The following is a 144,179-nucleotide window of genomic DNA, read 5'->3' as shown; positions in this document are numbered from 1 at the left end:
TAACACTCTTTGGCTCTGGGTTTTTTGGGCTTTTTCCTCGCAAGGATCTCTCTCTCAAAGGCTTCGGAGATGGTTGCTCTCAAACGACAAAAGTCGTGCACTAACTCTGAGCAGCCACCAATTTATGGTGTAGGGGGGTGGGCTATTTATAGCTAGGAGGCAACCCGACATGATATGTCTGAAATGATCTTGGGACACTAAGGAACCAACACGTGTCCAACGGTCGGATTTCAAACACACGCAACAGCTTTGCTTGGGCTAGAAGCAAAGCTGACTCATCCAACTCTGGATAAGATTTTCTCTCATTGTCTTCGCTCGAAGACATAGGATTTTGGTTGAGCATCACATCAGTCATCTGACTTTGTTCACTTGGACCCCACTTAACAGTTCGGTGGTTCCTATGACTCAATAAAGAAGAAAAGGAAACTACGAAAGAAACTCTGTCTTTGCACTCCATAGTCTTCAAGTGAATGTCTTCACAGGTCATTATCTTCAACGTGAATGTCTTCACGAAGCACCATTGTCCTCAATGTCTTCTTACATTTTTAGGGGTCATCTCTAGTAGGAAAACTGAATCAATGAGGGACTTCCACCTGTGTTATCCTACAATTCTCACAAAAACATTAGTCCCTCAACATTGTTTGTCATCAATACTCCAAAACCAACTAGTGGTGGCACTAGATGCACTTACAATCTCCCCCTTTTTGGTGATTGATGACAAACTAGTTGAAGTTTTCAACGGGGATAAAAGTATGTGAAAGTTAAAGTACATGGGCATTGGCTTCGTAGGTTGGAAGAGGCTCCCCCTAAAGATGTGCATATAAATATTTTTTCCTTTGAATGCAAATGCACATGGCAGGTTTTGCTTTGTGGAGATCTTCGTCAACACATGAAGACAGTTCATCATGCTTACACAAATGTAATGAAGATAATTGCATAATGAGAAATGGGCGTCTGCAGAATGACTTCATGCGGGATTTATCATCGCATCATAAGGTACAGAAAAAGTGGCAGACGACCATCAAGTTTATGTGTTACAGCTCAAAAGCCAATAGTTCAAGAACGGGAGTTGTAAGAACTTAGCAAAAATAAGCACCCGACCCATATGGACCCGCTTGAAGACTATCAACTCATATGCTTATCCCCCTTTTGTCAGTAATGACCAAAAAGTTTTGAAGACATAGAGTGTCTACTCGTTCCCAGTCGGTGAAGAAGTTGGGGCAGTAGGGTCGATGTTGGAGTTGCGCAGTGCAGAGGGGCCTCATGCAGAATTGTGGTGCAGTGAAGCCATCGCTGGTGAAGTGGCGTCGTCCACTTCATCAATGACTCTCGCAACAACAGTTGGAGCCGAAGATGAATATTCTGAATCTTCAAGGGAGGGAGTTCGACGCCAACTTGCTGATTGGGGAGGCCTGGAGTCAAACTTGAAACGTTTAGTGAAGCCATCTTCTCGAAGACCGTCTTCAGAACAGAGCATTGCGAGGCTCTTCCAGGACCGCGGACATGCTTCATGTGCAACAAATGAGTTCTTGGTTGCAAGGTTGCATATGCGATTGACATCAACGAGAAGACTCTGCATCTAGCAGTTCAGCAAGTCATGATGCCTATCCTGCTTCTGGTGAAGTGATACAAGAAGCTCTCTGTCATTCAGGACAGGAGCATGCTTCCGAGGCCTTTGAGCTACCATGTTGGTTGTTGCATCAGTGTTTGCACGATGCGGCAGACGAAGATGACCAACAAGAGGACCAGTAGGAGTAGGAGGATTAGGCACATGAACGCCTTCAATAGGTTGAGTGAATCTTTGAAAGGCGACATTGTATTCATGGAGTGGCTTCTTGGTAGGTTCAGGGTATATGGCTTCATATGACATATCAACTTCAGGCATAAATACAACATGGTTGCGTGCTGAAGCTTCATAGTTGATGGAGGAGTGAAGCTTAATGAGTCGCATGACCCATGAAGCATAGAACTTGAGGCCAAATAGATCAATGCCAGAAGCAGCCAACTGCCGGATGCATAAGTCTTGAGTATTGAACTTGATGCCATTGATGATGTAGAAGACCAATGCCTTCATGGTGCCTTCAAGCTTGGACTCAGGAGACCCTTTCATAGGCCACAGAGTACGCCTCAGAATGTGATATATGGTGCGGGGCAGGTACTTGAGGTCCTTGACATAGAACTCCTTGGGGTATTCAACATCAATTGGCAAGGGCTTCATCATGCTGATCATTTGACTCATACTGGGCTCAGGCTTCTAGAAGACACTCTGCAATTATTGCATATGGCCTTGACAACCTGGTTCATACAGATCACCAGGAGTGGGCAGGGAAGTGAGCTCGATGATATCTTGAGCTTTAGCTTCATGATGGACATCCCTTGTCATCCACTCAAGGACCCATGTCTTCGGATCCCTATTGTAGCCTGATATGTGTAGAGTGGCATAGAATTGCAGAAGAAGCTCTTCATTCCGGTGCTCCTTGTCAGTGACAAATGGGAGCAGACCAACTTCACGGAAGCAGTCAAGGGCTTCTTCAAGCCATGGCAGCCCAGCAATGGCATCACAGTCCAGACGGTTGTGGGGAAAAATCATGTCCTGATTGTAGAGAATGCATGAATAGTATCACAGTCAAGACGCTTGTGGAAAAAATCTTGTCCTGATTGTAGAGAATGCATGAATAGTATCTCCTTTGCTAGTGGCTCTAGAACCTGTCAGATGAAATCTTTGTCTTCTTGAAAGGGTTCTTGGCCTTTTCAAGGAAAGTGATGTGCTCTCTGAAGCTAAGCACACTGAATGCGCCTTGTGGAGTGACAACACTTGGAAGCCTTGGCAGCCTGGGCTTTAGCTTCTGTGTCTAAGGCCTTTGCTCCACATGGTAGTCGTATTGGGGACCAGGAGCAGTTGGAGGCATCAAGATTGGCCACTTGACAGTAACAAGCTCACCACGATAGAACGCACGTTCCATGATGATCAGCTTGAAGCTGTTGTTGCTTCTTTTTCAGGCTCCTTGAAGTGGCTATTAGCCGGCGCTTAAAGCGCTCCTGCTCGAGAGGTTCCTCAGGCATGATAAAGTCTTCGTCGCCGAGGCTCACCTCATCCTTGAAGGGTGGAAGATAATTGTTGTCCTTCGAGTCTTCGTTTACGGCCTGTTCAACAGGGCTAACTTGCCCATCTTCCCGATCGTCCTATTCGGAGGATGGCTCGACGGGGTTTTCTTTGTCTTCGGCATAGTCTGGAGTATTGTTGTCTCTCATGCCGGTATTGCTGTCTTTTCCACGGCGTGATTTAGAGCGGCGCCGCTGATGTCGGCGCTTTGGTTGTATCTCAGGAGGTTTATCCTCGACTGCATTCTTCTCGTTATCGCCATTACCCTCTTTGGGTGTGTCCACCATGTACACGTCATACGAAGAGGTGGCCATCCAGCATCCGGTAAACGGCGGGTTTTGGGCCTGCTCTTCTCTGGCATCATCGTCCATACCGTCGATGTCTTCGGAGCCGTAATCGAGCATGTCAGTTAAGTCCTCGACAGTGGCTATGAAGTGGGTGGTGGGTGGGATGTACAATTGCCTTCTCTCAGCCCCTAGTCCGGGCTGGGCATAGTTCAGACGTTGCTCCTCTGTAATGACGAGGGATCGCATGAAATCCAGAGCCTCGCTTAAAGGTGAGGTTTGGCCGGGGAGAAGAGAGTCTGTGGAGTACGGCAGCAAGGAGACTCCCTGGCCGAGCCCACACGATGCTGACTCCAAGGGTTCGGAGCCAGTGTCCGGCTTCATGATGGTTGCCAGCGAAACTACTTCCCCCGGCTCTCTCGTACTGGGCTCAATGGCCGCAGACAGTCCAGCGGGCTCAGGGATCCCGTCTTTGGACCTGGCAATGCGCTCCGGACCTAAGGCCAGAGCGGAGGTTGGGGTCATGAACCCTTGGAAGATCAAGTCTCCTCGGATATCAGCAACATAGTCCAGGTTTCCAAAACTAATCTGGTGACCTGGGGCGTAGCTATCGATTTGCTCTAGATGGTCAAGCGAATTGTCCTGCAGTGCGAAGCCGCCGAACACAAAGATCTGGCCGGGGAGAAAGACCTCCCTCAGGGCAGTATTGTTGCAGATGATGGATGGAGCCATCGAACCTTCTGGCGACGACACAGCGGAACTCTCAATGAAAGCACCAATGTCGGTGTCAAAATCGACGGATCAGGGGTAGGGGGTCCCGAACTGTGTGTCTAAGGTTGATGGTAATAGGAGACGGGGGACATGATGTTACCCAGGTTTGGGCCCTCTTGATGGAGGTAATACCCTACTTCCTGCTTGATTGATCTTGATGAATATGAGGATTACAAGAGTTGATCTACCACGAGATCATAATGGCTAAACCCTAGAAGTCTAGCCTATATGATTACGACTATTCTTCTACGGACTAAACCCTCTGGTTTATATAGACACCGGAGGGGCCTAGGGTTGTACAGAGTCGGTTTATAGAGGAAGGAATCTTCATATCCGAATGCCAAGCTTGCCATCCACTCAAAGGAGAGTCCCAACCGGACACAAGAGGAAGTCTTCTATCTTGTATCTTCATGGCCCATCAGTCCGGCCCACGTCACATAGGCCGGACTCCCGAGGACCCCTTAATCCAGGTCGCCCTCAGTACTGCACTCGAGTTCCTACGTCTTCAGGCGATGAATTGGTCGAGTACCTAGCACATCACCTCCAGGACTCTCCGCACTATTTATGTGTGTTGCTGGTGCTGCAACAAGAGATCACAAAAGGTGGACCACAATATGGTCATCCAGGAAACACTTTCACTTGAGAGATTACTTGTTGTTGATCAACAAGGTCCAACAAGAATCAATGTCATTTCTGTGCCAAAATTGAAGGTGGTGGGCTACTCGTTTGTCAAATACTACAACTTTCAGGTACAACAGTCACCTTATATACCTCTCCTTCTTGATATCAACGTTATTTCTAGTTTTGAAGATGTATGTTCGTCTGTCATCCAGCGAAGCTTTACTCAGACTCTAGGCACGGTGAAGGTCTTAGCACTAGAATCTGTCGTCCCCAACCTAGACCAAGTTTTCAGTTGCCTGAGATGCTTTCCGTGCCTGAAGAAGCTGTATATCGAGGCGATGTTCCTTTCTTGTTAAATGTTAACCATCAGGGAGTTCAATTTTTTGCACCTTTTCCCAAGTTTACAATGACAATGTACTATGATTTCTGAAGGAGTTTTGGAGGATTTTAGGACATACACCCCCACCCCATGTTGGTTGCTTCATTCATATGATTACAATCGTCCATAAGTATTTCTCCTTTGGATTCATCTGTACTAGTTTTCTTAGGGAATTTTTCAACCAATCCAACCTCTTGTGAAGAAGGCTACATGTTTCTAGATTGTAATCAAATGCACATGTTAATCATGCCAGATCGAAGGTGGCACGTTGGTGAATTTTACAAATCCTGCAAACCGAATGGGCGTGTAGCAGTGTTCAAAACTGCATGTAGGCATTAACACGTTCTCTTCTTTTGTAGTGCATATTAGGCCCAGTGGAAGATGTTTATAACGACAATCACATCGAATGCCTGGATCTGCATCTCTCAAAAATTACTTTGAACTCCTACCGAGGGACCCCACCGGAGATTACACTCGCCAGTTTCTTCTTGCCAGAGCAAAGGTGCTGAAGGTACTGAGGTTGAACACGCATTTAATTAGGAAAGATAAATGGTATGATTATCAGAGCCGGCTGGTACTGTGGAATGGAAGTGCCTCCAAAAATGCCAAACTTCATATTGGAAGATCATATGGCAAAGCAATTGAAAGTTATTGTGTCAAACCCATAAATGACTTGTCAGCGGCTGATCCCTTTTCAGAAATGACGCAGCATGCAATGTATTAATTTGGGCGTTGCAATCTTTCAATTTGAACCATGTAATATTTATGGTATTTGTTATATTTAACCATTTTTGTTCTCTTGTCTCAATGCAAACAGTTCATCTTGGTGAACCGCATGTCCTACATCGCACACACCTTGATCTGGCTGACCATTTCTTTTGTGTTGCCTAGTCACAAACAGTTCATCCGAGTGAACTGTATGATGTACATCGCACACACCTTGATCTGGCTGACCGTTTCTTTTGTGTTGCCTAATCACAAACTGTTCATCCGAGTGAACCGTATGCTGTACATCGCACACACCTTCATCTGGGTGCCCGTTTATTTTGTTCCTCATCAAAAGCGGTTAATTGAACTGAACCGTATGCCCTGAATCGCACACGCAACTAAAATCTGAATCGTGTTTGATGCATCCGTCATCGCAAACGTTTTGCACCTTTTTTGACGGTTTTTTTACACCACTGTTTGCGATTATTGCATCACACATAGTTTCGTCGAAGGGTCTCTGATCGTAGTGTCGCGTTAGCAGCATCCTGTAGTAGTGTCAGAACTTTGATAATATGCTTGTTCGTCAAATGTTTATGCTTCACATTTCCCTTGGTGAAGCCTATCCCCCAATCTGCACTATAGGGTACGACACCAAAGGCTTCTGAGTGGATCATGGACAGTGGATGCACTAACCACATGACTGTTGATCGAAGTCTTCTTATGGATTGAACCCTACATCTGTCTGACAAAAGTCACATCACATTTGCTGACACTGGTAAAAGCAAGGTATTTGGCCTAGGTAGAGTTGCAATCTCAAAGGATCAGCACATCGATAAAGTGATGCTTGTTGAATCCCTTGGTTTCAACTTAATGTCTGTCTCAATGCTTTGTGATCTGAACATGATTGTGATATTTGGAAAATATCTTTGCCTTGTGCTTATGGAATCTGACAAATCTCTAGTCTTCGTAGGATATCAAAAGGATGATCTGTATATGGTAGATTTCTCCGGAGGACCACAGTTGGCCGTATGTCTTCTAGCAAAAGCTTCAGAGTGCTGGCTCTGGCATCGGAGGCTAGGGCATGCGGGCATGAGCAACTTACACACTCTCGCAAAGAAGAAGCATGTCATAGGCTTCGAGGGCATAAAGTTCAAGAAGGATCATCTATGTGGTGCCTGCGAAGCTGGAAAGATGACTAGGGCCAAGCATCCCTCAAAGACAATCATGATGACGACACGTCCCTTCGAGCTACTTCACATGGACTTATTTGGCCCTACACACTACTCTACCCTTACTACCACTGCATGCCTCTATGGTTTCATCATTGTTGATGATTACTCAAGATATACATGGGTGCACATAATTCTCTACAAGACTGAAGTGCAGGATGTCTTCAGACGATTCGCCAATCGTGCCATGACCAACTATGGCATCAAGATGAAGCACATCAGAAGTGACAATGGCATAGAATTCAAGAACACCGGCCTCGAAACTTATCTTGATACATTGGGCATCACACATGAGTTCTCTGCTGCATACACACCTCCGCAAAATGGCATCGTGGAGGGCAAGAACAGAACCCTCATTGAGATGGCATGAACGATGCTTGATGAGTACAAGACTCCAAGGAAGTTCTGGCTTGAAGCCATTGATACTGCATGCCACATCATCAACCCTCTTTATCTTCACAAGTTCCTAAAGAAGACATCATATGAGCTCCTGACTAAGAGCACCTGTCAAATGTGCTAGATGAAGCTACACCAAGTGAATCTATCAAGCTTATGGGTACTAGAGAAATCATACCTTCAGAGGAATAGGCTGAAGAGGAAATCATCATTTCTGCACCTAATCAGCATGAAAACACTGCTCAGCCTGAAGCCAATGCTGATGATGAAGACAATGATCAGCAAGGACAAAATCTTCATCTAGTTCATCCTCATGTTGCAAATGAAGTAAAGATTGAGAAGATAATTGATAACATCAATGCACCTGGTCCACTTACTCGTTCAAGAGTAACACAACTAACAAATTTCTGTGGAAACTTTGCATTTGTCTCTATATCTGAACCCAAGAAAGTTGATGAAGCCTTCATGGAACCTGAATGGATTCAAGCTATGCAAGAAGAGCTTCAACAATTCGAGGTTAACGATGTATGGGAGCTAGTAAAGCGTCCAGATCCTCGCAAGCACAATATCATCGGCACCAAATGGATCTATCGCAACAAACAAGATGAGCATGGTCAAGTTGTCATAAACAAGGCTCGTCTCGTTGCTCAAGGTTACACACAAGTTGAAGGGATTGACTTCGATGAAACATTTGCTCCTGTGGCTAGGCTTGAAGCCATTCGCATACTGCTAGCCTATGCCAACCACAACAACATTCTTCTGTACCAAATGGATGTAAAGAGTGCCTTTCTCAATGGCAACATTGAAGAAGAAGTGTATGTTGCACAACCACCTAGTTTTGAAGACCCAAAGCGTCCTGATATGGTATACAAGCTCAACAAGGCACTGTATGGCCTCAAACAAGCACCTCGCGCTTGGTATGACACACTCAAAGACTTCCTGGAGAGCAAAGGCTTCAAACCTGGTTCACTAGATCCCACTCTCTTCACGAAGACATATGATGGTGGACTGTTTGTGTGCCAAATCTATGTGGATGACATTATCTTTGGCTCAACTGAGAAGAGATACAATGATGAGTTTGGGCATATGATCCCAGAGCAATATCAGATGTCCATGATGGGTGAGCTGAAATTCTTCCTTGGTCTTCAAATATGTCAGCGGAGCAATGGTATCTTCATATCACAAGAAAAATACCTCAAAGATTGCCTGAAGAAGTTTGGAATGCAAGACTTCAAAGGGTACACGACGCCAATGCCAACCAAGGGCCAATTGGGCCCCGACGACAATGGTAAAGAGTTCGATCAAAAGGTATAGCGCTCTATGATTGGTTCTTTACTCTACTTATGTGCATCTAGGCCTGATATAATGCTTAGCGTTTGCATGTGTGCCCGATTCCAAGCGAATTCTTCGATATTTGGCTTACACCCCAACACTAGGATTATGGTATCCAAAGGGCTCAGAGTTTGATCTAATTGGATTCTCAGATGCTGATTATGCTGGTGACAAGGTTGATCGCAAGTCCACATCAGGCACATGTCACTTTCTTGGACGGTCTCTTGTCTATTGGTCTTCAAAGAAGCAGAAATGTGTATCACTCTCCACTGCTGAATCCGAATACATTGCTGCTGGATCTTGCTGCGCTCAGCTTCTATGGATGAAGCAAACTCTCAAGGACTATGGCATCCACCTGAAGCATGTGCCACTCTACTGCGACAATGAAAGCGCCATCAAGATTGCGAACAATCTAGTTCAGCACTCGAAGACAAAGCACATTCAGATTCGTCATCATTTTCTCAGACATCATGTCATGAAGGAAGACATTGATATCATTCACGTCAACACTGAAGAGCAATTGGCAGATATCTTCACAAAGCCCTTGGATGAGAAAAGGTTTTGCAAGTTGCGGTGTGAGCTAAATATCTTAGAATCCTCAAATGTCCTGTGATTGGACACACATCCTAACGCTTATGCATGTTGATGACTTAGATGTACAACACAAGAAGTAACATATATCTTCAATCAATGAAGACATACACTCTAACTGTGAATACATTAACGCGGAATTTGACTTCGGAGCGCCATGATAATTGTGCGCTGTGTCTGGGTCTAATACTTCCTATACGGTGGGTAACGCCACCACCAAACTTTCTCAAAGATTTTCTTTTGGCGTCATGATTGCATTATCTTCGCATTTGGTTTGTATTCAACATTGATTTGACTTCAAGGTTTATCTTCGCAATGTTGATTTGGTCTATTTCTAATGTATGTATGTATGTATGTATATATATAGGGTCGCGCTATTCGTCACCCTGGGTGAGAAATTGCTATTCCTCACCCCAGTCCATTCGTAGGCCCTGCCTCATCAGTGTCGTAAGAAAACCTGCATGTGTTGTAAAAAAGTGTGCATGCAAGCATAAGATTACCAGCGCACCTCCCATGCTTATCTGCGTGTCCAAGCCCACTACCCACGATGCTTTCCTGAGAACCACTGGTGTAAGAAAAGTCCATGCCAACGTAAGAAGATTACGTTCTCTGAATAAGCCAAACAAAAGAGATTAAGTTCCACTAAATGAGCTCCGATAATCAAGATTATGTTCCATTAAATCAGCTCCAATAGTGAAGATTACATTCCGCTTATTCATCTCCAAGAACCACTCACTTTATTTTTAGGGGGTTGATAATTACTCACGGTAGAAACTGCTACCCATGAAAGAAAATTTAAGGCCGAGATAATTCCCTCAAAAAATTTGAAGGACCAAATAAAGTAGGAACACATTTGACTTATTAACCCTTTTGTATACCACTGGCTTCAGAAATTACGAAGTTTTTTCTCAATTTTTTTACGAAGTATAGGAATGCTGACGTGAAACAAGAATATCAGTTACTTTAGCGTTGTTGCTTGGAATTGACTTGAACAAAACTGGGACTTGATGTAAAGTTAAAATGCCGGCGTATACGATAATACCATAACACAAAGTCTAGTAATTTGAATGTAAAATTCAACTCAAAAAATAAATGGAATGTAAAATACATTATGCCAGATAAAAATTCTAGGTGACAAATACATTGTGTCACGGAAGAAATCTAGGCGCCATCATAAAATATGAATCCTGACACAAAAGGCATGTCCCGGTGACTCCAAAAAGCTGGGAACACAAAGGGGTCTAAAATAGATGCCGCCACACACACATTTGTCCATAAGAACTACTACCGTGGCCTCATTTGCAAAAAAAAATTAGTTAATTTGTGTAACAAACTACATGAGGCAGTCTGAACTATTTCCGTTGCACAACACTTCAATGATAGACTGTTGTTTCCTTTCAAAATGCCTTATCCAGATAGAACTGCAGAAGCTATGGATTTCTCGTCCCAATGGTGAATAGTTCATATCTGAAATGGCAGCTGTATTCAGTAAGAAGCATCCAAAATAGGATATGGAAAAAATTGACAAGGAGAAAGGCAAAGCATTAGTCAGAAGTTCCGGCTACGTGGCATTGCTTTGTTGTGCATCTGCCCAAAGAAACTTCTTCGGTTTCCTTACAATGTGCACATCAACACGTTAGGTACGATGATTGTCTGCATAATAATTCACACCACATGTCGTAAATCAATGTCAGAAAACTAGAATCAGAAGCAACACGTACATAGGCAGTTGGAGTATTTGCTCATTCATTCCCTGTTCTAAATAGGCATACATCAGTGCAAGCATACATCCATGTGCTACGCATACTAAATTCTTACCACGAATAAGGATACCTCTATAGCTTCAGAATTAATTAGTATGTATGTGTCTCCTCAGCAGCTTGGATATCAAATGAGGACAGGAAGGAATCATTAGGCAATCAAAACAAAGGAATGACACCTCTGCAGCTTCAGAATTAATTAGTATCAATTAAAGAAAGACACTGAGCATCATGCCTACCTTTTGTTCTAGATGATATGACCCTTTTTGACTATATGTATGCTAGCTAGCTTTTGCCAGTCTCAAACAGCATCAAGCATTCAGGCAGTCACATGCATATTTCTCTATAAGTTGTGGAGCATTAATGTTTCTTTATCTTTTGATACATATACTTGGAGCTTAATTTATCCTGTTACCAAATGAGAAATGAAAAACTAGCAAAGTACAACAACTAATTATATGAGTAAATCATCATCCAACCTAATAACTACAAATTACATGGAAGCAACCCATCATGTTTAATTAAATATAGGTAGACATGTCATCATGCTTAATTAGTCCTACTTAATTTCTTTCTCTCCAATAGCAAGTAGAGAGCCTACACTGGAATAGGGGTTCTCTCATAAAGAAAAATGATGCAGCCCCCATCAGAAAAGAGGAACAACTAATTAAGCACGCTCCAATTATCTTCTAACGTTACCTTCTTTCCATGAGAAATTAATTGATTAAAGAGGGGCTAGTCCAGTTCATCCAAAAACAGTGGAGCTCAAAGAAAGGAAGGGACGAATAATCTAAACCAGAGAAGAGACAGAGCTACCATATTTGGCTGGATCGAAGAAGATAACCTTGTGTTTTCTCCTCAGGAGCCTTGTACTACTTCTCTTCTTGTTTGATAAAAAGCCCATTCCCGTCCAGCTTCTTCTAATCTCCCTCATCAGCAGTTCCTTTGCAACATCCCATTGTCCAGAGTTTAGCTAATTAAATTTCTGTCAATCTCAGAGCTTAGAAAGCATAAGCGTGTAGGCGTGTAAATAGACGGAGGAGGAACTTTTACAATCCAATTTGTACGCATCAATCTCCAAGAAGGAAGAAATCACGGGAGAACCAGACCAAGGAGAAAAAATACTAGGTTAGGGAGAGAGTAGACCATACGGAGGATGGCAGTCACCACCGTGTTCTTGTCGCTAGAGGCTTCTCCGTTACTGTAGGGCTGGATTTTGCAGTGGCCAGCGGTGCCGGTCGCCGCAGCTCAAATTGTCGTCCCCTCCGCCCTTCCACCGCGGCGGACGCAGCCACTGTCACCTCCTAATTGGTGTACGGGGAGAGGAGGACAGGGGCGGCAACAATCTCCGTCGAGCATCACGCCGTCGAGCCCCACCACTCACCGCGCCCTCCTCGTTCAAAGTAGAAACCGCTCGTAGGTGAGCACCTAATTAGCGAAGGTATCGAGGAGTGGGATGGCTCCTCCCAGCGTCAAGGTAATCTTACATCAGTATTGGTATATATTTACATCGGTTGGAACCTGGCCAAGCAGTACCGTGGCTGGGTCGATCGACCGGGGTGAAGAATAAGTAATTATTCACCCTGGGTTACTAATATACGTGTGTATGCGTGTTCTGTCCTCTACAGCATTCACTTATAGCTATGTCTTCAAACTTGCCATTTTCTGAACTAAGTGAATGTGATCAGACCCTAACCCCTTCTGTGCTTCTTCCTCAAATTCTGTCTATCTAGTCATATGCATTCTATTAAAACGTGTTAAATGTCTTCACTACGTCCTTGTCAGCTGAAGATATAGAGACACACATTTAAACCTGCTTTTAATGCTATATCTTTTTTCCCTAGAGAAGCCGGAACGACCACCCAACAAACCAGGCGTGCGTGGGAACATGGAACAACTTCCAATAAGTTGCATGCATGCCACGTGTCCTTCAGATGTGAACCGCCAGGGGCACCTGCTTAATTGCGTTGTGCAGCCCTTCACCTTATAAATACACATCCAGCGTGGTCATTATCTCCTCTTCCACCTCGCCATCTCGCTCAAACCCTAGCGCCACCGCTAGCTCATGTCGACGTCGGAGACGAAGCGCTTAGCTATCGCGACCTCTTCGACACCGTCCTCACGCCGGCAGCGGACCTCGTCTTCTCCGCCGCTACTGTAGGTGTCTTCCGCCGCCAAGTTAGGGCGCGGGAGATTGGACTTCTTGGCCTCCCTTCTTCCTCGTCTAGCAGCTCGTCTATGGTAAATAAATCTCACTTTTTATAGTCTTTTTGATCTGTCAAATCCATCCACTTCAACTAAAAGTGGTTTCTACACTTCCAAATGTGGATATGTCTCTTTCTGAATCTCATATCTTGCAAAGTATGTTCACTTATGCTTCATAACTAGTTAGATTCCTCACTTGTACTTATTCATGGAATCGTTCAAATCTAGAACCAACTCCCTTCAAATAAGTGTGACAGCCTGGTTTTTGCCCTCTTCTCTTTGCCTGATTTTCAGTTGGTTTGGTTTTGAAATTTGGAGTTTTGAATCTTTTCAGATGGACTTAAACACTTGGGTACCCCTTGAATTTCACCCAAGTGCCACATTTCCCTCTCTAACTATCATTTTCTCTCTGGTTCACCTCAAAATAATAATTTGAATATTTTTCTTAAATGAAAAATATTCATTTCCCTCTCTTAAACCCTAGCTAGCTCAATGTGCTCCAAAGCAACCCCAATTTTTCTTGCCCACAAAAATCTGACAAAATTCCCAAATATTCTTTGAACCCTAGGGCACCTTCCTCAGCAAAAAAAATTCATTACTTTTTGGAATATTTTTGCTACAGAACATATTTTATGTTCTGGACAGAAATGGTAGTTTCTAAAGCAACTACCATTTTACTTGCTCTATTGTGGCTGATTTTTCTTGTGCATCATCACCTTAGTAGATGGTTGCTAACCTCCAAAGCCCAGATCCCAACTCTCGGTAGTTTGAACACAGTAAGCTCTCAAAGTTACTGACCAGAAACTTACCAGGCAGTTGAAATCCATTCTACTGCGTCTGAGCTCAAACCAAAGCGTGGTAACCTCTCAATCTACCACGAACTACATGCCAGACATGAAGTTTAGGCTTAGGTCGGCCTAAGGTCAGAGTTCACGCGGTGACCGCGTTCGTCCAGGCGTGGTGGCATACGGCCGACGCGCTCTGCGATGCGCCCGAGCCTCTGTTGCGCGCGTGCTCGCTTCCCCGACTGCCTAAACTTGCCCAACCTCGCCACAATCATTGTCCCGATCTTCTTAACTCCCTCCTAGTGCTCGCCGACGCTGGAGCTCGCCGCAGCGAGCAAGGGCGCGGTCCGGCCAAGGCAACAGTGCGCTGCGCACTGTGTTCGTCACCACCCTCTCGCGCCTGTGCTCGTCTCCGCTCGCCCACAGTTTCCCGCGTGAGCTGCGTTGCCTTCCCCCTCACTCACTAACACCGTTCGTCGCCGGGTGCCATGTCCAGGTGTCCTCCGGCAGAGCCCGATCCCCTCTCGAGGCTCGGCTATAAATAGAGCCCTCCCCAGCCTCCTCGAGCATCTTCCACTCCTCCCACACACTCCACAATCTTGTAGAAAGCCGTATCCCGGCCGAGCAGGCCGCGGGCTGCCATCCCCGAGCTCGAGCTCGCTGGCGATCCCCTCGGGTCGTCTCCGCGGCTCCAGCCCCTCCCAGGCCCGGGCCACCCTTCCAGGACCTCCGCCGTGCCTCGGTGGTGCCGTTCCGCCCGGTTGGAGCCCCTGGTGTCGCCTCTGGTCGCCGTCGTCTTCATCTCCGGCGACCTCTACTTCCTGTCACCGCTAGAGAGGCTGTTTCTGATGCCGTCCGACCACCCCTAGCTAATCTACGGGCACGGGCAGGTGCGCCTCCATCTTCTCTTTTGATCCCTCCCTCTCGTTCTAGCCAAGAAGCTCTCCTCGCCGGCGTGTGCTCCGGCAAAGCCGCGCCGTCCATTGTTTCCCTCTCCCCCTCCCTCTCACCTGACTAGCGGGGCCCGCTAGTCAGCCACTCTGTACGCGCGCGAAGCGGTACGAGTGTTGGCGCCCGCGAGGTTTACGCCTTTGACGTCACCCCCCCTCAGTTCTGTTTTATTTAAATTCAAATTTAATTCTGTCCAGAGAGCTTCAAACAACAAAAACTTTTTAACCATAAGTCGAAATGAATTGATTATTTTTGCATTGTGTTCTTTATGAAGAAATCTAGCAGCTCACCAAAAATGAGATTTTTCTCTGCTGTCTAGATTTGCTGGTGAATTTCACAAGGGTTCTTGATGTTTTCATTTGGTCTTTATAATTATTTTCAGAAAGTGAAGCTTGTCTTGAGGATCACCAGGAGGATTGTGAACCTCATCTGCACTAAGGCAAGCCAGAGCAACATTTTCATGGTGCCATTACAATATTGTTGATTTTCAACTTGAATTGATGATTTAATCCATGCATTTAAATCACTATTATATTATTTATATTCTCTTGGTTGCTTGTTTAAGTTCATATGCTTAGTTTAAAGAAGTTTGAAGCTAACTAAGTTGGTTAAATAACTAGAAGAAATAGTTGTTATGAAGAAGTAATATGGTTATGGATATAAGTAATTATTTTGAGTTATTTTCTTGGAGGAGAAAAATGATAAATTTCCTATGTAAAGATTCTGTTTAAAGTGATGATTAATCATAACTAGAGAAGTGTCATGAGTTGTGATGTTTATGCTTAGTGTGGATATAGTTGACCCAGTTATTTCCGATGATATATGATGCATATATTCATGTTGCATTTTGATACGTCTTCAACGTATCTATAATTTATGAAGTATTCATGCTATTATATTTTCTGATTAGGATGTTTATGGGCTTTACTAAACATTTCTATATTATTTTTGGGACTAACCTATTAACCGGAGGCCCAACCCAAATTGCTGTTTTCTTGCCTATTTCAGTGTTTCGAAGAAAATGAATATCAAACGGAGTCCAAACGGAATGAAACCTTCAGGAGAGTTATTTTTGGAACGGAAGCAATCCAGGAGACTTGGAGTAGACGTCAGGGAAGCTTCAGGGAGGCGCGCCCTACCCCCTGGGCGTGCCCCCACCCTCGTGGGCCCCTCGTGGCTCCCCTGACCGACTTCTTTCGCCTATATATGTAAATGTACCCTAAAAACATCGGCGAACACAATAGATTGGGAGTTCCGCCGCCGCAAGCCTCTGTAGCCACGGAAAACCAATCTAGACCCGTTCCGGCACCCTGCCGGAGGGGGGATCCCTCTCCGATGGCCATCTTCATCATCCCGGCGCTCTCCATGACGAGGAGGGAGTAGTTCACCCTCGGGGCTGAGGGTATGTACCAGTAGCTATGTGTTTGATCTCTCTCTCTCTCTCGTGTTCTTGATTTTGGCACGATCTTGATGTATCGCGAGCTTTGCTATTATAGTTGGACCTTATGATGTTTCTCCCCCTCTACTCTCTTGTAATGGATTGAGTTTTCCCTTTGAAGTTATCTTATCGGATTGAGTCTTTAAGGTTTTGAGAACACTTGATGTATGTCTTGCGTGGGATACCCATGGTGACAATGGGGTATTCTATTGATTCACTTGATGTATGTTTTGGTGATCAACTTGCGAGTTCCGTGACCTTGGGAATCTATGCATAGGGGTTGGCACACATTTTTGTCTTGAGTCTCCGGTAGAAACTTTGGGGCACTCTTTGAAGTACTTTGTGTTGGTTGAATAGATGAATCTGAGATTGTGTGATGCATATCGTATAATCATACCCACGGATACTTGATGTGACATTGGAGTATCTAGGTGACAATAGGGTTTTGGTTGATATGTGTCTTAAGGTGTTATTCTAGTACAAACTCTTGAATAGATCGATCCGAAAGAATAACTTTGAGGTGGTTTCGTACCCTACAATAATCTCTTCGTTTGTTCTCCGCTATTAGTGACATTGGACTGACTCTTTGTTGCATGTTGAGGGATAGTATATGATCCAGTTATGTTATTATTGTTGAGAGAACTTGCACAAGTGAAAGTTTGAACCCTAGGCCTTGTTTCAACGCATTGCAATACCGCTTGTGCTCACTTTCATCGCTTGCTACCTTGCTATTTTTATACTACTATCCTACAAACAACTGCACTTGGAGGCCCAACAACGTCTACAAGAAGAAGGTTGTGTAGTAGACATCAAGCTCTTTTTTGGCGTCGTTGCCGGGGAGGTGAGTGCTTGAAGGTATATCTTTAGATCTTGCAATCGAATCTTCTGGTTTCCTGTTTTATCACTAGTTTAGTTTATAAAAAAACTACAAAAAAATGGAATTGAGGGTACCTCATATGCTTCATCTTTTTAATATCTTTCATGAAAATACGGATTCCGATAATTGTGCTCAATTGCTAGAGGAAGAATGCATTAGAATGTTTGGCACTAAATCTTTGAATGAGGAGCATGATTGCAATGTTGTTAGTATGAACTCTTTGAATATCCATAGTAGTAATGATGATTGCACTAGTCATGATGAAAAATGTCTCTTATAAGCATGTCAACTTTTGTGGAGTGCATAGAGTTTGCAAGTACACACCAAATAGGGAAGATAGATTTTGCAAGAGGCATAAGTATTTAGAAACCAAATGGTTGCAAGAGAGGCTAGATGTTTGTGCTGAAAATTTAAAATTTCTTCGCCATACTTGTGAACTTTGCAATGAACATGGTCATTTAAATCTCAGATGCAAATTGTTTCATGATCGTATCGTGTCCAAAAATTGTGATGATTTGTTTTCCCTTGCACATCATAATGATCTTAGTTTGCTTTTGGGTTATGAAGAAATGAAACGTATAACTAAGCATATTCCAGAATATAACCTTGAGAAATTCCTCAATATTGATCTAGAAGAATTTTTTATGTATTGTGCGGTGAATTGCATTGAAAATCCTTATATTGCCAATTACATAAAGAAAAGAAAACAAATAGAGGATGAAGAGAATACTAATGAAAGGGAAGAGGCTTCCCAATATCCTCCTATTATTTCTTATGATGAATCAGGTAATGAGGAGGAGCCTTCTACTCAACCAATCTCATTAATAAGGAGCTCAAAAAAGAGGGTTAAACCCACACATGATGTGAAGAAGAAAAAGAAAAGATGGAGAAGCAAAGGTAGAAAGGTATCCCTCCCAAATGATGTTGCTCCTATTACTCATTGTGATGATGATAATTGCTATACTATTGGTGCTATCCATACTATTAATGATGAGAGTGATTGTGCTTATGATATGAAAAGGCCCAAGCTTGGGTATACTATGTTTGATGAGAATGACATGTTTGAGAATATATTTGCTGCAATTAATGTTTGTCCCAAGCTTGGGGATGCTATGATTTATGAAGATGATATTTTTAGCCTCCCAAGTTTTGATGAGCAAATTTATTATGATGATAGCATGCCTCCTATATATGATGATTATTGTGATGACACTTATGCTATAAAAAGTAGTGATGATTGTATTAAAACTTGTCATGATTATGATTACCCTTTTAATGTGGAAACAATTTATAGTATTCAAGTCTCTTATGATACTCCCACTATTCCGAATGAGAATAAATTTGCTTATGTGGAGAGTAGTAAAATTTCTATGCAAGTAGATCATGAAAAGAATGCTATATGTGCTGGTTATCTTGTTGAATTCATTCATGATGATAATGAAAATTATTATGAGGGAGGAATATATGCTTGTAGGAATTGCAATAATATCAAGTTTCCTCTCTATGTGCTTAAAGTTTTATAGTTATGCTTGTTTTGCCTTCCTACGCTAGTTGATTATTGTTCCCATAAGTTGTTTGCTCACAAAATCCCTATGTATAGGAAGTGGGTTAGACTTAAATGTGCTAGTCATATTCTTCACGATGCTCTCTTTATGTTTCAATTCTTATCTTTTATGTGAGCATCATTGAAACGATCATGCCTAGCTAGGGGCGTTAAACGTTAGCGCTTGTTGGGAGGCAACCCAATTTTATTTTTGTTCCTGTTTAGTAATAAATAAATCATCTAGCCTCTGGTTAGATGTGGTTTTATGTTTTAATTAGTGTTTGTGCCAAGTAAGACCTATAGGATCTTCTTGGATGATAATTATTTGATCTTGCTGAAAAAGACAGAAACTTTCTGCTCACGAAAACAATTGTTAAAAATCACCAGAAAGTGATGAAATAATGATTCCAATTGAATTAGATAAATTATAAACTTATCTATGTCGTCCTATTTTGGCAGATTTTTCTGAGTTCCAGAAGTTTGCGTTTGATGCAGATTACTACATACTGTTCTGTTTTTGACAGATTCTGTTTTCTATGTGTTGTTTCCTTATTTTGATGAATCTATGAGTAGTATCGGAGGGTATGAACCATAGAGAAGTTGGAATACAGTAGGTTTAACACCAATATAAATAAAGAATGAGTTCATTATAGTACCTTTAAGTAGTGGTTTGTTTTCTTTTGCTAACGGAGCTTACGAGTTTCTGTTAACTTTTGTGTTGTGAAGTTTTCATGTTTTGGGTAAAGATTCGATGGACTATGGAATAAGGAGTGTCAAGAGCCTAAGGTTGTGGATGACCACGGCACCCCAAGGTAATATTCAAGGACAACCAAGAGCCTAAGCTTGGGGATGCCCCGGATGGCATCCCCTCTTTCGTCTTCGTTCATCAGTAACTTTACTTGGAGCTATATTTTTATTCACCACATGATATGTGTTTTGCTTGGAGCGTCATTTTATTTTGTTAGTATTTTCTTGTTGTTATTTATAATAATGTTTTTCATCACTATATTCAATAAAAATGTCAATGATAGCCTTTACCATACTTATTTTGCAACTATACATGTTGCTGTTTCAAAACAGACAGTTTACCGCTGTTGCAAAAATTCTCTAGAAAAGTCAGAATATGATAAAATGTTGAAACCTTTTGAATAATAAGCTCTTATAAATTTACTACAGTGGGAATTTTCTTTCATAATTTTTGGAGCTACGGAAGTATGGATCTTGCTGCATTCTTTACAGACTGTCCTGTTTAGGCAGGTTGCTGTTACGTTTGCATTCTTTGCATATCTTTGCTTGCTTAATGATTCTATTTGAGGATAGGACTATTAAATATGCGGAGGCATTTAGTAGGCAATGTTGAATAATAATTTTAGTGATTTGCTACAGTAGAGTATGATAAGGTTTTTGCATTGGTTTATACTAACTTATCTCACGAGTCCTTGTTGAGTTTTGTGTGGATGAAGCTTTTGAGATTTAGGGAGACCGTGATATGAGAGGAATTAAGGAGACACAAAAGCTCAAGATTGGGATGCCCAAGGCATCCCAAGATAATATTTAAAGAAGTCTCAAGCATCTAAGCTTGGGGATGCACCGGTTGGCATCCCACCTTTCTACTTAGACAACTATCGGTTAGTATCGGTTGATCCTAAATTTTTGCTTCTTCACATGATGTTTGCTATTCTTAGAAAGTAATTTTATTTTGTTTTGCTTGCTGTTTGAATAAAATATCAAGATCTAAAATTATTAAATGGGAGAGTCTTCACATAGCTAAATAATTATTTAACTACTCATTGATTTTCACTTATATCTTTTTGGAGTAGTTTGTCATTTACTCGTGTGTTTCACTTATATCCTATGAGTAAATAGTTGAATGAATTGAATATAATAAATCTGAAATTATATATGTTTCATATGCTTATCCCATGGGGAGTAATGACTTCACATATAAGAAGTAGAGGTGGTAAATTTATTGAAGGTTAGCAAACATTGTATTGGTCACTTGAACAATTCATGAAAGAATATTGAGGGAAGAGAGATTTCACATATAAATATACTATCTTGGACATCTTTTATGATTGTGAGCACTCATTAAAATATGACATGCTAAAAGGTTGATGTTGGACAAGGAAGACAACGTAATGGGTTATGTTTTCTTATATCCGAAATAAAGTATATTGTCATGGATCATTCAACATGATGAGCTTGCCTTTCCCCCTCATGCTAGCCAAATTCTTTGCACCAAGGATTGAGTAAGATCCTTCAAGTAAGTTGTCATCGGTGCACGCAATAAAAATTGCTCTCTAAATATGTATGATCTATTAGTGTGGAGAAAATAAGCTTTATATGATCTTGTGATGTGGAAGCAATAAAAGCGACGGACTGCATAATAAAGGTCCCTATCACAAGTGGCAATATAAAGTGACGTTCTTTCGCATTAAGATTTTATGCATCCAACTATAAAAGCGCATGACAACCTCTGCTTCCCTCTGCGAAGGGCCTATCTTTTATTCCTGTCTTATACCTTATGCAAGAGTCATGGTGATCTTCACCTTTCCTTTTTTTACATTTTATCCTTTGGCAAGCACATTGTGTTGGAAAGATCCTGATATATATATATATATATATATATATATATATATATATATATATATCCAATTGGATGTAAGGCATCATGAACTATTATTGTTGACATTACCCTTGAGGAAAGAGGTTGGGAGGCGAATCTATAAGCCCCTATCTTCCTCTGTGTCTGATTAAAACTTTGAACCCATAAATATCGCGTGAGTGTTAGCAAATGTGATAGACTAAATGATAATCAAAGCTCTGACATAGACTCTTCCTGAAAATAAGATGAATTGTAATTGTTTGATGACTAATAACACGGTTTGTTAGATTTCAAGGAAGTTTATGATCTATACTTTAACATGCGAATAGTTTGTTACTTGATCATGAAAAGTTTTATGAGTTGAGCTACTGTTATGACATATAATGATGCTAGAAAAGGTGATTGAAATTATCATTGATCAAACTTATGCACCAGCTAGCATTCACACTTCATAAATTATTTGTTTTCTCATTTAGCTACTCGAGGACGAGCAGGAATTAAGCTTGGGGATGTTGATACGTCTCCAACGTATCTATAATTTATGAAGTATTCATGCTATTATATTATCTGTTTTGGATGTTTATGGGCTTTACTAAACACTTTTATATTATTTTTGGGACTAACCTATTAACCGGAGGCCCAGCCCAAATTGTTGTTTTCTTGCCTATTTCAGTGTTTCGAAGAAAAGGAATATCAAACGGAGTCCAAGCGGAATGAAACCTTCGGGAGAGTAATTTTTGAAACGGAAGCAATCCAGGAGACTTGGAGTAGACGTCAGGGAAGCTTCGAGGAAGCCACGAGGTAGGGATGCATGCCCTACCCCCCTGGGCGCGCCCCCCACCTTCGTGGGCTCCTCGTGGCTCCCCTAACCGACTTCTTTCGCCTATATATGTCCATGTACCCTAAAAACATCGGGGAACACAATAGATTGGGAGTTCCGCCGCCGCAAGCCTCTGTAGCTACCGAAAACTAATCTAGACCCGTTCCAGCACCCTACCGGAGGAGGGGATCCCTCTCCGGTGGCCATCTTCATCATCCCGGCGCTCTCCATGACGAGGAGGGTGTAGTTCACCCTCGGGGCTGAGGGTATGTACCAGTAGCTATGTGTTTGATCTCTCTCTCTCTCATGTTCTTGATTTGGCACGATCTTGATGTATCGCGAGCTTTGCTATTATAGTTGGATCTTATGATGTTTCTCCCCCTCTACTCTCTTGTAATGGATTGAGTTTTCCCTTTCAAGTTATCTTATCGGATTGAGTCTTTAAGGATTTGAGAACACTTGATGTATGTCTTGCGTGGGATACCCGTGGTGACAATGGGGTATTCTTGTAACGCCCGGGGAATCAAGCTACAGTAATTCCCCGCTAATCATGCCACGTCACCTCGGTTACTGTTTTTAACCGTGCGATGATCCAAAACCGTTTCAAAGTTCAAATTTAAATTAATGCCGACAAAAAAAGGTTTTTCAAAATTGAAACAAAATGTTCGGTGGGTGCCAAATATTACAAGGGTAATTATACTAAAGAAAACATATTTTTATAAAATGCCTAAATAAATTAAATTGAAATAAAACAGAAAAGAAAATAAATAAATAAATAAAAAGAAAATACAAAAGGAAACAGAACAAACAAAGAAAAAAGGAGAAGGAGAAGCCCCCCCACTGGACCCTGGCCCAACTGGGCCGACCCCAGGCCCAGCCGGCCTGGCCCACCTCCCCAGGTCGCCTTCCCCCCCTGTTCCCCTGACCGGGGTCGCAACAGGCGCGTCCCCGCCGGACCCCCCCTCGCCGACGTCGAGGATAAGGACGCCAGCGCCCCCGCCTCCTCGGGCCCCTCTCCCACTCGCCCCCGCTCACCCTCTGCGCCTCTCCCTCTCCCCCCAGATCCACGCCGCTCCCTCCTTCCCCACCGCACGAGCGCGGTCGCCGACGTACCGCCGTCGTTCCCGCGGCCACCGAGCCCCGTTCTCCTCCCCGACGTGTCCACGAGCTCCGCCGCGTCGAGCCCGTCCTCCCCGACCACCTGCTCGAGCCGGGACCCCCTACATCACCCCCAACGCCGTCGCCTTCTTCCTCGGGTCACCGCCGTCTTCTTCGACTCCGGCGACTGCTGCTGCTACTAAGCCTCTCACCGGCCTCCGTGTGCCGCGCGGTGAGCTCCTCTACCTCCTACCCTTCTCCATTTGCTCTCGGGCGAACCTTAGCTAGCTCTCACGACGAGGCCGAACGCGTCGCTGCGGAGCTCGCCGCCGACGCGTCTCCGGTGACGGTTTGGTCACGGGCCCGTACCCATTAGACTCGCCGCACCACGTAGTTACTCCCCAGCCTCTCCGTTTGCTCGATAGCACGCCGTAGCTCTGTTTTCGTTGAGCACCCGTGCACGCCGCCACCTCCGCCGCTCACCGGCGCCGATTCTGGCCAAGTCCGGCGATGCTACGGCCAACACTCGATGCGGCGCTGAGAGCTCGTTCGAATGAGGCTAGCCCCGCTCCTCCCCGAGCCCTGTACGCATTTTCCGGCGAGATCCGAGCCGCGCCGCCGCGTTTGGCGTCGCCGGCGTTGAGCCGCCGGCCGCGCTGAGCTGGCACACCTGGGGCCACCCCCTGGGTCACTGCCAGTGGGCCCCCTGGCCACCTGTTGACCTGTTGACCTGTTGACCTGGTCAACTGGGCGGACTGGGCAGGCCCCAGCGACTGACGTGCGGGCCCCACCACTTAATCCGGTAATTAAAACATTTTAATAATTAAAACTAATTAGTTTAGATGATTAGACAATGACAGGTGGGGTCCAGTAGTTAATTAATCTTCTGTTAGTCCACTGTCTATGACAGGTAGGACGCACCTGTCTGGTTTGACTGGTCAGCCGACCTGTTGACCTGCTGACGTCAGCATTACCTCATGCTGACGTCATAATTCATTTTTTCTAAATTCAAATAGTTCCAGAAATTCGAATAATCTTTGAAAATTCATATCTTTTAAACCGTAACTCGGATGAAAATGTTTTCTACATGAAAGTTGCTCAGAACGACGAGACGAATCCGGATACGCAGTCCATTCGTCCACCAAACCTCCCTAACGTATCGAACTCGCAACTTTCCCCCTCCGGTCCATCTGTCCGAAAACACAAAACATCGGGAATACTTTCCCGGATGTTCCCCCCCTTCGCCGGTACCACCTACTGTCGCGTTAGGACACCTCGCACTGCTCATTGTCATGTCACGCATCGTCATGTTTATGTTTGCATTGTATTTACTGTTTCTTCCCCCTCTTCTCTCCGGTAGACTACGAGACCGACACTGCTGCTGCCCAGTTCGACTACGGAGTTGACGACCCCTCCTACTTGCCAGAGCAACTAGGCAAGCCCCCCCTTGATCACCAGATATCACCTATTCTTCTCTATACTGCTTGCATTAGAGTAGTGTAGCATGTTACTGCTTTCTGATATCCTATCCTGATGCATAGCCTATCCTTGCTACTACTGTTGTTACCTTTACCTGCAATCCTACATGCTTAGTATAGGATGCTAGTTTTCCATCAGTGGCCCTACATTCTTGTCCGTCTGCTGTGCTATACTATCGGGCCGTGATCACCTGGGCGGTGATCACGGGTATATACTTATATACTATATACATGACACATGTGATGACTAAAGTCGGGTCGGCTCGTAGGAGTACCCGCGAGTAGATCTTTGTGGCGGAGCGACAGGGCAGGTTGAGACCGCCTAGGTGAGAGGTGGGCCTGGCCCTGGTCGGCGTTCGCGGTTACTTAACATGCTTAACGAGATCTTGGTATTTGATCTGAGTCTGGCCATTTGGTCTATACGCACTAACCATCTAAGTGGGAGTAGTTATGGGTATCCCGACGTCGTGGTATCAGCCGAAGCTCTTTTGACGTCAGCAACTGAGTGGCGCGCGCCGCATTGGACCGTAAGCTCGCGCTTGTATTAAGGGGGCTAGGTCTGCTTCCGGCCGCCTACGCAACGTGTAGGTGTGCATAGGGCGATGGGCCCAGACCCCTGCGCGCATAGGTTTAGACCGGTGTGCTGACCTCTCCGTTGAGCCTAGGTGGGGCTGCGACGTGTTGATCTTACGAGGCCGGGCATGACCCAGAAAAGTGTGTCTGGCCAAATGGGATCGAGCGTGTTGGGTTATGTGGTGCACCCCTGCAGGGAAGTTTATCTATTCGAATAGCCGTGTCCCTCGGTAAAAGGACGACCCGGAGTTGTACCTTGACCTTATGACAACTAGAACTGGAAAGTGAATAAAATACACCCTTCCAAGTGCCAGATACAACCCGGTGATTGCTCTCTAACAGGACTTCAATCTACTCTCTTCTACATGCTGCAAGATGGAGATGACCAGAAGCGTAGTCTTCGACAGGACTAGCTATCCCCCTTTTAATTCTGGCATTCTGCAGTTCAGCCCACTGATATGCCCCTTTACACATATACCCATGCATATGTAGTGTAGCTCCTTGCTTGCGAGTACTTTGGATGAGTACTCACGGTTGCTTCTCTCCCTCTTTTCCCCCTTTTCCTTTCTATCTGGTTGTCGCAATCAGATGTTGGGGTGCAGGAGCCAGACGCCACCGTCGACGACGACACCTACGACACTGGAGGTGCCTACTACTACGTGCAGGCCGCTGACGACGACCGGGAGTAGTTAGGAGGATTCCAGGCAGGAGGCCTGCGCCTTGTTTGATCTGTATCCCAGTTTGTGCTAGCCTTCTTAAGGCAAACTTGTTTAACTTATGTCTGTACTCAGATATTGTTGCTTCCGCTGACTCGTCTATGATCGAGCACTTGTATTCGAGCCCTCGAGGCCCCTGGCTTGTATTATGATGCTTGTATGACTTATTTATGTTTTAGAGTTGTGTTGTGATATCTTCCCGTGAGTCCCTGATCTTGATCGTACACATTTGCGTGCATGATTAGTGTACGGTCAAATCGGGGGCGTCACAATTCTATTGATTCACTTGACGTATGTTTTGGTGATCAACTTGCGAGTTCCGTGACCTTGGGAATCTATGCATAGGGGTTGGCACACGTTTTCGTCTTGAATCTCCGGTAGAAACTTTGGGGCACTCTTTGAAGTACTTTGTGTTGGTTGAATAGATGAATCTGAGATTGTGTGATGCATATCGTATAATCATACCCACGGATACTTGAGGTGACATTGGAGTATCTAGGTGACATTAGGGTTTTGGTTGATATGTGTCTTAAGGTGTTATTCTAGTACAAACTCTTGAATAGATCGATCCGAAAGAATAACTTTGAGGTGGTTTCGTACCCTACAATAATCTCTTCGTTTGTTCTCCGCTATTAGTGACTTTGGAGTGACTCTTTGTTGCATGTTGAGGGATAGTATATGATCCAGTTATGTTATTATTGTTGAGAGAACTTGCACAAGTGAAAGTTTGAACCCTAGGCCTTGTTTCAACGCATTGCAATACCGTTTGTGCTCACTTTCATCGCTTGCTACCTTGCTGTTTTTATATTTTCAGATTACAAAAACCTATATCTACCATCCATATTGCACTTGTATCACCATCTCTTCGCCGAGCTAGTGCACCTATACAATTTACCATTGTATTCTGTGTGTTGGGGACACAAGAGACTCTTTGTTATTTGGTTGCCGGGTTGCTTGACAGAGACCATCTTCATCCTACGCCTCCCACGGATTGATAAACCTTAGGTCATCCACTTGAGGAAAATTTGCTACTATCCTACAAACAACTGCACTTGGAGGCCCAACAACGTCTACAAGAAGAAGGTTGTGTAGTAGACATCAAGCTCTTTTTTGGCGTCGTTGCCGGGGAGGTGAGTGCTTGAAGGTATATCTTTAGATCTTGCAATCGAATCTTCTGGTTTCCTGTTTTATCACTAGTTTAGTTTATAAAAAAAACTACAAAAAAATGGAATTGAGGGTACCTCATATGCTTCATCTTTTTAATATCTTTCATGAAAATACGGATTCCGATAATTGTGCTCAATTGCTAGAGGAAGAATGCATTAGAATGTTTGGCACTAAATCTTTGAATGATGAGCATGATTGCAATGTTGTTAGTATGAACTCTTTGAATATCCATAGTAGTAATGATGATTGCACTAGTCATGATGAAAAATGTCTCTTATAAGCATGTCAACTTTTGTGGAGTGCATAGAGTTTGCAAGTACACACCAAATAGGGAAGATAGATTTTGCAAGAGGCATAAGTATTTAGAAACCAAATGGTTGCAAGAGAGGCTAGATGTTTGTGCTGAAAATTTAAAATTTCTTCGCCATACTTGTGAACTTTGCAATGAACATGGTCATTTAAATCTCAGATGCAAATTGTTTCATGATCGTATCGTGTCCAAAAATTGTGATGATTTGTTTTCCCTTGCACATCATAATGATCTTAGTTTGCTTTTGGGTTATGAAGAAATGAAACGTATAACTAAGCATATTCCAGAATATAACCTTGAGAAATTCCTCAATATTGATCTAGAAGAATTTTTTATGTATTGTGCGGTGAATTGCATTGAAAATCCTTATATTGCCAATTACATAAAGAAAAGAAAACAAATAGAGGATGAAGAGAATACTAATGAAAGGGAAGAGGCTTCCCAATATCCTCCTATTATTTCTTATGATGAATCAGGTAATGAGGAGGAGCCTTCTACTCAACCAATCTCATTAATAAGGAGCTCAAAAAAGAGGGTTAAACCCACACATGATGTGAAGAAGAAAAAGAAAAGATGGAGAAGCAAAGGTAGAAAGGTATCCCTCCCAAATGATGTTGCTCCTATTACTCATTGTGATGATGATAATTGCTATACTATTGGTGCTATCCATACTATTAATGATGAGAGTGATTGTGCTTATGATATGAAAAGGCCCAAGCTTGGGTATGCTATGTTTGATGAGAATGACATGTTTGAGAATATATTTGCTGCAATTAATGTTTGTCCCAAGCTTGGGGATGCTATGATTTATGAAGATGATATTTTTAGCCTCCCAAGTTTTGATGAGCAAATTTATTATGATGATAGCATGCCTCCTATATATGTTGATTATTGTGATGACACTTATGCTATAAAAAGTAGTGATGATTGTATTAAAACTTGTCATGATTATGATTACCCTTTTAATGTGGAAACAATTTATAGTATTCAAGTCTCTTATGATACTCCCACTATTCCGAATGAGAATAAATTTGCTTATGTGGAGAGTAGTAAAATTTCTATGCAAGTAGATCATGAAAAGAATGCTATATGTGCTGGTTATCTTGTTGAATTCATTCATGATGATAATGAAAATTATTATGAGGGAGGAATATATGCTTGTAGGAATTGCAATAATATCAAGTTTCCTCTCTATGTGCTTAAAGTTTTATAGTTATGCTTGTTTTGCCTTCCTACGCTAGTTGATTATTGTTCCCATAAGTTGTTTGCTCACAAAATCCCTATGTATAGGAAGTGGGTTAGACTTAAATGTGCTAGTCATATTCTTCACGATGCTCTCTTTATGTTTCAATTCTTATCTTTTATGTGAGCATCATTGAAACGATCATGCCTAGCTAGGGGCGTTAAACGTTAGCGCTTGTTGGGAGGCAACCCAATTTTATTTTTGTTCCTGTTTAGTAATAAATAAATCATCTAGCCTCTGGTTAGATGTGGTTTTATGTTTTAATTAGTGTTTGTGCCAAGTAAGACCTATAGGATCTTCTTGGATGATAATTATTTGATCTTGCTGAAAAAGACAGAAACTTTCTGCTCACGAAAACAATTGTTAAAAATCACCAGAAAGTGATGAAATAATGATTCCAATTGAATTAGATAAATTATAAAATTATCTATGTCGTCCTATTTTGGCAGATTTTTCTGAGTTCCAGAAGTTTGCGTTTGATGCAGATTACTACATACTGTTCTGTTTTTGACAGATTCTGTTTTCTATGTGTTGTTTCCTTATTTTGATGAATCTATGAGTAGTATCGGAGGGTATGAACCATAGAGAAGTTGGAATACAGTAGGTTTAACACCAATATAAATAAAGAATGAGTTCATTACAGTACCTTTAAGTAGTGGTTTGTTTTCTTTTGCTAACGGAGCTTACGAGTTTCTGTTAACTTTACGAGTTTCCTACTATACATGTTGCTGTTTCAAAACAGACAGTTTACCGCTGTTTTAAAAATTCTCTAGAAAAGTCAGAATATGATAAAATGTTGAAACCTTTTGCATAATAAGCTCTTATAAATTTACTACAGTGGGAATTTTCTTTCATAATTGTTGGAGCTAGGGAAGTATGGATCTTGCTGCATTCTTTACAGGCTGTCCTGTTTAGGCAAGTTGCTATTATGTTTGCATTGTTTGCATATGTTTGCTTGTTTAATGATTCTATTTGAGGATAGGACTATTAAATACGCAGAGGAATTTAGTAGGCAATGTTGAATAATAGTTTTAGTGATTTTCTACAGTAGAGTATGATAAGGTTTTTGCATTGGTTTATACTAACTTATCTCACGAGTCCTTTTTGAGTTTTGTGTGGATGAAGCTTTTCAGATTTAGGGAGACCGTGATATGAGAGGAATTAAGGAGACACAAAAGCTCAAGATTGGGGATGCCCAAGGCATCCCAAGATAATATTTAAAGAAGTCTCAAGCATCTAAGCTTGGGGATGCACCGGTTGGCATCCCACCTTTCTTCTTCGACAACTATCGGTTAGTATCGGTTGATCCTAAATTTTTGCTTCTTCACATGATGTTTGCTATTCTTAGAAAGTAATTTTATTTTATTTTTCTTGCTGTTCGAATAAAATATCAAGATCTAAAATTATTAAATGGGAGAGTCTTCACATAGCTAAATAATTATTTAACTACTCATTGATCTTCACTTATATATTTTTGGAGTAGTTTGTCATTTACTCGTGTGTTTCACTTATATCCTATGAGTAAATAGTTGAATGAATTGAATATAATAAATCTGAAATTATATATGTTTCATATGCTTATCCCATGGGGAGTAATGACTTCACATATAAGAAGTAGAGGTGGTAAATTTATTGAAGGTTAGCAAACATTGTATTGGTCACTTGAACAATTCATGAAAGAATATTGAGGGAAGAGAGATTTCACATATAAATATACTATCTTGGACATCTTTTATGATTGTGAGCACTCATTAAAATATGACATGCTAAAAGGTTGATGTTGGACAAGGAAGACAACGTAATGGCTTATGTTTTCTTATATCCGAAATAAAGTATATTGTCATGGATCATTCAACATGCTGAGCTTGCCTTTCCCCCTCATGCTAGCCAAATTCTTTGCACCAAGTAGAGATACTACTTGTGCTTCCAAACATCCCTTAAACCAGTATTGCCATGAGAGTCCACCATATCTACCTATGTATTGAGTAAGATCCTTCAAGTAAGTTGTCATCGGTGCACGCAATAAAAATTGCTCTATAAATATGTATGATCAATTAGTGTGGAGAAAATAAGCTTTATATGATCTTGTGATGTGGAAGCAATAAAAGCGACGGACTGCATAATAAAGGTCCCTATCACAAGTGGCAATATAAAGTGACGTTCTTTTGCATTAAGATTTTATGCATCCAACTATAAAAGCGCATGACAACCTCTGCTTCCCTCTGCGAAGGGCCTATCTTTTATTCCTGTCTTATACCTTATGCAAGAGTCATGGTGATCTTCACCTTTCCTTTTTACATTTTATCCTTTGGCAAGCACATTGTGTTGGAAAGATCCTGATATATATATATATACACATATATATATATATATATATATATATATATATATATCCAATTGGATGTAAGGCATCATGAACTATTATTGTTGACATTACCCTTGAGGAAAAAGGTTGGGAGGCGAATCTATAAGCCCCTATCTTCCTCTGTGTCTGATTAAAACTTTGAACCCATAAATATCGTGTGAGTGTTAGCAATTGTGAAAGACTAAATGATAGTTGAGTATGTGAAGTTCGCTGAATCAAAGCTCTGACATAGACTCTTCCTGAAAATAAGATGAATTGTAATTGTTTGATGACTAACAACACGGTTTGTTAGTTTTCAAGAAAGTTTATGATCTATACTTTAACATGTGAATAGTTTGTTACTTGATCATGAAAAGTTTTATGAGTTGAGCTACTGTTATGACATATAATGATGCTAGAAAAGGTGATTGAAATTATGATTGATCAAACTTATGCACCAGCTAGCATTCACACTTCATAAATTATTTGTTTTATCATTTACCTACTCGAGGACGAGCAGGAATTAAGCTTGGGGATGTTGATACGTCTCCAACGTATCTATAATTTATGAAGTATTCATGCTATTATATTATCTATTTTGGATGTTTATGGGCTTTACTAAACACTTTTATATTATTTTTGGGACTAACCTATTAACCGGAGGCCCAGCCCAAATTGTTGTTTGCTTGCCTATTTCAGTGTTTCGAAGAAAAGGAATATCAAACGGAGTCCAAACGGAATGAAACCTTGGGGAGAGTTATTTTTGGAACGGAAGCAATCCAGGAGACTTGGAGTAGACGACAGGGAAGCTTCGAGGAAGCCACGAGGCAGGGAGGCGTGCCCTACCCCCTGGGCGCGCCCCCACCCTCGTTGGCCCCTCGTGGCTCCCCTGACCGACTTCTTTCGCCTATATATGTCCATGTACCCTAAAAACATCGGGGAACATAATAGATCGGGAGTTCCGCCGCCGCAAGCCTCTGTAGCCACCGAAAACTAATCTAGACCCGTTCCGGCACCCTGCCGGAGGAGGGGATCCCTCTCGGCTGGCCATATTCATCATCTCGGCGCTCTCCATGACGAGGAGGGAGTAGTTCACCCTCGGGGCTGAGGGTATGTACCAGTAGCTATGTGTTTGATCTCTATCTCTCGTGTTCTTGATTTGGCACGATCTTGATGTATAGCAAGCTTTGCTATTATAGTTAGATCTTATGATGTTTCTCCCCCTCTACTCTCTTGTAATGGATTGAGTTTTCCCTTTGAAGTTATCTTATCGGATTGAGTCTTTAAGGATTTGAAAACACGTGATGTATGTTTTGCGTGGGATACCCGTGGTGACAATGGGGTATTCTATTGATTCACTTGATTTATGTTTTGGTGACCAACTTGCGGGTTCTGTGACCTTGGGAATCTATGCTTACGGGTTGGCTGACGTTTTCATCTTGACTCTCCGGTAGAAACTTTGGGGCACTCTTTGAAGTACTTTGTGTTGGTTGAATAGATGAATCTGAGATTGTGTGATGCATATCGTATAATCATACCCACGGATACTTGAGGTGACATTGGAGTATCTAGGTGACATTAGGGTTTTGGTTGATATGTGTCTTAAGGTGTTATTCTAGTACGAACTCTTGAATAGATCGGTCCGAAAGAATAACTTTGAGGTGGTTTCGTACCCTGCAATAATCTCTTCGTTTGTTCTCCGCTATGAGTGACTTTGGAGTGACTCTTTGTTGCATGTCGAGGGATAGTTATATGATCCAGTTATGTTATTATTGTTGAAAGAACTTGCACTAGTGAAAGTATGAACCCTAGGCCTTGTTTCAACGCATTGCAATACCGTTTGTGCTCACTTTTATCGCTTGCTACCTTGCTGTTTTTATATTTTCAGATTACAAAAACCTATAGCTACCATCCATATTGCACTTATATCACCATCTCTTCGCCGAACTAGTGCACCTATACAATTTACCATTGTTTTTGGTGTGTTGGGGACACAAGAGACTCTTTGTTATTTGGTTGCAGGGTTGCTTGAGAGAGACCATCTTCATCCTACGCCTCCCATGGATTGATAAACCTTAGGTCATCAACTTGAGGGAAATTTGCTACTGTCCTACAAACCTGTGCACTTGGAGGCCCAACAACGTCTACATGAAGGTTGTGTAGTAGACATCACATTTTCATGGCATATTATGACACCGGTTACCTTCACTTTAACTTGAACGTGGTAATAACTCAACTTGAATATATCGTTGACCGGGTCATGGTGCCACTGAATCGACTTTTCCCAGTGCAACCACATTTGCCTTTATGGGGAGGCCTTTATTCGGTCCGTTGTCATGCCTCTGGTCGGTGCCTCCAATGAGGGAAGGTTATGGGCGTGCGATACCCTGGCCCGGTAAGCAGACATAACCTTGTGTGCCCGTTGTTGATGTTATGGTACCTTGTCCCCGTTTGGGACCATTTATGTTTTGCCACGACGGTGGCCGTTGGTGTCTTTAGTAGACACAGGACTAGCCCAGTGGGGAGTGAGTCGGAGTGGCCGAGAGAGTGTCATGGCAATGGAGGGGTTTCTTCGGAATGCCGTTGGTCAACCCGAATGGGAGTGCGAGGCCATGGGTTCCGTGGTGTGGGTACAGTGTGCTACCTCTGCAGAGTGTAATAAATCTATCGATAGCCGAGTCCATGGTTATGGACACGCTTGAAAGTAGGTCACACCATGGGTCAACGTTTAATAAATTTTGCACACTAAATTATGAACTTTGCACTGCTCATGATGGTGGGTAGACCATCTTGATGTTGGAGACCAAGTGTTGGTCATGGTTGTGATCGCCGGAAAGATCACCGTTTGGTTACGAGGTAACCCGATCTAAGACCACGAGGTTAGTCCGTTTGTGATCCGAGAGCGATCACCGTTGGTAAACAAGCCCGAGGGGCTTATATCACAATAGCATGATCACAACATGTTGGATATATTGTTGCATTATTAAACAATTGGTTGAATATCATGATATTGTTTGTCATTATGTTTATGCTTGTTGTGAGCTTGCAAGTACATTCAATGTACTGACTTGGCGTGTCATGCCAGATTTCAGGGAAGTCTCGTTGGAAAGGAGTGATGTCCGAGTCTAGATCGTGTCCACATCGGTGTCCCTATGCTATAGAGTTTCGCTACGACGTTGTTCCGCTGTCGCGTAGTTGTTATGATCGAGGCCCCTTTATGTTCACTAAATAATGTACATATTGTTCAGCCGCACCGTGTGTGCCGCTTGGCCTCGCCACCTGTTGTAATATAAACTATGATCCGCTAGCATCAATAAAGCGGTTGTTTTCTATACCAAGATGTTATGTGTTGCCAGAAGACATGGTCTCTGGGCTGGCAATGCATGGTAAACTGGTTGCTCTGAGCCGGGGTGCCACAATAAGTGAATGTCTTCGCTCTATGAGGTCAATGTCTTCAAAATGATTTATCTTCAAAATCTTCTGAGAATGCATATGACCTCTTCCCCTTCCCTCGCATCTCTAATGCTATCACAGGTATATGTCTGTGGGAGAATTCCTTGGTTCTCATAGTCTACATTCATTTGCAGAATTCTTACAGCATCATATTCACTCCCCTGAAGCCAGTTCTTGCTTGACAAGTAGACGGAAGCCTTTCACTATCTTGAAGCCTATCTGTCTGAATATTAGGCTTCAGAGAAATCTGCAAGGAAAGGTGGCTGGCAGCACCGTGGAAATACTACTCTAGATCTGCCTCCGGATCTGCATGAATTGTACAAGACTAATCCTTAGGAGAACTATAATCAACGCAAGACCATGATCCAATGGATCCAAAGATATTGGGCTGAACAGTGGTTCAAGTACAACTTCGTCACTGCTGAATATGCTGAGAAGAATGCTATCAAGCGCCCGTGTGGCGGTATTCTTTACAAGAATGTACAACCAAAGTCGAAGTCTCAAGCTATTGCCCAAGGTTTCTATCCTTGCATGGTCAGAGGACCTCACCCAGAAAATGCCGACCCATAGTCTCTTCTATGGTGTTGTGATGACAATCTCTTCAAGCGCAACTTTCAGTTCACAAAGGAGTCGGCTGCAAAGAACAGGAAGGCTTTCGGACTCAACTTCAACCCTGGTCCGTCTGCTCCAAGATAGGATGGCACACGTGAAGCTTCGATGGGCTCCTCTCCCACATTGCTGCTTAGAGGGCCACGGTGGATCAATCTGCTAATGACGCAGACTCTGAAGATGCACCTGCACCACCGAAGCAGAAGAAGAAAAAGAAAAAAGCTCTGAAGCCCTCTGCTGCACCAACTGCTTCAACTATGAAGCCATTGAAGGCTGCACCTCCTGAACCCACTATTTAGTCTGAAGACTAGTCTCCTGTCTCCAAGTGGACCAAGAAGACCAAGAAGCCCAAGAAGATTTCAGGGCACGACCTGACTCCTGCTGCCGTTCTGCGCAACGAGGAAGACACCATTGATCTGTCCAGTGATGAAGATCTTGGTGATGAAGCTCTAGAGATGCTGATCAAAAGCAAGCAAGAGGGTGAGATCTTTAGTGATCTGCCTCTCTTTGATGTTGATATTCTGAGCAATTTCATTGATGAATGGTTTGAGGACCAAAGCATCAACATTGATGATCTGCAGGTGCTAGTGGACATCAGCGTCACGTTTCATGGAGCCATTGCCAATGAATTGGCCTTAGCTCAGAGAATCGTCGAGCTCAAGAACAAGATTGACTATGAGAAGGCACATGATAAGTCTCCAACGTATCTATAATTTTTGATTGTTCCATGCTATTATATTATCCTTCTAGGATGTTTTATATGCTATTTTATATGATTTTTGGGACTAACCTATTAACCTAGAGCCCAGTGCTAGTTTCTGTTTTTCCTTGTTTTTGAGTATCGTAGAAAAGGAAAACCAAACGGAGTCCAATTGACCTGAAACTTCATGGAACTTATTTTTGGACCAGAAGAAGCCTATGGAGCATCGGAGATGGACCAGGGGAGTCCCGAGGCCACCACGAGGGTGGGGGCGCACCCCCTACCTCGTGGCCGCCTCAGGGACCCCGCTGACTTATTCCCGACGCCAATACCTCTTATATATACCCAAACTTCCAGAAAGAAATCTAGATCGGGAGTTCCGCCGCCGCAAGCCTCTGTAGCCACCGAAAACCAATCTAGACCCGTTCCGGCACCCTGCCGGAGGGGGGATCCCTCACCGGTGGCCATCTTCATCATCCCGACGCTCTCCATGACGAGGAGGGAGTAGTTCACCCTCGGGGCTGAGGGTATGTACCAGTAGCTATGTGTTTGATCTCTCTCTCTCTCTCGTGTTCTTGATTTGGCACGATCTTGATGTATCGCGAGCTTTGCTATTATAGTTGGATCTTATGATGTTTCTCCCCCTCTACTCTCTTGTAATGGATTGAGTTTTCCCTTTGACGTGATCTTATCGGATTGAGTCTTTAAGGATTTGAGAACACTTTATGTATATCTTGCATGTGCTTATCTGTGGTGACAATGGGATATTCACGTGATCTACTTGATGTATGTTTTGGTGGTCAACCTGCGGGTTCCATAACATTGTGAACTTATGCATAGGGGTTGGCACACGTTTTCGTCTTGACTCTCCGGTAGAAACTTTGGGGCACTCTTTGAAGTTCTTTGTGTTGGTTGAATAGATGAATCTGAGATTGTGTGATGCATATCGTATAATCATACCCACAGATACTTGAGGTGACATTAGGGTTTTGGTTGATATGTGTCTTAAGGTGTTATTCTAGTACGAACTCTTGAATTGATCGATCCAAAAGAATAACTTTGAGGTGGTTTCGTACCCTACAATAATCTCTTCATTTGTTCTCTGCCATTAGTGACTTTGGAGTGACTCTTTGTTGCATGTTGAGGGATAGTTATATGATCCAATTATGTTATTATTGTTGAGAGAACTTGCACTAGTGAAAGTATGAATCCTAGGCCTTGTTTCCGAGCATTGCAATACCGTTTGTGCTCACTTTTATCATTAGTTACCTTGCTGTTTTTATATTTTCAGATTACGAAAACCCACATCTACCATCCATATTGCACTTGTATCGCCATCTCTTCGCCGAACAAGTGCACCTATACAATTTACCATTGTATTGGGTGTGTTGGGGACACAAGAGACTCTTTGTTATTTGGTTGCAGGGTTGTTTGAGAGAGACCATCTTCAACCTACGCCTCCCACGGATTGATAAACCTTAGGTCATCCACTAGAGGGAAATTTGCTACTGTCCTACAAACCTCTGCACTTGGAGGCCCAACAACGTCTACAAGAAGAAGGTTGCGTAGTAGACATCATCACATTTCAAGAAGAACATTGAAAAGCTTAGTGTTGCTGATGTGCAAATCTTCAACATGTTGCATGATCTCAAGGCAGAATTCCACAAGAAGCCTGAAGAAGCCAAAGGCTCACGCGAGCGCATGAAATACTATGCTCAGAAGTGTGTGCAAGCGCACAATGAAGCTGAAAAGAGAATGGCCCTTGGGCGTCCTGGCATCGACCCCATGATGGCTGCCAAGCAAAAGAAGAAGTCTGCTGAAGCCATACCCGAAGCTCAACGGCAGGGAGAACCTAACATTGTCTTCCCTGCTAGCATGACTGGCTCGAAGCCAAAGGTCTCCTCAGCAGCTTATGAGCTGAAGAAAACAAGACAAGCTGAAGCCGAAGCCAGGAAGAGGAAGCTCAAAGATACATCTGACGATCCTCCCTCTAAGAAGAAATTGAAGACAAAGGCTTCAAAGTCTTCAAAGAAAGAGCATGCTGCTGCCCAGAGCCCCTCAATGTTGAACCAATGTCAGTTGCTCTCCCTGCCTCTACCAACCCAGAACATCGCCTAGTGATTCATGAGCCTGCTTCCACACAGGCTCCAGTAAGTGAAGAGATTCTAGCTGTTGACTACACCGCAGCTGAAGACATTGGTCATGAAGACAATGTGCATGATGATGAAGTCCTTCCTCAACTCGAGCCCCAGTCGATATCATCGCCTGCTCTCACGAGCATTGAACTTATTAGCGTTGCTCGTCCATTGACGCCAATTGCTCCAGATGACTCATGGGCTGAGCATCAACAATAAGACACCCCTATGCAAGATGAGACACCAAGAACTCCACCACCTCAAGTCACCACTCCGGTGCTTGATGATGACAACTACATGGAGCAGACCACTCCGTCTCCAAAGGCGTCGCCAGCATTTCGCAGGCTTCGCAAAGGCCTTAGGTCACGGTTCTCTATGTCGAGCATTCCAGAAGAGGAAGTGCAACACACTAGCTCAGTAGCACGTCAAGTGTTTCCTGAAGCCACTCCTTCTGCGTCTGCCTCTTAGTCTGCAACCAAGGCTACTGAAGACATTCCAGCTACATCAGCCGAGGGTGAAAAAGAAGAAGATCAAGAAGAAGGAGAAGCCACACGCCCTTCCAGTGATCCAGTCATTCTTGAAGAGAATGTGATCGTGCCCGACCCTCTGGTCGTTGAACAGATGGAGTTTGAAAACACTGAGGCTGCCACAAACAACACTACTGAAGCCAATGACACTGTCATGGCTGATGACAATGTGGAGCCAAAGACAATGCTGCCACCATTGTACAACCAATCATCTCCAATCATGTTGTTCCTCCCCCAAGGCCTCATACCATGGAACATGCATTCAATCGCGGTGGTGAGATTGTCACAGTCAAATGGCCAATCATGGTTCCACCCACTACTCGCGGGCCACAATATGATTATCATGTGGAGCAGAGGCCTCAAGTTCAGAAGCCCAAGCCAAGACTGCCAAGGCTTCCAAGTGCTGCCACAACACATGGCTCATTCAGCGTGCTCAGCTTCAGAGAGCGCAATACATTGTTTGATAGCGCCAAGAATCCTTACACGACGCGTAAGATATCCTCTGACAGGTTTTGGAGCCATCAGCAGCGAAGCTATTACTCTTGCATCCTATACAACCAAGACCGGATTTTTCCGCACAAGCGTCTGGATTGTGATGCTATGGCTGGGCTGCCATGCCTTGAGGAAGACCTTGGCTGCTTTAGGGACGTTGGTCTTCTGCCCTTTGTGATTGACAAGGAACATTGGAACGTAGAGCTTCTGCTCCAGTTCTATGCTACTCTACACATTCGAGGCTACAACAGAGATCCGAAGACTTGTGTCCTTGAGTGGATGAGAGGTGATGTTCATCACGAAGCCAAAGCTCAAGATATCATCGAGCTTACTTCCCTGCCCACTCCAGGTGAGTTGTATGAACTTGGTTGTCAGCTTCATCAGAATGAGCTGCAGAGCATTTTTCAGAAGCCAGAGCCAAACATGAGCCAAATGCTGAGCATGATGAAGCCATTGCCCCAAGACGCCGAATACCCAACGGAGTTCTTTGTCAAGGACCTTGAGTACTTGCCACACACAGTGTACCATACTCTAAGGCGTACTCTCTGGCCTATCAAAGGAAATTCTTCTGAAGCTAAACTTGAAGGCGCCATGAATACTTTGGTATTCTATATCATCAATGGCATCAGATTCAACACTCTGGATTTCTTCATCCGACAGCTTGCTGCTTCTAGAATTGATCTGTTTGTCCTAAAATTTTATGCTCCATGGGTGATGCGCTTGATTAAGCTTCATTGAACCATTGACTATCAGCCTTCAGTGCGCAACCATATTGTCTTTCTGCCTGAAGTTGATATGTCTATTGATGCCATCTACCCCGAGCCTGCCAAGAAGCCACTCCACGTTCAGATTGCAGAATTCCAGAGTTTCACATAGCCTATTGAAGGGATTCATGTGCCTAATTCTGCAACACCTGCTTATCCTCTGGCTGGAAACTTGAGAGTGCCACACCGTGCCAATACTAAAGCCACTGCTAGCACAATAGCTCAAAGGCCTCAAAAGCGTCCTCGTGTCCTCAATGACCGTGAGCTTCTGGTGGCTTTACATCAAAAGCAGGATAGGCATCATGACTGGCTGAAGCGTCAGATGCAGAGTCTCTTGGTGGATGTTAATCACATTCGCAACTTGGCCACCAAGAACTCATTTGTTGCACATGAAGCCTGTCGGCGGTCCTGGAAGAGCCTCACAATGCTCTACTCTGAAGATGATCTTCGCGAAGATGGCTTCACAGAGAGTTTCAAGTTTGACTCTAGGCCTCCACAGAATGCAAGCTGGCATCGCACTCCATCTATTGAAGATTCTAAACATTCGTCTTCGGCTACAACTGTTTTTGCGAGAGTCATCGATGAAGAGGACGACGCCACTTCACTGACTTTGGCTGCACTACAACATGATTCTGCGCCAGGTCCGTCTGCACCACCAAACTCCAACGTCGACCCTGCTCCATCTTATACTTCAACTGGGAATGAGTAGATCCTCTATGTCTTCAAACCTTTTTGGTCATTATTGACAAAAGGGGGAGAAGCATATGAGGTTGATAGTCTTCAAGCCAGTCCATATGGGTGGTTGCTTTAGTTTTGCTAAGTTCTTACAACTCTCGTTTTGAAACTATTTGGCTTTTGAGTTGTAACACTTAAACTTGATGGTCGTCTGCCACTTTTGCTGCTACATTGTGATGCGATGATAAATTCTGTATGAAGTCATTCTGTAGACGCCCATTTCTCATTGTGCATGTCATTATCGCCGTTATTCTTATATATGCATGATGAATTGTCTTCGTATGTCGAAGAGGATCTCCACAAAGTAAAACCTGCCATGTGCATTTGCATTCAAAAGCAAACTACTTATATGCACACCTTCAGGGGGAGCCTCCTACAACATATGAAGACAACGTCTTAATCCTTAACTTTCACATACTTTTGTCCCCATTGAAAACTTCAACCAGTTTGTCACATATCACCAAAAAGGGGGAGATTGTAAGTGCATCTAGTGCCACCCCTAGTTGGTTTTGGAGTATTGATGACAAACTTGGTTGAGGGACTAATGTGTTTGTGAGAATTGCAGGATAACACAGGTAGTACTCCCTTATTGATTCGGTTTACCTACCAGAGATGACCACTAAAAACGTGTGAAGACATTGAAGACAATGGTGGTTCATGAAGACATTCACGGTGAAGATTATGACATGTGAAGACATTCACTTGAAGACTATGGAGTGCGAAGACATAGTTGTTTCGTAGTTTACTTTTCTTCTTTGTTGAGTCATAGGAACCACCGTACTGTTAAGTGGGATCCAAGTGAACAAAGTTAGAGTGACTGCTGTGATGCTCAACCAAAATCCTATGTCTTCGAGCGAAGACAGTGAGAGCAAATCTTATCCAGAGCTGGATGAGTCAGCTTTGCTTGTAGGCCAAGTAAAGCTACCGCGTGTGTTTGAAATCCAACCGTTGGACACATGTCAGTTCCTTAGTGTCCTAGGGTCATTTCGGACATATCAGGTCGTGTTGCCTCCTGGCTATAAATATGCCACCCCCTACACCATAAATTGGTGGCTGCTCAGAGTTAGTGCACGACTTTTGTTGTTTGAGAGAAACCCACCTCCGAAGCACTTGAGAGAGAGATCCTTGCGAGGAAAAAGCCCAAAACATCCAGAGCCAAAGTGTGTTAGGCATCACTGAAGTCTTTTTGTCCGCGTGACCTGAAGACTTGTTACACATGCGGACTGTGAATCCTCCAGCCGGTTAGGCGTCACATTCTGAGCATCCAAGAGTCATTGTGGATCGCCGGTGAACGAAGTCTGTGAAGGTTTGGAAGTCTACCTTGAAGACTTACCAGAGTGATTGGGCGAGGACTGGGTATCCTTAGCTCAAGGGGAATAAGGTGAAGACGCGGTCTTCTGAGTTAAATCTCAGCCTTCCTAACCAGACGTATAGTTGCACAACAACTAGAACTGGTCTACCAAATCCTTGTCTTCACCAAGCAACTGGTTCTATCATCCACTTCCCTTTACATTACAGTTTGTCTTCGTGAATTCATTGCCTGCTGGTCTGATCTGATTGACTTCACCGAGTGAAGACTATTTACTGTTTGGCTTCATATTGTCTTCCATCCCGATCCATACTACCTAGCTGCTGATAGTCTTCATGCTTTCACTATATTGCTTACTTGACTATGGCTTGTCTAGTGTAGTCTACCTTCTGCTGCATATCAATAGGTTCATTTCTACTGTTTGTCTTCAAAGACCTCGTGTTTCGAAGACTTCCATAAAAATCACCTATTGAACCCCCCTCTAGTCGATAACTAGCACTTTCACTAACTCGTCTGCCATGCAAGACTCCATCGCACACATTTCCCAACAATTACCGTCTACGATAATGTTCTATCACAAATGGTTCAGGAGCCCATTCGCACACTGATACGTCTCCAACGTATCTATAATTTTTGATTGCTTCATGCTATATTATATTCTGTTTTGGATGATTAATGGGCTTTGTTATAGACTATTATATTATTCTTGGGACTAACCTATTAACCGGAGGCCCAGCCCAAATTGTTGTTTTTTGCCTATTTCAGAGTTTCGTAGAAAAAGAATATCAAACGGAGTCCAAATGTAATGAAACCTTCGGGAACGTGATTTTCGGAACAAACGTGATCCAGAGGACTTGGAGTCTACGTCAAGAAATCAACCACGAGAGCACGAGGCAGGGGGGCGCGCCTACCCCCTGGGTGCGCCCTCCACCCTCGTGGGGCCCATGTCGCTCCACCGACCTACTTCTTCCTCCTATATATACCTACGTACCCCCAAACCAACAGAAGCATCCACGAAAACCTATTCCACCGCCACAACCTTCTGTACCCGTGAGATTCCATCTTGGGGCCTTTTCCGGCGTCCTGCCGGAGGGGGCATTGATCACGGAGAGCTTCTACATTAGCACCATAGCCTCTCCGATGATGTGTGAGTAGTTTACCTTAGACCTTCGGGTCCATAGTTATTAGCTAGATGGCTTCTTCTCTCTCTTTGGATCTCAATACAAAGTTCTCCATCATTCTTGTGGAGATCTATTCGATGTAATCTTCTTTTGCGGTGTGTTTGTTGAGACCGATGAATTGTGGGTTTATGATCAAGTTTTTCTATGAACAATATTTGAATCTTCTCTGAATTCTTTTATGTATGATTGGTTATCTTTGCAATTCTCTTCGAATTATCAGTTTGGTTTGGCCTAATAGATTGATCTTTCTTGCAATTGGAGAAGTGCTTAGCTTTGGGTTCAATCTTGTGGTGTCCTTTCCCAGTGACAGCAGGGGCAGCAAGGCACGTATTTAATTGTTGCCATCGAGGAAAACAAGATGGGTTTTATATCATATTGCATGAGTTTGCCCTCTACATCATGTCATCTTACTTAAAGCATTACTCTATTCTTATGAACTTAATACTCTAGATGCATGCTGGATAGCAGTCGATGTGTGGAGTAATAGTAGTAGATGCAGGCAGGAGTCAGTCTACTTGTCACGGACGTGATGCCTACATACATGATCATACCTAGATATTCTCATAACTATGCTCAATTCTATCAATTGCTCAACAGTAATTTGTTCACCCACCGTAATACTTATGCTCTTGAGAGAAGCCACTAGTGAAACCTATGGCCCCCGGGTCTATTTTCCATCATTTTAATCTTCCAACACTTAGCTATTTTTATTGCCTTTTATTTTACTTGCATCTTTATTATAAAAATACCAAAAATATTACCTTATCATATCTTTCAGATCTCACTTTCGTAAGTGACCGTGAAGGGATTGACAACCCCTTTATTGCGTTGGTTGCGAGGTTTTTATTTCTTTGTGTAGGTGCGAAGGACTTGAGCGTGGCCTCGTACTGGATTGATACCTTGGTTCTAAAAAACCGAGGGAAATACTTACGCTACTTTACTGCATCACCCTTTCCTCTTCAAGGGAAAACCAACGCAGTGCTCAAGAGGTAGCAAGAAGGATTTCTGGTGCCGTTGCCGGGGAGTCTATGCAAAAGTCAACATACCAAGTACCCATCACAAACTCTTATCCCTCGCATTACATTTTTGCCATTTGCCTCTCGTTTTCCTCTCCCCCACTTCACCCTTGCCGTTTTTTCGCCCTCTCTTTTCCGCTCACCTTTCCTTCGCCATGTTAGAACCAAAAAGAGTTGAGGGTTCTCTCCCGAGTTTTTGTACTTTGAACGATCCTTCTATTCTATCTAAACTCATAAATAATGCTATGGAAAACCTGCCGGAGTTGTCAATGAGAGTCTTAATAATTTTGATGAAGATGATTCCGGAATTTTTTGTTATTTACTCGATGAATCTTTGAAAGATGCTGGGGATAGACTATTAAGGATCCGGGCTAACTATGTGCCCCAATACCAAATTGAAGTTTACTTGAAGAGCTTTTATGTTGCCCTACGTTCTTCGTTTAAGCATGTCTTAGATTCTATATTTGAAGAAGGCTTTCTTGAAGGGGATGCCGTAGATACTTATGAAAAGATGAAGACCATATTCGGGCACCCCATGAATGAGAAAATTGAATCTACATCTCTTTTTCTCTTCCACCAAAACGAATCTATCAAAGAGATAAAAGCTAGCTTAGATGCAAATTTCCGCAACGTGCTTAATCTTTCTTCTACCATTAATAGCCACGTGCTTTATCAAAATATAACGATTAATTGCATAGATAACAAGTTTTCTCCTTTCTTCCCTAAAACCAAAGATGGCAATACTTAGATCTATCCCTGTTTTTGTGCCTAGCTAGGGGCGTTAAATGATAGCGCTTGTTGGGAGGCAACCCAATTTTATTTTAGTTTTTTTTGCTTTTTGTTTCTGTTTAGGAATAAATGTTTGATCTAGCCTCTGGTTAGATGTGTTTCTATGTTTTAATTAGTGTTTGTGCCAAGTTAAACCTATAGGATCTTCTTGGATGATAGTTATTTGATCTTGCTGAAAATTCCAGAAACTTTCTGTTCACGAAAACAATTATTAAAAATCACCAGAACGTGATAAAATATTGATTCCAATTGCAGAAGATCATTAAACAAATTGTCTAGGTCTTCCTATTTTGGTAGATTGTTTGGAGTTCCAGAAGTTTGCGTTAGTTACAGATTACTACAGACTGTTCTGTTTTTGACAGATTCTGTTTTTCGTGTGTTGTTTGCTTATTTTGATGAATCTATGGCTAGTAAAATAGTTTATAAACCATAGAGAAGTTGGAATAAAGTAGGTTTAACACCAATATAAATAATGAATGAGTTCATTACAGTACCTTGAAGTGGTGTTTTGTTTTCTTTCGCTAACGGAGCTCACGAGATTTTCTGTTAAGTTTTGTGTTGTGAAGTTTTCAAGTTTTGGGTAAAAGATTTGATGGATTATGGAACAAGGAGTGGCAAGAGACTAAGCTTGGGGATGCCCATGGCACCCCAAGATAATATAAGGACACCAAAAAGCCAAAGCTTGGGGATTCCCCGGAAGGCCTCCCCTCTTTCGTCTACTTCCATCGGTAACTTTACTTGGAGCTATATTTTTCTTCATCACATGGTATGTGTTTTGCTTGGAGCATCTTGTATGATTTAAGTATTTGCTTTTCAGTTTACCACATTCATCCTTGCTGTACACACCTTTTGAGAGAGACACACATGATTCGGAATTTATTAGAATACTCCATGCGCTTCGCTTGTATCTTTTGAGCTATATAGTTTTTGCTCTAGTGCTTCACTTATATCTTTTAGAGGACGGCGGTGGTTTTGTTTTATAGAAACTATTATTCTCTCATGCTTCACTTATATTATTTTGAGAGTCTTAAACATCATGGTAATTTGCTTAAATTGGGAAATTAATCCTAATATGCTAAGTATTCAAGACTAGTAAAAACTTTCTTATGAGTGTGTTGAATACTAAGAGAAGTTTGATGCTTGATGATTGTTTTGAGATATGGAGGTAGTGATATTAAAGTTGTGCTAGTTGAGTAGTTGTGAAATTGAGAAATACTTGTGTTGAAGTTTGCAAGTCCCGTAGCATGCACGTATGGTAAACATTATGTAACAAATTTGAAACATGAGGTGTTCTTTGATTGTCTTCCTTATGAGTGGCGGTCGGGGACGAGCGGTGGTCTTTTCCTACCAATCTATCCCCCTAGGAGCATGCGCGTAGTGCTTGGGTTTTGATGACTTGTAGATTTTTTCAATAAGTATGTGAGTTCTTTATGACTAATGTTGAGTCCATGGATTATACGCACTCTTACCCTTCCATCATTGCTAGCCTCTTCGGTACCGTGCATTGCCCTTTCTCACATTGAGAGTTGGTGCCAACTTCGCCGGTGCATCCAAACCCCGTGATATCATACGCTCTGTCACACATAAACCTCCTTATATCTTCCTCAAAACAGCCACCATACCTACCTATTATGGCATTTCCATAGTCATTCCGAGATATATTGCCATGCAACTTTCCACTGTTCCGTTTATCATGACACGTTCATCATTGTCATATTGCTTTGCATAATCATGTAGTTGACAACGTATTTGTGGCAAAGCCACCGTTCATAATTTTCCATACATGTCACTCTTGATTCATTGCCTATCTCGATATACCGCCGGAGGCATTCATATAGAGTCATACTTTGTTCTAGTATCGAGTTGTAATCATTGAGTTGTAAATAAATAGAAGTGTGATGATCATCATTCATAGAGCATTGTCCCAATAAAAAAAGGGGGAGAAAGGCCAAATAAAAAAAGGAAGGCCCAAAAAAAGAGAAAATAAAAAGGGACAATGCTACTATCCTTTTTTCCACACTTGTGCTTCAAAGTAGCACCATGATCTTCATGATAGAGAGTCTCTTGTTTTGTCACTTTCATATACTAGTGGGAATTTTTCATTATAGAACTTGGCTTGTATATTCCAACAATGGGCTTCCTCAAATGCCCTAGGTCTTCGTGAGCAAGCAAGTTGGATGCACACCCACTTAGTTTCTTTTGTTGAGCTTTCATGCATTTATAGCTGTAGTGCATCCATTGCATAGCAATCCCTACTCCTTGCATTAACATCAATCGATGGGCATCTCCATAGCCCGTTGATTAGCCGCGTTGATGTGAGACTTTCTCCTTTTTTGTCTTCTCCACATAACCCCCAACATTATATTCTATTCCACCCATAGTGTTATATCCATGGCTCACGCTCATGTATTGCGTGAAGGTTGAAAAAGTTTGAGATTACTAAAGTATGAAACAATTTCTTGGCTTGTCATCGGGGTTGTGCATGATGAGAGCATTCTTGTGTGACGAAAATGGAGCATGACTAAACTATATGATATTGTAGGGATGAACTTTCTTTGGCCATGTTATTTTGAGAAGAAAAAATTGCTTAGTTAGTATGCTTGAAGTATTATTGATTTTATGTCAATATTAAACTTTTATCTTGAATCTTTCGGATATGAATATTCATACCACAATTAAGAGGGTTACATTAAAAAATTATCCCAAGTAGCATTCCGCATCAAAAATTCTGTTTTTATCATTTACCTACTGGAGGACGGGCATGAATTAAGCTTGGGGATGCTTGATACGTCTCCAACGTATCTATAATTTTTTATTGCTCCATGCTATATTATATTCTGTTTTGGATGATTAATGGGCTTTGTTATACACTTTTATATTATTTTTGGGACTAACCTATTAACCGGAGGCCGAGCCCAAATTGCTGTTTATTTGCCTATTTCAGAGTTTTGCAGAAAAAGAATATCAAACGGAGTCCAAATGGAATGAAACCTTCAGGAACGTGATTTTTGGAAAAAACGTGATCCAGAGGACTTGGAGTCTACGTCAAGAAATCAACCAGGAGAGCACGAGGCAGCGGTGCGCGCCTACCCCCTGGGCACGCCCTCCACCCTCGTGGGGCCCATGTTGCTCCACCGACGTACTTCTTCCTCCTATATATACCTACGTACCCCCAAACCAACAGAAGCATCCACGAAAACCTAATTCCACCGCCGCAACCTTCTGTACCCGTGAGATCCCATCTTGGGGCCTTTTCCGGCGTCCTGCCGGAGGGGGCATTGATCACGGAGGGCTTCTACATCAACACCATAGCCTCTCCGATGATGTGTGAGTAGTTTACCTCAGACCTTCGGGTCCATAGTTATTAGCTAGATGGCTTCTTCTCTCTCTTTGGATCTCAATACAAAGTTCTCCACGATTCTCGTGGAGATCTATTCGATGTAATCTTCTTTTGCAATGTGTTTGTTGAGACCGATGAATTGTGGGCTTATGATCAAGTTTATCTATGAACAATATTTGAATCTTCTTTGAATTCTTTTATGTATGATTGGTTATCTTTGCAAGTCTCTTCGAATTATCAGTTTGGTTTGGCCTACTAGATTGATCTTTCTTCCAATGGGAGAAGTGCTTAGCTTTGGGTTCAATCTTGCGGTGTCCTTTCCCAGTGACAGCACGGGCAGCAAGGCACGTATTGTATTGTTGCCATCGAGGATAACAAGAGGGGGTTTATATCATATTGCATGAGGTTATCCCTCTACATCAAGTCATCTTACTTAAAGCATTACTCTGTTCTTATGAACTTAATACTCTGGATGCATGCTGGATAGCGGTCGATGTGTGAAGTAATAGTAGTAGATGCAGGCAGGAGTCGGTCTACTTGTCACGGACGTGATGCCTATATACATGATCATACCTAGATATTCTCATAACTATGCTCAATTCTATCAATTTCTCAACTGTAATTTGTTCACCCACCGTAATACTTATGCTCTTGAGAGAAGCCACTAGTGAAACCTATGGCCCCCGGGTCTATTTTCCATCATATTTATCTCCCAACACTTAGCTATTTTTATTGCCTTTTATTTTACTTGCATCTTTATTATAAAAATACCAAAAATATTATCTTATCATATCTTTCAGATCTCACTTTCGTAAGTGACCGTGAAGGGATTGACAACCCCTTTATTGCGTTGGTTGCGAGGTTTTTATTTGTTTGTGTAGGTGCGAGGGACTTGAGCGTGGCCTCCTACTGGATTGATACCTTGGTTCTAAAAAACTGAGGGAAATACTTATGCTACTTTACTGCATCACCCTTTCCTCTTCAAGGGAAAACCAACGCAGTGCTCAAGATGTAGCACACACATACAAGTGATGCAGAACATTTGTGATTTGTTGGGTATCACTGACGGTTGCTGCAAGGGTGACGTGTGTTTTACGTTTGGGATCCCACACGTTTCCTGAAAAAATTACGACTGGGATTGTATTTTACATTGGGCACGGTTTACTCCGAGTTCTCATGTGCGATAACGCGATACCCCAACGGTTCCGGAGACCCTACGCACACGTAGTAGCGCTGCAAATCGTTTGCGATCTACCGTGTATCACCGACGGTTCCGCTATGATTGACGTATGTTTTCCGATGTGGATCGCACACACTCATTTATTTGAACCGTGTGCGGAGCAATTTCCAGGTTAAAACAAAAATATCCCATTTCTAATCGGCATGCAACAAGCGAATTCGCCACAATATTCAATTGAACAACTAAACAAAAATATCACATTTTGAATCAGCACGCAAAAAGAAAATAACATCTCTTTTGAAAAGATGCTGTAGATACTTATGAATAGATGAAGACCATATTCGGGCACCCCATGAATGAGAAAATTGAATAACCCCTTTATTGTTGCCATCGAGGATAACAAGATGGGGTTTATATCATATTGCATGAGTTTATCCCTCTACATCATGTCATCTTACTTAAAGCATTACTCCGTTCTTATGAACTTAATACTCTAGATGCATGCTGGATAGCGGTCGATGTGTGGAGTAATAGTAGTAGATGCAGGCAGGAGTCGGTCTACTTGTCACGGACATGATGCCTATATACATGATCATACCTAGATATTCTCATAACTATGCTCAATTCTATCAATTGCTCAACAGTAATTTGTTTACCCACCGTAATACTTATGCTCTTGAGAGAAGCCACTAGTGAAACCTATGGCCCCCAGGTCTATTTTCCATCATATTAATCTTCCAACACTTAGCTATTTTTATTGCCTTTTATTTTACTTGCATCTTTATTATAAAAGTACAAAAAATATTGTCTTATCATATCTTTCAGATCTCACTTTCGTAAGTGACCGTGAAGGGATTGACAACCCCTTTTTTTGCGTTGGTTAAGAGGTTTTTATTTCTTTGTGTAGGCGCGAGGGAATTGAGCGTGGCCTCCTACTGGATTGATACCTTGGTTCTCAAAAAATGAGGGAAATACTTACGCTACTTTACTACATCACCCTTTCCTCTTCAAGGGAAAACCAACGCAGTGCTCAAGAGGTAGCACACACATACAAGTGGTGCAGACCATTTCTGATTTGTTGGGTATCACCGACGATTGCTGCAAGAGTGACGTGTGTTTTTCGTTTGGGATCCAACACGTTTCCTGAAAAAATTATGACTGGGATTGTATTTTACATTGGGCACGGTTTACTCCGAGTACTCATGTGCGATAACGCGATATCAAAAACGGTTCCAGAGACCCTACGGACATGTAGTAGCGCTGCAAATCGTTTGCGATCTGCCGTGTATCACCGACGGTTCCGCTACGATTGACGTATGCTTTCCGATGTGGATCGCACACACTCATTTATTTGAACCGTGTGCGGAGCAATTGCTAGGTTAAAACAAAAATATCCCATTTCTAATCGGCATGCAAAAAGCAAATTCGCCACAATATTCAATTGAACAAATAAACAAAAATATCACATTTTGAATCGGCACGCAAAAAGCAATATTCAATTGAACAAATAAACAAAAATATCCCATTTTGAATCGGCATGCAAAAAGCAAATTCGCCTCAATATTCAATTGAACAAATAGTGTCCACAGGAAGAACATTCATCAGATTTCGCAACAATTGCAATTGAACATATGGTAGCTAAATTCCAATGATTTGTCCACACATATATGCATTACATAATTAATCATAGTGTACGAAATACGAAGACCTCATCAGATGGAAAACAATGGATCCATGCGTATATGTTTAGCCGCTAACTCTTACTCAATGTTTCAGGAGAAGGCATGCTAAAATCTTCATTATCACCAGTGGGATTGATGTAGTGATCCAAGAAGAAGTCGCTGATCAATCTCCGAACCAACAGCAATTCACCAGCCGGTAGAGGTTCAGGGGTCCTCGGTTTTAAGACGAGCTGCAGTATAATTAAGATGAGAATGTGCCATATGAGTGGAGTAGAAGATATTAATTAAGATAGACTTACTGGTACTAATTCGCGAGGATCGTCACACCTATTAGCAGATTTGCAGATGGAGATCATGTGTCTTCAAACATAGTATCCACAAAGGTTGGTCCCTGCTTCTTGCTGAGGACACTGAAATTTTTTGTATAGAATTAGTCATGTATTTGTCCTGTTAGGAACAACCTAACCGGTGTTAGATGTATTATTTTTTCTCTGGACAAAATAGAAAGAGGTTTATTTAGAAGCTTGAACATTTGACTAGCGTAAGAAAAGGTATTTGCAGACGGTTGGATAAATTTTCCAAAAATAAAAGATTTCAGTGTGTTACCAGAGAAACGATCTCGTGCTGCAGAGGTAGTTCCCTCTTGAACAGGTTCCTTGGTTTAGTTTTCCACAATGCAAGCACAATGCAAATGATGATGAATTTTGACAACATCAATTATTGAACCAGATATGAATGCAAATTAATTTCAACATCATAGAATTTGATACCTATCCATGAATTGTTGAAGATGTGTCGGATCCTGAGCGTTTGTTTACTCTCTGAGAGAATCGATGTAGTAAACTGTGTTCTTGTTTGGAACAATGAATACCAATATCCAGTGATTGCTACATATTAAGAAAGCCATGAACATACGAATTATGTCGAAATCTGAAAGACAATCAGTGTATGTGTGGTTGTTTACTTGGCTTATCGTTCATGATATGGCCAGAGAAATGATTCTCCATGGGACGTGTTTTCGAAGAGACGGACGACCGTGTTAACGGCCCAGTCCCGTAGGTCCTTACCGTGTATTTGTTGGGGAACGTAGCAATAATTCAAAATTTTCCTACGTGTCACCAAGATCAATCTAGGAGATGCTAGCAACGAGAGAGAGGGAGTGCATCTCCATACCTTTGAAGATCGCTAAGCGGAAGCGTTACAAGAACGCGGTTGATGGAGTCGTACTCGTGGCGATTCAAATAGCGGAAGATCCGATCTAGCGCCGAACGGACGGCGCCTTCGCGTTCAACACACGTACAGCCCGGGGACGTCTCCTCCTTCTTGATCCAGCAAGGGGAGAGGAGAAGTTGGGGAAGAACTCCAGCAACATGACGGCGTGGTGGCAATGGAGCTCGTGGTTCTCCGGCAGGGCTTCGCCAAGCACTACAAAGGAGGAGGAGATGTATGACGAGGAAGGGGCTGCGCCAAGCAAGGGGTGCGGCTGCCCTCCCACCCCTCCACTATATATAGGGGCAAGGGGAGAGGGGAGGCGCCCTAGGGTTTCCCCTAGGGGGCGGCGGCCAAGCAGATTGGATCTCCCTAGGGAAAATCCTAGGGAGACTTGCCCCGCAAGCCAAGCAGGTGGAGGCTTGCCTCCCAAGCCAGGTGGAGGCGCCCCACCTCCCCAAGTAACGTGGGAAAGGGTGTGGGGGGCGCACCACCCCTTAATGGGCTGGTTTTCCCCTTCCCCTTTGGCCCATGAGGCCCTCCAACACTTGTCGGGGCTCCCGAAACACCTTTCGGTCATGCTGGCCATAGCCTGGTACCCCCCGAACACTTCCGGACTCCAATACCCTTCGTCCAATATATCGATCTTCACTGCCGGACCATTCCGGAACTCCTCGTTATGTCCGGGATCTCATCCAGGACTCCGAACAACCTTCGGTAACCACATACTATTTCCCATAACAACTCTAGCATCACCGAACCTTAAGTGTGTAGACCCTACGGGTTCGGGAACCATGCAGACATGACCGAGACACCTCTCCGGCCAATAACCAATAGCGGGATCTGGATACCCATATTGGCTCCCACATGTTCCACGATGATCTCATCGGATGAACCACGATGTCGGGGATTCAATCAATCCCGTATACAATTCCCTTTGTATATCGGTATGTTACTTGCCCGAGATTCGATCGTCGGCATCCCAATACCTCGTTCAATCTCGTTACCGGCGAGTCTCTTTACTCGTTTCGTAATGCATGATCCCGTGGCTAACTCCTTAGTCACATTGAGCTCATTATGATGATGCATTACCGAGTGGGCCCAGAGATACCTATCCGTCATAGGGAGTGGCAAATCCCAGTCTCGATTCGTGCCAACCCAACAGACACTTTCGAAGATACCTGTAGTGCACCTTTATAGCCACCCAGTTACGTTGTGACATTTGGTACACCCAAAGCATTCCTACGGTATCCGGGAGTTGCACAATCTCATGGTCTAAGGAAATGATACTTGACATTAGAAAAGCTCTAGCAGACGAACTACACGATCTTGTGCTATGCTTAGGATTGGGTCTTGTCCATCACATCATTCTCCCAATGATGTGATCCCTTTATCAATGACATCCAATGTCCATGGTCAGGAAACCGTAACCATCTATTGATCAACGAGCTAGTCAACTAGAGGCCTACTAGGGACATGTTGTGGTCTATGTATTCACACATGTATTACGGTTTCCAGTTAATACAATTATAGCATGAACAATAGACAATTATCATGAAGAAGGAAATACAATAATAACCATTTTATTATTGCCTCTAGGGCATATTTCCAACAGTCTCCCACTTGCACTAGAGTCAATAATCTAGTTCACATCACCATGTGATTAACACTCAAAGTTCACATCGCCATGTGACTAATACCCAAGAGTTTACTAGAGTCAATAATCTAGTTCACATCACCATGTGATTAACACTCAATGAGTTCTAGGGTTTGATCATGTTATGCTTACGACAGAGGTTTTAGTCAACGAGTCTACAACATTCAGATCCGTGTGTGCTTTACAAATCTCTATGTCATCTTGTAGATGCAGCTACCACGCGCTACTTGGAGCTGTTCCAAATAACTGCTCTACTATACGAATCCGGTTTACTACTCAGAGTCATCCGGATTAGTGTCAAAGTTTGCATCGTCGTAACCCTTTACGACGAACTCTTTTACCACCTCCATAATCAAGAAAATTCCTTAGTCCACTAGTTACTAAGGATAAGTTCGACCGCTGACATGTGATCCATTCCAGGATCACCATTGTACCCCTTGACTAACTCATGTCAAGGCACACTTCAGGTGCGGTACATAGCATAGCATACTGTAGAGCCTACGTCTAAAGCATAGGGGATGACCTTCGTCCTTTCTCTCTCTTCTGCCGTGGTCAGGTCTTGAGTCTTACTCAATACTCACACCTTGTAACACAGCCAAGAACTCCTTCTTTGCTGATCTATTTTGAACTCCTTCAAAATCCTGTCACGATATGCATTCATTTGAAAGTACTATTAAGCGTTTTTGATCTATCCTTATAGATCTTGATGCTCAATGTTCAAGTAGCTTAATCCAGGTTTTGCATTGAAAAACATTTTTCAAATAACCCTGTATGTTTTCCAGAAATTCTACATCATTTCTGATCAACAATATGTTAACAACATATACTCATCAAAAATTCTACAGTGCTCCCACTCACTTCTTTGGAAATACAAGTTTCTCATAAACTTTGTATAAACCCAAAATCTTTGATCATCTCATCAAAGCGTACATTCCAACTCCGAGATGCTTACTCCAATCCATAGAAGGATTGCTGGAGCTTTGCATACTTGTTAGCATCTTTCAAGATTGACAAAACCTTCTGGTTGTTTCACATACAACCTTTCCTCAAGAAAATCGTCGAGGAAACAATGTTTTGACATCCAATCTGCAAGATTTCATAAATAATGCAGTAACTGCTAATATAATTCCAACAGACTCTTAGCATCACTACGAGTGAGAAAATCTCATCGTAGTCAACTCCTTGAACTTGTCGGAAAACATCTTAACGACAAGTCGAGCTTTCTTAATGGTGATACTTACCATCATTATCTGTGTTCCCTTTTAAAATCCATCTGTACCCAACAACCTTCCGACCATCAAGTAGTTCTTCCAAAGTCTACACTTTGTTTTATACATGGATCCTCTCTCGGATTTTATGGTCTCGAGCCATTCGTCGGAATCCGGGCCCATCATCGCTTCTCCATAGCTCGTAGGTTCATTGTTGTCTAGCAACATGACTTCCAAGACAGGATTACGTACCACTCTGATGTAGCATGCATCCTTGTCGTCCTACGAGGTTTGGTAGTGACTTGATCCAAAGTTTCATGATCACTATCAAAAGCTTCCACTTCAATTGGTATAGGTGCCACATGAACAACTTCCTGTGCCCTGCTACACACTAGTTGAAGTGACGGTTCAATAACCTCATCAAGTCTCCACCATCCTCCCACTCAATTCTTTCGAGAGAAACTTTTCCTCGAGAAAGGACCTGTTTCTAGAAACAATCACCTTGCTTCCGGATCTGAAATAGGAGGTATACCCAACTGTTTTGGGTATTAATGAAGATGCATTTATCCGCTTTGGGTTCGAGCTTATCAGCCTGAAACATTTTCACATAATCGTCACAGCCCCAAACTTTTAAGAAACGACAGCTTAGGTTTCTCTAAACCATAGTTCATACGGTGTCGTCTCAACGGAATTGCGTGGTGCCCCATTTAAAGTGAATGCGGTTGTCTCTAATGCCTAACCCATAAACGATAGTGTAATTCGAAAAGAGACATCATGGTATGCACCATATCCAATAGGGTGCAGTTATGATGTTCGGACACACCATCACACTATGGTGTTCCAGGCAGTATTAGTTGTGAAACAGTTTCCACAATGTCTTAATTGTGTGCCAACCTCGTAATTCTCTATGATCATTTCATAGACATTTTATCCTCTTGTCACGACGATCTTCAACTTCACTCTGAAATTACTTGAACCTTTCAATAATTCAGACTTGTGTTTCATCAAGTAAACATACTTAGCATCTACTCAAATCATCTGTGAAGTAAGAGCATAATGATATTCACTGCATGCCTCAGCACTCATTGGATTGCACACATCAAAATGTATTACTTCCAACAAGTTGCTCTCTTGTTCCATCTCACTGAAAACGAGGCCTTTCAGTCATCTTGCCCATGTGGTATGATTTGCATGTCTCAAGTGATTCAAAATCAAGTGAGTCCAAACGATCCATCTGTATGGAGTTTCTTCATGCATATATACCAATAGACATGGTTCGCATGTCTCAATCTTTTCAAAAACGAGTGAGTCCAAAGATCCATCAACATGGAGCTTCTTCATGCGTTTTATCCCAATATGACTCAAATAGCAGTGCCACAAGTATGTGGTACTATCATTACTATCTTATATCTTTTGGCATGAACATGTGTATCACTACGATCGAGATTCAACAAACCATTTATTTTAGGTGCAAGACCATCGAAGGTATTATTCAAATAAAAAGAGTAACCATTATTCTTCTTAAATGAAGAACATAATCTAATCATGTCTATGCTCAACGTAAACACCAAATAACAATTATTTAGGTTTAACACCAATCTCGATGGTAGAGGGAGCATGCGATGCTTGATCACATCAACCTTGGAAACACTTCCAACACATATCGTCATCTCACTTTTAGCTAGTCTCCGTTTTATTCCGCTGCTTTTATTTCGAGTTACTAACACTTAGCAACCGAACCGGTATATAATACCCTGGTGCTACTAGGAGTACTAGTAAAGTACACATTAATATAATGTATGTCCAATATACTTCTGTCGACCTTACCAGCCTTCTCATCTACGAAGTATCTAGGGTAGTTCTGCTTCAGTGACCGTTCCCCTCATCTCAGAAGCACTTAGTCTCGGGTTTGGGTTCAACCTTGGCTTTCTTCACTAGAGCTGCAACTGATTTGCCGTTTCATGAAGTATCCCTTGTTGCCCGTGCCCTTCTTGAAACTAGTGGTTTTACTAACCATCAACAATTGATGCTCCTACTTGATTTCTACTTTCGCGGTGTCAAACATCACGAGTTGCTCAAGGATCATCATGTCTATCCCTGAGATGTTATAGTTCATCACGAAGCTCTAATAGCTTGGTGGCAGTGACTATGGAGAACCATCACTATCTCATCTGGAAGATTAACTCCCACTCGATTCAAGCGATTGTAGTACTTAGACAATCTGAGCACATGCTCAATGATTGAGCTTTCCTCCCTAAGTTTGCAGGCTTAAGAAACTTGTCAGAGGTCTCATACCTCTTGACGTGGGCAGTAGTCTGAAATCCCAATTTCAGTCTTTGGAACATCTCATATGTTCTGCGACGTTTCAAAACCGTCTTTGGTGCCACAATTTTAAACCGTTAGCATCACACATTGAACTATCACGTAGTCATCAAAACGTGTATGTCAGATGTTTCGCAACATCTACAGACGACGCTCGAGGTTCAACACACCGAGCGGTGCATTAAGGACATAAGCCTTCTGCGCAGCAATGAGGACAATCCTCAGTATACGGACCCAGTCCGCATAATTGCTACTGTCAACTTTCAACTAAATTTTCTCTAGGAACATATCTTAAACAGTAGAACTAAAGCATAAGCTATGACATAATTTGTAAAGACCTTTTGACTATGTTCATGATAATTAAGTTCATCTGATTATTTAATGAACTCCCACTTAGATAGACATCCCTCTAGTCATCTAAGTGATACATGATTTGAGTCAACTAGGCCGTGTCCGATCATCACGTGAGACGGACTAGTCATCATCGGTGAACATCTCCATGTTGACGTATCTACTATATGACTCATGTTCGACCTTTCGGTCTCTTGTGTTCCGAGGCCATGTCTGTACATGCTAGGCTCGTCAAGTCAACCTAAGTGTTTCGCATGTGTAAATCTGGCTTACACCCGTTGTATGCGAACGTTAGAATCTATCACACCCGATCATCACGTGGTGCTTCGACACAACGAACCTTCGCAACGGTGCACAGTTAGGGGGAACACGTCTCTTGAAATTTTAGTGAGGGATCATCTTATTTATGCTACCGTTGTTCTAAGCAAATAAGACGTAAACATGACAAACATCACATGCAAATCATAAAGTGGCATGATATGGCCAATATCATCTTGCGCCTTTGATCTCCATCTTCGAGGCGCGGCATGATCACCTTCGTCACCGGCATGACACCATGATCTCCATCATCGTGTCTTCATGAAGTTGTCTCGCCAACTATTACTTCTACTACTATGGCTAACGGTTAGCAATAAAGTAAAGTAATTACATGGCGTTTTCAGTGACACGCGGGTCATACAATAAATTAAGACAACTCCTATGGCTCCTGCCGGTTGTCATACTCATCGACATGCAAGTTGTGATTCCTATTACAAGAACATGATCAATCTCATACATCACATATATAATTCATCACATCCTTTTGGCCATATCACATCACATAGCATACCCTGCAAAAACAAGTTAGATGTCCTCTAATTGTTGTTGCATGTTTTACGTGGCTGCTATGGGTTTCTAGCAAGAACGTTTCTTACCTATGCAAAAGCCACAACGGTGATATGCCAATTGCTATTTACCCTTCATAAGGACCCTCTTCATCGAATCCGATCCGACTAAAGTGGGAGAGATAGACACCCGCTAGACACCTTATGCATCAAGTGCATGTCAGTCGGTGGAACCTGTCTCACGTAAGAGTACGTGTAAGGTCGGTCCGGGCCGCTTCATCCCACAATGCCGCCGAATCAAGATAAGACTAGTAACGGTAAGCAAATTGAACAAATCATCGCCCACAACTACTTTGTGTTCTACTCGTGCATAGAATCTACGCATAGACCAAGCTCATGATGCCACTGTTGGGGAACGTAGCAATAATTCAAAATTTTCCTACGTGTCACCAAGATCAATCTAGGAGATGCTAGCAACGAGAGAGAGGGAGTGCATCTTAATACCCTTGAAGATCGCTAAGCGGAAGCGTTACAAGAACGCGGTTGATGGAGTCATACTCGCGGCGATTCAAATCGCGGAAGATCCGATCTAGCGCCGAACGGACGGCGCCTCCGCGTTCAACACACGTACAGTCCGGGGACGTCTCCTCCTTCTTGATCCAGCAAGGGGAGAGGAGAAGTTGGGGAAGAACTCCAGCAACATGACGGCATGGTGGCAATGGAGCTCGTGGTTCTCCGGCAGGGCTTCGCCAAGCACTACTACGGAGGAGGAGATGTATGAGGAGGAAGGGGCTGCGCCAAGCAAGGGGTGCGGCTGCCCTCCCACCCCTCAACTATATATAGGGGCATGGGGAGAGGGGGAGGCGCCCTAGGGTTTCCCCTAGGGGGCAGCGGCCAAGCAGATTGGATCTCCCTAGGGAAAATCCTAGGGAGACTTGCCCCCCAAGCCAAGCAGGTGGAGGCTTGCCTCCCAAGCCAGGTGGAGGCGCCCCACCTCCCCAAGTAACGTGGGAAAGGGTGTGGGGGGCGCACCACCCCTTAGTGGGCTGGTTTGCCCCTTCCCCTTTGGCCCATGAGGCCCTCCAACACTTGCCGGGGTTCCCGAAACACCTTTCGGTCATGCTGGACATAGCCTGGTACCCCCGGAACACTTCCGGACTCCAATACCCTTCGTCCAATATATCGATCTTCACTGCCGGACCATTCCGGAACTCCTCGTTATGTCCGGGATCTCATCCGGGACTCCGAACAACCTTCGGTAACCACATACTATTTCCCATAACAACTCTAGCGTCACCGAACCTTAAGTGTGTAGACCCTACGGGTTCGGGAACCATGCAGACATGACCGAGACACCTCTCCGGCCAATAACCAATAGCGGGATCTGGATACCCATATTGGCTCCCACATGTTCCACAATGATCTCATCGGATGAACCACGATGTCGGGGATTCAATCAATCCCGTATACAATTCCCTTTGTATATCGGTATGTTACTTGCCCGAGATTCGATCGTCGGCATCCCAATACCTCGTTCAATCTCGTTACCGGCAAGTCTCTCTACTCGTTTCGTAACGCGTGATCCCGTGGCTAACTCCTTAGTCACATTGAGCTCATTATGATGATGCATTACCGAGTGGGCCCAGAGATACCTCTCCGTCATACGGAGTGACAAATCCCAGTCTCGATTCGTGCCAACCCAACAGACACTTTCGGAGATACCTGTAGTGCACCTTTATAGCCACCCAGTTACGTTGTGACGTTTGGTACACCCAAAGCATTCCTACGGTATCCGGGAGTTGCACAATCTCATGGTCTAAGGAAATGATACTTGACATTAGAAAAGCTCTAGCAGACGAACTACACGATCTTGTGCTATGTTTAGGATTGGGTCTTGTCCATCACATCATTCTCCCAATGATGTGATCCCGTTATCAATGACATCCAATATCCGTGGTTAGGAAACCGTAACCATCTATTGATCAACGAGCTAGTCAACTAGAGGCTTACTAGGGACATGTTGTGGTCTATGTATTCACACATGTATTACGGTTTCCAGTTAATACAATTATAGCATGAACAATAGACAATTATCATGAACAAGGAAATACAATAATAACCATTTTATTATTGCTTCTAGGGCATATTTCCAACAGTATTGTTGTGCCATTTGCTAATTCAGGATATATGAAATACACACTCTCCTTTTTTCTTCTCTGCGTGTTCAATCCCCTGAGAGGAATAAAATGCAGTTAGCCGTTTATCATTTACAGCCTTGTTTGGAGAAGTTGATCAGAGTTTGTTAAATACTTACAAAATCAGGCGTCTAACAAGAGTGGCATCAAGCACATTAAAGCTAAAGAAGAGATGTAAGTCCTCGAAACTCACATTGATGGAACCAGCATCGTATCGGAAATGATCTCTATTGTAGTGGACTAGCAAACCATGAAGACCTGCTGACATTTGATCCATGCAATGTTCATGTAACTCGCGGCAACTGGAGCTGCACTCATCAAAGTATTCGCCAACAAGAAATGGCTGTCCATGGACGTAATTGCGTGCTTCAAGCACGTCTGCTTTACTTTTAGCAAACAACAAACGTACTTCTTCATCATCCATGCTGTCAGAATCCCCAATTCGAACAACCTGCTATGAATTTTGTTCTGGGTGATGAGTGCTTTAAGCAAGAGGCAATCGTTCTCTTTCCTCTTCACTTCCTCGCTGCACTTCCTCGTGGGTGTAGCCTTTTTGGCCAGTTCCTTCTTGGTACTTGAAGCATTTCTGGCAGAACGTCTGGTTGCCTGCAGGGTAGGCTACCGAGCAAACGGTGAAGCTTGGACGGACTGCTTAGCAGACGGTTTATCTATGCCAGACCGCCGAGCTGGTGGTGCTGCTGTGACGGACTGCTGGGCTGTAGGAGCAAAGGCATCAGACTGCTGACCATGCGTTGAAGCTATGTCGGGTTTCTGCGCAGATGGTGCCAACTTTTCAATTTGCTAAGGAGGTCGTGCCAATGCGTTGGTTTGCTGACCAGGAAGTGCTGACGCATTGATATGCTGATCACGCGACTGCGGACCGACGGACTAGTGAGCAGTCGGTTCTGGACCTACAGACTGCTTAGCAGGCGGTTCTGAAGCATCAGACTGCTTAGCAGTCCGTTCCACTAGGTTGGTCTGCTGAGCATGTGCTGCAGCTGGGTCTCCCCCCGCTGCTTCAGCGGCCAGCATCTGAATCGGTGGTGCGACTTGAGCAGTTGTAGGCCATGCCACTGGCTACTTTGGGGCGGAGGATGAGATGGCCTGTACGCCACAAAGTCGGGCCGGCTGATCACAGGTTGATGCATCAGCCCGCGAGAGCTGCTGTGGCAAGGAGAGCGTCACCAGCCGAGGGGCGACAGTGGTTGCTCTTGGCAGGGCTTCAGGGATCTCATTGATGAACTCTATTTCCTTTCGTGGCCACTGGATGTAATGTAACAAAGTTTCTCCCAAGGTCCTTTGCTCATCGAAGTCTCCTAGGACATTCTTCAGGGAAAATTCATTGAATCCAGGCTTTACTTCGGTCATGTAGCACTTCACATAGCCCGGCTTCAATGGCACATTGTCCAACAAGAGGCCATCTTCCAAGAAGGGTGGGCAAACCCAGGCTGTTACACATTTTAATGTACCTTCATAATGTGTAAGCACGCCCTTCATTATGTCTTTCATTCCAGATAGATCATATATAACATCATCACGAGCAGCTGCATTCTCAGTGTCACTGGGGTCAGCTGATGCACAACTACTCTTGTGCAGTGTTGTCGCGCAATAAGCAGCATCCTCCATGCCCACGTCCCCTCCCATCTGCTGGCTATCTATCAGTGTTAGAGTCTTCCGCATCATCATTGACTCGTCAACATCCTTTCGAACAGCCGGATAAATCTCCTTCATCAACCATTCATACAATGTATTCTGCTTCATTTCACTCCTCATTTTTTTTTCATGCTGAGCCTCTCATCTTTGCTGAGTGTGAAAGCCCTCTTGTGCGGAAATTAACACCTATACCCCTTGCACGGCCAGGGGGCTCTTTTGTTTCCAGAGCAACAGATAGAATGTCACATGGCCCTGAGTTCCTGTAGAACCTTCCAGGGATCTTCGAAGCCACTAACATCACTTGATACAGTTCCGCGTCACGTGAGTTTTCAAAGTAATAAGTTCCGTCATCATGCCTCTTTGCACGTGCATGCAAGTAGTCTCTGGCACGTTGGCCCCTGATTTCACTCAAGGCCGCATTCCCACCCGCCACAGCTGCTTCTTTGTCCTCCTGGTCCCATATCAGTTTCATGACGTAGTATCCTGCCACACCCATACGGTGGGGGTGTATGTTCTTCTTCTGATGTTCCGATTGCTTGAAACTCTTCTCATCAAACTCTTTAGTTGCCCTACCCTTTTAAATTCTGCCCAGTCTGCCTTTGTAATTTGGCGGTATGCGGGGATTGGGTCCCTGCCTTCACTCAACTACTTCTTGTACAACACGTGCTTCCAGTTTCTCCAAGCATCCCTAGCCTTATTCAATGCAGCGTGTTCCACCTGCATTCTCCACTGCTCTGGAACGTTGAAGTGATCCATGATCTCCTGGACTATCCTTCGCCATGTTTCGGTGTCAGCCTTCTGAAACCCCGGCAGATTAATGTTGAGCCTTGCCCTGCCAACAAATCCACACACACACTCCTAGACCTTGTGCGTGCTTTATCTGGTTTAGTTGGAGCCCAAGACTTTAAATCAATCTCGGTTACTTTATATACACCTTTAGGCTGGTGTATGGGCTTCCTTGGAGTGTTCCTCCATGTGTTGACCAGAAGGGTAATTGCTGCAACTCTACCACGTTCAAGATTATTTGATCCCTCACAATCTGCTAAAGACCTAGGGTTGTCGGAATCAGATGAAGATACATCGCCTGAAGCATGAGTGTTGTCACTGCTACTCGGCATCTACAGAGAACACATGCGAAACTCAGGAAAGGAGGATAAGCATAAAACTAACATCTTGGTATCAAGCTTTCTAAACATGTCATGCAATAATTTAGAAAATGTATGGCCAATTTGTTAAGTTTGTGTGACTCGGGCGCCCGCGATCTGTAAATAGGCAGTAACTTATTGGAACAAATACATCTTATATGTAGTAAGGAAGGTAGATAATGAACATATATATATACGCTCTTTGTTATTTTATAGCCAATTTGGGAACATACGAAATGAAATGGGAAGAGGGATTGTGAGGAAATATGCCTCACCATCATGGAGAGCAGTAACTAACAGGCTTCTTAATGCAAAGCTGGCCGGACCACAGGAGAGGCGAGGGTTACATCATCGATATGCTCGAGGGTGGCTGGCGAGCAAACGAAGACGGCGAGGCGCGGGCCGTCGCGTGTTGGGAACAACAGTGGAGGTAGGCTTGATGCCGAAGAGCGGGCACATGGCCGGGGTGACCACGGCGGCGCCGGAGAGGGTTCTGCTGTGGATCTGGGGGAGGGGGGAGCTGGCGATGGAGATTGGGTGGACTAGTTGAGTGAAACGCGGGCGGGCGGTGGGGGGGTGTTGGCGTCCTAGGTGAAAAGGGTGAAAAATATCGCCGGTCGCCGCGTGGAAAGGCCAATGCAAAGATTGCCTCTAAGCGCTCGTGTGCACAAAGAGTATAATTTTGTTTGAAATGAAGACATACTAATTTTGAAGTGAAGACGTGAGTTCATCGTTTCACCTCTAAATTTTTCCCACGTAAAGCAATCACAATTATACCACGGGTTTGATTTGCTGGCGCATTTCAGGTCTCGTGTGCTATATGTAAGACATTTTTTGGCATTTACCGTCCATTTTGGCATATAAATCAATTCCTAGCCGGACTACATTTCCTATCGAAAGGGATGGGGATTGCCGTTCAATCTGGGAGCATCCAAAGGTGCAGACGTACAATCCGTGGGGTTTGGTTTCTAGCCAATCAGAACGCACGACTCAGATCACACGCGCAACAAAGGGGGGTATCGGCCACGGTTTGGTAGGCACACAGCTTTCGTGAGTGAACTGTGTGCTATTTGAAAACATTTTTTTGCGAGGGGCTATTTGAAAACATTTACATGTGTTGTCGAAAGGGATGAGGATCGCCGTTCGGTCAAGGAGAATCCAATGATGCAGACGTACGATCTGTGGGGTTTGGGTTCTGGTCAATCAAAACGCACGACTCAGATCGCACGCGTGGCAGAGGGGGGGCATCGGCCACGGTTTAGTGGACACACGGCTTTCGTGAGTGAACCGTGTGCTATTTGAAAACATTTACATTACCTAACATCATATTTTTGTTTGAATGAAAACATGAGTTCATCGTTTCGCCTTCAATTTTTTTCCACGGTAAGAAATCACAATTGTACCCTATGGTTCGATTTTCTGGTACATTTTACCAGGCGGCAGGCCTTGCTAGCAATCTCAAACTATGAATATGCAAAAAAAAAAATCTCGTTTGTATGTATATATATAGTCGCAACTACACGTGCGTGTTACCAAGATCATTTGTGTGTCGATTTGCGAGTTTTCATTCATTTTGTGAGAAACCGGAAAAAGCTTCAAACAGTTCAGCCGCAGGGTGCAGCCAGAGGCGTAGGCCTTCTTGGTATTTTAATTTCAGGAAATGCATATAGAGTCCGGAAAATAACGAAAATCATTGTGTCACTGTCGCGTGCTCTCATGATTGCATGGAAAAATTATGGTAAAGTTTGGCACAAGTTTTGGTGCTCGCACCTTCCATACCGGAGCATCTCACAAGAAGGATCATTGTTTCCAAAAGGAGATGCGGCACTTCAGACTACAAATCGTCAGTTACTAGCTACATCGTTCTGGCCCATTTCAGGTCGTTTGCTATGTTTATGTCATTCTTTTCACTTACCTTGCATTGCATTTTAGTGCATTTATTAATTAAAGTCAAAAACCCTACTACAACTACATATGGGTGTTTTAGTTAGGCTATATATACTTAGGCTACTCATAGTGGAGAGTGTCATAGACTAGTATCATGCATATATATATGATACTAGTGTATGATACTACCTTTAATTAATTATAGCACATAGTATAATACATAGAGTATAGTATCATAGATCATATTTATTGCCATGCATGACACAAATTAGCATCGCATTTAACATGATACGGTATCTACCTATATGTTACTCTAACCCTCTCTATATATATTTAATTCTTTGCCACATCAGCATACTTGCGATTTCCGAGTGCATGATATCGTCGGCTATGATACCACCACTATGGCCAGCCTTATATAGTGGGGAGTATCATATACTATATATAGTATCATGCATATGATACTAGTATATGATACTATGTACGTACCTTCATAGTGCATATATAGTATCAGAGTAGTATATATCATAGATGACCATATTTATGGCCATGCATGACACAAAGTAGTATAGCATTTATTATATATGTTACGGTATCTACCTATGTTACTGCTTCTTTGCCACATCGTCATATTTGCTATTCCAGAGTGCATGATACCAACTATGATACCCCCACTATGGCCACCCGTGGTCGTAATATGGGAGTATCAAGTGGTATCATGCATGCTAACTAGAATTTTTGGACGATGTGGCACACAGTTAAATGAGGAAAGAGAGGGTGTGCTATCATATCATGATACCGTATCATATTAAATGTTGTACTAATTTGTGTCATGCATGGCAATTAATAAGGCAACCTAAGATACTAACTTATGATACTATGCATGCGTGCATTACGGAGGTATTACCGATCATATACTAGTATCATGCATATATACTCCCTCCTTTCCGGTATATAGGCTTATCTCAAAATTTTAGTTTTTCCATTTTATAAGGCTCAATTTGGTTGTTCCCCATCACATGTTCAGATTCCAAGGTGCATTAAATCATTGCATGCAAGTATTAAGAGAAAATTTACCAATGCATGTACTTTATGCATGCATGTATTGCAATTAATCATTGGTAAACATAATTTCTTGAGGAAAACAAGAGCATTAATTGGGTGTTTTTGCAAACTACAAAAAGTATTCCACCACTCACCATCTACCTTGGTTGGTGAGTTTTTTGAATTGAGCCCTACAAACCGGAAAGGAGGGAGTATGATACTAGCTAGTCTATGATATACTAGCTACCTCACTAAGAGCATGGTTAATAATACAGCCAACAGTCGGCTATAAGAAGTTGCCATGTCATATAGATCCAACCTCTTAGCCGGCATGTACAATAATATGTTTTAAATATGTACTAGTTTATCAATAGTTGGCCCACCTTACATCCTCACAAAGTGTCTTGGGTCTCATGTTGCAGCTGGCTCTACTAACCAAGAGCCCGCTTCTCTTCTCTCTCCTCTTCTCTTTCCTCCAACTAATAAGCACATATATATTATTCTATTCCTTATAGCCTACTTATGTCACTCTATTGTACTTGCTCTAATGCATAGTATCATAGAGTAGTATCATGTAGTACTTTATTTATTGTCATGCATGACACATAGCAGCATAGCATTTACTATGATACGGTTTCATGATATGATACTTAACCCTCTCTTTCTTCATTTAATTCTATGACAGCTCATCAAAATTGCCTAGTTGGCATGCATGATACTTGCTATGATACCCCCTTACTATCAGCCTAGCAAAGAAGGTGTACAGATCATTTGTGCGTCGCTTTGTGAGTTTTCATCCGTTTGTTCAAGAAGCGGGGAGAAGTTTCGAACATTTCGGCCACGAGGTGTGGCCACTGGCGTAGGCCTAGTTGGTATTTTAATTACAGGAAATTTAGATGGAGTTCGGACATCATCAAAATTGATGTGTGCCCGTGGCGTGCTCTCACGACCCCGTGGATGAAAATTGGTAAAGTTTGGCACAAGTTTTGATGACCGCTCCATCCAAACCGGAGCATCTCACATGAAGGATCATGGTTTCCAAAAGGAGACGTGTCAATTCAAAATCCTGTGGCCGGTGACTTCATCGTTTGGCCTCATAAAAATTTCCATGGTACGCAATCACCATTATACCACGGGTTTGATTTTCTGGCGCATTTCACATATCGTTAGCTATATTTATGACATTTTTTAGATTAACATGCATTTGGTGCATAAAAATAAAATTACAACCGGAATTGCATGTGCCGTCGAAAGGTATGAGGATCACCGTTCGATCTGGGAGCATCCAACGATGCAGACGTACGATCCGTGGGGTTTGGGTTCTTGCCAGTCAGAAAGCACGACTCAGATCATGGGCGGGGTTTGGTCGGCACATGGCTTTCATCAATGAACCGTGTACTATTCGCAAACCAGATTGCATATTTTTGTTCACACATACTGTAGTGAGATCAATTGAGTGTGCTACCTCTATGATATAATAATAATAACAAAAAATAGTTCATATTCATTGCCTGAGCTGACAGCATATCAAGGTCAACATATTAACGGTTCTTACATCAACAGAAAACCGGGCATAACTCACAAATTCAGTACACGCGACAGTTCTAAATTGAACGAATTAAGTTGCAGGTTAGGCATAAAGACTAGTCTTACAGCTTAATTCCCATGTACATGGGGGAACTAGGATCATTACGTTGACCCCGAATGAACTTGGGTTTTCTGATGATTTTAGTCTTCTCTGTTACACCGGTGCATGATCCCTTGGCTGGCAACTCATCAAATTCATCGTACTCGTCCTCATCGGCAACATCGTCGACACCCAGTACCCTTCTCTTCACATGCATCACTACATGGCAGTTCTTATGCAAGGGGTCTTCCACAAAGAAAATCTAGGTAGCATCGCTAGCAAGAATGAATGGGTCCGCATGATATGCCATCGTTGTCCTATTAACACAGGTCTTCCTGTACTCATCAATCCTTACATGACCAAGAGGGATCAATGCGCACTTGAATAATGCCACCTTAACATTCACATAGTCAAGCTCCCAAATCTCTTTCATGGTTCTGTAGTATACCCTTTTATCAACTTCATTTACAGTCATGCATTCTATTCGAACACAGTTGTTCTGATATGAGGTCTTCTGATCACGTTCCTTAGTGTGGAACGTGTATCCATTTATGTCATATGCTTGGTACGTCAACACCGTAGGTGATGACTTTTGTGCCAACCACGTAGCAATGTCATCGATGGATCCTTGTGCCGAACGATTCTTCAGCCATTTGGCGTAGTTCTTAGTGTGCTCCTTCATCTCCACATCTGATGAAGGCACCATTGGTAAGAAGCTTTGGTGAATCTCCGCCAAGTGTTCTTTGGCATAAACACTGAGAACTAGGCTGTTAAGCAGTACTGACAAATGGGCTTTCTCTGCCAATTCTCCCGGTGTAGCCATTTGCGTGCCAGCAAGGACCGGCTTACCTTTCAGCCTTCCCTCGTGGCGAGAGAGGGGAAAACCCATAGGTCTTTGTTTCATGTATTCGGTGCAAAACTCAACCACCTCCTCCGCAGTATAACCTTTAAGGATGCTTGCCTTTGGATGGTTTCGGTTCTCACAAAAGCGCTTCAGTATTCCCATGAACTGCTCGAAGGGATACATGTTGCAAAGAAACACAGGACCAGAATACTTTATCTCGTCGACAAGGTGCACAGTGTGATGGACCATGACATCAAAGAATGACGGTGGGAAAAACATCTCTAGGTTGGACAATATTCTTGCAATATCTTCTTGCATATGATCCAACTCTTCAGGATCTACAACTTTCTGCCATAGTTGGTTGAAGAAATCACAGAGGTCAATGAGTGTGTTTCTTATATCTATGTCCATCAGATTCCTGATGGCCACCGGGAGGATTTGTGTCAACATTACGTGGCAATCATGTGACTTCATGTGTCCCAACTTCATTTTACCTGAGCTCACATCCACGAGACTTCTGATGTTTGCGCAGTAGGAAGAGGGTGTCTTAGCTGACAACAAATAGGTGAATAACTGTGTTGCTTCTTTTGTACTGAAATTGTAACTCCGGCGAGCTTTGATGAATTTGTCATCATCTTCTGCTTCACTCTTGCGTTTTGATTGATTAGCAAGCATATCGAGCAGTGAACCGTCACCATCCTTTGTTTTACCTTTAATCTTGAGCAGAGTACCAAGGATGCTTTCACATACGTTCTTCTCTACGTGCATGACATCGATGCAGTGACGTACACGTAGAATTTCCCGGTAAGGTAATTTCTAGAACACCGATTTCTTCTTAAACACTTGACCCTTGGGTGTTTGTTTTACCGTCAAAGGGTGGTTCTTGCCAAGAACAACATTAAGTTTTTTAGCCATGTTGTGGACCACCTCCCCGTCATAGGGTCTTGATCCCACACATGGCTCTGCCGTACCATGAAATTCAGCTTTCATCTTTCCGTATGGGTGAGTTTTCCGTAAGAACCTACGACGATGCAAATACACGGTCTTGTGCAAGTTGGGAAGTCTTCTACTAGCTGTCCTATCCATGCATGTGACACACCCTACATCTCCCTTTGTTTTCTGCCCTGTTGTGTTGCCTAATGCCGGCATATCTTGAATGGTGTGCAACAGGATCGCATGTAGATCAAAAATCTCCTTTCTATAAGCATCATAACATTTTACAGCAGGCGCATCTATCCACACTGTCAGCAGTTCTTATACCAGTAGCTGAAAGTAAATGTTGATGTCATTTCCAGGTTGCTTCGGGCCTTGGATAATCATTGACATCATAATATTTTTTTTCTTCATACACAACCAAGGAGCTAGGTTATATATGCACAGAAGCACTAGCCATGTGCTGTGATTGGTGCTCATATCGCCAAAAGGATTCATCCTGTCAGTACACTCGCCGAGCCTTATACTTCTAGGATCCTTGGCAAAGTCTACAAACTTGTTGTCAATTAATTCCCACTAAGCCCCATCTTTCGGGTGCCTCATAAACTTATCCGCAATTTGCTCATCATGATGCCACTTCAACCTCTTTGCCTCTCTAGGATTTGCAAACAAACGCCTCAACCTTGGAATTAAAGGCAAGTACCAAACAACCTTGAATGGGATTCCTCTCTTGATCTCGTCGTCCAATTTGTACTTGTCCTTTTCTCTCCTGCGCTTTTATCGGGCATGCTTGCATGTGGGACATGCACGCAAATCTTTGTACTCACCACGGTACAATATACAATCATTCACACAAGTGTGTATCTTCTGTACTTCAAGTTCTAATGGGCAAACAATTTTCTTTGCTTCATTCATGCTTCTGGGGAGCACATTATCTTCTGGAAGAATTTCTTTGAAAAGACCTAACATCTCTGTGAAGCCCTTGTTTGATAGACCATTTGCTGCTTTAAATCTGAGAAGCGCTAGGGTGGCACTCAACTTGGAATATTTCTTTTTGCAACCTGGATACAATTCTTTCCTGGAGTCTGCATCAATGGTTGGCAGATCCTTGTACCCAATCATATCCTTTTTTCGGCCCTCTAAATCTACAATCATAGCAGCAAAATCTGGCAAATCAAGATCGTCGTCATCTGCGTCGACGTCTTGGTTTTCCAGTGGGCGTTTCATCTTTCTGGTGTTCCATTGGTAGCTTGACGCCTCTGCCCCGATGTTAGATTCAACATCCATGTGACACTAATCGGGGTTTGGCATCTCGCTGCCCTGGGTATCTTCATCCATGACCTCCTCTTCACCGTGTCTGGTCCAACGTGTATATCCATCCATGAATCCCCTAGACACTAAGTGCAACTGGACATCTGCAACTTCATGTGACTCTGTATTGGCACCAGTACATGGACACATGATGTAATCCGCATCACCAATTCTCCTCTTTGTACTTTCAGTCAAATTCATGAACTCTGTCATGCCACTGATAAAATCTGCGGTTTATTGATTCTTCATCCATCGAGATCATTCCATCTGCACCACACGAATGGTAATTAAAAACAAAACAACAACGTTAATACACGGATTAACTGCTGCCCAAAGATGCGTGCACAAATCACAAGGTTTTATTTTGATAATTACTAAGGGCGCTCCATGTTGTTATCCAGACGTGCAATGACCAAAATTAATGGCCAGTCAATTTACACGCACAGTACTAGTACAACACTACCCTTAGGAATTGAATACCTTAATTAAGCCACTCACGAAAAGAATACCTTAATTAATTAGACGCGCGGCGACCTCCACCCAGCAGACAGAGAAGCGCGATGCAGCGGCGCGCCGAGACAAGAGGGTCGAGGAGCAAAGCTTAGTGCGGCTGCCGCCTGAAGTTCAACCTCCACTATCCCGCCATCAACCGCGATGGATGTGCTCGAATCACGCCGCCGCCGACCTTGATGGTTGAGCTCCTCCTATCTCCCGTCGTAGACCAAGGATTGACCACCTATGACGCCGCCACTGCCCGCCGATCGAGGATTGACCTCTTCTCCGGTAGCCGCTGCCTAGGCCGCCGCCGCCATCTCTATATGCAGAGCGGCTGTTTTTTTACAGATATCCGCAGAGCGGCTATTTACACGATATCACTGTAACTCAATTATATGGACAAGGTAGTACATCACATACGGTTATGTAACGGCAACCGTGTCTAACCTACGTTGTCTTATCACACGGTTTGTTGTGGAAATCGTGTGTGACATTGTAATACCTAACACAAACGACATGTATAAACAGTGTGCCGTATACAACATATAGTGCCATAAGTAGTTCCCGACCGTTAGCTTATCCCCACAGTTTCCCTATTTCCCCCAAATCCCTAGATAGCCTCCAAATTCCCTCGCGTGGTGCTGACATTGGGGGAATGCGGACGAGTGGTGCTGATGGTTTCGGTGCGGCTTCTCCTGCTTGTATTGCCGCCACGACGGCCGTCGCCGCTGAGCACTTGCCTAAGGTCATCAGAAGGCAGGTGTATTAAGGATTCGAATCGTCCTGTCAGGTTCCAATCTACCCCGATCTTTTTTAGCATGTCCATAGTATAGCTCCTTGCTAAATCCGTCCTGAATGACACCCCCTCCCCCTAGGAAAGCGATGTGCTGCCGGATCTGGAGCATGACTCCAGACTCCCGCAACATGAGTTCGACTCTGAGTTTTGCGCCACCGAGAAGTACCAAAAGCTGAGTTGTGTGCACGGGCACACTCCCACTCGATGTGTATGCATGGAGGGATTCAACATTGGCAGGTCGTTTCTCAATTGCCCCTTAGAGGTTAGTGCTAAGTTCATCATTTTACTTCTGTTAATGGCACCGCTCATCCTGAATACTATTTAACATTGGCAGGGATATGGGGCTTGTGCCTTTATTAACTGGCTAGATGAAGAATGGCATGGCAGGGCTCGGAGTGTCATCACCAAGCTTGCAGAAGATAACGTAAAGTCGAAGAAGAAACTGGCTGATCTGGAATGTTCAATCAGTACGATGAGGCAAGAAAGAATCAATCACGGGCAACAAATGAAAGCAAGAGACAAGAAGGAACTAGCATGTGTAGTTCTGGTTGTCGCATTAGCCATGTTCTATGTGCTGTTTGCAATGATGATTAGGGGTTTTGTTTGACAATATTGCTAAAGCACATCTAGATGTGCTCTAAGTAATGCACATCTAGGTCCTATGCCATTGATGTTACGCGGAGACTCGTGTGGATATTTTTCTTTGTCTTTTTTTCTTTTCCTTTGTAGTTTGATTATTACTGGCTTTATCAATAAGAAGAGCTCAATGTATTGCTTGCCAACTGTCCTACTCCATTTGTATCGGTACCGGTGCATCATCCCAATACCCGTTCCTTCTTTTTGTCCTGAAAAAATAAACCATTCAATAGGAGTCCTGCGCAACCCCGGGAATTTGGAGCGACTGGGTACAAATAATTGCGGTTGATTATATCAGCGGTTAGATAATACATCAACCCCCGCTTCAATTGGCATTTCCTCTTCTCTGCATACCCCTCTTAAGTGTCCACCATCTTCATCATCCCCGGCAGGCCGTGCTACACACTGGCACACACTCTACAGCCATGTCGAGCGATAGCGAGGACGACAGTTCGGCCAACATTCTGTCTCCCGATGATAGGTCAACATCGGAATCATCCCGCTCATCTTCCATGAGTCCGGCGTTGAGCCCAGACCTCGATTATATCCAGATCATGGAAGGGACGCCGCCTCCAGAGTCGTCAGACGACAACCAGATGGACGAGGAGCCGTCGAAGGACGGCGAAGAGGACGACGATGATGAGGAGGAGGAATGGTCGAACAAGGAGGAGGACGACGACGACAACAATGACGATGATGACAGCGGCGGCGATGAAAAGCCAACCGTCAGCGGCAAGAAGCGTCCTCGCCAAGACGATGTCGCGGGGCCATCCAACAACAACAACAAGAAGAAGAAGGACTAAATTAAGCAGATTGTACATATCTCTCTTTCTGTTCGCTCATATTAATTTGTTATCTCTGTTTATCCTGTCAATCTCATCGCAGACAGTTATTAATAAGTATTCGACAGAGATCTTCTACATTATCGCCCACCGGTTGGTTTGTTGAACTGTGTGCCCTGACGAGCACACAATTCACAAAAAAGACCGTATGGGCTGTCTATAATGATCGGACACAATTCGGATTACCGACCTGTTTGACGGGTATCACACACATGTTGTTACGCCGAATCGTTTGTGTTCACCTCGATCATCGCAAATAGTTCATCGGAGCAAACTGTATGCCTTATATCGCATACACATTGATATGGCTGCCCGTTTCTGTTCTTCTGTCTAATCAAAAACAGTTCGTATGGATGAACCGTATGCTCAGCATCGCACACGCAACTAAAATCTGAACCGTTTTTTATGTCCCCGCCATCGCAAACGGTTTGCACCTTTTTTATGCTTATTTTACACCACCGTTTGCGATTACTGCGTCGCACACAGTTTCGTCGAAGGGTCTCTGATCGTAGTGTCGCGTTTGAAGCATCCTGCAGTAGTGTGATCTAATGTGATGCTGTAAGAACTCTGCAAATGAATGCAGACTATGAGAACCAAGGGATTCTCGCACAAACATGTACCTAAGACAGCATTAGAGATGCGAGAGAAGGGGAAGAGTTCATATGCATTCTCAGAAGATTTTGTCGATAAATCAGTTTGAACACATTGAGCTCATAGTGCGAAGACATTCACTCATTGATGTGAGTTGGTTCTCGATTTGTACAAATCCATGAATAAGTACAAGTGAGGAAACTAACTAGTTGTAATGCATAAGTGAACATACTTGCAAGTTATGAGATGCAGAAACTGAAGGATCTACATTTGGAAGTGTAGAAACAACTTTTGGAAGATGTGAAAATTTCAATGGATCCAATAAACGGTAAGGAGCTTATATTTACCGCATTGTCGGCGTTCTAGGAACCGGGGTACCCAGACTTGCCTGCCTGCAGCCCGTGGCATGACTCCATCGATGGCCTGGTACGGCCCATCTTCAGCACCAACAATGCAAGACCCTCACGAGGAGCGGCCTCCTCAGGCTGGCTCCTGAGGAGCGGAGAGTTCTATGCAAGCCCTCACCTCGTGAGGTTTAGATGACGTGAGCAATGATGACCAAGGCCAGGTGGGTGCCAGCGGGCGCAGTACAACAGGTTTCCTCTTTGGTGCTAAGGAGGCAACCACAGGCATGGAGTCCCGGGAATCAGCCAAAGGTTTCCATTTCCGTGCTACAAGACCAAGACCACCAGGACGGCAGGACGGAGGTTATCGCCGAGCCCACCACGGCGTCATGGCCAGAAGCTTTGTAGGTGAAGACCACCTTTCGTTAGGACAGGATGTACTAGTTGTCTCACCTCGAATTTGGCTGTTGTGGGATCCCTTCCCGCCTTCATTTTGGGGAAGAGGACCAAGGCCACTATAAATAAAGCCTAGCCACCACCATAGGACGGACGGATGATTGAGACCATCCTCTCCCTCACCAGCACAAGAACACACCACCTGAGATTGTTCTCCCACTATACTAGTTCATCCTTAGCCCACCTCGAGGCCAATCCACCACAAAGCAGGAGTAGGGTATTACACCGGAAGGTGGCCTGAACCTGGGTAAACTTCTGTGTCCCATTTCCTTCTAGTTCATCAAGTTGGCTGTGGGATCGACGAGTGGGCAGACTGGGGAGGTTGAGTTCTTTGCACGCACCCCAGAGTTCCAACCTATCCAGGGTTTGCGGAGCCCCGAATCTGACATTTGGCGCTCCAAGTTGGGGTGTGTCGAAGATTTGCCTCTCCACCTGCGATACACCGCCCACGCCGTTTGACTCTCATGGCGAGCGCGGCTCCACCGACCGAACCAGCGAGTGCATTCGGAGGCGCCATTGGTCTCCGGGCTTTCACCCTCGCCTTGCGGCGAGGGCAGTGGCCGCCCAAGTTTAGGCCGGAGCTGCCGCCTCGATACGATGGCGCGATGGATCCGACAGGATTTCTCCAGGTGTACACAGAGGCTGTTTGGGCAGCCGGCGGCGATGACAAGGCCATGGCGAACTAGCTACCCATGGCCCTTATGGGCGTTCCGTGTGCCTGGCTCCTGGGCTTGCCGGAGTCCTTAGTGGCCTCCTGGGAGGAGCTGCGCGGCCTCTTCATCGCACGCTTCGCGGCGCCAGCATCCCACGCAGCCGCGGCCCTCCTCGGCGGCTCGCAGGCGCCGGACTCGGACCGCCATGCCAAGCAGTTCTTCCGCCAGATGGGCACCGCCCACGTGCGGCGGGGAGCTCCTCCGGGCTAGGCGGTGCCTAAGGCCGAGCTCACCTTCGACTCGAGGGACCACCCCGCGACCACGGCCGGCGCCAGCGCGCTGCCGATGCTCTACACCCCCACCATCTCTAACATGGCGGTCACTGAGGGAGTCATGGATTAGGGGGTCCTCGGACAGCCAGACTATATACTTTGGCCGGACTGTTGGACTATGAAGATACAAGATTGAAGACTTCGTCCCATGTCTGGGTCGGACTCTCCTTTGCGTGGAAGGCAAGCTTGGCAATTCGGATATGTAGATCTCCTCCCTTGTAACCGACTCTGTGTAACCCTAGCCCCCTCCGATGTCTATATAAACCGGAGGGTTTAGTCCGTAGGACAACAACAATCATAATCATAGGCTAGCTTCTAGGGTTTAGCCTCTACGATCTCGCGGTAGATCAACTCTTGTAATACTCATATCATCAAGATCAATCAAGCAGGAAGTAGGGTATTACCTCCATCGAGAGGACCCGAACCTGGGTAAACATTGTGTCCCCCGCCTCCTGTTACCATCTGCCTTAGACACACAGTTCGGGACCCCCTACCCGAGATCCGCCGGTTTTGACACCGACATTGGTGCTTTCATTGAGAGTTCCACTGTGCCGTCACGTTAAAGCCTTGATGGCTCCTTCGATCATCGGCAATGATGCGATCCAGGGTGAGGTCTTTCTCCCCGGACAGATCTTCGTATTCGGCGGCTTCGTACTGCGGGCCAACTCGCTTGGCCATCTGGAGCAGATCGAGAGTTACGCCCTTGGCCGTCAGGTGAGGTTTGGAAACTTAAACTATACTGCCGACATCCGCGGAGACTTGATCTTCGACGGATTCAAGACCATGTCAGGTGCGCCGCACAGTCATGCCGAGCATGACTTAGCCCTACCGTCGGACGGTGTTCGGGAGATCACACCTGTGGCTACTCCGGCCCTCAATCCGGAGCAGATTGCGCTGTCCGAGGACGGGTGGATGGACCCCGCCACGGAGGCTGCACACTCAGTGGCGATAGAGCCGAATACTGACTTCACCTCCTAAAAGACCTGTGTTGCCGGAACCTTGCATTCGTCCCCGGCCACGGGCTCCGAACTGCCTGCGTCCGTGCCAATCGAATCTGATTGGGCGCCAATCATGGAGTTTTCCTCCGCGGATATCTTTCAGCACTCACCCCTGAGCGACGTGCTGAATTCATTAAGGTCTCTCTCCTTGTCAGGAGGCCCTTGGCCGAACTATGTCCGGCTCGAGTGGGAAGCGGACGACGAAGAAAGTCGTTCCCCACCCACCACCCACTTAATAGCCACTGTCGACGACCTAACTGACATGCTCGATTTCGGCTCCGAAGACATCAATGGTATGGGCGATGATGCAGGAGAAGAACAGGAACCACCGCCCACAGGGCGCTGGACTGCCACCTCATCATATGATATATACATGGTGGACACCCCCAAAGAAAGCGATGGCAATAAGGCAACAGAGGATAATACCTCGAGAAGCAATCTAAGCACCGGCATCATCGGCGTCGCTCTAAGCCCCGCCATAGCAAAAGCAGCGATACCTGCACAAGAGACAATAACGCTGCGGATAGTGCCGAAGATGAAGATAATCCCCTCCACCCAGGCTTCGAGTGGGAGGATGGGCAAGCTAGCCCTAAGGAACAGACAGCAGACGGAGAATCAGAGGATGACAATTACATGCCTCTCTCCGAAGACGAGGTGAGCCTCGGCGACGAAGAATTTATCGTGCCTTAGGATCCCGTCGAACAGGAGCGCTTCAAGCGCCGGCTTATAGCCACAGCAAAAAGCCTGAAGAAAAAGCAACAACAGCTTCAAGCTGACCAAGATCTGCTAGCGGATAGATGGACTGAGGTCCTGGCGGCTGAGGAATACTAACTCGAGCGCCCAACCAAAAGTTACCCAAAGCGCAGGTTGCTACCCCAACTCGAGGAGGAAGCATTAAAGCCTACACTTCCAGCGTACGATGCGGCTAACCGGCGACCTCGTGGCTGGGACAAAGCGGCATATCAGGCCGACGTCCAGCCTGCACCCCGTCGCCAGTTAAACAAAAATACCACGGCCCGGGGTAACACGCAGGACCTGCGAGACGTATTAGAAAACAAAGCAGGACATGCAAGATCGATCTATGGATCACCGGGGCGCGCCCCAACGCGTGACGACGACCGTCACGCCGGATATACTAAAAGCAAATCCGGCAGGGCTGAATACAACACACAAGACTCCTATGAACTGCGTCGCGACATAGCCCGGCACAGAGGCGCCACACACCCCCTATGCTTCACTGACGAAGTAATGGATCACGAATTCCCAGAAGGTTTTAAACCCGTGAACATTGAATCATATGATGGTACAACAGACCCCGCGGTATGGATTGAAGATTTCCTCCTCCACATCCACATGGCCCGCGGTGACGATCTACATGCCATCAATTACCTCCCACTAAACCTCAAAGGGCCGGCTCGGCATTGGCTGAATAGCCCGCCGGCAAACTCCATTGGCAGTTGGGAGAATTTGGAAGACGCATTCCTTGACAACTTCCAGGGCACTTATGTGCGACCACCGGATGTCGATGACTTGAGTCACATAACCCAACAGCCGGAGGAATCAACTAGGAAATTCTGGACTCGGTTCCTAACTAAAAGGAACCAAATTGTCGAATGTCCGGATGCCGAGGCCTTAGCGGCATTTATGCATAACATCCGCGATGAGTGGCTCGCCCGACACTGTCGAAGTAAATAGCCACGGGTAGCCTAACCGACTCCCCCTGGCTTCTCAAGAAATTATCAGGCCATTTGAGCCTTCAAGCATTCAAAGCATAGGGCCGCCTTCCCCCGGCCGGCTATCCCAGGGGCCGACTCTCAAAAGGCGACCCATTCCCAGAAACCTCCCCCAAGATAGCTACGAGATGGCCGACTCCAGGAAGCCGGCTCCAAAAGGACCGACTCCCAAAAGCCGGCCATGAAGAACGCCGACTCCAAGAAGCCGGCCAAGACCGCACCCACCAAAACTACGCCCACATAACGGAGATAAGACGGGGCGTGGCCACAGTACAGCCCACTACCCCCGAATCCTGAAGCGGGCATGGCCACAGGACGCCGTACGGGTCAGCTGTCTCCCGTCCAGCGCGACACTGTAGCCATGTTGGCCTCGATGTCATCCACGACAGATGCCAGTACGGCCCGCGGGCGGCGGGCCCCTTTAGCCAAAGAGACGCTCGAAGGCAGCCCGGTCTCCCCTAGTCGGCCAGGGGCGTAGCCGGCCCCCAGAAGTCGGCTACCCCCTCCCTCGAAACACGTGCCACATTAAGGAGACAAGACAAGGTAAGGCTATAGTGAGAGCCCACAAGGCGGCACACTGTAGCCACGCTTACCTCGACAAAGCCCTCATCATCAAGGGCGAGGCTACAGTAACCAGCCGCTGACAAGACCCCTAGGCGGTGGGGCCGGCCTGTCGGCCAAGAGGCCGGCAGCCGGCGGGACCCACCAGTCGGCGGGCCCCAATGGCCGGCGGAGAAGCCGGCGAACACAGACACTAATGGCTGGGACCCGCGCCCAGCCGGATTACAATTGTACCCCCGGGGGGTAGGCCTATATAAACCCCCCGGGGCACCCATGCAAGGGGTTGGTCTCATAGAGTTATACACACACCATATAGAGAGGAAAGGGAGAGCTAGCCTTGCTCTTCTTCTCCCTCGAATCCGACAGCTCAAGGAGCACTTGTAGCTACTCGTTTTGATCTAGTGATCATGCGGAGACCCCGCAGAGCAGGACTAGGGGTGTTATCTCCACGGAGAGCCCCGAACTGGGTAAGATTCGCCGGCGTGCATGTCTTCGCCTCATCCCGTTTCCAGGCACTGGCGACGTCTTACTCGCTCCCACAATGATAAGCCACCCGCTGGCATATGTCGCACCTACCACCCGATATTTGGCGCCCACCATGGGGCCAGGTGCACCGTCGTCCGGAGACCTGTTCTGGACGGGAACCCTTTTTCTCCCCCGCGAGCGCAGCCAGCCTGCTGCGCCCGATGGCGCTTGCCCCGACGCGCTGCAAGGCGTAGACGACGCAGGCGCAGCGAGCTGCCTCGCCGATCTGCTCGGCGAGACTCGCATCTCCGACGAGCCCGCGTCCGACGCTGGCACGGACTACCCCGAGAGCCGCCTCGTCAGCCTCCTCGACCAACTTCACGTCTCCGGCGAGCCTGCTGTAGACTTGGAGTCGGTCGGCTCTACCGACCCGATGCTTGTCGATTCCGACACGGCATCACTCGACGCCTACCCCTCCGACGTGGTGGTCTTCGACGACCCTCTCCCTCCAGCTGACAGCGGCAACCGCGCTGTGACCAAAGTGTTGGTCATCAGCCACGTCGCCAACTCGGGCGAGAACGCCCACGACGCCCTGCAAGCGGCGATGCACGACTTATCTGTCCCCATCCCGGCCGACGCCGACGCCGAGACCTTGGAGGCACGCCGCCTCGCCCTCATCTCGGAAGGCCAGAAGATAGCCTCCATGAGACGCCTCACCAAGGCTCACCAACGCGAAGTCGACAGCGCCGCCTTTGGCACGCCGCCTTGTGGCGGGCCGAGCCGTGCCGGCTTTGTCCAGAAGCGTGGCGTGGCTATCGCAAGCATGCTGGGGGCAGACCGCCCCGTCTACGCCACCCCGCTCGAGAATCTGCGAGCCGCTCAGGCGGCCGCTGAAGAGCTAAATGGGTTGGGAGCCGATGAGCTCCCCTAGATGACAAGGCGGATCCAGCAGCTGATTGACGCGGCTGCAGAACGACACGAAGCCGGCGGTCGCGCTGAGAGTCCTCCCCTGCGCCGGGAGCACGCCGCGACATCCCGATCGCCGACTACGAGCGGCGCCCGCGTGAGGAAAGACAAGGAGCCGGCTGCTAACCGCAGCCGGACTCGTATCACCATCGAGCGCGACGCGGAAGGTCGCCCTCGAGCGGTGGAGCGCCAAGGAAATCCGCCTCCTCCCCCGCCTCGAGGGGAGAGATACCCCGCCCCGCCGCTTGTCATGCATCCGACTCTTGGTGGCCGACTAGGCCACCGCGAAGCAGTCGGCGAGAACAACGCCCGCCACCGGATCGACCGCCTGGCTCGATCCCTGGTGCTAGAAGAAGAAGACGATGTCGGTCCACCATGCTTTGGCCCCCGCACCCGCGACGAGCCCTTCCCCAAAGGGTTCTCGCTCCCCGAAGACACACCTAAGTACAACGGCTCTGTGAAGCCGGAAGATTGGCTCATCGACTACTCTACCGCTGTTAGCATAGCCAACGGCAATCGGCGCGTAGCCGTGAAGTACGTCCCCCTCATGCTACAGGGCACGGCGCGCACCTGGCTCAACAGCCTCAAGCCCTACAACATCAACAGCTGGCTGGACTTCATGGAAGTCTTTGTCCGTAACTTCACCAGCACGTACAAGCGGCCTCCCAAGCCTCGCCAGCTCTCCCTATGCGTCCAAAGGCCAAACGAGTCGACCCGCGACTACCTCACGCGGTGGGCCGAGCTCCGCAACTCCTGCGAGGGGGTGCACGAGGTTCAGGCCATCGAGTACTTCACCATCGGGTGCCGAGAGGGCACCCTCCTCAAGCACCGACTCCTCTGCGACGAGCCGGCTACCCTCGAAGAACTGCTGATCATCACGGGCAAGTACGCCACGGCCGACTCCTCTATGAAGACCGAGCTTCGATTGGATGCCTCTGGGAAGGTGATCGCTCCGGCTCCCAAGACGCCGGCTGGCGACTCGAATCGGCGCCCCTACCAGAACGATCACAAGCGCAAGGCCCCTATGCCGCCCTCCACCAGTCGGCAAGTGGCTACAGTTGAAGATGAGCAGCCCGAAGAGCGGCCTGCTCCTAAGAAGAAGGGTGGCAGGCCGGCTTGGCAGCCAGCTTTCTCCTACGAGCAGACTCTCGACGCCCCCTGCAAGTTCCACAGCGGCGCGAAGCCGTCCAACCACACGACCCGAAAGTGCCATTGGCTGACGCGAATCTCCAAGGGGGAGGGGCTGGTGCCGCCTCCGCCTCCCGGCCCGCCGCCTCCAGCCCCCCAGCAGCCAGCGGCTCAACCAGCAGTCGGAGCCATTCAAGATGAGTTCCCTGAAGAGCACGCCGCCTATGTCGTCTTCACAAGCCAAGTTGAAGACAAGCGTAGTCGGCGCCGTCAGCACCAAGAGGTCAACGCAGTCGCCTCTAACACCCCCGAGTTCATGCACTGGTCCGAGAAGCCCATCAACTGGAGCCAGGCTGACCACCCAGAGGTGATGCCATCCCCTGGCTCCTATGCACTAGTCTTGGATGTCACCCTCGCGACGGAGAGGTGAGCTGCCCGATTCTCCCGCGTGCTGATTGATGGCGGAAGCAGTATCAATATACTGTACCGTGATACCATGGAGAAGTTGAACATCAAGGCGAAGCAGCTCATGCCAAGCCGGACCGTGTTCCATGGCATCGTGCCCGGCTTGTCTTGTTCCCCGATCGGCAAGATCAAGATGGATGTTCTCTTCGGAGACAAGGAACATTTTCGCCGAGAAGCGATCTGGTTTGAGGTAGTGGATCTGGAGAGCCCCTACCATGCTTTCTTGGCCGACCTGCTCTGGCCAAGTTCATGGCTATGCCCCACTACGCCTACCTGAAGATGAAGATGCCGAGCTCGAAGGGGATCCTCACTGTAGCCGGCGACTACAAGAAGTCCATCGAGTGTGCTATGGCCAGCAGTCGGCTGGCCGAGTCCCTCGTAGTGGCAGAAGAGAAGAAGATGCTGGAACGGGTTGTGGCCATGGCCGGCAAACAGCCGGCCTTGTCCCCCAACCCCAAAGTTTATGATGCGCAGGGATCCTTCTAGCCGGCCAAGGAGACGAAGAAGATACCTCTGGACCCGGAGGACCCGGAAAGGTTTGCTGTCATTGGGGCAAACCTGGACAGTAAATAGGAAGGCGAGCTCGTCGACTTCCTCCGTGAGAATCGAGACGTCTTTGCATGGTCCCCAAAGGACATGCCGGGTGTCCCGAAGGATTTCGCCGAGCAAAAATTGCACGTCCGAGCCGACGCGAAGCCGGTCAAGCAGCCCCTCCGCCGACTGTCAGAAGAGAAGCGAAGAATCGTAGGAGAAGAGATAGCCCGGCTCCTCACTGCTGGCTTTATTATGGAAGTATTTTTTCCAGAGTGGCTTGCCAACCCCGTCTTGGTATTGAAGAAGAACAACAAGTGGTGCATGTGTATAGACTACACCAGCCTCCACAAGGCCTGCCCCAAAGATCCGTTTGCTTTGCCACGGATTGACCAAGTGATAGACTCCACGGCCGGATGCGAGCTGTTGAGTTTTTTGGATGCCTATTCAGGGTACCATCAAATCAAGTTGGACCCAGCAGACCGCCTGAAGACAGCCTTCATCACACCATTCGGAGCTTTCTGTTACCTGACTATGACATTCGGCTTAAGGAATGCCGGTGCCACTTTTCAGCGTTGCATGCAGAAATGCCTCCTCAAGCAACTCGGCAGAAATGCCCACGTCTACGTAGAAGACATTGTGGTGAAGACAGAGAAGCGCGGCACCCTGCTGGAGGACCTCAAAGAAACATTTGCCAACTTGCGCCGATTCCAGATCAAGCTCAACCCCGAGAAATGCGTGTTCGGAGTACCAGCCGGCCAGCTGCTAGGCTTTTTGGTCTCCAAACGCGGCATCGAGTGCAACCCTGTGAAGATCAAGGCCATCGAGAGGATGGAGATTCCCACCAAATTGCGAGATGTGCATAAGTTCACTAGGTGCCTGGCCTCCTTAAACCGCTTTATCAGCCGACTAGGAGAGAAGGCCCTCCCCCTGTACCGACTCATGAAGAAATCCACTCATTTCGAGTGGAATGACCATGCCGACCAAGCCTTCCATGAGTTGAAGAAAATGCTGACTACTCCACCTGTCCTGGCGGCGCCGACTGAGAAGGAGCCCATGCTCCTTTACATTGCCGCGACTAGCCGAGTGGTCAGTACAGTTGTCGTGGTCCAGCGCCCGGAAGAAGGTCGAGCCCAGCTAGTCCAAAGGCCGGTGTATTATCTAAGCGAAGTACTATCCAGCTCAAAGCAAAACTACCCGCGCTACCAGAAGATGTGCTATGGGGTGTACTTCGCCGCCAAGAAGCTGAAGCCCTACTTCCAAGAGCATCCCATCACGGTCATGTGCACCGCCCCGCTTGCCGAGATCATAGGCAGCCGGGATGCATCCGGCCGGGTGGCCAAATGGGCCATTGCATTGGCACCGTACACAATGTTCTACCAACCCCGCACCGCCATCAAGTCCCAACCGTTGGCCGACTTCCTCGTCGACTGGGCCGAGACCCAGTACCTACCGCCGGCTCCTGACTCTACCCATTGGCGGATGCATTTCGACGGGTCCAAGAAGCGCACCGACTTGGGAGCCGACATCGTCCTCACCTCTCCCAAAGGCGACAAACTCAGATACACGCTGCAAATCCACTTCGCCGCCTCCAACAATGTGGCCGAGTACGAGGCGCTCATACATGGGCTCCGGCTAGCCAAAGAACTCGGCATACGTCGGATCCTGTGTTATGGCGACTCAGACTTGGTGGTCCAGCAGTCATCTGCCGACTGGGACGCCAAGGATGCAAACATGGCGAGCTATCGATTCCTCGTCCAGCAGATCAGTGGGTACTTCGAAGGGTGCGAGTTCCTTCACGTACCAACGGGCCGACAACGACCAAGCAGATGCCCTGGCACGGATCAGCTCCACCCGACAGGCTATACCAACCGGTGTCTCCCTCCAGCGCCTCCTCAAGCCATCCATCAAGCCGTCTCCAGAGTCGGACTCTATCTTCGTACCGCCTGTCCCCGATGCAGCCGGATCCGACTGGAGGAACCCTGCAGGCGGCACGGGGACTTCGACAACCGGCCCGGGCACTGCCGTAGTCACACCCGGCTCGGGGACTTCAGAACCCGGCTCGGGGACTTCAGAACCCGGCCCGGGGACTGCAGCAGTCGGCCCGGAGACTGCAGCAACACAAGAAGCGGTGGCCGACTCCAATTCCAAGCCACCCGACCCACCCACCCTAGTCATGGTGGCCGTACTAACAGTAGAAGAAGTCACAGCTCCATCATGGGCCCAGCCCATCCTCAAATTCCTAGTCAACAGAGAGCTGCCGACTGATGAGATCTCAGCAAGACTAGTGCAACGACGAGCCGGAGCATATGCAATAATAAGCAGAGAACTTGTCAAGCGCAGTGTCACTGGAGTCTTCCAGCGCTGCGTCGAGCCAGAGAAAGGAGTGGCAATCCTCAAGGATATCCATCAAGGCGAATGCGGCCACCACGCAGCCTCAAGATCACTTGTGGCCAAAGCTTTCCGCCCCGGTTTCTTTTGGCCGACTCCTTTGGAAGATGCCAAAGAGATAGTCAAGAGCTGCAGAGGATGCCAAGTCTTCAGTTCCAAGCAACACCTGCCGGCTTCTGCACTCAAGACCATTCCCCTCACCTGGCCCTTTGCCGTCTGGGGACTGGACATGGTGGGCCCATTCAAGACAGCCCGCGGCGGCTTGACACATCTGCTTGTCGCCGTGGACAAGTTCACCAAGTGGATCGAAGCGAAGACGATCAAGAAGCTGAACGGGCCGACTGCCGTGACGTTCGTCACCGACATCACTACTCGGTACGGCGTACCGCACAGCATCATCACTGACAACGGCACAAACTTTGCCAAAGGAGCACTGGCACGCTTCTGCGCGACGCAGGGCATCCGACTGGACTTAGCGTCTGTTGCCCACCCGTAGTCAAACGGCCAGGTCGAGCGAGCAAACGGACTCATCCTCTCCGGCATCAAGCCCCGACTGGTCGTACCACTGGAGCGATCGGCCGGCTGCTGGCTCGATGAGCTGCCGGCTGTCCTCTGGAGTTTGCATACTACCCCTAACAAGTCAACCGGCTTCACTCCGTTCTTCCTTGTATATGGTGTCGAGGCTGTCATCCCAACCGACTTCGAGTTCGACTCGCCTCGGGTCACCATGTACACGGAGGCGGAGGCCAAGGAAGCGCGAGAAGACGGTGTCGACCTGCTGGAAGAAGGCCGGCTGTTAGCACTCAGCCGGTCCGCCATCTACCAGCAGGGGTTGCGCTGTTACCACAACCGCAAGGTCAAGCCAAGATCTTTCCAGGAGGGCGACCTTGTGCTTCGGCTGATCCAGCGAACAGCCGGCCAGCACAAGCTCTCGGCCCCTTGGGAAGGCCCTTTCGTCATCAGCAAGGCACTAGGCAACGACTCCTACTACCTGATCGACGCGCAAAAACCAAGAGCTCGCAAGAGGGATGATTCTGGCAAGGAGTCGGAACGACCATGGAACGCGAACCTCCTGAGAAGATTTTACAGTTAAAAGCAGTATGTATCATGCTACCCTTTTGTATTAAGTACAAAGACAACAGGCCCCCCGAGGGGCACTCGGGGACTGCCTTCACTTATCTATGAGTGACGAGTGTCATATCCATGAATGTATTATTACATTTGATTTTTTGTCTGGCACCGGGTTCGACTAGTCGGCCCGGGGACTGGCCGCCTTAAGCTATATTAAAGTTCTACCTGAAGTCAGACAAGTAGTGTGCCGGCTCCCGAGTCCTCTCTTGTTGAAAGTCGCAGCTCGAAGAACCGACTGTCCGACTAGCAAGAGCCAAGGCAGAAAGGATGCCCACACGAAAAACGGCTAAGGACTAATGAACTTGTATAGCGAAAGGACGGCCTCCAACCACGCTTGCCGGCTATCAGAACAGCCGGCTGGCCGGCTTCCCAAACACTTCGCTATAATCCAACAAGGCTAGAGTACTTGCCCTCCCAACTGGCCAAGCACTTCTCCAGCCACAGATTGCAGAGCAACTGTCTGACTGGGGAGGCGGCAACCAAGGGAGGGCGGCAAAGGAAATAGCAGAAGGGTGAAAAGCAAAGAACAAGGAAAAGCCAAACACATGCATAGTCATATCTACATATAAAGCCCCCCAACAGGCCGGCAATCAACATAGTTCAAATACACCCCCAGTGGGTGGAATTGTGCAAACTTAACAAAATATTGTTCTAAAAGTGATAAGACAGGAAAATAAAGATAGCAGACTAGACTAAAGGCACGGTGTGGAAGCCGGGTTGGTCGGTGGAGACGGCGTCACCAGCTGAAGGAGTGGCCGGCTAGCGGGTCTCGGCTTGATCATCGCCAGCAACACGCGGTGCACCCGCGCGTGCTGTGTTGCTGGAGGCACGGTCAAGCTGAGGCTGGCCGGCCGCTCCACCATCCGGCCCGGCGTCTTCACCCTCCTCCTCCTCCTCTTCGCCCTCGTCGCTGGAGTCGATCTCCTCCGCCGAGTCTTCGCTGTCCGCCGGGTTCAGCCCGAACCATTCCTCTGGCTGGGCAACACCGTTGTCGTCCACCTCGGGGGCGAAGGCGCTGGTGTCGGTGTGGTCGGCGATCGCTGAAGCCCGCCGGATGATAGCCGGCCGCGCCGGCTCCAGCTCCGTGTCGGCCTGACGCCGCCAGGTGGCCAGCTGGTCCAGACTCAGCCCGGGATACCAGGCCTTGACGAACTCCAGCGCCAGCCTGGCGCCGGACCGAGCCGCCGAAGCCTTCCATGCTTCGAAGCGGCCGACCGCCACCTCCAGCCAGTCGGTAGTCCGACTGGGGGTGCGGGGAACCACTTCGCCAGGCCAGAGGGCGGCCAACATCTGCGCCCCGACACGTTGAAGCCGGTGGAGCAGGCAATGAGCCGGCTGGAGGCGGGCTTCGATCGCCAAGAGCTGCTCCTCCAGCGACCGGCGAGCGTTTGGCACGATCTCGGCGCCAGCCTGCCTCTGTGCTTCGCAGCGGGCCTCGATGATCTGGTTGGCGGCGGTAGAGTAGCCAGGGAAGTACTCTGCGCGAGAAAGAAAGAGAAAGAAGAGAAAACACCAAGTCAGAAAACGAGCCAAAACGGCAAGCGGCAAGAAAGGACGAAGAAGAAGGCGGCTTACCGTCAACCAAATCTTCGATCTGGCCATAGCCATTGATCAGGGCCTGGAGGGCGGCCTCGCTGTCCTGCACCGCCTTCAGGGCCGCCTTGTGGCTCTCCTCCTGGTCGGCCAACCTCTTGGCCAGGCGGTCACGCTCCTGCGCCAAGGCGGCAAACTCGGCCTCCTTAACACGGAGGGCAGCCTGAGACCCTCCCAGCTAATCCCGTAGACTGGCGTTGGCCGCTTCAAGGATGGCAGAGTAAAGGAAGCAACAAGAAGAAGTCGTCAAGGAAGATCCGACCCGACTGCTCAGCAGTCGGCCCGAATCTCGGGGACTACACCCAGTGGGTGCGCTGACGCGCCCCCACGTGAGATAAAGGACGAAGCACTTACCCCGGCTCTCAGATAGGTCAGCGGTCTTCTGGGTCAGCTCCCGAGCCTGGGAGTTGAAGGCAGCCGCGCGAAGATTGTGGTAGTCCCGCAAGACAGGCAGAAGAGCGAAGTAAGAGCAAGAATAGCAAAACTAGATCCGCTAAGAAGTTCCAAGCCGCCTGCTCAGCAGCCGACTCGGAACTCGGGGACTACACCCAGCGGGTGCGCTGGCGCGCCCCGACGGAAGAAACCAAGATAAAAAAAGCAAGAAAAGAAGACTAACCCGGATGGCCGCCCGCGTCACAAGGAACTCGTCGTTGTACTTCCTCAGCGCCGTAGCCTGGGCTTGAAGCCGGGTCCGGACGTCCTGCGCGGCCACATTCATCACGGCCGTCCCTCCACCTGGCGTCCACCCCGAGCTGGCGCTGGCCACCTCCATATCCTGGGCCGACGAGCTGGAGCCCGCGGCCGGCTGCGGCTCCGATGCAGCCTTCTGCGGCTCTGATGCGACCTTCCCCGTGCGCTGGCGCGACGGCGTCTGGACCACCAGATCGGTCCTCGCGGCCGGCTCGCCCCCGGCCGATTGCACAGGCGGCAGGTCAGGCCGGCCGCCTTGAGTCGCCCAGTCAGCGGGGCCGGTGCCGCCACCCTCTCCAGGATGACGATGTCGTCCTCCCTGTCCAGCCCCGGCTGGTCACCGCCGGCTTCCTCTGGCGAGGGCTCTGGGGCCCCAGGCGCCGCGACACGTAGTGGAGTGACCAGCAAGGCCCCCTCCGCCATCGCCGCAGCCGCAGCCTCCGCTTGGGCCTTGGCCGCGACATCAGCGCGCGCCTTCGCCGCCTCCTCCTCCTGCGCCGCCTTGGCGGCGGCCACCCTCGATGCCTCCGCCTCCCGCGCCTCCCGCTCCTCCTGCACCTCCCGCGCGTTCCGCTCCGTCGCCGCCTGAAGATCGGCACGGGGGTCCACGCGGCGAGTAGTGCTCCCAGATCCTCCCGGCGACCCAACGACGGAGGCGGCAGCAGCCCGCTCGAGCGACAATGGAGCCCTGGTTTTTTGGAGAAAAGGCAAGGACTCAGGAGCTACCAGAGAAAAGAATAAAGAATACACGAAGGAGTATATACTTACGCCGACACCGTCTGCGGCTGCTTCACCGCCTTGCGGAACCGGGCCGCCTTCGCGGCCGCCTCCTCCCGCCTGGTCGCCGCTGCCCCGCCTCTGGGCTTCTTCGGCCGACTGCCGAACAAACCCGGCGCGGCACGACGCTTTTCCCGCCGCCCCGAGCAGGGGGCGCGGTTGAGGAACCCGCGTTGTGGCCAGGCGCCGGCTGGTGGCGTGGGACGACTTCCGCCTCGTCTTCGTCCGACCAGTCGTCGAAGCTGACTCCAAGCCCGGAGCCGCCTGCCTCGCCGCTGGCTTGGCCACCGCCCGCCTCGGTGTTGTCGTCCATAGCGGCCGCCCCCAAGTCGGGGTCCTCTAGATCGTGCTCCGCCCGGTCGGGGACGAATCGGCGCTCCGCGTCCGACCCGTGCGCAGGCCGAAGAAGAGGGCTCTGTCGAGACAAGCCGACTAGTCAGAGTCGGCCAAAAGGAACTCGGCGACAAAACTGAGAGAGGAGAAAGAGAAAAAGAGAACATACCGTGGGCGGCGGGTGAGCTCGGCAATACGGCTCCTTGCCAAACTGCCACTCTGCGGAGAGCTTGCAGTTCGCAAGGTAGTTCACCATATGGGCCACTTCGTCGTGCGGCATGTCTTTGGTGCACATCCGACTCGGATCGAGCTGGCCGCTCATCTGACAGATCAGATGAGGGCGGCTCTGGAGCGGGAGCACCCGGCGCATGAGGAAGGCGGCCAGCAGGTCGGGCCCCGATAAGCCCTCCGACTTGATCATCACCCGCAGTCGGGCGACAGCTGCGGCTCCAGCCGGCGTCAGCGTCACGGCCCGATAGAACCACTGGGGCCGCCTACCCGCCGGCGGGCCGGCTTTGTACGCCGGCAGATTGACGTAGTCGCCCTGCGGGGCGACGTTCTTCACATAGAAGTATGACTTCTGCCATAGCTTCACCGACTGGATCAACGTGATGACGGGGAAGGGGTTGTCGGAAGTCACCCTCCGCATCGCGATGAAGGCGCCACTCTGAGCCGGCACGCCCTGCATGCGCGTGCCCAGCTTGGACTGGAAGAACTCCCCCCAGAGCTCGAGGGTGGGGAGGACGCCGAGGTAGCCTTCGCACAAGGTGACGAAGGCGGACAGCAGCACCACCGTGTTAGGGGTGAGGTGGTGCGGCTGGAGTTGGTAGAACTCGAGAAAGGAGCGGAAGAAGGCGCTCGCGGGCAAGCCGATGCCGCGCAAGAAATGCGAGCAGAAGACTACCCGCTTGCCTTCCTCCGGCTCCGGCGTGATCTCCTTCGCCGGCGCAAGACGGACCCGCACCTTGTCCGCGCCGGGCAGCCGCCGCGTCTTGCGGAGGAACTCGACGTGATCCTCATGGATGTTGGAGCCGTCCCAATCCCTGCCGTACTGCATCGCGGCGTAGGGCTGGCGAGAATGAGCATGGCGGCGGAGAATCGAGTGGTAGAACGGTGTGGCGGCGAGGCACTGTTGCAAGAAAGAGGAGAAGGAAGAAGATGGCGGAGAGGAGAGGGGCGTGCGAGCGCCTGCCGCTTCCCCCCCTCCCCCTACTTATAGCTTCGCACGGCGAGGCCAAGGAGGCGAGGCGTGGGGTGAGACGTGGGATTAACTGCACCCACTCCCCCCACGCCCCGCAATTATTACGCCGTAAAGGCGTGCTGAAACCGCCACAGGAAGACGTGCGGGCGGCTTTGGGCCGCAGAGAATCCGCGCCTGGGCCCGGGCGTAGGAGTGGCGGGCCCCCGACCTGCGGCGACGTCTCATCGCGCGCGTGGGCTGGCAGGCTTTTTAGCCAAGGGATGCCACGTGGTTCGCAGGCGGCAAGTGGCCGGCCCGTGGCCCGGTGCGCGCGCTGGCAGACTCCCGCCCTCAGACTTCAAAATTTTTCGCCAAGACGGCGCGCCTAGCCGAAGCTGGCTCCCAGCTGCCGGCTTGTCAAGATAGGCAGCCGACCGAGCTTCTCAACTTCCACCCCACCTCGAAGCCCAATCAGCTTCGGGGACTACTGTCGGAGTAAATAGCCACGGGTAGCCTAACCGACTCCCCCCGGTTTCTCAAGAAATTATCAGGCCATTTGAGCCTTCAAGCATTCGAAGCACAGGGCCGCCTTCCCCCGGCCGGCTATCCCAGGGGCCGACTCTCAGAAGGCGACCCATTCCCAGAAACCTCCCCCAAGATAGCTACGAGATGGCCGACTCTAGGAAGCCGGATCCAAAAGGACCGACTCCCAAAAGCCGGCCACGAAGAGCGCCGACTCCCAAAAGCCGGCCATGAAGAACGCCGACTCCAAGAAGCAGGCCAAGACCGCACCCACCAAAACTACGCCCACATAACGGAGATAAGACGGGGCGTGGCCACAGTACAGCCCACTACCCCCGAATCCCGAAGCGGCATGGCCACAGGACGCCATACGGGTCAGCCGTCTCCCGTGCGGCGTGGCACTGTAGCCATGTTGGCCTCGACGTCATCCACGACAGATGCCAGTACGACCCGTGGGCGGCGGGCCCCTTTAGCCAGAGAGACGCTCGAAGGCAGCCCGGTCTCCCCTAGTCGGCCAGGGGCGTAGCCGGCCCCCAGAAGCCAGCTACCCCCCTCCCTCGAAACACGTGCCACATTAAGGACACAAGACGAGGTAAGGCTACGGTGAGAGCCCACAAGGCGGCACACTGTAGCCACGCTTACCTCGACCAATCCCTCGTCATCAGGGGCGAGGCTACAGTAACCAGCCATCGACAAGACCCCCAGGCGGTGGGGCCGGCCTGTCGGCCAAGAGGCCGGCAGCCGGCGGGACCCACCAGTCGGCGGGCCCCAATGGCCGGCAGAGAAGCCGGCGAACACAGACACTGATGGCTGGGACCCGCGCCTAGCCGGATTACAATTGTACCCCCGGGGGTAGGCCTATATAAACCCCCCGGGGCACCCATGCAAAGGGTTGGTCTCATAGAGTTACACACACACCATATAGAGAGGAAAGGGAGAGCTAGCCTTGCTCTTCTTCTCCCTCGAGACAGCTCAAGGAGCACTTGTAGCTACTCGTTTTGATCTAGTGATCATGCGGAGACCCCGCAGAGCAGGACTAGGGGTGTTATCTCCACGGAGAGCCCCGAACCTGGGTAAGATTCGCCGGCATGCATGTCTTCGCCTCATCCCGTTTCCAGGCACCGGCGACGTCTTACTGGCTCCCACAATGATAAGCCACCCGCTGGCATATGTCGCACCTACCACTCGACAGACACCTCGGCCAAGAGAAGCCGAAGTCCATGGCAGCCCTCACGACACTCATGACCCGCTTTTGTGCGGGCGAGGACAGCTGGCTAGCTCGCAGCAACAACACATCAAGAAACCCTGGCAATTCAGATGCCAAAGATAGCAACGGCAGGCCACGTCGCAACAGACACAAGCGCCGCAACAACGGCGACAACGCCGAAGACACGGCAGTTAGTGCCGTGGCTCTAAATCCGATCATCGGAAAAGCCATTCAAAACAAGCAATCCGGGCCCGTCCACTTTGGACCGCATATTCGATCGCTCGTGTCAAATTCACGGCACCCCCGATAAACCAGCCAACCACACCAACAGAGAATGTTGGGTGTTCAAATAGGCCGGCAAGTTGAATGCCGAAAACAAGGAAAAGGGGCTGCATTGTGACGACGGTGAGGAGCCCCGGCCACCAAACACAGGAGGACAGAAGAAATTTCCTCCCCAAGTGAAAACAGTGAACATGATATACGCAACCCATATTCCCAAGCGGGAACGGAAGCGCGCACTAAGGGACGTCTATGCGATGGAGCCAGTCGCCCCAAAGTTCGATCACTTTCGATCGCAGGGACCACCCCACCAGTATCCGTCATGGCGGTTCTGCCGCATTGGTCCTTGACCCCATCATCGATGGATTTCACCTCACTCGAGTCCTTCTGGATGGTGGCAGCAGCCTGAACCTACTCTATCAGGATACAGTGCGCAAAATGGGTATAGACCCCTCAAGGATCAAACCCACAAAAACCACCTTTAAAGGTGTCATACCAGGTGTAGAGGCCTGTTGCACGGGCTCAATCACACTGGAAGTGGTCTTCAGATCTCCGGATAACTTCCGAAGCGAGGAGTTAATCTTGATATCGTCCCCTTCCGCAGTGGCTATCACGCACTGCTCGGACGAACCGCATTCGCCAGATTCAATGAGGTACCGCATTATGCATACTTCAAGCTCAAAATGCCAGGACCTCGCGGGGTTATAACAGTTAATGGAAACACAGAACGCTCGCTCCGCATGGAGGAGCACACTGTGGCCCTCGTAGCAGAAGCGCAAAGCACCCTTCTGAGGCAAACTGCCAATTTGGCGAAAAGGCCCCCGGACACCTTCAAGCGAGTCCGGAGTACCCTACAACAGGATCGCTAGGCCCCTATTCTCTGAAGGCCCTCTCCGATCGTCTGATTATCGGACCCATCTCGGGAAGGAAACACCAAGGAAGCAAGAAGCTTTGACGTACAAGGGAATCCCTAGGTTGTCTCTGATAACGATCGCTATACCTGTTTTGCATACCCACACGCAGCTTGCCCTACTTGTATGCATACGCTTTGACGTATCATTTAAATAACCATGTATAACATTATCTCATTATTGCATTCCTTCATCTTTTTTCCCTGTCTGCTTATTTACAGCAAATTGCACCCGTACATTCTGATACGTCCAGTGCGCCAGGGGCTTCAGTGTACCCGATAACACGACATGAAAAAGTCCGAACACTTTCGACAGTGTGGCACCCCGAACTTATAACATTATATGCATCAGCTCTGAATCATGTCTTGGGTTAATAGTTGGGTTTGCCCGGCTCCCATGTTTTGGTACCTTACGTTCTGCTATATCGGCTAAGGTAGCACTGGGAGAACTACTGCGATTGTGTCCCGGTTCTTCCGGATGAACACCTCAGTAGAGAAAGCCGAAAACTGACTGTCATGATGCGGTGAGAGCTGGTCGCTGTTCGAGAGGTCTCAAATCCTTAAAGATATTTTCCGCTTCGGGTGAGGAGTCGGCCTTGTCCGATTTAGGCGTACATAGCGCCCCATGTCCGGCCTTCCGAATACTAGGGGCTTCGCCAAAATTTAAAATTGTAGACTTCTATGGCTAAGTGATAGTGATAAAGCTTTATAGTCCGATTGCCTGGTTCATTGTGCTGAACACCTCCTTCGAAGGACCCAAAACTGGGATAAAGAGTGATCAGGTTTATCCCGAACACCTCAGCACTAGTTACATGGGGGCAGAAGCCGATGACTGGCCAACTCTCAGATTTTATAAATGGCCGCACAGAAGGTAATATTTTAAATTAACAAGCGTTACATAGCTCACATGAACTCGTTTCATATTACAGGATCACATGAGTACATTCATTCAAATATTACATCTTTAGCACATTCCTCTGCCACAAGGTGAGCAGCCGTCAGGACAGTGTCATAATACATTTCGGGGTGGCGATGCTCCTTGCCCTCCGGTGGCCCCTCCTTCACCAGCTTTTCGGCGTCCATCTTCGCCTAGTGCACTTTCGCCCGGGCAAAAGCCCAGCGCGCACCTTCAATGCAGACGGACCGCTTTATGACTTCAAACCGTGGGCACGCATTCACAAGCCGCTTTACCAGGCCGAAGTAGCTGCCAGGCAGGGGCTCGCCAGGCCACATCCGGACTATGAGACCCCTCATGGCCAGTTCGGCCGCCTTGTGAAGCTCGACCAGTTGCTTCAACTGGTTGCTCAAGGGCATCGGATGTTCGGTCCCAGTATACTGAGACCAGAACAACTTCTCCGTCGAGCTCCCTTCCTCGGCCCGGTAGAACTCTGCGGCATCCGATACGCTGCGGGGCAGATCTGCGAACGCTCCTGGAGAGCTCTGAATTCGGGTAAGTAAAAGGAAAGTTTCCTTCACATGCTTGCTTTGCATAATGAATGCCTTACCCGCTGCTATCTTCTTGACCGCTTGGATCTCCTGGAGGGCCTTTTGGGCTTCGGCCTTGGCATTTTGTGCGTTCTCGAGGGCCTTCGAAAGCCTGGACCCTTGCGTCTTGGAGTCACGCTCCAAGGACTCGTATTTCTTGACGAAATCCTGGAGCTCTTGCTGAACCTCGCTGACTCGGGCCTCTTGCTTCTCGCGCTCGGTGCGCTCCTTCGCCGCTTTGTCTTCGTCCTCGGATAGCGCCTTCTACAGGGCCGCCACTTCGGTCATCGCCCCTAGCAAAATTCATGACGATCCTATGATCTAACAACCACCTTCTTTTTTATCAATATACAGACGGGGTATCACTTACCTTTGTTCTCTTCGAGCTGCCTCTTGGTAAGGCTGAGCTCTTCCTCAGACCGCTCAAGGTCCCGCTTCAGTGCGGAGACCTCCACAGTACGAGCGGCAGCAGCCAGCAGCGAAGCCTACTTATTCACATAGACACATTCTGATTAGACTCCTGCGATTATTATTTGATCCTCTGTTCGGCTTTCCTTTGCGAACACCAAACAGAGCATCAGGGGCTACTGTCTATGCTATAGAATTTTCTCATAATTTGATTACTTACCTCAAAGCCTGTTAGGAGGCTGGCGCAGGCTTCAGTCAGTCCACTTTTGGCGGACCGAACCTTCTCGACCACCGCACTCATGATAGTGCGGTACTCTTCGTCAATGGAAGCGCCGCGAAGCGCCTTCAGCAAATTGTCCGATGCCTCTGGATGGACAAAGGCCATCGGCACAGATGGCTCGCCCCCCTTTGCGAGGCGTCGCCTGACAGAATCCGGAACCACTGGAGGTTCCGACGCAGTATTCGGCTGGGGGCTAAACTTGGTGCCCCCGTCATTAGAGCCCATGGGAGTCTTGCCCCCCATGCGCCCAGCGTCTGGGATGTCGCCTTGGGGCGCCTCTAGAACTACCTCCCCTTGGTTCAGTGCCCTTCGAGACAACACCTCGACGTCGTCCGTAGGGCGGGGGGAGGAGGCGGTCAGGAGTGAATCGTCGTTCATCTCCGACTGGCCCAAAGATTCATCCGAAGAGGATACGTCGATATGGGCCTTGGATGGACTGCATGATCATGTTTGGCATGATAAGAAGCAAAACATACCAGAACTATTATGGTATCCGGATACTTATGACTTCGCCAGGGGCTTGTCCCTGGGTAACCACTCTTCGTCGCTGAAAGCCGCCGCTGTGGAGCAGTCCGGAAGGAGGGTCCTTCCCTTCTTGGACCCTTCAGCCTCCCCAGATGGGGCGGCCTTCCTTTTCTTGTGTAACGCCCACGATGCGGCTATATCTCCCACGTGTCGAGGCACGACTTAGAGGCATAACCGCATTGTGGTTTTGTCGCAAGAAGGGTCATCTTCACACAATCCCATGTAAAGAACAAGAATGGGATAAAGAGTTGGCTTACAATTGCCACTTCACACAATACATAAATATAATTCATACATCATCCAAAATACACACATAGACCGACTACGGTCAAGATCCAAATGAAAATAAGATAACCCCAAATGCTAGATCCCCGATTGTCCCAACTGGGCTCCACTACTGATCATCAGGAAAAGACACATAGTAACGACCACGTTCCTCATCGAACTCCCACTTGAGATCGATCCCATCATCTGGACTGGCATCATCGGCACCTGCAACTGTTTTGGTAGAATCTGTGAGTCACGAGGACTCAGCAATCTCACACCTGCGAGATCAAGACTATTTAAGCTTATAGGAAAGGAAGGTGTAATGAGGTGGAGCTGCAGCAGGCAATAAGCATATATGGTGGCTAACATACGCAAAAGAGAGCGAGAAGAGAAGCAACGGAACGGTCGTCATCTAGAAATGACCAAGAAGTGATCCTGAACTCCTACTTACGTCATTCATAACTCAAGCCGTGTTCACTTCCGGGACTCCGCCGAGAAGAGACCATCACGGCTACACACACAGTTGATGTATTTTAAATGGGTTAAGTGACAAGTTCTCTACAACCGGACATTAACAAATTCCCATCTGCCTCATAACCGCGGGCACGGCTTTCGAAAGATAATACCCTGCAGGGTTGTCCCAACTTAGCCCATCATAAGCTCTCATGGTCAACGAAGAATAAACCTTCTCCCGGAAAGACCCGATCAGTCTCGGAATCCCGGTTTACAAGACATTTCGACAATGGTAAAACAAGACCAGCAAAGCCACCCGAATGTGCCGACAAATCCCGATAGGAGCTGCACATATCTCGTTCTCAGGGCACACCGGATTGTCCAAGCTTTCGATAGGCCAGACCAGAGTTGCCCCTGGTGGCCACCGGCGACTGACAGGTTGGACCAATACTCAGAGGAGCACTGGCCCGGGGGTTTAAATAAAGATGACCCTCGGGCTCGCGAAAACCCGGGGGAAAAGGCTTAGGTGGCAAATGGTAAAACCAAGGTTGGGCCTTGCTGGAGGAGTTTTATTCAAGGCGAACTTTCAAGGGGGTCCCATAAATCACCCAACCGCGTAAGGAACGCAAACTCAAGGAACATAATCCCGGTATGACAGAAACTAGGGCGGCAAGAGTGGAACAAAACACCAGGCATAAGGCCGAGCCTTCCACCCTTTACCAAATATATAGATGCATTAATTAAATAAGAGATATTGTGATATCCCAACATATCCATGTTCTGACATGGAACCAACTTCAACTTCACCTGCAACTAGCAACACTATAAGAAGGGCTGAGCAAAAGAGGTAACATAGCCAAACAACGGTTCTCTAGGAAAGGATGGTTAGAGGCTGACATGGCAATATGGGAGGCATGATATAGCAAGTGATAGGTAGCGCAGCATGGCAATAGAACGAATAACTAGCAAAGCAAAGATAGAAGTGATTTCGAGGGGTGGTCATCTTGCCTGCAAGGTTCTCAGAGTTGTCGAAAGCTTGATCCTCGTAAGCGTACTCAACAGGTTCCTCATTCACGAAATCGTCTCCCGGCTCTACCCAAGACAAGAACACAAGCAATGGAACCACAATCAATCACGAGAAATGCACAAGCAACATGATGCAAAACATGTATGATATGCAAGATATGATATGCGGTGCCCATGCGTGCTCTGGAAGGAAAATGATGAACAAGGCAGTAACTTGGCAAACCAAGCACGCCACTAGAAAGATGAGATTATTTCGGTCGAAATCGATATAAACATCACCGGAAACGGATGGACGGTTTGCAAATGGCAAGCAAAACAAGAATGTCACGAATCTGCGATTAACAGCATGATAGCACTTAGAATGCAACAAGTAACAATGCTACAGCACTACAACATAGCAACAAAGCATATGGCAGTAATCTGCAGGAGATGCTTGACAAAAGATGAACACTAAGATACGGCTAGATCACAACATAACAAGCTCAAACAAGCATGGCAAAAGTGCAAAGGATAACAGGTTCACAGACTTGGTGAAATTACTGGACATGGCAGAAAACAGCATCAGGTAGCAATGTTCAGAGCACGAAATCAACATGCTACAGGAACTTAACATGGCAAAACAAGGCATGGCAGTATTCTACTAAATGCATATGACAAAAGTCCCTTACTGACCATAAGCCAAAAAGGACCAGAAGATATGATGGAAACCATGTAAACATAGCAAGTTTCGTTAACAGGTTTCAGACTTGGCAGAAAACAGAGCATGGCAGAAACAACAATATGAAGGCATGTTGGTGAGCTTGACGCACTCACTACAGAGCAATGCATGAAAAAAAAAACATACCTACAGCAAGATGGCAAGTTTATGAAGCTATCCATGGCAAGAGAAAACACATAGCATGTATGGATCAACTACAATGAGCTTGGCAAAAATGAATATCATGTTAAGAATCTGACAGAAATATTTTATAGCAAAAGTAGAGCAAGATTGAGTCATGCTATGGCACTCCATAATTGCAAACAAGGGCAGCAATGGATCAATTACAACAATATCTACAAAACATGCTTACTGAACATCTCCAAAATATGCATGGATCTCTCTGTAGCATCAAGTTTACATGGCAACAAAATAACAGCAGACAGACAGAAATCACCAAGTATGAAATCAGAAACATTACGGGGCCTAGTTTGCATGCTTGTGCTAGTCACCACAGAGATCAAAAAAATACATGTCATACACCCTTGGAAATATGGCATGGCATACAACAAAACACATGTAGAGCTCATGCCCATAAGATGCACATATTAAATGATACAAAAAGAACAAATCGCCAAGTTCTGCTAAGATCCAGCAGATAACAGCAACTAGCACTCTTGCATGAGAGATTTGGGCATCAAGATGGCCTCAAATGACCATGGTGCAATTGAAAAAAATGTAGAGCATCACGAGGCGAACAATTTGACATATTACACGCGCGAAACGGAGCTATATGCAGAGAGTTATGCAATGTTGAACAGGGGCACATATCGTAAGAATTCAAAGACTTGGCAAAACTTCCGGGGAACACGGGGTCAACCTCGCTGTTTGACTCGATCCAGATCGGGGAAGAGCTCGCCGGAGGTCCGAGGTCGCCGGCGCGAGGGAGGCTGAGGGGGACGGCGAGGAGGCGCCGGAGGGGGCACGCCGGCGAGGTGGAGGAGAGGGCGGCGCGGGTCGCCGGAGTGGAGGCCGCGGGCGGAGGCGGGGTCGCCGGACGGCGGCGCGGCGGAGGCCGAGGAAGAGGCGCGCCGGCGGGCGGCGGTCGCCGGGCGAGGGGCGGCGCCGGCGGGCGGAGCCGCGGGCTCGGGCGGCGGCGGATCTGGGCCGGGAGGGCCCAGTACGGGCTCCCCGGGCCGGCGGCGTGGCGAAGGCGGCGGTGACACGTGGCGGCGGCGGTGGGAGTGGACGCGTCCGGCTCCGCCCGGACGTGTCCGGCGAGGGAGAGGGAGCGGGTCTAGGGTTTAGTCTGCGTTCGTTTTCGGGAGGGGATGCACTTATATAGCTAGAGGGAGCTAGGAGAGTCCAAATGAGGTGCGGTTTTTGCTCACACGATCGTGATCGAACGACCTAGAGCATGGAAGAGAGTTTGGTGGGTTTTGGGCTGGTTTTGATCGGGGTTTTTGCTGGAACACACAGAAGGCATCTGCGGTTAACCGTTGAAGTACCAAACGACCTCCAAATGGAACGAAACTTGACCGGTGGTCTACCGGTGGTATACTAGGGCCACTTGACAAGCCTCGGTCCATTCCGAGAATGTTTGACACCCGCTCACGAAAGAAAACAAGAGAGGTGCGCCGGAGGAGATGGGAGCGCCGGATTGCAAAACGGACAACGGGGAAAATGCTCGGATGCATGAGACGAACACGTATGCAAATGCAATGCACATGATGACATGATATGAAATGCATGACATGAACAAAAAGAAAAACAAAAAACAAAACCCGACCACGAAGGGAATATCATAGCACATAGCCGAAAATGGCAAGAGTCGGAGTTACAAGGATGGCAAGTTACATGCGGGGTGTTACATCTTGTCTCCCCCGGCTGGGGGGGGAGAACTTTCCTCTTCCTCCGCCTTGTTTTCGTGGGAGGAGGGTGCCTCGGTGTTATCAGACGATGAGTCCGATACAACCTTGCGCCAGAGACCTTTCCTGGTCCCCGCGGCCTTCTTCTTGGCCTTCTTCTCCGGCGCCTCATAGGGCACCGGAACTAGCATCTCCATAAGGAGAGCCCTTGCTTGATCTTCGGGCAGTGGGGCCGGACAATCGATCCGCTCCGCTATCGCGACCCAGTCCTGTTAAATGGCGTGGAGGCTCAGATCCCTCACATGATTATTCTGGGGAAAGGAACACCTTATGAGATATCAGGAGCTTACCGGATTGGCAGGGCGCTTGGCGCTGAGTCCACGATCCTCGGTAAGGGGAGGAGGTACCTCGGCGGACTTGAACAACACCTTCCAGATGTCTTGGTGCGTCGTGTCGAAAAGCTCTCGCAACGTCTGGTGCTTAGCCGGGTCGAACTCCCACATATTGAATGCCCGTATTTGACATGGGAGGATCCGACGGAAGAGCATGACCTGGACCACGTTGACAAGCTTGATTTTCTTGCTTATCATGTTTTTAACACAGTTCTGGAGTCCGGTCAGCTCCACCGATGAGCCCCAGGATAGAACCTTCTCTTTCTAGGAGGTGAGCCGCATGGGGATGCCGGATCGAAATTCGGGGGCCGCCACCCAGTTGGTGTCGCGCGGCTCGGTGATGTAGAACCACCCCGGTTGCCACCCCTTCACGGTCTCCACGTAGGAGCCTTCGAGCCAGGTGACGTTGGGCATTTTACCCACCATGGCGCCTCCGCAATCCGCTTGCTAGCCGACCACCACCTTCGGTTTCACGTTGAAGGTCTTCAGCCACAGGCCAAAGTGGGGCTTGATGCGGCGGAAGGCCTCGCACACGACGATAAACGCCGAGATGTTGAGGATGAAATTGGGGGCTAGATCATGGAAGTCCATCCCGTAGTAGAACATGAGCCCGCGGACAAATGGGTGGAGGGGAAATCCCAGCCCGCGGACGAAGTGGGTAAGGAATACAACCCTTTCGCGGGGTTCTGGAGTAGGGACGATCTGCCCCGCGTCTGGGAGCCGGTGCGCGATGTCTGCGGCCAGGTATCCGGCTTCCCGGAGCATCGTAATGTTCTCCTCCGTAACGGAGGAGACCATCCACTTGCCTCCCGATCCGGACATTTTTGGAGTGGTTTTGCGGAGAGAATGCGAACTTGGGCGCTGGAGCTCGAGTGCGCGAGGATGGATGGGCAGGGAAGAAGAAGGCGTGGGTGAAAAAGAGGAGTCATTGTCATTTTATAAGGGCAGTAGAAACTGTGCGCCTCCCCACTTGCCCCATAAAATCGCTTATTCCCCAAGCGCAGCAATTGATGGCGCGGTTGGGTTACCCACACCCGTATTGACGTGAATCCCGTGATAAGGGGACACGATCTCTGCTTCAACAAGACGTGCCAGGAAAACCGCCTCGCAATATGTGCAGTAGCTGGGTGAGAAAAACGGTTCGAATAAAGACCGGGCCATAGCCTGATGTCACGCTATGAAATTTGTCGGCAGATTAGATTTGTGGGATATTGTACTCTCTACGGTGGTATGTGGAATTTGTTTTGCAGAGCCGGACATGATCCTTGTGTTCAAATTCTTCTATGGAGTATTCGGAGGAGGAACCCGCCTTGCAATGCCGAAGACAATCTGCGCGCCGGACTCATCGTCATTAATGCCTGGTTCAGGGGCTACTGAGGGAGTCTTGGATTAGGGGGTCCTCAGACAGCCGGACTATATACTTTGGCCGGACTGTTGGACTATGAAGATACAAGATTGAAGACTTCGTCCCGTGTCCGGGTGGGACTCTCCTTTGCGTGGAAGGCAAGCTTGGAAATTCGGATATGTAGATCTCGTCCCTTGTAACCGACTCTGTGTAACCCTAGCCCCCTCCGGTGTCTATATAAACCGGAGGGTTTAGTCCGTAGGACAACAACAATCATAATCATAGGCTAGCTTCTAGGGTTTAGCCTCTACGATCTCGCGGTAGATCAACTCTTGTAATACTCATATCATCAAGACCAATCAAGCAGGAAGTAGGGTATTACATCCATCGAGAGGGCCCGAACCTGGGTAAACATTGTGTCCCCCGCCTCCTGTTACCATCCGCCTTAGACGCACAGTTCGGGACCCCCTACCCGAGATCCGCCGGTTTTGACACCGACAGTCATCAGGACCCTCATCGACTGCGGTGCCGGGCTTAATGTCCTCTCAGTGGAAGCATTCGGCCTCCTTAATTTGCCCCACGGCCGGCTCCGCCCCACCAAGCCTTTCTCTGGGGTCGTTGACGGCTCCACCTGCTCCCTGGGGCAGATCCACCTCCCTGTCACTTTCGGTACCAGCGACAACTACGGCACCGAGCTCATCAACTTCGACATCGCCTACATCGGCCTTCCGTACGACGCCATTCTCGGGTACACGGCCTTGGCCAAGTTCATGGCAGCAACCCATCCTGGCTACAACCTCATGAAGATGTCGGGAAGCAGTGGTGTCCTGACTGTGGCGGGGGACAACAAGGATGCGCTCTCGGCCCTCAAGCTCGCTTTCAGAGCCGCGGCGGCCACGCGGCCAAGCAAAGAGGGAGCCCCGGAGTCCCTGGGGTCTGCACCAGCAAAGAAGAAGCAGTTGTTCTCTCAAGACTGGGCCCAGACGAAGAAGGTGCCAGTCAATGAAGACGGAGCATCGGGCTCCACCTTCACCATAGGCGTCGGCCTCCCGCTAGACCAAGAGGAGGCGCTGGTTAGTTTCCTACGCGCGCACAATGATGTGTTTGCGTGGGAGGTGGCGGACCGAGTCGGGGTTCCACGTGGAGTAATCGAGCACCACTTGATGGTGTGCCCCGACGCACGACCAGTAAAGTAGAAGGCGCAGCAGCAAGCCCCAGAGAAGCAGTCGTTCATCACCCAGGAAACCTGTAAGATGCTGGAGTCTGGCGTCATTCGAGAAGTGCGGCACCCACACTGGCTCGTGAACCCGGTCATCGTCCCCAAGAAGGGCGGGACGGAGCGCATGTGCGTCGATTTCACCAACCTCAACAAAGCCTGTCCTCAAGACCCTTTCCCTCTCCTACACATCGACCAGATTGTCGACTTCACCACCGAGTGTGATTTACTATGCTTCCTGGACGCCTGCTTAAGCTATCACCAAATCAAGATGGCGGTGCAAGATATTGAGAAGACAGCCTTTCTAACCCCATGCGGGGTGTACTGGTACACCTGCATGCCATTTGGGTTGCACAATGCGGGAGCGTCCTTCCAACGATTGATGCATATCGCCCTAGCACAACAGCTCGGGAGGAACGCATAGGCGTACGTCGATGACACAATGGTGAAATCTCGGGAGGCGAGAACTCTTATCGAAGATCTAAAGGAGACATTTGCCAGCCTATGCCAAGTGAACCTACGGCTGAACCCGGAAAAGTGTGTGTTTGGCATTCCGTCTGGCAAACTGCTGGGTTTTGTGGTGTCGCACAGAGGGATCGAGGCCAACCAAAAGAAGGACAAGGCCATAGAAAAAATAAGTCCGCAACAAACCCTCAAGGAAATGCAGAAGCTGGCAGGCTGCATAACCTCGCTCGGGCATTTCATCTCCAAGCTAGGGGAGCGCGCACTACAAAAAAAATACACTTCCGTGATGATATGTGTTTGTCACAGTAGGTCATGTTTTCTGTCATGCATGTACATCCATGATGATTTTATGACAGAATCAAGATAGTCATACCTGTGCTGTCGTAGAAGTGTTCCATGACAATACAAAAATTATCATCACGGAAGTGTTCACTTCCATGACGATAAATGGTGCATCATGGAAGTGCCTTCATCAAGGGTAACCGACACGTGGCATCCACCGTAATGGGTCGCCGTTAAGCTATCGGGTCCGGTTTTGGATCCGATAACCCGTTAACAGCCCGAACCAATGGGGATTTTTCACGTGTAAAATTATCATTGGCCGGAGGAAACACGTGTTAACTCACTGTTGGGACAAATGTCATCCACTCATTGGACAGGAGGCGCCTATGATACGTCGACACGTGGTACTGCCCAATAGAGGCCCATTCCGGTGAAAAGGCCGGCCCGTTTGACTTGGTCAAAAGGTAACGGGCCGGCCCATGAAAGCCTGTTAACGGCCTTTTTTGCTTGTGGGCCCGCTAACTCACGGCCCGTTACGGCCTATCGGAACTAAGCCTAGTAGCTTCATCTGGGCCGTCCAATATGATTCCAGCCCGTTGTAACTTCCGGCCCATGTATGGCCCATGATGTCTTTCGGCCCATATGAGGCCCTTTGTAACTCTTGGCCCATTAACGACCCGTGGTGAAACTGGCCCGTAATGAATAGTGCACCGCTTTATACCCATTAACGACCCATTATTCCATTGGACCATTTCCAACCCGTGTTATCTTTTGGCCTTCTCAGGGCCCATTTATTCTTGGGCTCATTTCTAGCATTCGGTTACTTATGGCCTGTTACTGGCCTTTTCTGCTTGTGGGCTAAATTCAGCCTGTGGTTACAATCGGCTTGTTTGCGGACCGTTAATCCGTTGGGCCATTTTCATAGCGTCATCAAATACGACCGGTTAATGACGGCCCGTTATGGTCGGCCCATGAACGGACGATTCCAACTCTAGCCCATTTACGGCCCATAATGGGGTCTGTTATTGGCCCATGTGTGGCCGATCGATCATACGTCCCGTAGAAGGCCCATGGATGCTACGGCCCGTAGAAGGCAAATTGTTTCTACGGCCCATAAAAGGCCCATTGTTTCTACGGCCCATAGAAGGCCCATTGTTTCTAAGGCCCGTAGGAGGCCCAGGGTCACTAAAGTCAATATGTAGCCCATGGTTATTGTGGCCTAGTTTTATAAAATAGGTTATTGCAGCTACTAGCAAATCACGGAAAAAGAACTGCACTGACTACAAGCAAACAAATAAACAAGAGAGCAAGGAAATAAATAAGCAAGCAACTTACGCTAGGCTATCACGACTACTACACATATTACATCCACTGGGCATCAAAGTTCGCCACCAGTGCAAATATAGGGAACAAAGCAGCATATCACATACGCTATTTGTCAAAGTTGGCGACCAGTGCAAATAAACTCCACAGCAAAACAAGTCCAGAACTGAAACCACTTTAGAAGAGCTCAAGAAACAATATCCTGGGTACCCATAATGCTGGCAAGATGCTTAGCAAGCTTACTAACTTTCTCTTGTTTGGCGCTTGAATCCTCCAGCAGTTGATGTTGCACCAGAAAGTATGCATCTGAATTTTGCAGGGACTTCCTCAGTCCTTCGGCTTCCTGTCGCATAACATCTGATCGATGTCTTTTAACTGGAAGTTGAGACTCAAGAAGCCAAACTGATTCAGGCAGTGAGTTCGAAGAGCTAGTGCCAGCTGTAGTAGCTAGTAACTTCAACACTACATCAAGACAACACTTTGGCGTTGTCTCAGTGTCTTCAATATAGTTTTTATCAACTTTCTTGGAGACCAACAGGGATGTCTCACTATCTTGAACCTTATCTACATTACTTCCTTTACCATTGCATAACGGGGAACTCTTCTCCAATATTTTATCCGCGTTATAAAAGAGAAACAAACAAATACATCACAGGTTTACCATGTTTTATATGAAACTCATTTTGGTAAACCAGTTCAGTAGTAAGGTGGACAGGGTAATAGCATGAAACAAGCATATATCTATGTAGTATGGTCACTGTATGGTCTATATCATTCTAGTTTATGTTGCCAAATCAAGATAAAGACAGTTCAAATCATATCTATTTAAGACAAAGCAGCATAGACAAAATATAAGTGTGGGAAACTACACAGCAATAACAACACTTGTAATGTGCATGGCATGAGAACATAACTGTTTATTCAATTGAAACTGAAATCAACATAGAGCAACTTACAACAACAAACACGTTAAAGAAACAGGTTTAAAACATACCTCCTATGCAATTGGAGTTTCAATTGCATCCTTCAAATTTGAAATTAGTTGGTATGAGTAAATACAGTGATGCAAGAGGAAAGGAGTATGAACCATAGTTACAGAACCTGACTTGAGAAAAATTCTTCTTCTGCTTTAAGCATTGACTTGGGGTTCCGAGTGGTGGTCCTCATGCTTTGGGCACTGCAGTTGCCTTACTAACTACTCGCGTTTGGGTGCTCTGTGGTGGAGATGGTGTTGTGTCAACTGGAACTGGGTTACTATCTGCTAGGGTTGGGGTTAGAATGGGTGTAGCTAGTTCTCTGTCCAACTGGGTAGGGGTACAATCTGCGTGAGTCTCGGTTATGTGTGGTGGGGCTGGTTCTTGGGCAAGTACAACCGTGGTTCTATCAGCATTGACAGGTAGCACTATCTTTTCTGAAGACTGTGTTTTTACTCCCATAGATACTTCCATCACCCCCTCCAATCCAAATGGTTGATAAACAAGAAAAGTAATTGAATGTACAGAAATTGTAAGATAGACAGGTGCAATGGATAGTAGGGAAGAAAACAGGGCATGAAATAATTCACATTTATGTTGTCTAACCAAACAGAATAGCATGATATAATTTCACATATATGATGGCCAATTAAACAGGATAACATGACAAAATTTCACATGTATGATGGCTAACTAAACAGGATAGAATGATATACTTCAAAATATGATGACTATGTAAACAGGATGACATGATATAACTATACGATGTGTCTATTAAAGTGGTTGGCATGCCATAATTCACAAACATGACGTCGATGGAAACATGATGGCATGACATAATTCATGGATAGAATGACATAATTCAAAATATGATGACTATGTAAATAGGATGAGATGATATAACTATATTATGTCTTTAGAAAATGGGTTGGCATGCCATAATTCAGATACATGCTGTCTATCTAAACATCATGGCATGATATAATTCAAATATATGATTTATATACTAAGCAAGTGAGCAGAGGGAAATCGCATATATGATGTGTCAACTCAGGAGATGGCATTCAATATTGTGTATATGATGTAAAAACTAAGCATTGCAATACAACATATGCATGATATGAGTAATATAACCCTGCCAAGTTTGAGCATACACCTCAGGGGGATAATAGGACTGGTCGTCTGCCTCTGAATCCTCCTCTAAGGAGCTACCTGTAACCAGCAATATATCTGCTTCAGCAGGTAGCATCGTCTGCTCTGCAAACCATGTTTTCGCTCCAGATTTCTCCATCACCAATTCAAATGGCTGATGCACAGGAAGGGCAGTTGAATATACAAACATTGTCGACAAATGGAATGAGAAATACAAAAAAAGGACGACATGATATAATTCACATATATGACGCTTGGCTAAACAACATGGCATTGCATAATTCACATATATAATGCCTTGCAACAAGATAGAATTGCATAATTCACATATATAATGTCTTGCAACAAGATGGCATTGCATAATTCACATATATGGTAATTAGACACTAAACATGTGGCATTGACACAAAGCATGTCTAAACTAAGCAAATGACATTGCAATGCAAGACACCATACGCACGATATGAGCAACATAACCCTGCCAAGTTAGAGCATACACCTCGGGGGGGGGGGGAATAGGACTGGTCATCTGTCTCTGAATCCTCCTATGTGGAGCTATCCGTAACCAGCAAGACATGCGCTTCGTCAGATAGCATTGTCTTCTCTGAAGACCTTGTTTCCACTCCAAATTTTTCCATGACCGTGTCGAATGGCTGATGCACAGGAAGAGTAATTGAATGTACTAAAATTTGACAAATTTAATACGTAATAAAAAATGATGGCATGATATAATTCACATATAAGATGACTGGCTAACCAGGATGGCATTGCAAAATTCACATATATGATGCCTGGCTAAACAAGAAAGCATTGCATGATTCACATATACGATAAAGAAACTAAACAGATGGCATTCACACAAAGCATGTCTATACTAACCAGATGACATATTTGATGTATAAAGTAAGCAATGCAAGGCACCATATGCATGATATTACCAACATTAGCATGCCAAGTTATAGCGTAGACCTCTGGGGGTAAATAGGAGTGGTCTTCTCCTTCTGAATCCCCCACAAAACAGTTATCTTCCTCTTGATTACAATCCAAAATGGGTGGAGGGGGGATTCCTTTGTGCCCACCGTGGAGCAACGTCTGCATGAAATTTTATTGACACACAAGGCTTGTCTCTTTTGCTCTACATGTTCAGTTCCATTGTGTACAAGAACTGACATGCATAGGAATAAAACATAGGGAGAATATGTAAGGAGTGCGTGCACAAATCCAGAGTGATGGTAGCAAACTGTGGATCGACCCAAAACCAATGATAGCAGGCAGATAATAGCTTTAGTTAAAAAATACAGATAATGTCTCCTTTAATGTTTGTTTGCACCCAACATGAAACTCATAGTAGACACCCGAGATTAACCAGATAGTAGACAGATAGTACTGATTGCTGCCCCAATATGTACCCCACAACCATTTAAAAACTCAAGTTTCAACATTAGTTTGGACCTGACTCGAAGTCTAATAGGTGAACGTGACGAACTAGTAGCATGTCATCATATTAAGCGATGCATAATGTATGCAGACACGGAAGAGCGCGACCTCTCTTGTGGACCCATGTAGTCCTCAAGGTCATCTGCTCAGTTGATGATGGTAATTGATACGTCCATTTTGCATCATGTTTTCCTACTATTATTTATAATGTTTTTATCCATAATAATGATTTTTGGAGTAATTCTAATGCCTTTTCTCTCATAATATGCAAGGTATACACAAAGGGGGAGAATTCCGGTAGCTGGAAATCTGGACCTGGAAAAGCTACGTCAGGCTACCTATTCTGCACAACTCCAAACAAGCTAAAACTTCACGGAGAGTTTTTACGGAATATATGTGGAATATTGGAGAAAATAACAACCAGAGGGGGCCCTCCAGGTGGGCACAACCCACCTGGGAGTGCCATGGAGCCCAGGCGTGCCCTGCTGGGTTGTGCTCACCAGGCCCACCTCCGGTGCCCATCTTCCGGTATATAAGTCATTTTGACCTAGATAAAATAAGGAGAGGACTTTCGGGACGGAGCACCGCCGTCTCGAGGTGGAACTTGGGCAGGAGCACTTTTACCCTCCAGCAGAGCGATTCCGCCAGGGGAACTTCCCTCCCGGAGGGGGAAATCATCGTCATCGTCATCACCAACAAATCTCCCATCTTCGGGAGAGAAATCTCCATCAACATCTTCAACAGCACCATCTCATCTCAAACCCTAGTTCATCTCTTGTGTTCAATCTTGTTACCGCAACTATAGATTGGTGCTTGTGGTTGACTAGTAGTGTTGATTACATCTTGTAGTTGATTACTATATGGTTTATTTGGTGGAGGATTATATGTTCAGATCCATTATGCTATTTAATACCCCTCTGATCTTGAGCATGATTACCATTTGTGAGTAGTTACTTTTGTTCTTGAGGTCACGGGAGAAATCATGTTGCAAGTAATCATGTGAACTTGATATGTGTTCGATATTTTGATAGTATGTATGTTGTGATTCCCTTAGTGGTGTCATGTGAACGTCGACTACATGACACTTCACCATATGTTGACCTAAGGGAATGCATTGTGGAGTAGCAATTACATGATGGGCTGCGAGAGTGACAGAAGCTTAAACCCCAGTTTATGCGCTATTCCGTAAGGGACCGATTGGATCCAAAAGTTCAATGCTATGGTTAGAATTTATTCTTAATAATTTTCTCGTAGTTGCGGATGCTTGCGGGAGGGTTAATCACAAGTAGGAGGTTTGTTGAAGTAAGAACAACACCTAAGCACCGGTCCACCACATATCAAATTATCAAAGTACCAAACACGAATTAAACCAACATGATGAAAGTGACTAGATGAAATTTCCGTGTACCCTCAAGAACAGTTTGCTTATCATAAGAGACTGTTTTGGCCTGTCCTTCGCCTCAAAAGGATTGGGATACCTTTCTGCACTTTTGTTACCACTGTCGTTACTTTCTCGTTACAAATTATCTTGCTATCAAACTACTCCACTACTTGCAATTTCAGCACTTGCAGACAATACCTTGCTGAAAACCACTTGTCATTTCCTTCTGCTCCTTGTTCGGTTCGACATTCTTACTTATCGAAAAGAGCTAAAATTGGTCCCCTATACTTGTGGGTAATCAAGGCTATTTGCTGGCGCCGTTGCCGGGGAGTGAAGTGACTTTGGTAAGGAAACATTTATATAGTGTGCTGAAATTTATTGTCACTTGTTACTATCGAAAACAATCATTTGAGGGGTTTGTTCGGGGTATCTTCACCTCGACCGGAACCATAATTAGCTAGACCTCAACCTACTGCACCTACTGAAAATATTGAATATGAAATTCCTTCAGGTATGATAGAACAACTGCTAGCTAATCCTTATGCAGGAGATGGAACCGAACATCCTGATATGCACTTGATATATGTAGAACAAATTTGTGGATTGTTCAAGCTTGCAGGTTTACCCAGGGATGAAGTTATGAAAAATGTTTTCCCTTTATCTTTGAAGGGAAAAGCATTGGCATGGTATAGGCTATGCGATGATATTGGATCTTGGAATCGGAGTCGTTTAAAATTGGAGTTCCATCAGAAAATTTATCCTATGCATCTAGTTCATCGTGATCGGAATTATATATATAATTTTTGGCCTCGTGAAGGAGAAAGTATTGCTCTAGCTCGGGGGATGCTTATGTTAATGTTATATTCATGCCCCAATCATGAGCTCTCAAGAGAAATTATTATCTAGAACTTTTATGCTCGGCTTTCTCGTAATGATCAAACCATGCATGATACTTCTTGTGCTGGCTCTTTTGTGAAGAAGACTATTGAATTCCGATGGGATCTTTTTGAAAGAATTAAATGCAACTCTGAAGAATGGGAAATCGACAAAGGTAAAGAGTCAGGTATTAAGCTTAAGTATGATTGTGTTAAATTTTTTATGGATAATGATGCTTTTCAAAAGTTTAGCACTAAATATGGACTTGACTCTGAGATAGTAGCCTCCTTTTGTGAATCATTTGCTACTCATGTTGATCTCCCTAAAGAGAAGTGGTTTAAATATCACCCACCTATTAAAGAAGAAACTAAAGAACCGGTACCAGTTAATGAAGAAACTATACTTTATAATGTTGATCCAGTTGTTCCTTCTGCTTATACAGAGACACCACCTTTCCCTGTTAGGATAAAGGGACATGCTAATGTTTCTCAACTATGGTTAACAAAAGCTATATTAGAACAACTAAACCTGATGAACAAATTAAAGTAGAACCTAGTATTGCTATGGTTAAAGATCTCTTGGAAGAAGATATGGATGGGCATGTTATTTACTTTTGTGAAGAAGCTGCTAGAATTGCCAAACCTGATAAAAAAGATAAACATAGACCCATTGTTGGCATGCCCGTCATCTCAGTTAAAATAGGAGATCACTGTTATCATGGTTTAGGTGACATATGTGCTAGTGTGAGTGCTATCCCTTACACCTTATATCAAGAAATTATTAATGACATATCACCCGCAGAGATAGAAGACATAGATGTTACTATTAAACTTGCTAATGGAGACACCTTATCAACAATTGGGATTGTTAGAGATGTTGAAGTCTTGTGTGGGAAAATAAAATAGGGATAATTAGATTTATGCCCCTAGTTGTGTCCCACTCGTCTGTTTTACCCCTAATTCCCAAAAGTCACCGGTTCTGTCCAAGTCACTTTGCTCCTCTTATGCTTTTGCCCTTTGACCGTTTGACCGTCAGTTTGAAAACTTCATAACTAATTCATACTAAATCAAAAAAATGCAAATAAGATACCAAAATGTTCAGAAAAACATCACCTATATGTCAGTGTCATTTGCATTCAGGAAAAAAGTGTTGGAAAGTGCCCATCCAAGTTTTAGCTCTTATGCTACCACCATGAATAGTAAAATCGAAAAAAGTTCAAAAAAATTAAAAAAAAAATTGGTGGCAAAGAATGACAAATGTTTTAAGTGCCTGCCCAGTTTCATCAGGGAATATCATTCGTGGGTGCCGCGGCAGAAAAACAACCAGCACTCCAAAATAGATTAATTTCTTGCCACGACTTCCACGAATGTCGTTCCCTAATGAAACTTGGCAAGCACTTAGAACATTTGTCGTTCTTTGCCAGCATATTTTTTTGATTTTTTTGAATTTTTTTAGAGTTTACTATTCATGGTGGTATCAAAAGAGCTAAAACTCGGATGTGCACTTTCCAACACCTTTTTCATGAATGCAAATGACACTGACATATAGGTGATGTTTTTCTGAACATTTTGGTATCTTATTTGCATTTTTCTGATTTAGTATGAATTAGTTATGAAGTTTTCAAACTGACGGTCAAACGTTCAAAGGGCAAAAGCATAAGAGGTGCAAAGTGACATGGACAGAACCGGTGACTTTTGGGAATTAGGGGTAAAACAGACGAGTGGGACACAACTAGGGGCATAAAACTAATTATCCCAATAAAATACCCTACTGATTTTCTTGTTCTTGGTTCCCCACAAGATGACTTTTGTCCCAATATCTTTGGTAGACCTTTCTTGAACACCGTTAATGCTAAAATAGATTGTGAGAAACAAATTGTCGGTGTCAGTTTTGGTGATGAGTCTCATGAGTTTAATTTTTCAAAGTTTAGTAGAAAACTTCATTAAAAAGAATTGCCTAGTAAGGATGAATTAATTGGTCTTGCTTCTATTGTTCTGCCTCCTACTGATCCATTAGAACAATATTTGCTAGACCATGAAAATGATTTTCATATGCATGAAAGAAATGAAATAGATAAGATTTTCTTTGAACAATGTCCTTTGCTTAAACACAATTTGCCTATTGAAACTCTAGGAGGTCCTCCTACACCTAAAGGTGATCCTGTGTTTGAATTAAAACAATTGCCAAACACTTTGAAATATGCTTATCCTGATGAAAAGAAGATATATCTTGTTATTAGCAGTGCTAACCTTTCAGAACATGAAGAAGAAACATTATTGAAAGTTCTAAGGAAGCACCGAGCTGCTATCGGATATACTCTTGATGATTTAAAGGGCATTAGTCCCACTCTATGTAAGCACAAAATTAATATGGAACCTGATGCTAAACCCGTTGTTGATCACCAACGTCAGTTAAACCCGAAGATGAAAGAAGTGGTAAGAACGGAAATATTAAAACTTCTGGAAGCAGGTATAATCTATCCTATAGCTGATAGTAGATGGGTGAGGCCTATTCATTATGTCCCTAAGAAAGGAGGTATAACTATTGTTCCTAATGATAAGAATGAACTTATTCCACAAAGAATTGTTACAGGCTATAGAATGGTAATTGATTTCAGGAAATTAAACAAAGCAACTAGAAAAGATCATTACCCTTTGCCTTTTATTGATCAAATGCTTGAAAGATTATCTAAGCACACACGTTTTTGCTTCCTTCACGGATATTGTGGTTTTTCACAAATACCTGTTTCTCAACCTTATCAAGAAAAGACCACTTTTACTTGTCCCTTTGGAACTTATGCTTATAGACGTATGCCTTTTGGTTTATGTAATGCACCTGCTACCTTTCAAATATGTATGACTGCTATATTCTCTAACTTTTCACTACTAGGGAAAACCTTATACACAGAATCTTAGCAGCAGCGCGGCACAAAAAGAGGCGCTACTGCTAATTAGCCATAGCGAGGTTAAGAAAAGCACGCTACTGATGTAAATTTAGCAGTAGCGCGTGATGTCTAAACCGCGCTGCTATAAAAATCTACCGACAGTACCCAACAATCTAAGTTTACCAGCAGCGCGGTGTCACGATGCACGCTACTGCTAATGCAATAGTAGTAGCGCGCTTTTTAGTCACGTTGCTGCTGCTAATTTTCAAATTGTCCACACACTTGGCCCGTTTAGCAGTAGCGCGTGTGACAAAAGGGCGCTGCTCCTACGCTGTTAACAGTAGCACATTTTTCCTCCCGCGCTACTGCTAAGACGCAGCACCACACCACCTTTTCCCACCCGTACGTCCTCCCCTCCCCCATCTCCTCTCCTCCCTTTCCCCTACCTCCCACATCCTCCCTCTCTCACTCTTCTTCTTCCTCAATACTTCTCCCCCCATTACTCTCCCTCTTCTACCTACCTTTCTCTCTCTTCATTATCCTAGCTAACTAACACCACCTCCATTAATGCTTCTCCTTTCTCTTTTTCCTTCCCCTCCACTAGTTGAAGTTGTCTCCTCCCAAATTAGCTAGCTAGGTAGATGTAGCATTTAGTCAAGTGACCTATTTGCCCCCTAACTAGATCTATCTTTGTCAAGAAGAGCTTTGTGCACTTTTGATCTCCCTACATCATCATCTCCACCGTGTGCTCGATCTCGAGATAGAGGTGATTAAAATTTCATGCTTTTCCAAAATGGAAATATGTGTATGTGTGTGTGATATGATAATTGGGCAATATGATGGAAATTGTGTGTGTGGCATGAGTTGATGCCCAATTGTTCTTTTGAGTTGCCTATGTTTTGCCGAAATGTCGATTTATTTCCGTTTCAGCGAATTCTGGGCAAACTCTAGATCTATATATGTCCTATTTTTAGGGAAGGTCATGCCGAATTTTTGTATGACTTTGATGCATCCACGCATTTTTATAATCTATTTGTTTATTATTACCGTGCAGACGTTCATGATGGTCAGTGGAACGATGGTGGATAGGTGGTTGCGGTCGGCGGTGCAGGACATGAAAGAAAATAACCGGACAGAGGTTTTATGTCCGTGTCGAAAATGCAAAGGAATAGTTTGGCTCTACCCCTATGACGATGGTCGTGTCGAAGCGCACCTGCTCATGACTGGTTTCATGGATGGCTATACTTGGTGGATAATTGAAGATGAGCATGACGATGTTGAGGACGCTGACGGGGCAGGCAATGACGACATGGGGCAAGACGAAGAGATGACCGATAATGGCGGCGGGGAAGAGGCCGGACATGGCAGCGGAGAAGGGGCTGGACATGGAGGAGGAGAAGGGGCCAAACATGGCGGCGGAGAGAACGACATGGACTCCACATAGCAGAGTTCGTCGGTACTAATTTCAATCGTGCAGGACCCTCATGTTCAAGCACTACTTTGCAAGGAGACGAGTACTGAGAGAGCTGCTTCTAGAGAGGAGGCTAAGCTGGAGCAACTGGTGGTAGACTCGAACAATCCATTGTATGATGGTTGCAATCCTGAGGTGACCCACTTGAGTTTCACGCTCCAACTCCTGAAGACGAAGGCTAAAAACAAATGGACCGACACTAGCCTCGATGAGAATCTCAAGTACCTAAAGGATGTTCTTCCCGCGGGGAATCTATGTCCTACTAGTGTTGATGAGGCCAAGAAGATCGTGTGCCCTCTTGATCTGCCGCACGTTAGATACCATGCATGCATCAACGATTGCATAATTTATTGGAAGGAGCATGCGGAAAAAACAAGTTGTCCGGTGTGCAATGCTTCTCGATACAAGAAGGCCGGGAAGAAATGTCCCCAGAAAGTTGTATGGTACTTAATGATCACACCCCGTCTCCAGCGGTATTTCATAGATCCCAAGGAAGCAAAGCTAATGCGCTGGCACGCGGACAGGAAGAAGCCCGACGATGGAGATGATCCGAAGCTGAGACACGTCAAGGATGGAAGCCAGTGGAGAGCGTTGAATAGCTTCTATCGGTATTTCGAATGTGATGGAAGGAACATCATGCTCGGCGCATGTACCGATGCCATCAATCCATTTGGCAACCAGAACACCAACCATAGCACATGGCCCGTGTTTGTATGGATGTACAATCTCCCCCCTGGTTGTGCATGAAGTCGAAGTACATTCACATGCGCATGCTTATTCAAGGGCTGAAACAACCAGGAAATAATATTAATTTGTATCTGTGGCTACTTCAAGAGGAGTTAGACACGTAATGGAAAACACCGGCCAAGACATGGGACGCCAGCAAAGGCGAGTATTTCTACATGAGAGCCGCGCTGATCACGACGGTGCACGACTATCTCGGTTACGGATATGTCGCAGGCCAGGTGTGCCATGGATATTGCGGATGCACGCGGTGCATGGATGATACGACGTCTCAGCAGCTAACGTCAAGGAAAGATGGCGGGTCTGGGAAAATCATGTACATGGGGCATTGAAGATGGCTCGAACAGGACGACCCGTGGAGAAACCATGGAGATCTATTCAATGGTCACGCTGAGCATCGAGGACCTCCACGTAAGCGGACCGGTGCCGAAATCGATGAGCTGTTGAAAAACTGGAAGGAGTGCCCCGCGCCGGCAAAGACGATGAAAAAGGCGCCGGAGCCGCTGCTGAAGGTATGAAGACGAGGTCTGTGTTCTGGGACTTGGAGTACTGGCACAAACTCGATACACCTCAATGCCTTGATCAAATGCATATATGTAAGAATGTCCTTGAGAGCTCGCTCGCGACACTGATGAACATGCCGGATAAGACCAAGGATGGGCCGAAGGCAAGAAAAGACTTGCAAGATTTCAAAATCAGGGAAGATCTGCACATGCTGCCCCGTAAAAAGTCAGACGAGACCGAGACAGAGACAGAGGCGCGGGAGAAGAAGGGCAAGAAATAAAGAAAGAGGATTATTGCCCCCCTTCTTGCTTCACCTTAAGTCAGGCTGAGATCGGTCAATTCTTTAAGTGCCTTACTGGAGTCAAAGTTAGTTCCGGTTACTGTGGCAAGATAAGCAGATATCTAGACACGTACAAGAAAAGGTTCAGCGGGATGAAGTCCCATGACTGTCATGTGATGATGACGGAGATACTACTTGTTGCCCTTAGAGGGATAATGGACAAGCACGTCCGTGACACGCTTATTGGTCTCTCCAACTTTTTCGACGTCATCTCTCGAAAGTTGATCAGTCTGAAGTAGCTCCGAAGGCTAAAGGAAGAGATTGTTGTGATACTGAATGAGCTTGAGATGTACTTCCCGCCCGCGTTCTTTGAGGTGATGGTGCATCTGTGTGTCCATATTGTGGACGACATAATAGACCTGGGGCCGTCATTTCTGCACAACATGATGCGGTTTGAGAGGATGAATGGGATCATCAAAGGATTCAGTCGTAACATGTCCCGTCCAGATGGAAGCATCGTCCAGGGCTATCTGACACAAGAGTGCATCTCTTTCTGCGAGAATTTTCTATATGGCGTAGACCAGCCGCCTGGTGTTAGTGTTGGTTTGCCCGTTAACAAGCACGATGGGAGGCTCGAAGGAGAAGGTCACTCCAACAGTCGCAGGGAACTGCACGTGGCATACTCAGATCGACGCAGCGACTTTGACATAGAAAACTTGGTAGTGCTACAACACCTAGATGAGGTAGATCCTTTCATGGCACTTCACAAAGAAATTATCGCAAAGAAGTATCATGACCAGGGGGTATGCAGGACGGACGCCGAAGTTACTAGAGAGCACAACTCCAATTTCCTGCATTGGTTCAAAGAGCATATTATTGCTAATCCCCCGAAGGAGGGCTCTAAGGACGGATTACTCATATACGCCTTAGCACATGGCCCATCGTCCAACCTCGTAACCTATCAGGCATACGATATCAATGGATACACGTTCTACACGGAGGCCAAAGATATGGACAGTGATGATCAGAACTCAGGGGTGACGATGGAATGCATGACCGACAGCGACAACGGCGCAACTGAAAGATTTTACGGAAGGGTCGAGGAGATCTGGGAGCTTGACTACTCTGGACTGCACAACACGATGATGTTCCGTGTTAGATGGGCTAAGAATGTCGAAAGAGAAAACCGGAATTTCACTACCATGACTATACACGGCGCCAAGAGCACTACCATGAATGCTATCGCAAAAAACGAGCCATGGGTACACGCTAAGCACGTGACACAATGCTTCTTCATAACCGACCCTCACAATCCCAGTCGTGTTGTTGTGAGGAGAGGCAAAAGGAACATCATTGGAATGGATGGAGTCGCCAACGTGGAAGACTACGATCAGTACAGCAACCCAATGAGGGAAGATGACAATGACGATGAAGTATACGTCAAAAGAAGAATCAATACTACATTACCTAAGAAAAATTGTACTCCGACGAAAAGGCAAAGTCACAATGAGGGGCTCAATTATTCTTCAATGAAAAAGAAGGGAAAGAAGCTGACTCAAAAACGAAAACGTCAACGCTGAGGAACCGTATGTATGTTATCGGTCAAATGATGTAATATATATGTTCCTATTTTGTATACACACTTAGCCATTATTATGCATGGGTCCAATAATGTAATATATATGTTCCTAGTTTGTATACATATTTAACCGTCAAATGATGCAATATATATCGCCTTCCCTTCGTTCACCGCTCTCGAAAAAATAGCGAGAGAAAATAAATGAAAAGAAAATAGAAGGAAATAAACAGGAAAACTGTTATATAGGTATTATAGCAGCAACGCTTTTGTGAGAAAAGATCTACAGCTAGTCAAGATAGCAGTAGTGGTTTCTACATGAAACCGCTATAGCTAACTGGAGTAGCTATAGCGCGTTTTCCCTAAGCGCGCTACTGCTATGCCCACTTAACCGCCAAAATCGATCCCCACTCCTCTCTTCATCCCGCCTCTTTTCCCCCAAATCCCCCATCGCGCCGCGCGCCGGAGCCCTGCCCTCGCCGGGCCTCTACGCTCGCCCCCGACCCCGACCCCGACCGACCCCGGCGCCGGCTCCGCCACCGACCCCGACCACGGCCGACCCCAGTGACGGCTCCGACCCCGACTGGCCCCGGCGCTCGCCCATGGCCCCGGCCCCGACCCCGGCTCCGGCCCCAGTGCTCGACCCCGACCCCGACCCCTCCCCCTCCCAACCTCCGCCGTCGTCGGGCCTGCACCCTCTGTAAGCCCCTCACCGCTCCTCCTCTCTCTGGTAGCTAGGTTTTTTGGTTAATTTACTTATGTTTTAGTTACGGCGGATGGTTAATTAGGTTATATATTTAGTTATGAAATTAGATAGGTTTTTTCTTCAAGTTCTATATTTTTCTTCCTTTTTATATGCAAATTTGAAGTGGACATGTGATGTTTTGGACATGTCATATTTGGAATTTGGACATGTCATTTGGACATGATGATTATGTGCAGGGTAAATGATCTGAGTGGCCTATGTTACGCCAGAATGTTGATTCATTTACGTTCCGGTGAATTTCAGGCGCTCGAGATGTCCATTTTGTAGCAAAGGTCATGCCGAAATTTTCCGTGAATTTTGGCATGATTTGTGCTAGACAGTAGGCATATCGAGTGCTGCGAGTTGCTGGGAAACGACATTCCGGCAAACATAGATTTCTTTTTTATGTAATTTCTCATTTTTCATAGTTTTAGATTTAAACGAGGAGACTTAATCATAGGAAACATGTCGAGCAACAAAGAAACTGGGCCCTCTAACCAAGATGCAGACGAGATGGATTATGAGGGTTAACAAGAGTACCTCGACTATTTGACTGCTAAGAAATTCCAAAGTCAAGGTTTGTAGGTCGGCCTCGATGATGGTAATGACACCGACATCGACACCGACGGCGCCGGCACCGATGGCGGTGCCGAGACGGGCGGGGAAGGTACCGGCGGGGAAGATACCGGCAGGGAAGGTACCGGTGCCGATGCCGCTACTGAAAGGAAGAAGCAGAGGATACGAAAACCTAACAAACTAGGGATTGGACGATTGGTGATCACAAAGATGGCACCTGGCAAGTTTGAGCCATTAGAGCCGGAAGAACCTCGCAAGTGCTATGGGAACCAAGTAGGATGCATCCAACGGGAATGCGCGAGCATCAACGACGATGACTTAAGGAGTAAAGAACATTTGGCGCAGTTGCTCCTGACGAAGTTGCACAAGAGATTCAAGTTCCCCGACCGGGATGATAACATAGAACAACCGTGGGATGATCCGAAGATGAAAAAGATTAACAATCACACCATGGGCATGTTCAGCAATGATTTGGCCTCCTGGAAAGGGAGGGTGAAACGAGCTATTGTGGCTGAGGAACCCCTGTCCAAGATTCTGGAGGAAAATCTGACACTTACGGAAGAGGAGTTCGAAAAGTTCAAGGACACTTTCGCTACCGAGGAAGCCAAGGCTAAGGCTGCGAAATTCAAGAGCCTTCAGCAAAGGAACATGGGGAAGCATCGCCTCGGAAGCCGTGGCTACCTCGGTAAAAGGCCCATTTGGGATAAGGAGGACGCGGAACGTGAAGCCGCATGTATCCCAGACCCCTTCGCAAAGTTGACCATTCCCTTGGAGCGTGACTTCATCAGGGCCCGCTACAAGTGGGACAAGGAAAAGAAGGTTTTTTACACGGACTAGATCACAAGGAAATTGAATAGACTACTGGTAATTATTCTTACCACCTTACATTTAGCTCCATATCTAGTCGACTACACATTCCTAAACGGTTCACGCTCCTTCTGCAGGAGAAGCAACACCAGCTTGCAGCTGAAAGCCCTATTTCTCTAATGAGGCCCAAGTGGGACACCCCTCTCAACCGGGCCTTGAACGAACTTAAGGGACTCCCTTTGGGCCAGCGGCCGCAATATGGTCGTGTGCACGGCGCTGGAGACGGCACCACGTGGAAGGTGTTCTACAACGAGGGCCCGGAGGCCAAGAAGCAGAAAAAGAAGTTTAGTCAGGCGGACATCAACGAGAAGGTGAAGCTTGCGGTCGAGAAAAAAGCAGCTGAGGACGCGAAAAAACAGCCGAGGAGAAAAATGAGTTGCTACAACAGGCAGTCAATGCAGCTGTAACTGCCTGTAGAAATGATTTCGCTACTAACTTGGTTCCATCTATCATCAACTGGACGAAGGAAAATCCAGACAAGAAGGTACATGATTTCCCGTTGCCCAGTTTCGTCGGGAGCAACTCCATGAACAACAACACCACCGCACCATCACTTGCTAACGCAACCGGGCCTCCTCTCGCAGTCGCTCCCGCTCATAGCAGCCCGTCCTCAGTCTCTGGCGCACTGGGTGGGCCTTCATCTTTGGCTGAGCTCGACGCCCTCACGTTAATTACATGTCGCACCAACATATATATATATATAATATTCCATTTTCGTTGCCTTTTGGATGTTTTACGCCACAGACATATGTGTTTGCAGGCCGAAGAAAACCCATGCACCATACTCTACTTGATCAAAGGCCAGAAGGTGGACGTGGGAAAGGGGATGATAATGAACCCCTTGCAACCCACGTTCTACAACCAGCCGATCCCCGCTGGGCACTTCAGGGTTAACTTGTCCAGTGTGAAATCGGGGCACGAGGATTTGCCTCCTCCAGTACAGCATGTGGGAGAGGACGACGAGACCCCGCCGCGGATTGGAAGCTGCAAGGGTTGGGTGCTGCTATGGCCGAAGAATCTTATTCGTCTGGAGCCGGCCGAGAGCACACCAATAACCACACATCAACAAGCATGTGCGGAGACCACCACCCCGCCTACGCAATTACCAGCTCCTGTAGTGCCGGGTGAGAGCGGCGGACGACGTGATGAAGGGGGTGCGATAGTACTGGCTGCTGTAATCGGTCCTGTAGAGCAGAAAATGGATCATGAGACGGAGGTCGACCCAATGGGTTTCCTCAATACAAACGCGTATGACTGTGACTTAGATATGATGAGTCAACCATATGACGAATCGGGCTATCAGCATGCTAATGAGGATATGGATGATCTGCCCCGGTAGGAAGGTCGTAGCAGGGATTGAAAAAAGTCTCTCTTCATGAAATCCTCACAGGACACGTCTGAAGATGCCGCCTCAACATAGGGTCAACTAGCTGGGGGTCGTATAGTGCTTAGCCCAGGAACACTGGGGCAGGTGTTAAGGAAGGGTTTGGAAGATGTGCCCAAGAAAAAGGAGAGGAAGAGATGGAGGAAGATAGCTGCCTCCAAACAAGCCACAGCACATAGCAGCCAGACGATGGATGGTGAAGAGCGTGTACCCGTGAAAGGTGCGACCATGTTCCATCTCACGGGCGAGCCGATGCTACCGCCGAAACCACTGGAGGCACTATCAGGGGATCTCAGGAGACTGCACGACCATGTGCTGTCGACTGAGAAAAGCCTACTAGCCTCGAAGGATCCTGGATATCCGACATACGCGGCTCGTGTGCCTGAGGGGAAGTGCTACGTCGACACACGTCCCGCGGAGGTGTTCTTCCTGCGGTTTGACCATATCTTTGAGATGTTTCTGACAAGGCGGCTCGATTTTACAATCGTCCGCCTTTTGCGCTATAGATGAGCTCTGTCATGAAGAGAGAAGAAGTCTCGCAAATCTGTGTGGCGGATCCGTACTACATGCACGAGTCTTTCTTGAGTCTCGGCGACTTTGAGCGTGAAACTGCTAGGGACTACCTCCAAAACTTGATGGTACAGAATAAGGACCAGGAAATTGTCCTCCTATCTTATCATCCAAACTAAGTCAGTTCCGGACAACCCTTTCGTACATTTCAATCATTCCTTCTCGTTCATATGGAGAATAATTTGAGTTGTCTTTACCCCACAGCAACGGGCGCACCGTCCTTATCGTTCTTTACCCGCGAGTCTCGCACGCCGTGTATTTCGACCCTTCCAGAGACTACGAGAAAAATGACTACACCCACATAATGAATATTCTAGATGATGCTCTCCAAGGCTTCAGCATTAGAGGTGGCCACATGCAGATCAGGAAACAAAGGAACAAGAAGATGGGTTTCGCGCATAAAACTAACTTATGTTGCATCCATGTCCCAAAACCAAGCAAGAAGGATGGATTCTACATCCTCCATCTCATAATTGAGTTCAGCACGGATCACCAAAAGCTTCGCATGACAAGCAGAAATGATGATCATATCCACAAGTGGCTAGAATCTCATGGAGAAGCGGATTATAAACTTAGAGATGACTTCTTTCGCATCCAAAGGGACATTGCAACGATCATCATTGAAGAAGTCGTCGATGAGAAGGGGATGTTCCACCACGGCCCTATATCGCGAGCTGGCGTCTGAACTCGCATAGGCATGCAACGTCAAGACCTCACGCCGTTCAAGAAGCTAGGGTACATCCTTGATGATATGGAAGGATGGAACTTCTAGTGATTTACGGTGCCGATGATGATGATATGTGTCGGTTCAACTTGTATACTTTTTGTAGCGATGAAACTTTGTGATGTCCACGGTCCCTGCCGAACTTGCGTAACACTACTTTGTTAGTTTGTGTACGATGACCTGCGTACCTCTAGTTAATTAGTTTGCGTACTGTATGTTGCATCTAGTTGATAACCCTTTCTTTTTCGTGTTGCTCTAGTATATTTTGTTGCATATGATTGTACATCCTCTTGATGAAGATGCATCTCTAACAGGTACCTAGTTTCTTGATGGCGAGATGGCAGTGCTATGTCGTGTACAAAGGGAAGGTTCCGGGGGTGTACAACGAGTGGCATGAGTGTCAGGCGCAAGTGAATGGGGTCTCGGGCGCCAGCCATAAAGGCTTCAAAAGCAGACGAGAAGGAGAAGCTAGTTACTTGAGGTTCACGCTAGCGCGAGATAGGACTCGTAACTGCCGCCTCATGTACTGCATAGTTCCGCTCTCACTCATAGTGATAGCTCTTCTCGTGTATACCATTGTTTAGATGGATGACGTTGTAGTTGCAAGTATTCGAGACTTGCATGTATCGCTATTTTCGAGATGATGACGAGATACCACTTTGTGTTGGATGATGATTATGATGAGACTATTTGTATGTATATGCTATGATTACATTTGTGGTCTCGCAGCCATTTGCATGTGTATCATGATGACATTTGTATCTGCTAAAGATTCTTGTATAAAGCCTGTTCAAATACAAAACAAATATGCAGAAAAAACAACAAAAACAACTAAAATTAGCAGTAGCGAGTGGAGAAAAGTTAGCAGCAGCATCACAGTAGCAGTAGCGCGTCCAGGCAAAGCGCGCTAGAGCTATTAGCAGGAGCGAGCTTCCACGAAGCACGCTGCTGCTACACTTGTATAGCAGTAGTGCGGGTGTGCACGCGCTGCTGCTACGGGTTAGCTGTAGCGCCTTATTAGTAGCGCTGGTCCCCGCGCTACTAATATACCTAGAACCCGCGCTGCTGCTAGGCTTTTCCCTAGTAGTGTTTGTGAAAAGATTGTTGAGGTTTTCATGGACGACTTCTCTGTATATGGGATGTCTTTTGACGATTGTTTAAGCAATCTTGATCGAGTTTTGCAGAGATGTGAACAAACAAATCTTGTCTTGAATTGGGAGAAGTGCCACTTTATGGTTAATGAAGGCATTTTCTTGGGTCATAAAATTTCTGAAAGAGGTATTGAAGTGGACAAAGCTAAAGTTGATGCAATTGAGAAAATGCCATGTACTAAAGATACAAAAGGTATTCTTAGTTTCTTAGGTCATGCCGGTTTCTATAGGAGATTTATCAAAGACTTTTGTAAAATTTATAGGCATCTTATTAGTCTTTTGCAAAAGGATATTCCTTTTGTTTTTGATGATGATTGTTTAGAAGCCTTTGAAACACTCAAGAAAGCCTTAATTTCTGCACCTATTATTCAACCACCTAATTGGAACTTTCCTTTTGAAATTATGTGTCTATTGATTATGCTGTTGGTGTTGTTCTAGGGCAAAGAATTGATAAGAAACTTAATGTAATTCATTATGCTAGTAAAACTCTAGACAATGCTCAAAGAAAATATGCTACTCTTGAAAAAGAATTCTTAGCAGTGGTGTTTGCTTGTGATAAATTTAGACCTTATATTGTTGATTCCAATGTAACTGTTCACACAGACCATGCTGCTATTAAATATCTTATGGAAAAGAAAGATGCTAAACTTAGATTTATTCGATGGGTTCTCTTGTTACAAGAATTTGATCTTACATATCATTGATAGAAAAGGAGCTGAGAACCCCATAGCTGATAATTTATCTTGGCTTGAAAATGTGCTTGATGACCGACTACCTATTGATGATAGTTTTCCTGATGAGTAGTTAGCTGCAATAAATGTTGATCACAATACTCCTTGGTATGCTGATTATGCTAATTACATTGTTGCTAAATATTTACCACCTAGCTTTAGATACCAACAAAAGAAAAAATCTTCCATGATTTAAGACATTACTTTTGGGATGACCCACATCTTTATAAAGAAGGAGTAGATGGTATTATTAGACATTGTGTACCTGAGCATGAACAGGGACAAATCCTGCGAAAATGTCACTCCGAAGCTTATGGAGGGCATCATGCTGGAGATAGAACTACTCACAAGGTATTGAAATCTGGATTTTATTGGCCTACTCTCTTCAAGGATGCCCATAAGTTCGTTTTATCTTGTGATGAATGTCAAAGAATAGTTAATATCGGTAAGCGTCAAGAAATGCCTATGAATTATTCACTTGCTGTTGAACCATTTGAAGTTTGGGGATTTGATTACATGGGACATTTTCCTTCCTCTAATGGGTATACACATATTTTGGTTGCTGTTGATTATGTTACTAAATGGGTAGAAGCTATTCCAACCAGTAGTGCCGATCACGACACCTCTATTAAAATGCTTAAGGAAGTTATTTTCCCAAGGTATGGAGTCCCTAGATATTTAATGACTGATGGTGGTTCACACTTTATTCATGGTGCTTTTCGTAAAATGCTTGCCAAGTATGACGTTAACCATAAAATTGCATCACCTTACCATCCTCAATCTAGTGGTCAAGTTGAACTTAGCAATAGAGAAATAAAATTAACTTTGCAAAAGACTGTCAATAGGTCCAGGAAGAATTGGTCTAAGAAATTAGATGATGCACTTTGGGCTTATAGAACAACATATAAAAATCCTATGGGTATGTCTCCTTATAAAATGGTTTATGGAAAAGCTTGTCATTTGCCTCTTGAGTTTAAACATAAAGCATATTGGGCCATCAAAGAGCTCAATTATGATTTCAAACTTGGCGGTGAAAAGAGGTTATTGATATTAGCTCATTAGATGAATGGAGAACCCAAGCTTATGAAAATGCAAAATTATTCAAAGAAAAAGTTAAAAGATGGCATGACAAAAGAATCCAAAAGCATGAGTTTAAAGTTGGAGTATATGTTCTTTTGTACAACTCTCATTTTAGATTCTTTGTAGGAAAACTCCTCTCAAAATGGGAAGGCCCATATGTTATCAAGGAGGTTTATCGGTCTGGAGCCATCAAAATAAATAATTTCGAAGGTACTAACCCGAAGGTTGCCAATGGGCAACGAATAAAACATTATATCTCAGGTACGCCCATTAATGTTGAAAGTAATATTATCCAAACTTTGACACCGGAGGAACACATGAAAGAGTCCTTCTGAAACACTCCAGAATCGTGAAAATAAGGAGGTACGTGATACGGTAAGTAAACGGACTCCGAAAAATCCGCAATTTTTTTATCAGTTTTGGAATATTAAAAAATTTAGGAAATAAAGAAACTTCCAGGAAGCGTACCCTGGTGGGCACAAGACCTGGTGGGCACAAGACACCAGGGCGCGCCAGGCTTGCCTGGTGCGCCCAGGTGGATTGTGCCCACCTGGGACACCTTCCGGACTCCATTTTTCTACCGTATTCTTTTCCTCCAAGATAAAAAAACTTTGTATACTTCTGGAACCTGTTGCTCACCGTATCATGGGGAAATCCTCTGTTTTTTTTTCCTTGCTGTTTTCTGTCAGGTCCCATCTACCATGGCTACTTCAAGCTCTTCCAAGGACAAGTTGTTCAAGAACGTCATCAACCCATCCCTTCAGGAGGTGGTGCAGCACCCTCAGGTCATCTAGACGCATGAGGGGGAGCTTCACCTCGGCGATGTGCCATGTCCCAAGGGGATGGGAACCGTGTAGGCCAGGCTTGAAGCTATGGAGCAGGACGTCTTCCAATGCAAGGGGATGGTGGAGCATCGACTCAACGCCAATCACCTTATGAGCAAGGACCTCTCCCGTGATCTCAAGGTGGATGGTAGGCCCATGAAGGACATTGTCTTCACCCTCAACAAGAAAATCAATTTCCTCCAAAGCCAGATCTATGACCTCCAAAACCAAGTCTTTGAATATGAGGCAGGTTTAAAGGTATGAGTTTGGCTGCTAGTTGCAGGACCTGTGAGACTCACTCCTCTTCTTATGATGGTGGACCACTGCCATGGAAATCCGAGGACAAGATCCCTTCTTCATCACCAACATCATCTTCTTCACCACCAAAAGAGAACTGAGTATCAGGTATGGGCACTCCCCTTGGCTTCCGCCAAGCTTGGGGGAGGTGCCCCGGTATCGTATCATCCCACTATCTTTTTACCTTTACTTATTTTAGTTCGATCTTTTTCTTTAAATGAATAAAAATTTAGTTCGATCCTTTCTTCTTTTAGAGTTTGCTTATGATCTACCCTTGTAATCGTGTGCAAGTTATATAATAAAGTTTAGTTTGATTTTTTGCTTTCTTTACTTTCTTATTGCAAATAAAATAAAATAAAGGAAATAAATAAAACAAAGGAAATAAATGGAGAAAAGATCATATACTAATCTTATGGTAGGTGATGACACCACATAAGGAAAAGTATAAGTAGAAAATTTTATTAGAGATTGACAAACATAGCAATAGTCAATGATGCAACTCATGAAAGAATTAATAAGGGAAGAGAAGATTCACATATAAATGTACTATCCAAGAAATATTTTGTGATTGTGAGCCCTCATCAAAATATTATATGCCAAAATTGTTGATGTCGGACAAGGAAGACAACTTAATGGTTTATGTTTGTTTATATTCACATAGAAGTCATATTGTCATAGATCCTTCAACATGTGGTGCATGCCCCTATCTTTGCTAGACAAACATCATTGTACTAAGGGGTTGAGAATAAAAACAAATAAGCGCATGGCAACCTCATCTTCCCTCTGCGAAGGGCCTATCTTCTAACTTTATGTATTTACTTTTATGCAAAGAGTCAAATTTTCCTTCTATTCCTTTTTAGTTTTCTCCTTTGGCAAGCATCATGTGGTGAGGAAAGATCTAGGCACATATGTCCAGTTGAATGTAGATAGCATGAGTTATTATTGTTGACATCACTCTTGAGGTGAATACGTTGGGAGGCGAAACTATAAGCCCCCATCTTTCCATGTGTCCAGTTGAAATGTTTTGCTCATGTGTACGCGGTGAGTGTTAGCAATCATAGGAGACTATATGATGGTTGAGTATGTGGACTTGCCTAAAGGCTCCGATACGTGACCCTTCCTGAAAAGATGATGAATTGTAGTTGCAAAGTTGATTGAGAACATAGTTTGTTGGTTTCTAATAGAGTTTTTGCTTTATACTTCAATTGTGTGATGAATTGTTACTTATTGATGAGAAGTATATGATAAAAGTTCTATGATAAAAGTCTTATGTTTAATTTTGTTGATGTTATAATAATCAACATGATGCTTCTATGTCCATATTTTGTTTTTATCGACACCTCTCTCTCAAAGCATGTGGACATGTTTTTCGATATCGGTTTTCGCTTGAGGACAAGCGAGGTCTAAGCTTGGGGGAGTTGATACGTCCATTTTGCATCTTGTTTTCCTACTGTTATTTATAATGTTTTCTATCCATAATAATGCTTTTTGGAGTAATTCTAATGCCTTTTCTCTCATAATATGCAAGGTATACACAACGAGGGACAATTCCGGCAGCTGGAAATCTGGACCTGGAAAAGCTACGTCAGGCTACCTATTCTGCATAACTCCAAACAAGCTGAAACTTCACGGAGATTTTTTATGCAATATATGAGGAATATTGGAGCAAATAACTACCAGAGGGGCCCTCTAGGTGGGCACAACCCACCTGGGCACGCCAGGGATCCCAGGCGCGCCCTGGTGGGTTGTGCTCACCCAGGCCCACCTCAGTGCCCATCTTCTAGTATATAAGTTATTTTGACCTAGAGAAAATAAGGACAGGACTTTTGGGACAGAGCGCCACCGTCTCGAGGCGGAACTTGGGCAGGAGCACTTTTGCCCTCCGGCGGAGTGATTCCGCTGGGGGAACTTCCCTCCCGGAGGGGGAAATAACCGTCATCATCATCACCAACAACTCTCCCATCTTGGGGAGGGCAATCTCCATCAACATCTTCAACAGCACCATCTCATCTCCAACCCTTGTTCATCTCTTGTGTTCAATCTTGTTACCGGAACTATAGATTGGTGCTTGTGGGTGACTAGTAGTGTTGATTACATCTTGTAGTTGATTACTATATGGTTTATTTGGTGGAAGATTATATGTTCAGATCCATTATGCTATTTAATACCCCTCTGATCTTGAGCATGATTATCATTTGTGAGTAGTTACTTTTGTTCTTCAGGTCACGGGAGAGATAATGTTCCAAGTATTCCTGTGAACTTGATATGTGTTCGATATTTTGATAGTATGTTTGTTGTGATTCCCTTAGTGGTGTCATGTGAACGTCGACCACATGATACTTCACCATATTTGGGCCTAAGGGAATGCATTGTGGAGTAGCAATTAGATGATGGGCTGCGGGAGTGACAGAATCTTAAAACCCAGTTTATGCGCTATTCTGTAAGGGACCGATTGGACCCAAAAGTTCAATGCTATGGTTAGAATTTATTCTTAATACTTTTCTCGTAGTTGGGGATGCTTGCGGGAGGCTTAATCATAAGTAGGAGGTTTGTTCAAGTAAGAACAACACCTAAGCACCGGTTCACCACATATCAAATTATCAAAGTACAAAACACGAATTATACCAACATGATGAAAGTGACTAGATGAAATTCCCGTGTACCCTCAAGAACACTTTGCTTATCATAAGAGACCATTTTGGCCTGTCCTTTGCCTCAAAAGGATTGGGCTACCTTGCTGCACTTTTTTTACTACTATCGTTACTTGCTCGTTACAAATTATCTTGCTATCAAACTACTCTAGCACTTGGAGACATTACCTTGCTGAAAACCAGTTGTCATTTCATTCTGCTCCTCGTTGGGTTCGACACTCTTACTTATCGAAAAGAGATACAATTGATCCCCTATACTTGTGGGTCATCAGTAATGCAGTTGTCGTGGCTGCCGCCGGCGGGGAAGAAGATCTGAGGCGGCGAAAGATAGTCTGGAGAGCGGATCCCTGCTATGGTGAACCCTTCCGTCGTTGGAGCAGCTGAGCTGGGGTGGAACACAATGCAGTAGGAGTGGGACAAACCACACAAGGTTTTCTTTGACACATATCTGTAACAGAAGTAATTTTGTTAGGGCTTGCTTGAATTTGAGGATTCTAACAATGCAGGGATAGGAAATACACAGGAATAGGATAGGAATGCACGTGCAAAACAAAGAATTTAAAAACACATGATTTCTGCCAATCTGGGTGTTTTGTTCACAGGAATTGGAAGATCATAGGGTGCAAAGAAGCATGGTGAGATTAAGTCAAACCACAAGAAAATGTACGGTTATAATGCTATTATGCTACTATCTCTTAGTCTTGTTCTTCATGAATAGGAATTTGAAAAGGAGGACAAGTGGATATTAAAATTCCTACGGTTTTCTTTCAAGGAGACACTAAAGGAACAAATCCTATAGTTTTCATTGCTCCATTCCTTTGAACCAAATGCATGAATAGTAGTAACATAGGAAACTGTCCAATTCCTATGTTTTTCCTTCACTTTTCCTTTCAAGCACTGGCGATCCTAGCTCAACTCCCAATAAGAAATTTTGTGACCAGGCCACTGCCTACTAGCTCAACTCCCAGGCCACTCAAAAAAATTTGTGCTACTTCTACTACTTGGGACCCAGGCCACCGCCCTACTAGCTCAACTCCTAGGCCCATCGACAAATGCACAGCTCAAACACACAGAGATAAATAATTATGGTTTTCAAGAGAGTCAATCACGGATAGCTAAGTTGCCTGGTACCTCACTGCTTGTCATATAGTAGGAGAAACTAGTCGTATTTCATGTTACTACGTGTGCTGAGTGGACAATATATATAACATGTAGAGTAAAAAAGAGATGCAAGAAGTGTACAACCTCTTTGGCGAAGCCATGTCGATCTCAGTGTGATTGGGTTGGCCAGCAAGGATGCTCCAGCTGAATTAGCTGTCGGAGGAGGGGAAGAAGATCTTAGGCATTTGGAGATGGAGCCCGGGGTACTGCTCCGCTGTGATGGACGGTTTCGTCGTTGGAGCAGCTTCGGTGAGTAGTCTGACGAGGAGGCTGAAGCAGGACAAGAGAGACAACGTTAACCGGAGTGGAATTCTAATAGCATCTCCAATAGAGGACATAAAATACATAACCATTGATAAACGTCAAGTATAGGGGATCGCAACAGTTTTCGAGGGTAGAGTATTCAACCCAATTTATTGATTCGACAAAGGGGAGCCAAAGAATACTCTCAAGTATTAGCAGTTGAGTTGTCAATTCAACCACACTTGGATAACTTAGTATCTGCAGCAAAGTATTTAGTAGCAAAGTAATATGGAAGTAACGGTAACGGTAGCAAAAATAATATTTTTTGGTTTTGTAGTGATTGTAACAGTAGCAACGGAAAAGTAAATAAGCGAAGAACAATATGTGAAAAGCTCGTAGGCATTGGATCGATGATGGAGGATTATGCCGGATGCGGTTCATCATGTAACAGTCATAACATAGGGTGACACAGAACTAGCTCCAATTCATCAATGTAATGTAGGCATGTATTCCGAATATAGTCATACGTGCTTATGGAAAAGAACTTGCATGACATCTTTTGTCCTACCCTCCCGTGGCAGCGGGGTCCTAACGGAAACTAAGGGATATTAAGGCCTCCTTTTAATTGAGTACAGGACCAAAGCATTAACACATAGTGAATACATGAACTCCTCAAACTATGGTCATCACCGGGAGTGGTCCCGATTATTGTCACTTCGGGGTTGCCGGATCATAACACATAGTAGGTGACTATAGACTTGCAAGATAGGATCAAGAACTCACATATATTCATGAAAACATAATAGGTTCAGATCAGAAATCATGGCACTCGGGCCCTAGTGACAAGCATTAAGCATAGCAAAGTCATAGCAACATCAGTCTCAGAACATAGTGGATACTAGGGATCAAACCCTAACAAAACTAACTCGATTACATGATAAATCTCATCCAACCCATCACCGTCCAGCAAGCCTATGATAGAATTACTCATGCACGGCGGTGAGCATCATGAAATTGGTGATGGAGGATGGTTGATGATGACGATGGCGACGGATTCCCCCTCTCCGGAGCCCCGAACGGACTCCAGATCAGCCCTCCCGAGAGAGTTTAGGGCTTGGCGGCGGCTCCGTATCGTAAAACGCGATGAATCTTTCTCTCTGATTTTTTTCTCCCCGAACACGAATATATGCAGTCGGTGGAGCTCCAGGGTGCCCAGGTGCTTGCTCCCCTGCGGTGTTCTCAGTGCCAGATATTCTCAAATATTCCAGAAAAAATCATATCTAAATTTCAGGGCATTTGGAGAACTTTTATTTTCGGAGTATTTTTTATTGCACGGATAATTAAGAAAACTGATAGAATATATTATTTTTACTTTATTTCAACTAAATAACAGAAAGTAAAAGGAGGGTACAGAAGGTTGTGCCTTCTAACTTCATCCATCTCATGCTCATCAAAAGGAATCCACTAACCAGGTTGATCAGGTCTTGTTAACAAACTCATTCCGAATCACGTGAAACCGGACAAATTTTGAATAACACTATGTTACCTCAACGGGGATATGCACATCCCCAATAATAAGAATATCATATCACTTTTTGACAGTAGGTAGAGGAAATTCAAAACCTCCAAAAATAATCGATGGAACTTTTCCAATAGAATTGATACTATGAACTTGAGGTTGTTTCCCCGGAAAGTGTACCGTATGCTCATTGCCATTAACATGAAAAGTGACATTGCCTTTGTTGCAATCAATAACAGCCCCTGCAGTATTCAAAAAGGGTCTTCCAAGAATAATAGACATACTATCGTACTCGGGAATATCAAGAATAACAAAGTCCGTTAAAATAGTAACGTTTGCAACCACAACAGGCACATCCTCACAAATACCGACAGGTATAGCAGTTGATTTATCAGCCATTTGCAAAGATATTTCAGTAGGTGTCAACTTATTCAAGTCAAGTCTACGATATAAAGAGAGAGGCATAACACTAACACCTGCTCCAAGATCACATAAAGCACTTCTAACATAGTTTCTTTTAATGGAGCATGGTATAGTGGGTACTCCTGGATCTCCTAGTTTCTTAGGTATTCCACCCTTAAAATTATAATTAGCAAGCATGGTGGAAATTTCAGCTTCCGGTATCTTTCTTTTATTAGTAACAATTTCTTTCATGTACTTAGCATAATGATTCATTTTGAGCATATCAGTTAATCGCATACACAAAAAGATAGGTCAAATCATTTCAGCAAAGCGCTCAAAATCCTCATCATCCTTTTTCTTGGATGGTTTGGGAGGAAAAGGATGGGTTTCTGAACCCAAGGTTCTCTTTCCTTACCGTGTTTCCTAGCAACAAAGTCTATCTAATCATAACGTTGATTCTTTGATTGTGGGTTATCAAGATCAACAGCAGGTTCAATTTCTACATCATTATCATTACTAGGTTGAACATCATCATGAACATCATCTTTAACATGATCACTAGGTTCATGTTCATTACCAGGTTGTGTTTCAGCATCAGAAATAGAAATATCATTTGGATTCTCAGGTGTTTCAGCAATAGGTTCACTAGAAGCATGCAAAGTCCTATCATTCTTCTTTTTCTTCCTTTTAGAAGGACTAGGTGCATCTACACTATTTCTCTGAGAATCTTGCTCAATTCTCTTCGGATGGCCTTCAGGATACAAAGGTTCCTGAGTCATTTTACCAGTCCTAGTAGCCACTCTAACAGCATAGTCATTATTCTTACTATTTAATTGATTGAGCAAATCATTCTGAGCCTTAAGTACTTGTTCTACTTGAGTGGTAACCATAGAAGCATGTTTACTAATGAGTTTAAGTTCACCTTTAACTCTAGACATATAATCCCCCAAGTGTTCAATCATATAAGCATTGTGTTTTAATTGTCTACCAACATAAGCATTGAAGTTTTCTTGTTTGATAATAAAATTATCAAACTCATCTAAGCATTGGCTAGCAGACTTATAACAAGGAATATCACCTTCATCAAATCTATAGAGAGAATTTACCTTTACTACCTGTGTCGAGTTATCAAGACCATGTGTTTCTTCAATAGGTGGTGAATTAAGACATGTATTTCTTCAATAGGTGGTAAATTCTTAACATCTTCAGCTTTAATACCCTTTTCTTTCATAGATTTCTTTGCCTCTTCCATATCTTCAGGACTGAGAAATAGAACACCCCTTTTCTTCGGAGTTGGCTTTGGAGTTGGTTCAAGAGTTGGCTCAGGAAGTGTCCAATTATTTTCATTTGTCAACATATTATTCAATAGAATTTCAGCTTCATCTGGCGTTCTCTCCCTGAAAACAGAACCAGCACAACTATTTAGGTGGTCTCTGGAAGCATCGGTTAGTCCATTATAAAAGATATCAAGTATTTCATTTTTCTTGAGAGGATGATCAGGCAAAGCATTAAGTAATTGGAGAAGTAATAAATCATATCCTGGGGACTACGCACACAGCCAGGATCAAGAGAATTAAACCATATCTTAGCATCACCCTTTAATGAGAACGGAAATATTTTAAGGATATAATAGTAGCGAGTTTTCTCATCATTAGTGAATAGGGTGGCTATATCATTTAATTTAGTAAGATGTGCCACAACAGTTTCAGATTCATAGCCATAGAAAGGATCAGACTCAACCAAAGTAATTATATCAGGATCAATAGAGAATTCATAATCCTTATCCGTAACAAAGATAGGTGAAGTAGCATAAGCAGGATCATATTTCATTCTAGCATTCAGAGTTTTTTGTTTCATCTTAGCTAATAATTTCTTAAGATCACTTCTATCATTGCAAGCAAGAAAGTCTCTGGCAGTTTCTTCATCCATAACATAGCCCTCAGGCACAACAGGCAATTCATATTTAGGGGGAGAGTCTTCATCATCACTTTCATCAATATTATCAGTTTCAATAATTTCATTCTCTCTAGCCCTAGCAAGTTGTTCATCAAGAAATTCACCAAGTGGCATAATAGTATCAAGCATAGAAGTAGTTTCATCATAAGTATCATGCATACCAGAAGTGGAATCATCAATAACATGCGACATATAAAAATTAATAACAAAAGCAGGTTTGGGTGTCGCAAGCTTACTCAAAACAAAAGGTGAATCAAGTGCAGAGCTAGATGGCAGTTCCTTACCTCCCTTCGTAGTTGAGGGATAATTTTTTTTTCTCGTCTTTCAAGTTCTTCATAGTGACTAGTAGATATAAATCCCAAGTGACTCAAACAATAGACCTATGCTCCCCGACAACGGCACCAGAAAATAGTCTTGATAACCCTCAAGTATAGGGGATCGCAACAGTTTTCGAGTAGAGTATTCAGCCCAAATTAATGATTCGACACAAGGGGAGCCAAATAATACTCTCAAGTATTAGCAGTTGAGTTGTCAATTCAACCACACCTGGATAACTTAGTATCAGCAGCAAAGTATTTAGTAGCAAAGTAATATGGAAGTAAAGGTAACGGTAGGAAAAGTAATATTTTTGGTTTTTGTACAGATTGTAATAGTAGCAACGGAGAAGTAAATAAGCGAAGAACAATATGTGAAAATCTCGTAGGCATTGCATCGGTGATGGAGAATTATGCCGGATGCGGTTTATCATGTAACAGTCATAACATAGGGTGATACAGAACTAGCTCCAATTCATCAATGTAATGTAGGCATGTATTCCGAATATAGTCATACGTGCTTATGGAAAAGAACTTGCATGACATCTTTTGTCCTCCCCTCCCGTGGGAGCGGGGTCCTAACGGAAACAAAGGGATATTAAGGCCTCCTTTTAATAGAGTACCGGACCAAAGCATTAACACATAGTGAATACATGAACTCCTCAAACTATGGTCATCACCGGGAGTGGTCCCGATTATTGTCACTTTGGGGTTGCCGAATCATAACACATAGTAGGTGACTATAGACTTGCAAGATAGGATCAAGAACTCACATTTATTCATGAAAACATAATAGTTTCAGCTCTGGTATCATGGCACTCGGGCCCTAGTGACAAGCATTAAGTATAGCAAAGTCATAGCAACATCAATCTCAGAACATAGTGGATAATAGGGATAAACCCTAAAAAACTAACTCGATTACATGATAAATCTCATCCAACCCATCACCGTCCAGCAAGCCTGCGATGGAATTACTCACGCACGGCGGTGAGCATCATGAAATTGGTGATGGAGGATGGTTGATGATGATGATGGCGACGGATTCCCCTCTCCGGAGCCCCGAACGGACTCCAGATCAGCCCTCCCGAGAGAGTTTAGGGCTTGGCGGTGGCTCCATATCGTAAAACGCGATGAATCTTTCTCTCTGATTTTTTCTCCCCGAACACGAATATATGTAGTTGGAGTTGACGTCGGTGGAGCTCAAGGAGGCCCACGAGGCAGGGGGCGCGCCCAGGGGGGCAGGCCTGCCCCCCACCCTCATGGAAAGGGTGTGGGCCCCCTGGCCTTGATGCTTTCGCCAGTATTTTTTTATTATTTCGAAAAATAATCTCTGTGAAGTTTCAGGTCATTTCGATAACTTTTGTTTCTGGACATAAATAACACCATGGCAATTTTGTTGAAAACAGCGTTAGTCCGGGTTAGTTCCATTCAAATCATGCAAGTTAGAGTCCAAAACAAGGGCAAAAGTGTTTGGAAAAGTAGATACGACGGAGACGTATCAAATCCCCCAAGCTTAAACCTTTGCTTGTCCTCAAGCAATTCAGTTGACAAACTAAAAGTGATAAAGAAAAACTTTTACAAACTCTGTTTGCTCTTGTTGTTGTAAATATGTAAAGCCAACATTCATGTTTTTAGCAAATATTATGACTAACCATATTCACAATAACACTTAGGTCTCACCACTACAGGAATAAGCTATTTTGCCGTCTGCCACGGCGGACGACAAAGGAATGAACGGCGGACGGCAAAGGCCTTTGCCGTCAGCCGCGGACGTCAAAAGGCTCCGGCAAAGTAGGCTACGGTAAACAGCTAATTTGCCGTCTGCTTCCTGGCGGCTGACGGCAAAGGGCCTTTGCCGTCTGCCGCGGACGGCAAAGAGGGCGGATGGCAATAATTGTGCTCTCAGTCCGTTAAGTGGCTAACGGCAGGCCTTTGCCGTCTGCCAGCGGACGACAAACTTTCTAGTGCCTTTGCCGTCTGCCAGCGGACGGCAAACTTTCTAGTGTCTTTGTCGTCCGCCGCTGACGGCAAACTCGTTTACTCTTTGCCGTCTGCCACTGTAGGCAAACTGGCCAAATGGGTCAGCTCCCAGGAAGCACAGCTGGATGCCACGTGGCTTCTTTGCCGTCCGCGGCAGATGGCAAAGAGCCCGTTGCCGTCGGTGGCAGACGGCAAAGAGCCTGCATATTGGCTCTTTTTCTGTTTTTTTATTAAATCCAACAATTTTCACAGCAAATATATATGACATATATAGATATATTTCACAGGCATTCATATCACAAAATTCCATCCATAAACAAAGTTCCTTCATACATAAACAAAGTTCCATCCATAAACAAAGTTCCTTCATACATAAACAAAGTTCCTTCATACATAAACAAAGTTCCATTCATATCACAAAGAGCCTTCATACATCAACAAAGTTCCATCCATACATAAACAAGAAGACTAGAACAAGAAGAGTAGCTTCCATGAAGTGAATGAAATCTGCAAAATGGCAAAATAATAAAGTTAGAACAAGAAGAGTAGAACAAGAAGAAGACTAGAACAAGAAGAGTAGAACAAGAAGACGACTAGAACAAGAAGAGTATGTCATTTATGAGCTAACTTACGTGAAATGGATCATATATGAGCTAACTAAGTTGAAATGGGTCGTTTATGAGCTAGCTAAGGTGAAATGGATCATTTATGAGCTAACTTAGTTGAAATGGGTCGTTTATGAGCTAACTAAGGTCAAATGGATCGTTTTTGAGGTAACTAAGGTGAAATGGATCGTTTTTTTAGCTAACTTAGGTGAAATGGATCATTTATGAGCTAACTTAGTTGAAATGGATCGTTTTTGAGCTAACTTAGGTGAAATGGATCATTTATGAGCTAATTTAGTTGAAATGGATCTTTTTGAGCTAACTTAGGTGAAATGGACATTTAAGAGCTAATTTAGGTGAAATGGATCGTTTTTTAGCTAACTTGGTGAAATGGATCGTTTATGAGCTAAATTAGTTGAAATGGATCGTTTATGAGATAACGTAGGTAAGATGGGTCATTTTGGAGTTAACCTAGGTGAAATGGGTCATTTTAAAGCTAACGTAGGTAAAATGGATCATTTAGGAGCTAATCTAGGTAAAATGGGTCATTTTTGAGCTAACTTGGATGAACTGGATCATTTATAAGCTAACCTAGGTAAAATGGGTCATTTTAGAGCTAACTTAGGTAAAATGGATCGTCTATGAGCTAACTAAGCTAATTATGCAATTTTTGACATAAGTAAGCTAAGTACAGATCGTTTTAGAGCTAACTTAGGTAAAATGGATGGTTTTGGAGGTCAGTAAGCTTATTAAGTCATTTTGGAGGAGAAGAAGCTAAGTCTAGGTCATTATGGTAAGCATTGGAGGAAATAAAGCTAAGTCTAGGTCTTTATGCATGTGTTAAGCAAAACACTAGATAAACTTACCAAAGATCATTAGCTGGAGAAGGATCGTGCGATGCTTGTCTGGAGTTATGCTGCACCAAAGATCATTTCCAATGTCTTGTTAGCATGATGACACTCAAATGTTAAGACTAGCAAGTAATGTCCATTCAAATAAAACTCACCGTGGTCCCAGGAGCAATCACTGGCATCGGCGGAGCGGTCTGACCTGTCTTCTCGCACACAGACTGCACATTTGGTTTTGACGACTCAGTCATACTAGTTAGTAATGAGACAAACACTACATGAATGTTTTGGCTAATCTACAGAAGAAACTTATCACAAGGAGCTCATACATGGCCCTTGCCTGCATGTCATTCCGTGCCCTCTCCTCCTCCATCATCTTTGTCGTCCTCTCCTCCAAATCCCGCTGCCTCTCCGCCGCCTCCGCCAGAAGTTTCTCCGTTCTATCTCTCTCACTCTGTATAGCAGCCTGCAACACCACTCACATGACCATTTGTAATCATTGATGGAAGCGCACACAATGTAATGGAGAAAGATAACTGAGTACGTATCACTAACCTTGATGGCGAGTTGCACTGGCCGTTCACGAGGCCTTATCTCAGGAGCGGAGCTCGACTGGCGCGCCTTGATCTCCGGGAGAGTGCTAGGACAACGGATAAGTCCATCTCGAATGGCTATGGAGCCATGGGACCTCCCGCTACCAGATATCATCACCAGCTCTGGATCAATGGGACCCTGGCTCGGGTTAAAGTCCTCCCCTTTCCTCACCTTCCCCTCATCTCTATATCTCACGAGCTTGTTGTGGGAGGAGATGTTGGTGAAGTTGTTTGCATCATCGAGGTCAGACTGAGAGAAAGCCTTGACTTTCTTGAAAGAGGCAGTGTGGGCCATGGCATACAGGTCGTACACCTCTGGCACCTTATCCACCTTATTGTGGCGTGCCTGAAAGAGAGAAACAATGTAAATTAGTAATTAAAGGGCTCAAGCTAGCATGATGAATGAATTGCATGAATCTTGAAGCAAACCACATACCCAGTTGCGCCCGAACTGATATAAGTTGGAGCTGCCTTGATGGTGTGGCACACCTTCCATTTGGGCATGTTTGTCCTTGGCCTCGTTGTGGAGGGCTAGCCATTCTTTTGAGCACCACTCATCGACCAACACCTCCCAACAATCCATCCGGTCTGCACACCATCTCGGAGGCGCCTAAGTTAGCAAATAGAAACTTCAGCGCTACGGCTAAGAATTACTAAATGAAGGAACTTAAGTAGAAGGCCTTAAGAATTACCTTCATGTACTGCTCCTTACTCAGGAACTTATCGCGGCACGCCGGCTTGGTCTTCTTGATACCACGCAAGGCGTAGTAGTCTCGAACAGCCTGCACCCGAGCCTCGTGCCGTAAGTTCTGGAGTAGGCGCTTGCAGACGTTCTCGATAACATGTGCCGCGTCCTCCTCGTATCCCTCCTCACACCTGTAGAATGTCTGCAATCAAATGAGACAATATTGATTAGTACAATTAATAACTAGCTAGTTGAAGATTTTTAAATGTGTAAAGGAGAAATTACCCAGAACTTTCTGATCACCATGTCTGCCCTCGTGTCGCACACGACACCGTCGATAATCTCGTCCGGCAGGGCCGGGGCAGCCACGTAGTGCTCCCAGCTCAATCCAAGCTCTGGAAGCCGACCCTCACCAGGCAACGTGACAAACCCCGGGAAGTTTTGCCGGCAAAGAACTCCAAGGACGGAGTTGGGCCGGCGGACACTATGATGGTGGTCCCAACCCCTGCAGCATGACAAGGCCAACGCATTAGTTATTTGAAGAAACGTGAATGCACAAGGTACAAAAATATTAAATGCACTTACGTACCTCTCCCCATCAGGGAAAATCAACCACCTCTACTCGCGGGTCGCCGGCACGGACGGGAGCTGTGTAGCACCACGCTGGTAGACGGTGCCCCCCTCCTCCTCAAGATCAGTCGGCTCCCCGCCATCATCAGCATGGCCACTCGGCTCCTCGGGCTGATCCGGCCAGGTACCCCATCCGGGCGTGTGCTCCTCCGGGGTCTCATGGGCCGAACTCTCGTGGGCCAAAGGCCAGTTGACCCGAGGCTCGTGGGCCCAAGACCCGTGGACCGGAGGCTCGTGGACCGGAGTCCGTGTAGCCTCCTCCTCGGACGAGTCCACCCTAGCAGTCACGTGCTCGGGTGAAACAGCTGGGGGTGGCGGCGAGGAAGGCGCCGTAGCAGTCACCCTACCTCCTCTCCCGCGACCACGTGCCCCACCTCCTCTCTTCCTACCTCGTCCCCTGCTGGGCACCGCGGTCGACGAAGAAGGGCCCGGCGGTGTGGCCATACTGTCCAGCAACGCTCGGCGGAGAGGTGCGTCTAGAATGGAAGACCTCTGACCACGCGCCGACGAAGAAAGGGCCTTGGCGCGCTCCCGACCAACGCCCACCATCTTTCAACACCTGCCATGACAAATAGTAAACGAAATTAGTACAACATAAAAAAAGACCGACAGGAATAATAATATGTGTATCACTTAAGTGTATCGTCATCAAGTACAACATAAAAAAATTTAATACCTGACACTACTAATAATCTCGATCAGTATCATCAATAAATGCATAATCATCATCATCACTATAATCAATGATGGGCTCATAGGGTTCAGTGGCATCAACATGTGGAAGACCACCTTGACGTAATCGGTCAAGCAATGACAGGTCATCCGCAGCAGTAACCTCTTCTTGTTCCGGCTCTTCTTGTTCCTCCTCTGGGGTGATGTCGGATTCACTGTCGCTGTCTACTTCAATGTTTTGGGGTGAAGTATAGCGGTTCTTGAAACACTTTTTGGAAAGACGTGTCTCTTGGAAGAATTCTCCTTCATATGTGTCTGGGTTAATGTGAGGTTCATAATCCTCTTCCTTTGGGGGAGATAGTCTAGCACGTGGCAGCACTTCATAAACGACATCCCAACCTTTCAGATTTGGATTAGTTTGGCAGGCCCACGGTAGATAGAATACTTGGGTCGCCTGTTGAGCCGTAATATAGACATCAGGAACATCTAAATGGGTGCTTTGGTTGATTTCAACTAGCCCTATATGTTCATGAGTCCTTCTAGTCTCCTTCGGCTGAAACCAATAACATTTGAAGACTACGACATTCGGTGGGTTTTCACCATAGAATAGAAGTTCATAAATTGCTTCAACTCTCCCATAATACTCGGTACCTCCTTCGCCGATAGCAGATACACAACAATTTGTAGACTTTCGGTCGGCCATAGATAGCTCTTTGCCATAGGTACGAAAGCGATACCCGTTGATGTCGTATTTGTCAAATGAACGGACCTTATAGTCAAAACCATTAGCGACTTGTCTCAATTCGGCGTCCATAGACTCTGAATTAGCCTACAAGTTTAATATGAAAGGATTGTTGCATTACGCACAAATTAGCGAATGAAACCGGGATAGCCGCCTACAAATTAGCCTACAAGTCTAATAGAAATTACCGTTTGTTTGAACCAAGAGATGAAACCGGGATAGCCGCCTCCTTGCTTTGCGAGAAGCTCATACTCTTCGACAGAATCCTTTTGGATCACCGCTCCATACGAGAATAAGGCGACGTATCGACTGTATGAAATATCCAGGAATAAGAGCAGTTCAAAGGAAATAGAAGTTGTGAAACTATGTACCGAGAACTTACTCGATGTACGGCCACACTTCTATCAGGTTGTTGAAGATATACAACGAAATGGTCCGCCATTGTTCGTTATCCAAAGATACTG

General features: G+C 45.9%; 1 long non-coding RNA gene across 1 annotated transcript; it reads right to left on the bottom strand.

Annotated features, from left to right (window-relative positions):
• Positions 1 to 10,489: 10,489 nt before the first annotated feature.
• On the bottom strand, positions 10,490 to 12,635 carry LOC120976641 (uncharacterized). Its single transcript, XR_006672067.2, has 2 exons — positions 12,326 to 12,635; positions 10,490 to 12,117 (listed from the first exon to the last, which is right to left on the bottom strand). It is a non-coding gene; the product is annotated as an uncharacterized lncRNA (long non-coding RNA).
• Between the last annotated feature and the right edge of the window lie 131,544 nt (positions 12,636 to 144,179).

The sequence above is a fragment of the Aegilops tauschii genome, chromosome 3 (assembly GCF_002575655.3).
Source record: "Aegilops tauschii subsp. strangulata cultivar AL8/78 chromosome 3, Aet v6.0, whole genome shotgun sequence".
Lineage (NCBI taxonomy): Eukaryota > Viridiplantae > Streptophyta > Magnoliopsida > Poales > Poaceae > Aegilops > Aegilops tauschii.
The sequence above is the reverse complement of the archived record's forward strand: the minus strand, read 5'-3'. Positions and strand labels throughout refer to the sequence as shown.